This window comes from Lineus longissimus, chromosome 3 (assembly GCF_910592395.1).
Source record: "Lineus longissimus chromosome 3, tnLinLong1.2, whole genome shotgun sequence".
NCBI classification, from domain to species: Eukaryota; Metazoa; Nemertea; class Pilidiophora; order Heteronemertea; family Lineidae; genus Lineus; species Lineus longissimus.
In genome coordinates, this window is record NC_088310.1 from 23,549,504 (window position 1) to 23,655,034 (window position 105,531).

The 105,531-nt window shown below is 39.6% G+C and overlaps 4 protein-coding genes and 1 long non-coding RNA gene across 9 annotated transcripts; 1 reads left to right on the forward strand and 4 right to left on the reverse strand.

Annotated features, from left to right (window-relative positions):
• Positions 1-32,162: 32,162 nt before the first annotated feature.
• On the reverse strand, positions 32,163-48,836 carry LOC135484276 (uncharacterized). 3 transcript variants are annotated; one of them, XM_064765593.1, is made up of 5 exons: positions 48,692-48,836; positions 48,182-48,370; positions 43,491-43,566; positions 40,363-40,901; positions 32,163-33,784 (listed from the first exon to the last, which is right to left on the reverse strand). In XM_064765593.1, the coding sequence occupies exons 2-5, from the start codon at positions 48,356-48,358 to the stop codon at positions 33,731-33,733; spliced, it is 846 nt and encodes a 281-aa protein (XP_064621663.1). In that variant the 5' UTR covers positions 48,359-48,370; positions 48,692-48,836; the 3' UTR covers positions 32,163-33,730. The 3 variants fall into 3 exon arrangements, with proteins under 3 accessions (XP_064621663.1, XP_064621662.1, XP_064621664.1); XM_064765592.1 differs by lacking the exon at positions 48,692-48,836 and adding an exon at positions 48,486-48,564; XM_064765594.1 differs by lacking the exons at positions 48,182-48,370; positions 48,692-48,836 and adding an exon at positions 48,404-48,525.
• Positions 48,837-50,853: 2,017 nt separating this feature from the next.
• LOC135484278 (serine/threonine-protein kinase Nek9-like) lies at positions 50,854-63,525 on the reverse strand. 2 transcript variants are annotated; one of them, XM_064765595.1, is made up of 20 exons: positions 63,348-63,525; positions 62,832-63,009; positions 62,538-62,593; positions 62,179-62,355; positions 61,856-61,905; positions 61,500-61,581; positions 61,053-61,222; positions 60,657-60,843; positions 60,434-60,502; positions 60,039-60,171; positions 59,504-59,704; positions 59,077-59,285; positions 58,677-58,785; positions 58,255-58,416; positions 57,786-58,010; positions 57,400-57,545; positions 57,090-57,188; positions 56,719-56,799; positions 55,830-55,883; positions 50,854-52,028 (listed from the first exon to the last, which is right to left on the reverse strand). In XM_064765595.1, the coding sequence occupies exons 1-20, from the start codon at positions 63,495-63,497 to the stop codon at positions 51,843-51,845; spliced, it is 2,724 nt and encodes a 907-aa protein (XP_064621665.1). In that variant the 5' UTR covers positions 63,498-63,525; the 3' UTR covers positions 50,854-51,842. The 2 variants fall into 2 exon arrangements, with proteins under 2 accessions (XP_064621665.1, XP_064621666.1); XM_064765596.1 differs by lacking the exon at positions 50,854-52,028 and having other exon boundaries at positions 56,670-56,799.
• Positions 63,526-63,650: 125 nt separating this feature from the next.
• Positions 63,651-69,653, forward strand: LOC135485108 (serine/threonine-protein kinase Nek2-like). Its single transcript, XM_064766850.1, has 8 exons — positions 63,651-63,733; positions 64,667-64,796; positions 65,087-65,304; positions 65,553-65,790; positions 66,095-66,304; positions 66,549-66,784; positions 67,056-67,126; positions 68,603-69,653. The coding sequence occupies exons 2-8, from the start codon at positions 64,701-64,703 to the stop codon at positions 68,863-68,865; spliced, it is 1,332 nt and encodes a 443-aa protein (XP_064622920.1). The 5' UTR covers positions 63,651-63,733; positions 64,667-64,700; the 3' UTR covers positions 68,866-69,653.
• A 737-nt stretch (positions 69,654-70,390) lies between these two features.
• LOC135485109 (uncharacterized) lies at positions 70,391-73,447 on the reverse strand. Its single transcript, XR_010446525.1, has 3 exons — positions 73,278-73,447; positions 71,358-71,574; positions 70,391-71,094 (listed from the first exon to the last, which is right to left on the reverse strand). It is a non-coding gene; the product is annotated as an uncharacterized LOC135485109 (long non-coding RNA).
• Positions 73,448-73,767: 320 nt separating this feature from the next.
• On the reverse strand, positions 73,768-103,241 carry LOC135484279 (ubiquitin carboxyl-terminal hydrolase 34-like). Of its 2 annotated transcripts, none has more exons than XM_064765599.1 (66): positions 103,099-103,241; positions 102,542-102,632; positions 101,878-102,104; positions 101,427-101,686; positions 101,237-101,287; positions 100,718-100,867; positions 100,362-100,429; positions 99,899-100,091; positions 99,381-99,518; positions 99,014-99,106; positions 98,435-98,560; positions 97,877-98,015; positions 97,588-97,688; positions 96,891-97,439; positions 96,036-96,214; positions 95,542-95,792; positions 95,100-95,230; positions 94,575-94,792; positions 94,010-94,191; positions 93,559-93,713; positions 93,219-93,335; positions 92,728-92,886; positions 92,216-92,419; positions 91,726-91,998; positions 91,413-91,601; positions 91,169-91,306; positions 90,876-91,013; positions 90,642-90,737; positions 90,366-90,452; positions 89,873-90,046; positions 89,564-89,640; positions 89,144-89,312; positions 88,653-88,814; positions 88,391-88,510; positions 87,949-88,125; positions 87,498-87,681; positions 87,134-87,297; positions 86,784-86,849; positions 86,479-86,625; positions 86,152-86,208; positions 85,787-85,959; positions 85,326-85,492; positions 84,810-85,063; positions 84,342-84,524; positions 83,859-84,119; positions 83,088-83,168; positions 82,730-82,891; positions 82,313-82,477; positions 81,869-82,159; positions 81,580-81,624; positions 81,250-81,354; positions 80,715-80,862; positions 80,389-80,486; positions 80,011-80,178; positions 79,601-79,791; positions 79,090-79,267; positions 78,702-78,859; positions 78,172-78,377; positions 77,856-77,969; positions 77,419-77,645; positions 77,077-77,200; positions 76,769-76,848; positions 76,325-76,462; positions 75,935-76,072; positions 75,559-75,727; positions 73,768-75,304 (listed from the first exon to the last, which is right to left on the reverse strand). In XM_064765599.1, exons 1-66 carry the CDS (start codon positions 103,139-103,141, stop codon positions 74,940-74,942), a joined length of 10,632 nt encoding a protein of 3,543 aa, XP_064621669.1. In that variant the 5' UTR covers positions 103,142-103,241; the 3' UTR covers positions 73,768-74,939. The 2 variants fall into 2 exon arrangements, with proteins under 2 accessions (XP_064621669.1, XP_064621667.1); XM_064765597.1 differs by having other exon boundaries at positions 96,792-97,439.
• Between the last annotated feature and the right edge of the window lie 2,290 nt (positions 103,242-105,531).

The following is a 105,531-nucleotide window of genomic DNA, read 5'->3' on the forward strand; positions in this document are numbered from 1 at the left end:
CGGCAGACCAACAACAAGTCTAGTGGTATATGTAATTCTGTGGGCTTAAGGAATTGACACCAAACTGGAGATATTGGTTGTCCCACCTTATACACCGAAGAGAATGGAGCTAAAATGTAGGCCAAAACCAAGGTGCATGCCTTGCAGAGTCTTCGGATGAAATGACAGCTCCATTTGAGCAGTTTGGTGAGACAACCAATATACTGACATAGAGGCATCAATACTACAACACAAACTGAACACTGAAATGCGATTTTGAACTGCTTTTTGACGGTTCCTTTATTTTGCAAGCACAAGGCAGTCATGACATCATACTGACCCTCAGGGGTTCAAAACAAATCAATTATTAGGTATTTTTTAAATGTTCACGATCAGTAATTAGTTACATTTATAGAGTTCAGCACTCTCAAATATTCATGAAGCAGATATGAAAGATAATGGAGCCTACTAAACAAACATTTCCACCCCTGGAGTGATGAGGGTCTTTACCCGGCGGTTCAGGGTTTCAGTTTATATCTAATTGATTTTTATTCCCATTCTATCTATAATTCTGTTCGTAAAATGTCATGCTAGTAAATGTCTACCAATAATTTCAAAGCAAACATGCCAATATCTAATGGAAATATCAAACAAAAGTATAAGACAATGCAAATGATGGTTTTTTAAGTTATTGTGAAATGAACCGTCACATTTTTATTGAGTAGTTTTTCTCCAGAGGCAAAATATTGGTGAATTGATGCATAATAGCGATACCCAACCCTTAGCCCTAAGGTATGTCTGCAATTCATTTCAATAGACAGACTTTTTTTTGTTCTCAGTGTACCTAAACTGAAGTCTTCTGTGAAATATGTTACCAAGGTTTTGACCTGATTTTTTTCTTTTATTCTTTTGGGCGTGGACATAATTGATATACATAAATATCGGATAGATGTTGAACATGAAAAAGCTTTTGTTTGGGTATATCTGGATATCAAGCTTTTGATTTTGCAGTGGCCTCTGGTGGCTGGCTTTGAAGAAAAAAACTGTTAAAATATCCCTTCTAGGTTTTATAAATAGACTAGAAAAAAGAATCGATACCAGTCTAAAACCTTGAGAAAATCTCTATAAATTACCCTCCCTTACAGGTGGGTACCCTCATCACCAACAGAGCCCTTATCTGGGGCAAAAAAACCCACGACAAACAACTATTGTCAAGATTATTTGAGGAAAAGGTTAATTAATTCTCACATTGTTGATATACTGTTGTCTCTGTTTCGCTGAAGGCAGCTGCCCTAAAGTACATCTGGTTTTGTCATTGGATCACATTCATAAATCATGATTAACTTCATGAATTTTATAAATTTTACTCAGATGTTATCATAAACCAGAAAAGATAAATTGGCTTGGGATGTTTATGTATGTGGATGGGCTGCAATCTCCAGATCTGTCCCCAAACTTACTCATCTCCTATGTACAAATTAGATCTGTTCCTGAAACTGACTTGGACTTATTATATCTTCACCCAGAAGACATTTGTATGAAGTTGAGAATGTTGGCAGAATACCAAATTCGCTAAATCAGATTTGTAATTATTAGAGGACACACGGATGACTTTTTTTGCAGAAAAAGACACAATTTTTCACGTCAAACATTGTCGTTGTCCCAGGGTTTGCACTCTGTCGTCAGAGCAGTTGTGAAGTGTGACTTAGGAAGGTCATTCAGAACACGGACTGTTGTCTAAAATGAATGCCCAAATGACGTCACAGCACAGCAAAACACTCCCTTTGAAGCAGCGTGTTAGTTCTATTCACACATGTATAAATGAAACCACCATGATGATTAAAAATTCATCTTCTAATTCTACACATTAAAATACTTCATTGCCAAAAGCTATCATCCCGATGGGATACTTAGTACACCTTATAATGACATTCATTAATTCCAAAATGAACAAAAAAATGCTTGATTAGTCCCATGACATTGTTAAATGTCAGCAAATTTTGATACAGAAAAAAACAATGTGCTAAAGAGGAATTATGTTTTCTCATTTTCTCATTTCCATTAGCCTATTTGATACTTAGAATATACTAGTTTTATAACAGAAACCTTTGTCAAGGCACCATGTTTTAGAATCTCCAATTCACAGGAAACTGTCATGTATCGCTCCCTTTATCTATTGAGGCAAGCAAAATCACAAATGAAATATCAAAGTAATAATTGAAAACCTAAATTTCCTCACAATTAGAATACCAGTAGGCTACAATGAGCTTAAATCCGTAGGTTTGATGGCATATATCCAGAGGTCAGGAGACAAGGCACACCATCTCATTATGATGGTTAGGGTAATTAATTTGATCCCTGGTATATACAAAATGATTGGTTTAATTGTTCAATTTATCACCGTCATGACATATTTGCTAGCAAGGGACGTAGTTAAAGGCACATTTGGATAATATCACATTGATATACACATGATGGGCATATTCTATTCTGCTTGCCAATTGTATAAATTGTATAAATTAAGGCAATTTTTCATGATTTATCATAGTCAGCATTATAACTTTAGACAGAAAGTTTAGGAAGCCTTAACCAAGACACATGCTTTTATTTTTGTTAAAAGAAGACAGCAAGTAAGGCTGCAAGCTTCCGGATCATGACACTAGGTGTATGGCGAGAATTCAAGTCAAATCAACACAACTTTTCTCTTAAATCTTGATATCGGATATATCAACTTTCATTTTAGCAACTTGTAAAACACAGTAACTAAACATTTTAACGGATCACTGACCCAACATGGGGAATTGTGACCGGCTACTTTATAACATTCTCATAAAGGCTAATTATTAAGTGCTATTACCAGGCAATGTAATGGTATTTCTGGTGCCTTGCTTACGATTATGGCCTTCCCGGATCCCGGTTCTGGCGTCTTGCTTTAATCCTAATAATGCCAGGTGCCATTGGTAATTGCTAAGCACTATCACCTCGCATTACTTTTACGATACTATAGATGTAACATGGCCTGTTTAATTGCGGTTCATCACGCAAATATTACAACAAAAGACACTGTAAAGTCTTGGATACGATAAATGTACTGACATTTGTTTTCTGAAAAAAAGAACAAACTGGGATCCATAGGTTCCGATGAAATTTGTGACATTTACATTTGAAAAAAGACATCAGGCAAGCCTTGCTCAGTGATATTGAACGCATAATATTTTTTAAAATTCCGCTATGTGTAGTGCTGAAGATCGTAGGAATGGACCTGAACAACATGCATGTCTGTGATCTTTAAGTACATGGAGCCTTTTAGGTATAATATTTATTTGGAAATCTGCCGATGCATCAACGCCATCAATATAGCACGTAGGTGTTTTAGGACCTGGAAGTGAAAGAGTTAATAGATGTACATGTACATGTACAAGCACATCTTTTAATGATTGAGAACATCCAATCATGTCACAACTTGACATCTTTGCAAAAGAATTGGATAGGAAACTACATTGATATATCTGTGTTGTCCATCTGATGACTCTCAACCATGAGTAGAGTCATGTGCAAAATTATTCAATGACGTAACTGGTAATGGAGGAGTGATGAATGTTCTGCTAGCTGATTCATGGATGTCCACTTGACCAGCATGGGTCAATACCACAGTGCCTCACCCTCATAGGGGGACCAATTACTTGAAGATGGCAAAATGTAAGACAATTAGCAGAGACAGCAACATTTGAAAATCCATTTTATGAGCACAGACAAACATTGGTCTACTATTTATTATGTGTTGTCTGGTTCTAGTCTCAAGTAGTAGCAGTTGTGAGATCATCTGTAAAATAGCAGCATGATGTCATCACAGTCAGTCATGGCAATATGCCACAAATGCATCTAGGTGCACAACTCGGGAGTCGAAAGCTATTACCTTGGCTATTACCAAAGAAACTGTAACCTTTTTTGCTAGCCACAACCATGCAATGAACGAGTACTACATGTACCTCCCAAAGGAGCATTCGACTATTTTTTTATTAAGCAGGTAATCATGTCACAACTTGACATCGCCAGACTGGTAATGAGTTTGTTGCCTCTGATCATGATCCTGCAATAAGGATGCACTATGGACAGGGGGGGGGGGGGGCAGAAAATTGTCCAACTTGACTGAGCCAATGCACAGCTAAATACCAAATTGATGAGGTTTCTGAAACGTTTATGATCGTCAGCATAATGAGGTCTATTGTATCCCAACTAATGCAGGATTGATTAATCGTCCATTATCTAAACAATTCATTCATTTAGCATTAATGCCAAAGTCAAATGACGTCAATAGAAATCAATTGAACGTTATTAATACAGCTGTAACCTTCATTTCAAAATCGCAATGATATTTCTCATGCTTCTGCACTAACAAAACATCAATGAAGTTTTCATATACTGAACAAATACAACGTGATACCAACAAAATCTGCCGGAAAAGACATGATTTTTTGATAAGTGACCCAACTACCATTCCAGGTCACCGAAATATTTCACTTCCTGAATAAACATTCCTAAATCAATCAATAAGTCTTTGTGACATTATTTCAGTTTGTTAGTTTTTTTTGTCTTTGTTTTTTTAAGTTGTTGCTTGCACAAGTTTGAATGTTCTAGGGCGCTCAATAAAGGCAAGGGAGAGCTCTGAAGATTTATCTCCAAGGAGAGTCATAGTTTACAAAGCCAAGGACTCCGTCCCTGACCGTTCGTGCAGGTTTACACTTATGGTATGGCCACTGAGTTAGGCATTTAGAATTAGAAACATAAAGAGACACTACAAGTTGTGGTGAACCAACTCTGAGTACATTCTATTGAACTGATGGGTTTTGTTCCAAGATGCTGAAAAACCATTGAATACTAAAGTTGCCATTACTAAGTACACTGAAAAATACCTCATGACTATAGTAACGTTTAATGATATAACTAAATAGGACCTGACTTAAACACCATGGCAATTTCATTCATGTCACGTAACAGGATTTAAATAGGGCCTCATCTCATTCACTGAATTCATGAAACTAGTCGTACTTTCGAAAAATTTGAATGTCATTGATAATGCCCATTCACGTCACATTCGATGAAAACACTTCATTAAATCATTAATTTTTATCTAGACGCAAATTTCCTGGGAACCTTAATGATAAGCTTTGATATGTAGGGCTATGTCACCCACTACTCAGTCAAATTGGGTCATTATAATCTATCATTATACTATTATCAAGAATTGAGCCACAACTGTAATGGTAAAAGTTCCTGTGTGGTGAGTGCCATCAGAATGTTTTGTGCACATTTTTTTGTAACACCCAGTACCACTCACTAATTTTGAACAATTTTTAAGTAGACATTAGTGCTGGCTGACAGAAAGCCTCCTCTTTTAACCCACGATCACTTGCCCTGCTCTTCCTTTTTACCCAACCTGGAAACAAGTAATTATCCATGAAACAGATTATCCAAAAAGCATCTATCAAAATTAAGTAAGCCTGATAGATTTCACTGAAATCTATTTGATAAAGTATTTCAAATTACAACATATAATACTGCCATTACCAAAAGATTATGATTCAGCTAAGAGGTCTACCATAATCTCTTTTTTTTCATAATTGAGATATAAATTTTCGCGATGTAAATTAGAATCTTAACAGAACTGCAGAGGCACGGTGTTGCCTTGCTCAGAAAGTGCTTGTCTGAAGGGGTCCCTTAAACTAGACTTGGTCAAACTATAGACACAACTACACCAGCAAAAGCAGAAGTATCTAGACTCGAACTTGCAAAATATTCTTCTGCATGGATGTGTATGAAACCACTACACACTAGTTTCAAGAATAGGCCTGTAGTTTAGAAATTTTACTATATTCTTAACTTTTTAAAAAGAATATAGAGCAGCCGGCTCATAAACCACACCAGGTACAAATCTATCACAATTAAATTCAATCTAATCTAATATTGAAAGGCATAATGTTTGAATTTCTAAAGAACTTTGGTTACTCGGTCATGAGCAAAAAAACCCTTTTGCCAGTATAAACAGCTTATCGCAGACCGAATAAGTAAAAATCCAGGTCTCATGACATTTCTCATTGATCTCACAGTAAAGCTGTTGCCATCACCAGCCAGCTATGACAGGTATGCATTAAATTGTCCACAAAGCCTCATATTTCATCATGAGGCAAGCGCATGCAACTTCCGCATCATCAACCAGCAATTTGATAGATCTAAAATGGCAGTGTTTGGTAAAGCAGCGTTCTAAGTCACCGAAACTCTGCCAGAGTTTAGAAAGAGCAGCCAAACTATTTTAGAACAGATAGTCATCAAAGCTGTTCTGAGCTTTCTCAGTCATTTAGCTGACCTATTTACTTCCCCAAGGAATATCTGTGGGGAGGGAACAATCACAGCCACTGCATGAACACGCCATCCCTAGATCTTTTGTGGAAAATGAAAGCCAAGAATTTATAAGACAGGTGATGGCAGGCATCATCCTCTAGCAGTAGACCTTTGGGTTGTTTCCAAAATACCCTCACATATTGATTGAGTATATTTCAGATTTGATAAAAAGGCATGATGAAGGAGAATGGCAGCCATGGTTGTTAGGAACGGACACTTCAAAACAAAAGCAACCACAGGCAGACGAACCACAACATTCTGTTTTGAAGGGTTCTATTCCTTCAATATCAACCGTTTTTTGGAAACTGATCACTTTGGCTACAACGAGCCATACAGGCTCATGAGAGAGTTAATCTATTGGTATTTTCCTTTCTTGTAATGGTGTCATTCAAAGGTATTCTCAGGTGTGAAAGATTGATCTCATTTATGTTGTACACCGCTAGAAAAATACTCTTTACTCCTGGTTCGTTTCACTCTAAGCAACCAAATATATCCATATATTGTTCAGAGAAGGTCTACCCATCAAGCGAAAATATTCCTCCAAGGCAAAGCATGGCTGCTTCGGGGAGGCACCTTACAACCTTGATGATTTCGTCAGAAATCCCAAGTCCTCCCTAAAAGAGGACCACACACTGGAGATTGGTGTACAATTGGTGTCTCAAAATGGGACTTTTAACAATATGCACAGTTTAGGGATCTACATGTACAGTTAGGTCCGGTACTATTCAAAATATTTAAAATATTCGCTTACACATGAAAAGCTCTCTCGTAAAGGTCAAAGCAGAGTCATCTAACGGGAACTGCGTCAAACTTAATCTGGCCCAACTCTTTCTCTGATCGCAGATCACAATGTTTCTTGCCACATGCACCTGCGATGATTCGAAACAGGTGAGCTTGAACATTAAGTCAGAACTAGCCACAGTAGATGCTAACCAGTTCAACGGTGTCCCTGGCATCAGGCCACCTTGTTAACTTGATAATATTCCAATACCACAGCCACTAAATGTGTTCTTCTGACCTTCCCTACATGAGTATTGCACCTATTGCATTACAATAAGTACACCAGGCGTTTCAGCAAACAAAAATCTATCAATGATGATTACACTCCAGTATAAAAAACAAATAACTGCACCAAGTATTCAGCTGCTGACTGTCAGAACAGTTATCTTGCTCAAATATTTTTCATTTTCCAATTTTTAACTGACAAGTGCTGAAGTACATGTACCCTATTAATTATGATATCTATTCTGTTGCACCATTTAGAGCACAATATACCACTCATGAGTTGTCTGCAAGCGGTTATTTGCAATACTCCCTAAAAAGAAGAGCAAATTATTAAGTCGAGCTCACAACCACTGATGATGGGAGTCAATTGAACTTTTAGCAGCCATTGATTTTTGGCCTGTGACAACCAAACAATAAAAACAGTCTTTTAAGGTTTCCAGCCTGAGGCAGTCAGAGGCACTGGTATAAAAGTTAATAGTCAACATCATAACTGGCTTCACAAACCTTCTGGCGACTGCCAATATTCAAAATTTAACATTAGCTTAAAGCGAAAGACAACAGTCCCGGGGTTTTCTTTCAGAAGCCAAAGCACTTTGTTTCCGCAACCCAAGAACAGAAATTGGACCAGAGGCAATTACGTTCTTCTCAAGATCAGGGTGATGCCTTTAATCAATTCTCAAAAGGGCTAGTATTTGGCAGGTGTCTGAACCATCCTCTCGCAGCAGGGCATTGTATTGTTCCTGAAATACTTGCAATCATCCTCTCACAGCAGGCCTTTTTAAAGGTATCGTTACAAATACTAAAGAAACAAACTCCAAAACTTAATTGGCAATTAGAAAATTAAAGTAATCAAGAAGATCACTCATTGTTGATTCTACCTGATCCATTCTAATTTCAAGAATTCTGACCAGATCATCCATGAATCCAGAAGCAGAAGATGGCAATCTCGAAGTTGGCTCATTTCCCAAGTTGTTTGTCTTCAAATCAGATAGATTCTGCTATTACTGAAGTCTTTGCTCAACCAGGTAAACTTGGGATCATTTTGACTTTTGAGTTGGCAAATATCCATGTTGTATACTTCATCTTCTGACTTCCACCTTCAAATACATTTCTGTTCTGCCTGAGAAATCTCACAACACTAGTATGCTGGGATATAGAATATTGGTTTACAAACAAGAGTCTCAAAACTGAAGGAGTTTGTCGAAATGATGATCGGGATGGCACCAATGTCATGTAGTTCTCAAGGTTCCTGTGAAAGGGTGCCACAGAAAATCATCTTGATGTGTGCACGAACAGTTTTTATTTTTTTAAATATCAAATGAAAAGGAACACTCCCTATACAGTAATGTTAAAGGGATAAGCTATTTTAGTGCTGGCCAGACACTATTCTAGAACTCCTTTCAAGCGCTGAGCAGCTTTAGATCTTGAGAAGGACCCTACATCACTCATCAAATCTCCATGATCCACGCAAGCCTGAACCTGGCATATTTCCCCTTGTTTTTCTTCAATCTCGAAGTTAATTGGTGATTGGGAAATTGCCAGTTTATCGAGATAAGTCTGCTGTATCATACAGGCTGAGAAGATATCCACGCTCTTCTGACAACACCTATCACAATGTTTCATGATTTTATAGATTATTCTATGGAGAAGCAAGGTTGTTCAAGAGTTTATTAACCATGTTTAATCAAGTCTGCAGTATAATTTGTCCAGAATAACAATGATAAAACGCATTCCAGGTGTATTATTTGGAAATGAACAACATTCTTGGAATTTTATTTGAAAACATGTGCTAGTGTTCCCGTAGATATCAGTAAAGTGAAACAGAAATAACACATTTGTTACAATTTATATATTTTCTATTCAGTTAATCACATGATCTGACAATATCTTAATGGCACTGCTTCAACTTCATTAAAAAATCTGGGACCATTTTACGACCGGTTGGTGTCACAGGCACTGCATCATAAACAAGCCCTATCAGCAATTGCACCAGAAATGCAGCAGGTGTTTCAGTAGTCATCATAAAGATCAAAATATGATTGTTGGTAATATTTTATTTATGGGAATGAAATATATAGCCAAAACTTGCTGTTAATGCCAGCAGTAGCACCGAGGGTGCAAGATTTGCTCTTCACAGTTAATAAAATGAGTGCACCATGTGTTTCTATCATGAAAGAGAATCTGGGAAAGGGCGTTCATTGAGAATTCAAGAAACAGTTAAACCATACAGGTAAATATACATCAATAAATCAACATTGAAGACAATGAAGAGCATCAAACAGAATTCAAGAAACTAAAAATATACCTACCTGGTAACAAATGGCAAGCAATAATCTGCACCAACCAACCTTAAATTGTAGTAATTTTGACATAATTTCGACAAAATAATTTACTTTTCCACCAAAACAGTGAAAACATTCAAAATGAGTGCAAATAATGCATTATTTAGTAATATCATTCTCCCTGAAGTAGGTCTTCATGTATATACGGTGACAGCTAATTACTAAAGTATTCCAAAAGGCTAAAGCATAATAATCATTTCATGGAGACAATCAGACAGTTTTTCAATCCATCAGCTCATACATGTAGATATTCCATGCATGATATTCAAGCAAAGTTTATCAAGTGCAAGTTCCTCAGGTGGTGCTATTGTCAATATTCTATGACAAACTAAACAATGGCATGAAAAAAACTTGTCACAGAACATTCAATGATATGAATGACCGAACTGCACTGATACCAGGAGGAGCGAGCCTAGGTGCAGCACAAAACAGGTTACTGCTAAAACGCAGAATAAAATCATCAAAATGAAACAAAATTGCTGCAACAGAACGAAATATTTATGAAATGAACCTTGGAAATGAAAGAGACCTCTCAACTCTTTCACTGCCAACTGCGACTCTGGTGGAACTTGGCCCAGCCACACCGTGTTGAACTGCGACCCCAGTTGTTCTGGACTTCATCGTTGGCCTTGCGCTCACTGCTTATTCTAACTGATGGTGTGGTGGATCTTGAAGGAATATCTGTGGAGTGCGGTTTTCAGTCCACGGCCTTGATGAGTAGATCAACTTGGGTGGGTCTAAAAAGAGGAGTTGTTGAGTGTTTTATCACAGAGACATTCCCTAAACTGACTTCAATTAAGGATCGGCAAGGTATGGCAAATCGATGGAAAATAGGCATATATAAATATTCAGCTACACGTAAAACCAAAATAACAGTGACATGGTATGAAATGTACACTGCCTACAGAGAGTTCAGAGTACTTGAACTGTGCAGAAAAAGTGTAAGGTTACAATAAAACATGCGGCCGATATTTTTATCAATACCACTTTAAAATTTAGCCTTATTAAATGTGAAACGCACGTACAAGATCCCGGAACAAAATAGGATCGATGAAGACAACAGATTGCCAAATCCTCTCCTCCTCATCACATGCGGTGGATGCATAAGGTTGAGCACCACTTAGGAATGGAGTGGCGACACTGTGGCGCCAATATGGGTGCATTTAGTAAATGAGGGTGCTATTGGCACCCGTTAAAGGAATAAGACTTCTCTGAATGTCTTTTTGATCCGTTCATTCTGGTAATTACCTCAGAATCAAATGGCATGTACACATCTTGTTTTGTCAGTGTAATTACTTAATGAACGAGCCCTTCTATCGAACAGGAGGCGGTGTAAACAGTGGACCAAATTTCTTCCCTATACTGCGAATATCACAACTGTCCAACTTATTGTCCGCTTCACAAAGTGTTGTGCTGTGTTCAACAACTGGCACCATTTTGCAATGTTTTCCAGTGCTGGTCTAGCAGTTTTTCAAAGTACATGTACGTATTTTTTTTGTTTGTACATGTATCCATCATCATTTGTTCCATCCGTTTACCCAAAAAGCTACTTCTTTCCGGAAACTTTTTGTGATGAAATCAAACCGAGCACCACCATTACCTTTATGGCCATTTGAGCATGGACATTGAGGAACATCACTCGAGGGCTAATGCCTTCAGGGTACGGCTACAGCTCCAAATAGCAGCTCCATTTGGAAATGTACTCTAATTGCCAGAAGAGAATACTTTAGAGTCAGATGGTTTGCCAGAGGCAAGATGGGGATGGCATTGGCCTCTGGGAAAGCTCCAATAAGTGTCATTGAACAAAATCGGCCATGTGTGACATCACCGATAAACTCTGTTGACATTGAGGTTTGCTGGGGAATATTTCTTCGAGGCCACAAAGGACAGAAGTCGGAACAAAATTCCAACAATAATTAAAATCCCAACATTGATGTTGTGATGTCTCAATAAGTATCAACGATAACTTCAAGTTTTGTCTTTGGCCTCATTTTGGTTGAGTTAAAGTGGCATGTCAACATTTTTAGGAAACATCCCCTAGTTGACAGGTGTAAGCAATTATCTTCAAGCTTTTTGCAAAAATTCCGGTAGAAAGCAGATTTAAAGTCGTCACCCAATCCTTGCATCCATTCGAGAGAGAAAAACTTCATCCGCTCGGAAGGTATGGGTTCAATATTCTAATCATTTGAGGTAATTGAAGATTTTTTGTTAACATAATTTCCAGGTTTCTGAACTGACTCCAGTTACACAGTTTGACATTTCAAGTTTAACACCAGTACCCCTTTAACATATCAGTAAGTCATTTTGTTGCAAAATAGAGCAAGTGACATCCTGATTGGATCCGAATCATCGTTGTTTAGTCATCATGCAACAGATAACAGGAAAATAACACAATGCTCAGGAAGGGTTGTAATTTTATAACAGGAAGCTTCGGGATAATATCATCATCTACCAAATCATGGCAAGATCTCAGGCAACAAGTCTGTACTGGGTAAACATATTCTTCAGTGACATCACCATGGCGGCATATGGGGGGGGGGGGGAGGGGGGTCTGTCACTCCCTCACTTTCATCCCTATCACAAGGCATCACTCACACAGTTCGCACTGCCTCTTTTTCTAAACCCTATAGAAACAGGTTCAGGCCAGCCAATCTTTCAACACAACTGTGAAAAACAAACAGTACAAAAATGGGACAAGTTGATAGCAAACATCTCAAACAGGTAAGTTCAGTTATGATCAACACAGTCATGTTGGTATAAACTGTAATAAATACCACTTTTGCACAATTTCATCTATAATGTTTTGTTTGATTTATACCCAGGCACACTCTTTGTTTTCACCAGAGGGTTCATTCACCTGTGTGCACTTTTACTGAAAACTTAACGAAATTGATATCAAACTTTAGCTAATAAGGGGAACTCCTCATCCTAACAAAACAGCATGAATGTGTGTCGTCATATACTGTTAAGTATTAAATATCAGCATTATTTTAGCCATTATTATTTTTGGGAATCTACATGTAAGATATTCATGAATAATTCCCCCATCCAGCCGACCTCAAGTTTTTGAAATTAAATTGTACTTTGAGGGTGTTTTGATCAGTCTTGTATATCAAGGTGTTCCATTTTCGGATGTGTCTTTTCAAATTGTAGACCTGACCTGGCCCTGATAGTGGGATGAAATTACATTAAAGGAGGAGTAGAGGGATGCCAAGCTGGCACTTATGTTATGCTCCATGTTTAAGAGAAATGCACGTCAATAAAGATGTTTGAGCTGGCCCTGTCTCCTCCCTCTCTTCCTTGAACAAAAAAAGAGCAACTCCGGCAGATCAAATCTCTATTTTACAAACAGCTGACAATAATGTTGGTGGTAGTCTGTGACGATGCATATCAGAATGGTTATGTGGCAACATGAATGTCGATCAAACCCCAGATGTGATGTTGATGCATTTCTATAGATTCTTGGCATTTTAGCAAAATTTGAACATTCCAGCAGTCAATATGAGTCCACAGTAAGTATGCATTGTGTAAAAGAACAATACACCAAACTCAACATCATACATCTAGGCCTGATTACTGAATATTTGTCAAGCTTTCAAACATGGCCACATGTGTCGCCACATGCGCTTAAGAACCATATGGCCATTCGATCCAATTCATAAATTGTGAGGTACATGTAAGACCCACATGTATTTTAAAAGCTCAGTATTGTAAAAGTGACTAAAATGATGTGGCATAAACTGTACCAATTGTTTTATTTTTAGGGTAAAAACTCTGATCATGACAAAATATTCGAGATCCTTTTTCCCCCAAAAAATGATAAAAGGACAATGCATTCATGAATTGTGAGATGGTCCCTTGGCCGCCATGAATGATTTTATTGACCACTTTCTGTCCATAATTGAATCTATCAACAAAAGCTGAAAATACCAATGAATAAGTGACCAGCTGAGGGGTCATTACAGGCTAAGTTAGAAAAACAAAATGGGCTGGATAATATTTATCTAACTTGTCTATAATAAGGCCAAACAAGTTCTACTCAGTCCGAAGTCTATAATGTTGTGCATGCGATTACATGCTACAGTACACATCATGACATCATCGCATCATCAGAAGTTGTAGCGACATGCATGACAAACTGTACAAAAAAACCTACCCATTGAAGTCTAAAAAAAAGATTCAGTTTCTAGTCCGATCTCAACTTGGAGGTGTCATCCGGCTTCACACTTTAACCCGGGTCTATATAGAACTCAGATGACCAACTCATTCAGCTACAACCTTAGCATTTATGTACCACTAGTACCTAATTATACACCTGGGTGAAGTATGTAAGTTCCACAAAAAAGACCTGCGACTGTGGGGTTCGAACCAGTGACCTGTTTACACAGAGAACCAATTCAGACCATCTGAGGATTGCTGGCGATGTTGGTGCCCCCATCCCTGCCTTTCCAAATGTTAGGACTTGTTTCCATAGTCATAGTCTCTTATTTTAATCGTTAAGTCCTAAAGGAATTGATGTTGTCACACTGAGGGTATTGGTCATGTAGCCTGAAAACTGTCAATAAATTGTTATGGCTTTCCCAATTAACCATGTGAAACTATCTATACAGAAGTTCCATTTTATGCATTAAACAGTACATATTGAGCAGCTGGAATTCCCTTTTATTAAAATGTATGATTCATACATCAAGAATTTGCTTCCCATCCACACGAAAATAATGCAAAACTTTCTAGGTCTATTTTTGAAACAATAAGCCCATGTTTTTCTGAAAAATCGAAACTGCTTGTATATGATAGTAAATTTTGTAAAGTCCCAAACAGATTTGAACATGTCCATATCACTCTCATACAATTTTCAAATAAATGACATCTCCTCAAAAATGGGAACCACTTGAATTTTTCAACTTGATGTCAATCGAATGTCATATGTGCAGTCAGACAAAATTTTCTAAGCACTTCACTTATTTGCATTTACTTTTATCAAAGCACGATATTAGGGAATGTAAACACAAAAGACTATTGGTGTAAATGTTGGCGGAGCACCTGCAGGTTTATCAAATATTTATCACACATTGCCAATGCACCCATTGTTCTTTTTTATCATTGTATTCTTTTACAGTGAAATTAATTTTAATCTCCTGTAATGCACCTGGTATGCTCTGATGGAAGTAGTGAAATTGATTTGATAAATTTTCTTTGGAAAATTAGTGTAAAAAATAACCATTTTATCATAGACAGCACTTGGAATGTCTTAATTACAAGAATTTTGTAGAGCATCAACCTTCCAATATGTCCTGAGGGACAAATGGTGACATTAACTGCTGAAATATTAAACGATTAACTTTGTTTAACCTATTTGAACCAGGCATTGAAGTGAACAGGAAATCTTTCAGTCACTTATATCATGATTGTTGCTAGCATATCAAAGCACATACTTCTGGGCCCAGCAAAATATTTCACTGGATTAATTGTCATGACATGTGAATATGCTACCCAAACGTGATTGGTCTCCCGCATTCAGAATGAGGTGTCACCACGTCTCATTGACCCAGGGACAACTCTGCATGAAAGTTTAAAATCTTCTGTTTACTTGAATATAGCTTATCGCCTGCACGAAGATCCATTCAGTCCACTGGTGATACGATTACCCAAAGTCACATGGGGTTCATAGCAAACACACCTCCCGGCCATAATTCGTTCGGCTAATCAATCGCCTGCATATCACCTCAAAAAAAATGACGCTACATGACGCCTCCAAAGTTTTCTTCATCGTTTCAATTAGGTTTGGCTTTATCCACGGCAAGGGTTGCCTAGCGGCTAACTATGCAGCAAGCCAAAGCTTTATTTATGATCAGGAAAACATAATGGTCAAATTAGCCTGTTTTCTTTCAATCATAAGGACGGACTGGTTTTCCCCTCAGGGTATTCGTATCTGCAAGAAATGTATAACAACCCTCTTACATGATATGAATAAGTAAATGTGTTGTTGTTAATGCTAGCCTAAGCATTGATGTAGAAGGGCTAGTCCCGATACCCTCAGGGTCCAGGTCATGTTCCTAAACCCTTGTAATCTTTTTAAGTATGAAAGAGGTGCTATTCAAAGGTTTCACCAGCCTGTTCAAAGCAATTGATTTTGATTATTGGTTTCAAGTTTGTGTTATTGACACAGCTCGTATTCCTGGCACGCCTGAGGCAACTTTATTGAGCTCTGCCAACCTTAAGACATGCTTTGGAGCCCAAAATTCATAAACAGGCGACGAAGGTCACAGTTTTGGCAGTCAGATGTCATTATGCCCTGGTCTGACATCAGCTTGAGAAGACATGAATGACAAAACCATTATGATTAGCTACATGTAAGCTTTGTAGGTAAGGACACTCTAAAAGGATGTCTGATATTTGCCAACAATGTTCAATAATCCATTACATAATGGCACTGAGCATACCCAGGCATGAAATATTGGAAGCCACGTGGGAAAACTTCAAATGCAAAACTTAAAGGCCTAATAAAGGCCAATAATGAAATTATCAAAAGGCCTAGAAAGGGCAATAATGCAATTATCATAAGAACCTCTCAGTGAGAGCTGAACATGTCTTCTTTAGCCTCTGGGGGTTTGAACGGCATTCTCAATGCCACATAAGCCTCTTTCCTCCCAGAAATACAATCATAGGCATATAATGGGCTAAGCAGGGAGGGGAGCACAAGAAATGGCCATCAAATATGTTGATCTAAGTGAAAGGCCTAATAAAGGCACTTCACAAACTTGCAGGAACAGGCCACTACCCTTCTAACACCTTAAGACAATTTTGGTGACAAAGGGATCAACGGCTGAGAAATTAGCAAACGGATTTATAACCACAATATCTAAACCTTTGATGAAGGAGGGTAATTTGGGAAAGGGCCTGTTAATATTGTTTACAACAATACTATAAGACTTGTATTTCCATTATAAATCAATACATGATTTACTTGACCTCCTTGTCCCAGTTGCCTCAATCAAGTAACATTACAATACATTGCATGCCCTTATGCCAAATATTTATGTTTATTTATTATTATAAACAAAATGAAGAAAACTGCTTCAAGCAAAGGACATCCACTGACATCAAGGTTAAAACTATTCTCTCATTCCCAGTGCCTTGGCCACTTCCGTGAACTTCTGCTCCAGCACACATAGAGAAGCCAGACTAGACCTTGAAATATTCCTCGCCCTGGACCAAATACCCAGAAATAACAAGAGCCTGTTTAAATATTAATGCACTGCAGGGTGTGATCAACTTGTTACATCTTCCGTATGGACGCATCAGATGAAGCCACAAAACTCCAATACTTTCCAAACTCAATCATTGGACATATTACAAGCATTTATGGAAGAATAATATTGACCAAGTCATCTCTGACTGAAATCTTCTCAGTACCCTGGAATACCAATGAGATTTTTCTGTGTGCCTGGAATTTTACCCTCTGACAAACAATTCTATCAAAAATTTCCATCACAGGGTATTCATGCCTAAACAAATACAAAGATGCTGAAAAGATTAATGTTATGAAAAGATGTATGACAGCTTTGATCATGTTTGGGCACAACTCTTTACATCAGAGCACGACATTTCGGATTTTTCCGCAAACAATAATGGCATAGTGGCATCCCTGGATGAGTCAAGATATCGATGGTGGCTGAGCAGAGAGATAATCGCACACAACTTGTTTGTTGCAGAAAAATAAAAGTATATGCTTGTATACATTCTTCCCGAAATTGGTGGCTTGCATTGGAACTAACATTTTCCCCCTTGTCTGTCATCAAAGGCATTCAAGTGTGTTGGTCAACCATGACTATCTCCTTTGTCCCTCAACCATAAGGCCTAGTTTCCCCTTATGACATCACTATTTCGGACACTCAGCGCCCCATTTCTGGAAAGGTGTATAGGATGGCGACCTGAGTAGATATAATCAGTGACGATGTTGATGCACTATGTGCAGCATCACAGTCATGAGATTAGAGTTAATATGCTGGCCATGACCATGCCCTAGACTATAGCACAAATCAAAATGGTGGCATAATGGAATCCACTGACAGGCCCCTTGCCTTAAATAAATTTTAATTTGTCCTCGGCTCAGACCTGTCTATATGATAGCGATTTATGGATAACATCATTCCATGACCATATGACAGCACAGTACGTGACAGCACCACTCTAGATATTGTGCTTGCAGGTTTTGGCACAGAGCCCTTGATAACATTTTTAACACTTAAGTTCCACAAAACCATTTGTCAGCAGGAATAATGCATATATCAATAATGTAGATCTCTTTTACAAACAGATTGAAATTCAATTCAATGAAACCACAGAACACTTTTTATTACAATAATCACTTATAATACAGTGGAAAGTTTCAGTCTTTTCACTTTCAGATGTGTAAAATACATCACAGCTTTCCAATGCAAACAGGAACTGGGTGGAACGTGAAATTTCAAATTGTAATCGTAATTTTTCGTATTTTGGAAAAAATTAGTGTACAGGTAGTTCACAAGGAAGAAGTTTTAAAGAAGATGAATGGGGAAATGATTTTTAACTCCTCAGATCTCACACTCCAGAATTTAGTGGAGATACATTCACTTCCCCCACCCAGGGCCATGACTTATCCATTGTAAAATTATTCTTGAAATAAACAAAATTTTAATGTATACAATACATTGCCTCCACCAACACTATAGACAGGGCTGCTGATACAGTACCACCATGTTTTATTGATGTTTTTTTCAAGAATCGATTTCAGTACTTACATGAATGAGAAAGCATTCACACCATCTCAGGGGCATGATGCATAATATTACATGCATATATGATATTCTCTATAATGGAAAGAACTACTTTACCAGGAAAGTATCTCTTTCCTGTGTTTTCCATTATTTCGACAATTTCTCAGGAAACACTGGATGGAGACTGGCCTGGGAGATGCCAGTTCACCACCCTCTCTACACATACTTCTATTCCACTGTTGGAAAAAATAGGGTTAAGTGCTTTGATCAATTTGTGCCACATCATTTATTGGTGGTTCAAAACAGCTGAAATTGTGTGGTTGTGGCGGAGGAGTGAAATAGGCCATCATGCATTCAATGATTATTGCTTTAGAAAAATGGCCAGGCATGTCAAGAGCTGTTGTTCAGTGCCGAGCTAAGGAATATTGATACTATTAGGTCAACTTGACATAAGTTTTAGAGCGATTTAATTATGTGGACAGACATGTTTTGTGTGAGTATCCGTATATGCAGTCACTCTGGCCAGGTAAAGATAAACTCTTGTTTCTTGTCCCCACCCATGGTGATTTTTCTGGTTGCTGCTCCCAAATTTTTTTATTTCACATTTTCCCACAACCTCATATTACACCAGACAGCACTTGTGCAGCCCACACTGCCAGCACTTCTGATATTATGTACAGGTATAATACCTGATAATGCAATTAAAGTCACGATTCAGGATATTTCTTTCAATCTAGTGTGTGTTGCAGTAGAACATCTCCGATAGTGCGAACACATTTTCTCTTGAATCATTTCCTTGGCAGCACTAATAAATAAAATGAAAAAATTGTCTTGGCCTTGTGGTTAGTTGTTACAGATGTTATATATACTTGGCCTCATGGTTGCCAACATGTCCAACATTGGACTATCCACTTCACATGCTTATTGTATCAGTCCATGATTTAACCTTTCACTGGCATACATGTATGTAACCCCTAGCATTAACCCTGTCCTTGAAGTTTCAGTTTTGTTAAATAGCATGATGACTGGGTGATAAAAGTCGTCACAAGAGGTTGCCAACCATTAACCTTTTTACAGCATAGGCATAATGTTGCATGATTTCATCATTTGCAATGATGAATACAACTGAAATTGCCCTACTTGTAGTTTTTAATTAAGAAATGATCATTCATAATTCAAGATAATGCTCTCTAAAAATTATCAATATTTCGTTGAGCAATAAATCATGAAAACCTGTGCTATGAAGGCTGCAAACACCCAATTATATTTAGGGGCAATATTCCACTAGAACTGACAATGGGCCGATTTGATGAAATAGGACCATGTGCACTCACTTAGAAAAATCATCATAGTTTTTCGATTATGCCACTGCCATGGGACCAATTCAGAGTTTTCTCACTAATGGCGCTATAAATATTCATACCAAAGCCACGCACTAACTGCATACAACAAAGCAGTCGAGCCGCTTCAAAACGTACAGAATCCATTTACATGTTCATATTTTTCAAATTGCTGTTGATGGGTTGAAAAAGTTGTTAATTTTTATGATGACGTCTTGTTCAGTTTCTGGTGACATTTTATGGAGTCTGATTACTAATTGCTCAGCAAGATAAGATTGCATTCTGTACCACTTTGTGAAAATTTTAAACTAGAAGTGCTGGTATTACAAGGCCACGTCTAACACAGGAAAGAGAGGAAAGAATGCTACCTGTCTTCTGTCTGCAGTCTCGCCTTAGGGGCAAAACTCCATCAGCTTCAGAACACATTCAAACAGTTTTATTCAGTTTACCTCAAAAACATCAAAATCCATTTCTACCCATGTAGGTCATCCTGTCCACATGCTGATATACAGTTGCTCCCTCAATCTGTACACAAACTACACACCAGGATGAGGTGAAATGGAATTTAAACGATGACAGAGCAGCATTATCCCTGCAATGCATAATCCATAAACGTGACATGAATTTGATAGTTCGCCACTCATTATAAAAGAACAGTCCAACAGCAGCAGGATGGGGATGGGCGGGGGGGGGGGGGGCGCTCTATTGGATGCTCCATCAAGGGACACTGCTTTTAGTAACATACCATAGACCCAAATAGTCATTCCAATGGTTTTTACACTGAAACAGGCCATGTCTCTCCTGATGTATTTCAAGTGTGCCAAAAATGTAACAACTCCATGCAATATCAAAAGTTGTTTTTCAATATTTGGTAACCCAACCTATTAACAATACACAAAGCTAATCAGAACACTGTGATAAATTAGGCCTAAATATTCATAGGTTTGGTTCACGTATTTCAAATCATTCTCAATTACGTGCCCAGACAGAGCAAAATTTGCAAATGATTCATATGACATCGACTGCATACTTCAGAGGATGGTCCTTAGTCAACAAGCAACTCTCCATAGTGAATCATTCAAAAAGTCTTTATTGATACTAGATGTTAAACAGCAACCAATGAGTTAAAGCCATAACGGCTAATTTTGTTGCAGGCACGATACCACACATGCTTTACTATGACATACCAGCCGGAACGTGACACCATATATTGCCTAATGAACAATAGACAGGCAGCAATCAAGCCTAATAAAAATGGAAATGTATACAATGATGTTAAAACTTGATAGCAGCCAACTCGTTCAAGGATTTTTATTAAGTTTCAGCTGGTAATTTTAATCAAGTAAAATTTAAGCTCACAACATGCAACCTAACGATAGTATCTATGTACGAGGCAAAATGGCCTGGTTAGGATGACAGCAATAGGAATTGCGCCCACTTGCTAATAATGTTGGGTAGTGAGACCCAGCACAGAAATTGCCTATTATTTTCTACTATTACCAACTTGCCATTACTGATAGTAATGTGCATACTGTAGTAGATTGTCACCTAAAAACTCAACAACACGAAATCAAAGTAAGCTGGCCGTCTGCCAACATCCATCTGATGCTTTCTGTGACTGAGCTGCAGAAGGACAAAGGACTCTTAAAGGGACAACTTGGGCATGGAATTTACATGGCTTGGGATAATACGACCACACTGTAATTTATGATTTTTGTCAGGTAATAAGTATTCGAAAGGCAGTTTTAAAAATGGCCTGCCAATTTCAGGTAGGCGTATTGGTAGGCCCACTAGTGCAACATGTGTAATTATTTTTTGATGATCCCGTTGGACATCCTGGAAGTGACCACAAAACTTCATTCAACAGGGTGGATCCTCCTGATTCACTTATTTCGTCAGGTGCGATCTAATCCCAGATTGAACAAAATCTTTTCTGGAAGTAGAATTCAAGGAAAATTGAGTTGCCTTGGCCTTCCTCTCCCCATGTCTCTCAGAACGAAGATGCAGAATGCACTTATATACATTTGAACATACACTGTCACTGTCATACTGGGTTAAAGCTACATGTAGAGCTATACACTCTGCACAGTAACAAACTTTAGATGGCATGATAACAGGCCGACTGGCATTTTGCCAACCAGCCAGAGTAAAAAGCACAAATTGTTTACTCAACTGTGGTGTAGTAATTGTAAAAAGCTCCTGCCAAGTTTTAATATTATCCATTGGCAACTTTCCATGGCTGAGCTCATAATCTCAAACCATACCCTTTCCCTCACATCTGAGTATTCTGATATCAACTCAGATGCTTAAACTGATTCAGATTCAGACCAGGTATATCATCTTAATACTACATTTTCTCTAACAATGGCCAAGATAATGACCACATTCGATATGTCCTGCTTGGAACTGAGCCAACAGTTTAAGCCGTCCTTTTTTCCTATTTGTACAATATTTTCTTGTCTTTTTGTCATGCTGAACCATAAAGGGCCGACTCACTGCTCCTGGCCTTTGAGATTTTAAGAACTCCGGACAAATAAATAATCCAGGACAATTGATCGGCCCAGCAGTTTAAAAGTTTGGCTACAATACACCAGGCGCATATGACTGACACTAATTTGCGGGGAAACATTCAGCAATTTTAATATTATTTTCCTCTGATAACAACTGATAGACCAAACTTTGCAGGACTGGATGCCGGGGTTGTTTCTAAATCATCAGCAGAAACCAGTCCGGGTTTTACGTCTGGACCCGGAATTTAGGCCAATATTCGGAGAGGATGGATCCAAGATGTAGCTCCCCGACATATTAGCATTTTTGCACAACTTGCACTAGGCCCTTAAGGCACATGCACACAGAATTAAAAACATTGCATGGGGATTTTTTGGCGAAATCTATCACCTTCAGTCACCGTCTTCGCACCACCACACATGAATGGAGGGACAATCCACAGTCATGACTTCATGCGACAAAAATCACTTATTTAGAGTGGTTGTTGCTGGTGCCTGCAACAAGAATCACTGATCACCGTATACTGCAATCAATATCAGACCCAGGGATTACCAGTTTCATCCACGGACAAGAGATCTTTTTGAGGAACATATCAGCATTCGTAATCACAGATGGCAGCGATTTAAATCACTTGTATGAACAGCACTTAACAGTGCAAAGAATGATGACTTTTGGACCGAATTCTTGTACAGTCACAATCACAATCAACATCTGTCCTGCTTCTGCCTGGGTAGGGCATCAATGACACACCACTGACGGTGTCAAGGATACGAATTCTACCTGGGTAGGGCGTCAATGACACGCCACTGACATGTCAATGATGCGAATTGCGATTTTGACTGTACCTTTCATACCAAGATGAATAAATCATGATATTCCAATATTTCCAAGCGCAGACATACATAAAAATGTCACGCGAAATTTTAAGCATTTCATCATTCAAATTCATGTCCGCGAACACACCAATCCATAAAGTATTGGAATTGAAAAGAGCAGGTTTTATTATAATGTATGGCATGCCAATATAATATATAAATTGGTTACTTGGATTCAATCCAATACAATGTCGGTGACACATTTTCACTATGTACAATATGATATTGCCTCAGCTTAGACTGCTGAGTGGTCCAGTGATATAGAGCGCCGGAATGAAAATAGAATGATAACGCCTTGAATCAAAATGAAGCTGATTCTTCGCGTAGAGACAAACCCATTAGAACTATATATCAAGTGTCTTGCTCAGTCAAGATGATACATGCTTTGGGTAACAAGCACAAGCAGACCTGAAAGGGTAGAGGATATTTTCTCAGAGTTAGAGCTCATGTTTGTTTGGACTAAAGGGAAATAACTTATGTTCCAAAATGTATGTAACAATTCCAAGACGCAGCTCGAATGATACTCTGCATTCAAAATTCCAGTCTTCAAAAGAGTTTCTCATTTGCTCAAGGCAACAAGGTTTTCTTAGAAGTAGGATCTGGTCCCTGGTTATACACTCAAATGGATGCTTAAATAAATAGACACTGTAGTTTTAAAAGGCTGGATTACCAACACGTGGCACCGGCTGGCACTGACAGGAGGGGCACCAATTGAGCACAATGATAGCCAACAAGAAAAACAGATGGACCCATATTGAAGGATACATGAATCAACATCCAACCAACAGTACCACATTGATATATAGATTGTGGAGACGACAAAATGATTGTTTCATTTTATACATTATAGTACAAAACAGATCAAAAAGACCAGCCGGTTTGCCCTCCACAAAGGAGATGTCTAGCAATTCATACCGTTGACAGATAATCAATTAAAAACTTCAAAAAATATTTCATTTCTCGAGACCAATGCTGAAACGAGGCCAAGGCTGGGCGAACATGACAGCATGGACATGCAGAGATAAATATAGTCCTTCGGCCACCTAATTTCACATCTAGGAAGAATGCTGACAAATTAGATGCTCAAAGTAGCAAACGCTCTTTGTTGGCAATGTTTTCATGAAATCCCAGGGCTTGCAACTCATTGAATTCAAGATATAGTCGATTTTGTCAAGATGATGAAATGCAAGCATGCTGTGCTGGCAGTCACACGACTACAGGGTGTATCCATGACACTGCAGCAACAAATTGTTCATAGTGAGTCAAATTCATTTTCTTACTAACTCAGATTGCTTACAGGGTGTCCCAAACATTTTCCAGCTCCTCTTTCACAATTTGTATCCTGTGGTCACAATATACTGCAAGTAGGACAACAAGCTGTCACAATATGAGGGTATTATCGGTTTGTGATCATGGGAGTGAGTCTGTCAATCCAGCTTTGTTCATAGAGGTCTGTGGATACTAAGTTTGTATACAGTTATTACACCATCTACCAGAGACCTTGTTGAGACCTCGCCTGACTCATGAAAGTCAACCAAAGTCAAGTGTCTTGCCCTGGTTCATATACCCACCAACCAAAAGACAAACCCAAGATTATATCAATAAAGTCCAAGGAGTTCTGATAAAAATTTCTGATTTAGTATTTTTCAAGTGTTTTTTTAATAGTTGATGGCAGAATATAAAGATTTCATGCGAATAAGGGTGTAATGGTGTCATGGACATATACTCTGAACAATAAATTTTTCTTATGCTAGAAGTTGGCAAATTGGCTCATTTTCAACTGGCCATTTCTCGGTTTACAACAGATAAATATACAGTACATTTTGTCATAGTCAAAGTGAAAGTCAGCTGAGCTATAGCCCAAGCCGCAAACGGCACATCCGGCCGGAGCTTATCCCGGTTTCCGAAGCATTAAGTCACCAGGAGTATTACTCCCCCTGGATAGGATGCTGGTCTATCACAGGTTAACTTCCCAGGCAATCCGGGTACCCATTTACTCCCGGGTCGAAAGAAGCAAGTAGGGTAAAGTGCCTACATTTTGTCATAGGGTGGAGATTTTGTTTTGCAAATTCATGTTATTTTTTTAATAGCAGACTTTGCAAGAATTAAACTCACGCAAACCTTTGATCATCATAGAGTTTGCTTACACTGGTGTCCACCTTGCCAATTGACTATAGATGGACCATAATTACATTCTCTCCTGAATATTTCTGCAGCAAACACTTACTTCTTCTCTCTTCCGTCTGGAACTGACAACCAGAAAACAGCTGCAAAACCAATAGTGTTTTTGTCTTGCGAAATTAACATTCCAAACAGGAAGCATCATGCAGTTTTCAACTTGGCAAGACTGAAAACAACAGAATGTAAAGCCTGATGCAGTAAAAATGGTCTCATCTGAACTAAGTATACTTACCGGGCAACTCTAGTAAGCAACCCGCAAGCGAGCAATTTTAAACGCTGTGACACAACAAAAATCACTCGTGCGGGGCTATACATACCTGATCTTCCGCAAAATTTTAACCTGCCACCAGGCTGTAACCACTATACAGGCCGACCGAATTTGGGATGACCAAATAGATGATGCCGTGGAGTGAAAGCGTTAAAGTAACACTTTTCCTTTGCTCTGTAATGTCCCCTGTAAGGCAGAAAATTGTCGCACATAGCACAAAAAACAAGCAAGACACAACTGACGAAAACTAATGCAACACAGATAACGATTTTAAGATACCAACACGGAGTCTTACTGGATTATTTTTGTGCTCTGAAAAACCATTCCAGCCGCAGTGGCTAGTTCTGATGCAGCAGGCCAAAATAAATATCGTACATACATGTATATTGGCTATCCAATTTGTTTACCGTTGGACAACTGAGGGTTTAGGCGTACCTTCATCAATCTAACCCCTAGAGCTCATTGGCAGGCGCTGATGGGCTAAACCCTAAAAAAATCATGAAGGATATTCCCCAGCTAAATCTCCAACTAATGGCTTTTTTATTACCCGATATTGGCCTCTCGTACATCACTATGCTCGGGGACTGGCAGGTCTTGGAAGTAGAAGAACGTGGCCCACTGAGATATTCAACACCCTATTTGCTGATGGCATGCATGTCATCTAGAAGGAACTTTCTTTCACAGTATCGGAATATCCAATTTTGCAATCCTCACAGCTTGGTGTCAGTAATAGCCCTCTGAGCAATTACTCTAGACTTTGACTCTATCGACTCGTTGTCTGCCCTGAGAATTTGCACCAGGCTTCAGATACTGGTATCTGAAAACTATTTCACCAATTACAGGCTATTGGCAATTTCACAAGTCATCATTGGAAACATTTCATTAAACCGATTGGAAACGTTTTATCAACCTGAAAGAAAAAGCAGTTGCTTGATTGCATTTTACTTCCAGTGATTGCTTCAAGAATTTGACTCAAGCTTATTAGCCTGAAGTAAAAGTATCAATGATTACTTGAGCTTTAAGCTATTTTGCTTGATTTCTTTTGTTCTTGTGTGGCTTACTTTCAGTCTGTGTGGAATATTCTTGATATAGGGACTGCACTTACCTTCAACTGCTTCCCAGCCTATGTCCAGGATTCTGGGGCAAGGTGCCCCTCCCCCATCTCAGATCTGCTCCTGCTTTCATCACAAGTGCAGGTTATTTCAAGTGATACTGAGCTACCATCAATACTGATGAAAGAGCTAAGCCTGGCTTGCTGTGGCTCGTCTAGGGTATACCACTGAATCCAGCAAAACAGCTGTTTAATAGCAGTTCTGACCAAAGTAACAACCCTCCAACATCATATATTACCATTGTACTTAAATCTCCAATATGAAATTTACTTGTCATGAGCCTTTAAACCAAGATGAATCATGTCTGGAAATAAGTTGTGCAAAGAAATGTTCCGGGAAGAGAAAGAATGCAGTTTTCAAAAACATTGCTCACAACAAGGAATATTATTTCTGACAGTAGCAGTAAGGGATGTAAACATCATTCTGCATCAACCTATGTTAAGCATCCGGAGGAAATCAGTAGTTAATGTTAGCTTCTCTCGCCCTGCACATCCAGGAAGCTAACATTAACCCCTGATTTCCTCAGGATGATGTTAAGAGACTTCCTCATCATACTCTCAATCAAGAACTGTAACCTAGACGAGTCACGCATTGACAATGCTTCAATAGATTACACAATATTATCCATCTGACAGCAGTCACATGTTCAATCCATCTGATCAAACCAACATGGTTGCATCACTCTTTCATTGCTCTCTATCAAAGCAAACATATTGATAAGCTATTCAATCAATGTTTCTGAGAAATATCATCTGGGCATCCTTTTATTTGTGAAAAGTCTATTAAAACATAAATTTGAAGAAACACATGATATTTGCTGATATTGTTAGCAAACCTATGGTGGTTGGGGAAAAAATGAAACGGCCAGGGGCCATTGTGCTCACTGTCTAGATATTTGGTGGTTAGGAATTCATCCTGGTAAAGAAACATTCTACATGTATAGTATATAGGCCAAACCCAAAGTCAGTATGACATGTGATGTATCATTGCTTGGAGTACCTACCATAAAAATATAATCGAAAAGAAGTCATTAATAAGCGAGATATTGCACTTTTTAGGGTTTTTTGTTTTGGCATCGAGGTGGCCAAGTCGAGAATCAGATCAAATCGAAATTCGGTCTCCGAGGTTATATGATGTAGGGAACCATGTGTACTAAATTTCAAGTTCATAGCTTTATTGGTGTTATATAGACTCCCCTATGGTGAGCCAAAAACACTGTCAATTTCTGTCAACTATGAAGTCGGGTGTTCCAACCCACACATTTATTATTGTGAGCATGGAACCAATTGAAATAGTGTGGGATGATACACATTATCAGTGATATTAACCAAATCACTATTTTCCTCCACCCTCAAGGATCTTCTGAAGTAACCAAGAAAAAAATTGATATAGCGCAGTGCTTGCCTGTTGAACATCGCCGCAACTGTCTCTGGCACACTTTGATATTTCTCAGCCTCCCGATGCCGCGGGCGATCATCGGGTGATCGTCATCCTCCTACATCAATTATGGAAACATTATTTCTTCTCAGGAAGTCGGTGCATATATAGCCAGTGGATACCCATTACTCTCAGTTTCAAATAGATGGAAAGGTTTAAATTTATTTTTCAGGGTGGAATCAGAATCGGTGGAAAGTAACTTATGAGTCTCACCCATACATTAAATACTCCCACTCGAACTTTTTGAGGTACCCCATCTTCGTAAATAATCCAAATCATTATTGAAAATATCAAGGGTTAATATTCATAGAACTCATAGTGAATAAGCACTTCAAGGGGGGGGGGGTCTAGCCAGGTGATGAAATCGAGCTTGATGTGGTTTAACAAAGTGAAACCGAATTCCTTGTACAATGAACAGACGAGATGTAATGCGAGATAGGAGACACCTCTCCCTGACTTCATGTACCTTTCTCTACCCACCTCGCTCCTGTCTATAGTCTCCCTTTAAGCCCACCATTATGAAACATCGACTAAAATGTCATCTTCTTCCTGTCTCTTCTGCAGCTGCTACTTTTGATCATCATACGTACATTTTATTACCATATTGTTCTATCATGTTGATGGAATGGTAGAGGTAGGCAAACATCCACAGAATCAATCACAAATGCCCTTCAGTGAACATTGCTGATTGCTGATGAACTGTTTATCTTCTGATAATAAAAGCTATATGACTTAATTGCAGAGTAAGGCAATAAAAGGTGGGCCAAGAGATAAAAGTCGCTTTTTTTCTGAAAGTCACTGTGTATCTTCAGATGCTTCATGCAGGAGCACAGGGAAACATGAAGGGCTTTTTTCTATTTGCTGTTCTGAAGATGGTATGATTGTAAGGTAAATGCACGAGACCGGTATTTCAGACTGTTGTAGAATGAGCAATGACACCCCTGACCATAATATCAGTTAATCGTATTGAAGTGGTTTAACAAAGTGTGCACTGCTGACGGGTTTCCTAACTTCTGTAAACTCCAAAATAACTCCAAAAGAAGCTGTTAACGTTGAAATATGAACCAAAGATACCAGGTATACAAGAATAACATCTTCTGATCTTTCAGGCATAAGAAATATTTTTCATCTTACTTATACCTCGGAGGTAACTGGCAGGCAGTTAGCTTTCTCTCCTCAAAATAGACTCCAGTGACGATTTTGGCAGGGTAAGGAGGGTTTCAAGTTGCAAGGTATAGTAAATATGTTTTCTTTAGATCAGCCTACGGCCAACTTGAAGGCATATTTTCTGTCAAGTCCGATTCCACATGTACCTTACAATTGATTTGTGAGTCTCTGTTTTAGACTATAGAGGCTATTAGATATTCACAAATAACTACACAAAAGTTCAGATTCCTCGAGCTCTGTGCAAATGAGCAATTTTAGTCACTACGCAGTGACTAAAATACCTTGTAACAGGTGCTTAAGACCAGGATGTCAGTTGAAACTAAGCACTACAATATGGATCATCAACTGAAAATCAATATATCAAAGAGAGCAAACCACATGTTAGAGGAAAACTTTCAGAAAACAAAAGTGGATAGGGGATGGTGTTAGAGAGCCGCAAGTTGTAGCACTTTATATAGCAGGGTGCTAATTTCTTTTTCTTCATGCATGGAAGAAGTTACAAGAGGTTTTCTTCTGGACTTCATAGAACCAGCTGAGCTTCTGAGAATCAGGGAAAAGAATACGAACTTGGCTACACTGAGTAAGCAGAAGACGATACTACATACTACATACTACATACTACATACTACAAGGTACAATAATATTGGGGATGTTTGTGCATACCAAACATTTACAAGCTGAGGTTTTTGTTTAGAGGAACTTAGCTCTGAGAATAGATTGCAGAAAGGAATTGACAAGAGCGGAAAGTGGGCTTAGAGGCATGGAGAGACCCAGGTGTTGAGATTAGTTGAGGAGCACTTCATTAGGCGATGTCTGAGGTATGGCCATCACACCTGGTGCTCTACTAATGATACAATCAACCCACCTTCACCACCTTACTTCAGTTTGACCCCACGTTTTATATGAGAGCACTTTCAGAAATTAACACGACATGATATTGAGTGTCCAAAATGCACCTTACACATTTTTTCACCCTTTGTGTAGTACTGGAGCTGTAACAGCTCTCATGATGGTCTGGATTTATGTATAGTGTCAAAAGACACAGCATTGCATGCTGATTGGTCAAGAGAGTTAGGATGCCATTGCTGTGACCTTCGACCATCTGTAAAGTAGCAAATCATATGACAAAATCTTCTTTTACATAGGCGAAGTGGATATCGATTTTCTCGTTAGCTGCCAGTGGACACTGATTTTCCTTGCCATGCCACCAGTGGTTAGCAACGCAGGAGAGCAAGGCATGTTATTGTTGGAAACCATTAGTGAATAATGACCAGCAGAGACAAGCAGACCTTGGTCATACAAATTTGTAAATATAAGTGATGAACTACTTTTGTATAGTTGGTTTTTAACCTTTTGCGGCTCTTTTGCCAATAAAGTTTGCACGGTGGATAGGTTTGCTGAATGCGGGTCTCCGATTTACATCATTTGGGACACACCTTGCTTTCCTTGAGCTTACAAACCATGATTTCAACACAGTCATGCCATCAACATCAGTCTTTCGTGGCAAAAGTCATTGGGACTTGAAGAAAGAAAGGGATGGAAAGCAGCCAACTACAGATAGACAGATGGACAGAAGACAACACCAAAGCCACATAGAAAACCCTTTACCACAGACAAAAATGCACTTACTTTTTCAGAATGGAGTCCCTACCATCCTGACTTCTGAATGAGAGTCATCAATCACCATCATGGTCATTCATCCCTGGCAAGAGATGGGGCAGCAGCACATCGACAAATGGGACAATCCATTGGGGCAATGCAACTGACCGATCAAGGGGAATCCAGTCACCCAAGGAACAGCCAATTCCAGTCAAATTAGGTTTACATCCATGATCTGGGGTGTTCCAATGGGGTAGTTTGAAATCCAATTGCTTCCTTATCATGTCGAAAGTCTGGGGGCAGGGGCAGGGGTCAAGGGATATCGCTAGTGAGATGACAAACACTGATTGCACACAAGCAAGCCAAAGGGACTTGAGCTACAGTCACCAAATCTTCTTTTTCAGAATTCAGTTGCTCAGCATACTTGTGATCAATCAGTAGCTACAGTCCTCTAGATTTGAAGTCGCCTTCAAGAAGACCTGGATGGAGTCTTGTCACATTCTGAGTGTGCCATCTCTGACTCCTTCCCTCAGAGATTCCCAATCAGAAGGGAACTCAATTCTTACGTTCCGGGCAGGGGGCACGTGCACAAGAGGGTCAGGGGACCTTCTAGTATGCTGCCCATTTGTCGAAGGGGGGGGGGGCTATGTGCTGTTGTGAACTCCCAAACTATGGGTTATCTTTATCTGTCTCCTGTGTTTCATCATCCTACAGTGGTATACACTGTAATAGTGGTTTGGATTAATCAGGAATAGAAGAGGCAATATAAGCCTTAGCCATCCTTGGCTGAAGTTTTTGAACATAAGTCCCCTTTTCTATGACACACTTTGATTGTTCATCCTTTGAATCAGACGTATTCATTTCAAGTCAAGCAGACCAGCTACACATACTAGGCAACTGTACATCCGTACACAATGGCCATGAAAATTTGCCTGAAATGAATCTGACTTCGCAAAAGGTCCAAAGGACTGAACAGATGGCTTTTGTAGAAAACACTTAGGGACTCAAACGGATGTTTTGTATGTACAACATACAAATATATTTTCGCCTCTTCAACAATATTATTTTGACATTAAGAAAATACATATAACCATGAAGAAAACTGTATATACTAACTCTGAGGTATTTTTTATCGTCACAGTATTTCCTAATTATTCATGTGCACTGTTTGTGACAAAGTCAAAGCATAGATTGGAATATAAGACATAGTAATTTATTTTATACAAATGTCCTCATAAAAAGAGACAGTGTCTAGTACGGAAACACCAGACATATAACTACTGGATGTGAAGCTCCTCTTCGAAGAAAAGAATGTCAATTTCACAAAACTTGCTGGGATCACACGTATTATTGAAATACATGTGATTCCAGAAAACTTACTTCTAACATAGTATCCAAGTTCAATCAAAATCAAGTTTGCCGGATCACCTGTATACCAATGTACAAATGTCAATGACCCATATGAAATATACACATGATTCCAGAAAACCTGAGTAAAATCACCTTCTCAAACTTATCCAAGTTCAAATCACCTAAGTTTACCAGATCACCTGTATATGAATGTACATAAACCATACATGATATATACACGTGATTCCAGTAAATATATTTAAGTGTAATTAACTTTCTAATACATCAAAGATCAATTCATCTAAGTTTGCCAGAACCACCTGCATATCTGTGTGCTGACAGAATATGTACATGAAGCTTTTGCAAGATCATGGCGAAATGAACTCTTCTATCAATATATAGTTCATTTCACACAACAAAACTTGCAACAATTGCCCAAAAATCAAGCTCAGCTTCAAATACACAGATGATTCCGACAAAATGATGAAAAGAAACTTAACTAAAAGGCATGAGAATTATCCATGTTTCAGACAGTTACTTCATGATTTAAGACAATATGTGCCTGTGTGGGCAAGTGATTCTTGAACAAAACCTGATGATCAAAATAGAGGTGTGTGTGGGGGGAGGGGGTCATTCTTAAGGTCCCTACAACTAAGGTCCATATAATTGTATTTACATGTATAAACCCACCTAATGAACTATTTATTCCCGATTTGTGCTTTGGAAACAAAATAACACAGTTCCGCTCAAATCAACTTGGCTAAGTCCCACTGGTTAGTTTTTAGGAAGAGACCGTCGCCAAATAAGAATTATAAGTTCCATTGTTTATTTTTTGATAGAAATAGTTCGCCCTAAAAGGCATGTTCACTGTACAATATGTGTGTGCGTCTTATTGACCTTGTCGTTTAACTTTAACTTTCAACCATGGGCACAATGCAAATAGGTCCCGAAGTCAATGAAAATGCTATATACAGGCATCAGATCACTTGAAGTCATATATCCACAGAACCCTGAACGATACGTCGCATTTTCTTCCGCAGATCTAGTCCCAAGTTTGTCCTGTTAGTGACTTGCATAAAGTCTAATATGTACAGTTCTCAAGTCCATCATCAATACAATTTGATACTCCGACAATCCATTGAACGCGGCAACTGACATCTTTAGAGTGGTTAATATTGCACATTTAATTTCCACTTACAGCGATGAATGTACGATTCCCTTATTTTTATTATTTAAAGTCTAGTAAACTGATGCGTACACGTATTTTATATCCTGCATATTATCCGGATAGCCTGAGACATCATGTAAATGGCCTGCAGACAACGTACGCGTCACCAGGGGACGTGGGGGTTGGCTGGCAGTACGATACAAGTTGCGTGGCAGGGATGTGAGTTGTTGGAATGCATCAGTCAGTCACGGCGTGCAATTCTTTTCCATGTTTTCCCTGAGCTCTTAAAATATTTCTTCAAAGATAAAAAATATATACACACATTAATAATTTTGCTTTTCATTGGACACAAGCTTAGTTATAAGTAATCTAAAAGCTAAAGCTTCGGCTGTAATATGAAGTAATGTTACGTTTACAACAACCAAGTTTTACTACACACTGCACAGTTAAAAGTTATAAAAAAGATTTTTATTAGTAACCACCACCAAATGCACACAAACTGTAAACAAATTTTAGAGGTTAGTGTTGTGTTTAGCAAAGAAAGGAGACATGAACAGATCATGCAACAAGTTAAATCTTCTAGGGACGGATCCAGAAATTTGTTAAAGAGCGTGTGACAACCAAAGGCTTTTTAGGGGGTATGGCCTAGATTGTATTTTTAGAAACTGTTCACTGGGTCCATGAAGGGGGTCAAACCTCCGCGCCCCAACCCTTCCCCTGAATCCGCCCTATCTTCTTCTCTAATTCACTCTTACTTGCCGAGGAGGGGTCATTCTCCAAGGTCTATCATAGTTTCAGACCTGGTAAGTGTTTTTTCCTTGCCCACCAGGGTTGGGTTAGTGACTCTGTCTTTGGCCAGGAAAGGAGTCCATCTCGAGCTGGACAGGAACTTTTGTACATGGAACCTCGGTTTTACATATGTCACTCAGAGGACAAGGCTAATGCGCCATGCTCAAGGTCACTCATTCATACAGCAGTGATCCTTCTGAGAGTTTTCATGACAAAAGTCTGCCAAATCTGAAACTAACAACACAACTGAACTTGAAGTAGCAAAATGATATCAATTTTTAATTGCCCCCGATTTTTTGATGTACCATATCTCGATACAGCAGGTAATATGCACTTTCCTGACCACACTTCAAACAAACAACACGTATAGAGTCAACACATTTTGTTCCTGTTTGCTGCCAACCAATATTACCCGAACCAACATTATTGTCATATTGTGAAAATTATGGTATGCTTTTAACAAAAGTCAACACACAGTTGCTCAGGCAATCTAACATTGATTGCATATCTTTTTGTTAGCCATCACGCCTCCGAGTCAGAACAAATAGTTCATCAAATTTTAAAACAAATTTGAAAAGCGCTTGGCTCTCAATTATGAAAAAGCCATAAAATAAGGATAATGTGTTGCTGCTATGATCATAGGTATATATCTAACCCAAAAACATAACCAAATTAAATATCTAGCATGAGATTATTGATTCACGAACTTGGTAATTTCAATATGTGCCTTCAAAATGTTGAATTCAGTGAATGTATGGCATGTATTTATCAAACTTGGTACCCATCCAAGTCATAAAATTTAGCACTGGTTGTGATGCATTTCTGTTGACTTATCCACCCAAAAGACCCCCATTCACAAGTCCACATACTTGTATGAATCCCTCGAGTCGGCTATCGGGAACCTGATTGTATAGTAATAACATTAGCCTACTCAACTCTAGCTGATGCTGTCATTTGGCACCTTTCCAAGCTCCCAAGGGATAGTACGAAGATGGACTATATTATTCATACTATGAACTAGAATGCAATTCACTAGTGATAAAGAAATTATACACTCTAGTTTCACTGATCTAAGACTGGTTGATTTATTACTACAAAATTGAAACTAATGCCAAAGGCCATAAGTCTATGACCATCTGACAACTTGGTCTCGCCAACTCATTGCTTATCCAGATCAAACATGTTGAGAGTGGCGAACGACCCTGTGCATGATATCTATGAGTTGCAATGGTATGATTAGCTGTGCCATGTATAAAACATCATGAGTTCACCACCAAAGCATACACACATATCAGCAATCTGCAAGCATACAGAAGGATAGCCTACACTAAAACTGGCAAAGTAGCAGGAATAAAAAACATTTTTAGATGTGCTTTTTATGGTACAAGGCAAATGCAAGGAGCATCACTTTCTACCGCTAATTCAACCCGTTAGATCTTCAAAAGCAGAGATTGTGGCCTATTAAGCATCGAGGTGAGGATGACTTGTGCTGGATAAGTGAAAGGTACTGAAACTAGACAGAAACAGGAATCAAGCAAGGCCTAGGCCATCAACATGCAAACAAAGATTTTTCGTAGTATTTGTAGTATTGTCGCATTTGAGCTCACAGAGGACCCACTGTCAAACAATACTAACAAGCTTAATCTTGTGTGCTCTGTTTTGGATCATGTTTTGTACCTATTTAAAAGAAATATTCATATGTGAATATTCATTGGAACACTTTTTTATGATGGTCTGTATCCATCAACTTATTCCCTGAGCCCAAACGAATAAAAAATCCTTTTGAAGTTATTTTAGAATATTTCATTCAGGTCTCGAAATAACTTCAAAGGAGGACAATGTAGTCAGCTTTTCTTCGCCTAAAATATCAAACTACCACCATCAGTTTAACGAACAAAAAAAAGAATTTAGCAGCATCAGAGGATCAGCAATGGGGATTCGAGACATGAAGTGCTGTAATTTTGAAAAGGAAGAATTCTAAAAAGAGATAAACTTGGCTTGAATCACAAAGGAGGGCATTGGGACAGTGGATCGAGCCATACAGACAAAAACATCAATGTCATTAGTTGTCCCTATCCAGGTTGCTCAAAATGAGAAATTTCCAAAAGGAGACATGCAACATTCTGCCATGCACAATGAGTTTTTTAATCTGTATCAAAATGATAATACATCATGCACACTTACATGTAGAATGCAATTTGACAAAGGATTAGTTTTCATTAACATTGGCCAGCTTCCATTTGATTACAATGCCCTGGGCCTCCAACTACATGCAAAGCCAGAATGTGCCAAGCCCACGTTTATAGCCAAGTATACAGATATGTAACCACTGAAACATTGATTTTACTGTTGTTATATGATACTGTATCACACCATAATGATGTTTCTGAATAACAATAACTAAAAGGCAAGCAGCTGTTGGAAGACAAAGACACTTGGATATTCATCCCGATTCCAGCATTTTTGACTATTGTAATGGCCGGCAAGGATTGCCAGGAAGCCAGATGATCAATGCGCCTGCCTTGCTGAGCTCCAAACATCCTTCAGGCATTTGGTTATTACAATCAATGCCTGCCTTCATCGAATCAAGATAATGTTTTGTTGAAATAGGTTCAAACAAAGGACAGTTTTAGGCTTCAACTGTCTCAAACAACTTTTAGGGTCTGCAGTTCCCAATTTTAAAATCAAGCTAACAGATATCACACCTTCATGAAGCAGTTTTTGGTCAAACTATAGGAAACATCAGCCCAGGGTGCAATGTACAGCACCGTCTTCCAAGAATATTGGATATTGCGTAGGTGCTCTTCCAATGCATTTTTGTCTCTCAGACAATGTTTTCCCAATAAAAGAGAAAAGATGGCTATGAAAGAAAGATGAAACTTCACTCTCGCAAGTATATTGGCAAAGCCCCAAGCAATTGTGGATAAGAAGCAGCAACATCCAAAAAGCAATTTTTGCATCTTATTTCCAAATACCCAATTATATTTTTTATCTAGTGTTTTTAAAATCCAGTCATGAATGGAAATGCTGTTGAGATGTGGGAGTCTGAACAAAATATCATTGAAATGAGAGACCATTGCTTCTCGTGTGACCTTTTGGTTGGCCCATCTTCGAGAGTCTGTGGCTCAAAACCAACTGAAACATCGATGGAAGGATATAGGTTGAAACAATCCAATTCAGAAAACATTTGACTTGACTGATCAGGTCCTTTTTACCTTCTGGTTTTTCATGATTACAGATAATTGCGAAAATGAATGGCAACGAAAAGGAATATCTTAATGAAATTACAGTTGAGGCTAGATTAAAAATATGCGAAAGGTTAACTTGGCAACTGCACTTCACACAGCACTATATATCAGCAATCCCCATCGCCGTTATTGATTTTCCAGAAATCCACCAATTCGCAAGAGCTGTTCATAACCATTGCCAATTGAGTTTGAAAACATGTAAGGTATAATTACTCGAACACAATGAACGTGGGTGCATGGTTGTCGCTTGAACCGTGGTCAATATTCAGGAATAGCGTCACGCAATTACTCTGACATGTTTTACAGAATTGCACCCATACGTGCGTACTCAAAAGGTTACAAAGGGGACAGGGTGGCAAGAGAGGCAAAGGAAGGACATTGAGGGTTGACCATAGGTACTGCCATTTTGGCTAGACCTCAAAATCCTAAAGCAATTAAAACTATTTCCAAATGAATTGAATGCTCATTTAAAACCCGGGAGGCTGTTCTCTGGAAAACAAAGAACAGACTCCTACCCTTGAAATGAGCATTCACTACGTTTTGGAAAAAGTTCTAATTGATTTAGGATTTCAATTCCTAGCCAAATTGGCTGTACCTATGGTCAACCCTTAAGCCTTTGGATATACCTGGCCAATAATTCTTGCTGGCAGAGTGCCAAATCAGGGTCTGTAGGCTATCCAAGAACTAGGTGGTAATTTCTACTTAGCTGCAGGACCAACTTCATCCCGCTATAAATAACACAGCCTATCTTCCTGAGCTAGACTGATGTTGACATCATATGACAAGCGGCCATGTGTTGTTCATTATTTGACTATTCCATTCCAAGTTCCACACAGGTAACACTGAAAACCATTGTTGAGTCAACACCAGTCTTCGGTGTCAGTTAGTGCCCAACACTGACAACCAATGTTGACAACACTGTGTATCAGTGTTGAACTAAAGTTAAACACCAAAAGGTCGTATTGACCTTTTTCCCCTATACCATAGAATAGTCAATGACCTGGCCATGGCGGAGTGCCAGCACACTGACAGTGATCTATGGAACACAGCCTTCGGAATTCCAATAACATCAACCTAATAAATTTGAGAACGGCTACATGAATTTGCTCTTAGAAAATTCTACCATCCCCCCACAAGGCTATTGATTATTATAAATGGTTCATTGAATATTTCTTGGTGCGTTCTTGAAAGCCTGCTTAGGAAACCATAGGAATTAGTAGACGATTGTGCGTTATTCTTAAGCAAAGTCACTGCATGCTTCTTCCATGCGATGGTTGAGCTACTGTCACTGGTGATAAATTAGAATGCGGGTTGGATTCCGCTACAGGATTTGTTTGCTGAGCTATCGCTTTCTACAAGCTAAGCATACAGAATGACTTGACATTGGTCGATGCGGCCAAGCATGAAGGTTTAGTGTGACCATGGGAACAATGATATGTGGTTGATATATATCATGTAGATCTACTCATTGAGGTGTGACAGACGACCTTGCATAAAGGCATCACTGAACATTGCAGTTTGATTGCTCACGCCAATAGTTGACTCATGTTATCTATCATTCATGATTTCAATACTGTCAAAAGAAATGGGTCTAATATTTTCCAACGTTTGAGGCGTGAAATAAGAAAAGTTTTCCACTCCAGCTGTCAGCATTGATATCTTGTAAATTATTTTCCCTTACTTTTCTTTGGCCTATCATTTTTAACCCAGGTGTCAATGGGAATATTTTTCAAAAATCCGCTGGAAATATTCCCAACAGACACCTATATGGCATGATTTTCCGGCCCATATACATTCTGTATTGTAATCACATTTTATGGGTGGTTTTAGGTTTCGGAAAATAGAGGAGCAGGCCATTTTCGTCTATGGAATCCATTCATAATTCACTCTGCTACAAATATTAGCTCAGTATAAGATAATGAGAAACTTGTTAGTATGAATTATTTGACTGTTAATGACTATGGTTTTAGTAACAGTAAGAATATTTAGCAAACGTGCAAACCCAAACCCAACAGGTGAGACTTTTCTAACATTGTGGTGAATGTCCAAAACTACGTTCACGCTGAAGGCGATCTGAAATCGATTTCCGGAGAGCGCCCTCCGGAAAACAGTTTGGTAAAATCGCTTTCAAGCCGGTCGCGTCACACTTGGCTGAATGCGCATTCAATTCGGATTAAAATGGGCCAAACTGAATGCACAGTAAAGATACGCCACTTATAATTGCAATGTTAAACTCACTCCTGCGCTCGATCCAAGATGGATGCCACTCTAGTGTCGTGTGATCCACAACAAACAGGAAACGAGGGGTAGAAACCAAACTCGCACGCTCAGTGACGAAATTCAAACTAAATTGTAAGGAACGCAAATCAGCGCCTCTTGTGTCAAGATTGGCGTAGAAATGTTACGTCATTTACTGGTTTTATCAACTGATTGGATGGATGCACCCATGAGAGCAAACCGTGGCTATGGAATTGATGGAAATGGTCGTTTTCATTTAATGACAATTATGTTCATGTATTTTTGGTTAAATGGACAAAGGCAATGTCAGAGTAAGCCAAGTTTGCATCATTTGGGTGAATGTGAAAAGGCTTGAACATGAGCAGAAAAGCGAGAAGTTACGCTGTACGCATGCTCATTGTGAATGCATTGCTTAATGCGTATAAGGCGCGTCACACTATGAATTCCAAGTGTTACCAAGGCACAAGGAGAAAAATATCCGTGAACAGGTGAATTAATAACTATAGGCCCAACCACCAAGAATAAATAAAGACAGTCTTAATACTCCAGCCACCAAAAATATAACGATAAACAACAAAGAGTTATAAAAGATTCTTACCTGCTGCATTTTTTCAAAATCTAGACATGGTCTTTGAATCACAGTTTCATTGCTATCACTCAACGAAGACTGCCGGTGGCGCTTCCTAGGCGACACAGCACATACTTCTAACGGGGTCACATTAGCTATACGAAACTTCTCCGGCGGCGCTCGTCCTATCCGTTCGATCCGCTGAATACCTTTAGGTGGTGATGAGCTGAACGACACTGGCTGCGGTTTTGATAAAAGATCCCAAACTTCATCATCTGAGGACCCGTAATAATCATCAAAACTGTGTCGATTCACCTGTGACCATTTTCGTTTATTAAGTTCTTTGACCCCACTGGTATTATTAATATTTGCTAACTCTTCCTCAGAGCTGTGCCGCTCGAAATCCGAGTTTTGGCGTTCAAAGTCAGATGTATCATGATCACTGTCTGATAGTTCCGTGATTTTAGTATTTAGGGGTCTGAGGGGCGTGAATCCCTTTCTGACTAGCACAGAGGAAGAGCCTTTTTCCGTCATCGCTGATTTTGATGTGTTGATTCTGTTTTGTTGTTCTGAAGAAAGAAGATATAATCACAATATGAGAAAATCACAAAAATTACAAGAAAATATTTGGGAATGTTTGTGACTTTTTGAAATTTATCTCCAGTCGTCTTGACAAGAGCTGCAGCAGATCACATTTTTACCACACACTGATTGTCTGTATTGAATTCCCTTTGCATTCAGCGTCACTGCCACAGTTATCATGCTGTCGCCACAGAATGAAAATGATGAAATTTCAGACCCAAATATAGTCTCGTTTGCCTGAACAATTAACAAAAAAAGAATTTTAAAATAGGTAGTTCCCCAGCTGTCTTTCCATACTTTGCTTCCTTTCTGAAAGGACATGATCAGGCCTGTAATTTGCATTCAAGTGATAGGCCTGATCATTGACCTCTAAAAAAGGCTTTCACAGCATAAGAGCTCTCTCCACTTTCACTTTGTTTCCGCTGTACTTCAGCCATTTTCAAAGGTGTGGCCCGCTGCCAACTTTGCCATGCAAAGGAAAAATTGATTGTTGGAGCAGAGACATTGTCAAGTAGACAATTTGCCCTAGCACATGACATACGGAATAATACTCAAGAATACAAATTATGTAAGATTGTCATCTTGCAAGGCAACACATGTTTACACCATAAACATAATCTATTATCCGGGATATTGAATTACAGGGGCCAGAAATGTATGGTGTTGGCACATCTCCAGCATGATGATCATTGTTCAGGGACCCCAGCAACACGAACAACTACAATTACGAAGATAATCCAAACTGATGTTGTACGTTTTAAAGCAATTTTCTAACCCCCATGAGCCTGGTGTACTGCACTCTGTAAGTTTCTGTCATCATATGGACAGTTCTGAAAGGTGAAGACAGTCATGTCTTTTTTCTGCATCTCTGATAAGGAGATGACATTCAGAATGACCATATTCATTGTAAAAGATATTAAGTGTTGACGTTATCATCAGTTTAGGAGAGGGTGTGGCAGTGTACCGGCCGGCCGGTGTTGCACAAAAGGCCTATCCTGAGTACCGATATGATAAAACTCCCACATTTCCAATCAAATTTCCCACTGGGAAGTACCTAAAGTTATCTGGCCTCATTGAATTGACAGAATGAATGGAATATGATGGAACATGATAAAATCACGCTAATAATCATCAACACAAAAATCTTTCAAATTTGAAGTAGTTTAGTAGCTGAAGACAATGCTGGACCGGCATAAATGATAAAGTTACCTAGGGCAGCATTTATCATATGAACCATATCAGCTGCAGGTCCTCCCTCGAACTTGAAATCATGATTTTATCTATTTGATCATAATCTGTTCTTTCTGTTCCGTTTCGCCATTACGATTAGGCCACCTTATCGAGAGCTTTCGGGCCAACATGATTGATGGTACTTATACAGCTTTGTGTTCAAAATCCATAGTTATTTCAATATTCGATCAGGGTGTGTAGCCCACGCATAAAGAATGTCTGGTGACATAGAAAGTTAATGATGACGGCAGTCTTATTGACTAGCACAGGAAAGTCCAAACACATTTGATCTCAAGTCATGCATTACCTGAAAAGTTTTTTTTATGACAGAAAGAAAAAAAAGCACACGTAGGCCTGCGCTCAGTAATTGTCAACAAGTATGATGAGTTGAGGCTTCCCTCCACCCACACACAAGTACTTTTCTCTCCCCGCCCGGTCATGATGACGACAAAGGACAGAAAGAATGAAATGATACCAAATCCACTGTATTTATGACACCAGCCATAATCAGTTGGCTCAAAACTGCTTAGATTTCCCACATCTGTATAAAACAAGAGCCACAAGACCCATGCAGGGTCCACAATGCCTAGGATGAATCACATTTCATGATACCTTGTATAAAAAGAATCATGAATAGCGGCTGCAATTCTCCAGGACAGGACAAGAGGTAAAGGATCCTGGCAAAATCAATACATTGATAGAAGTTAAGAAAATGTTTAGACCATGCATGAAAACATCTGAACAAAGGCAGAATATCATCAGAGGATGCTTTGAATTTATGACAAGAAAATGGCTACTAATCATAAACCCTTCTCCTGCCAATTGAATCCAAGACAAAGACATGTCACCTAAGTGACATGGAATTCGAGATGGGATGTTTTCGTGTTTGAGAAAAGCCGGTGCTACATGAACCCCCTGTGAAGGAACAACCTGATGATCACCTGACCTTGGGCGTTGTTGTCTTTGCCCTCATCTGGCAACAATAGGTCACCGGTTGACAACAGGCCCATCACCGGCAGACAATAGGCATGGACAGAGATGAATTTATCAGTGGAGATCAGGCAGTTAGTCTAAACAAGATTTATCCACCATCTTTTGAATACCAGAATGTCTAAAAAAAAAATTGCTCCTGTCTTTTCACGCATGAATTTTGATTGATATCTTCAGGGTAAATTGTGTTGGTTGCTTTGTTTGGATCCGAGATATAAAAGTTGGATTTTCCAGTGGTGGAACTGTTTATCTAGGCTGGGATCACTCAAATAGCTTTGAGAATCATGTCTGTGCAGGATTTTAACCCTCAGAGGCACTATCACCTAGACTATCTCACAACGTTAATCAATACTCACGAATCTGTCTTTCAATTTCTTCGAGTTCAATGTTTTCTTCATCCGACTCAGTTCCCGAGTCCCTGTCATCGTCGACCTGCAAGAAAATAACAAAGACTATAAAATAAAAACTACTTTTATACAGGAAAGGGGATAACAGCGTCATTAGGGCACAATCTGCCTCCACGTAATGTGAAAAAGGAAGTTACATGCATTCATGTAGTTTGAAGCAGGCCATTCCAGAGAATCTCTAAAAAAGTCAGGTCACAGACACTGTACTACTTTAAAAAGATGTCATTTTGAGAACCCCATTCCAGACCAAGGACATACCCGCTTGAAAATAGAAGCGTTTTACTCTACCCCATTTTCATGCCAGTAAAAACTTGTGATGGTGCAATATCAATCAGCAATCGAGCAGTGTTGAATAGGCCCTCAGACATGTGAACAATGATTTCTTTGACAATGAGTGATATAGACACTTCCAAACCAGACACAAAGAAAATGTTGACCTTCACCTTCCAAAGACGGGCCTCCCACCAAAAAATAACTGAACCGGAAAACAAATCACAAAAAATTCAGAGCTTTTTTTCTCCAATTTGCAACTTTCGAGGTAAGTGTGTCACTCATGATTATTCAATGTCCTGGTCTATAGTATTTTATTGGAAAAATAAACAATGAAAGCTGAGCAGCTGTTTGGGATTTTTGTACTTGGCATGCGCCCAGACGAACATTTTGACATGACAGCCTGATTACAGTGTTGTAATGCCTGGGTTGTGATGTAGTATTGGTATCCTTTGAGGACTGGACATGCTGGAAGCTGGAATTATTGACAGTGGTGCACCATATTGAACCAATATCCAACAACAAAGAAACGAAAAGAAGGTCAATTCCCATTATGATTTTTCGTGGAGGACTTCCCATGACCAAACAATTCTATCCTAAAGTAGCCAAATGAAATAAATAATGTTGTTTGGTATAAAATTTGGACAAAAGTCCCAAACTAAAATTTTTCGCTTCTAAGGGTTAATTTTGGAATTTTATTTGAAAAAATGAGTAAAATCAATGAACTAAGTTATTCTAGCATCTGTTAGAGCTCTTTGACAAATCAGGATCAGTATGGAGACGAGGAAGCCAAAGTAAGGGGTTTGGAAGAAAAAGTCAATTTTTGAGAAATATTTCAAAAATCCATAAAAAGTAGAACAATCAAAATAATTTTGGCATAATGGTATTCAAAATGACCAGAAGGGTCTCATCTAATGCATTATGGGCATATTAAAAGGATTTAGTCAAACCAAGATGTAACACTTATTTGGTGCAGCATGTCATCACAAAGTTTAAGTTCCCTTTCAACATTTTGCCTACACAGATGAAAAATATACTTAAAATAGGCATCACAATGATTCAAAATTTTTCCTAGATGTTGTCAAAAAGAGGTTTAAATGAATCACTTGAACTTCTGGGCCTGACAACTGTTCAATATCGCTCAATATAGCAAGACGAGTTTGGCTATTGACAATCGAAGGGTGAATATACCATCTGGCTCAACCACATGTATGATGGAGCAAGGAGCCATAAATGGAACCTGGGGAAAATTCAGATGAGGAATATTGGAATGCAAATTGAGTATAAAATGAGCCAAACAAAATATGCAGGTATTTTAGGCCTACTCTTTGATATATACATGTATAATGACTGTACCTAGGTAATGCAATAACAATGGTAATTCAGTTCAAAGGGAAAAAAACATTTTAAAATGTACATTAATGGAAGGCACATTTTTTTAGGGGATGATGAAAGATCAGCATCAATTTGATAGTTTGACATAACTATACCTTGCTCTTTCGTCCAAGGCTCTTTTATCCTTGGACACCTAGACGTGCATTTTGTATACTAACAACCATGTTGGGCAGTTGAATTCAGCCAGAAAATGGGACCTACATAGGTCTGGACAGGTTCATACTGCAGCAATGGACTGTATTCAATAGAACCACAGCACTTGGAACAACTTGTAATTAGACCAAAGAAAGACCAGGCAGAATGATATCACAAATCAGATTTAAAATGTTGTGCTTGAATGGTATCATATCATTAGGGGTGTCTTTATAGGAGGCCTGTTTTAAAGAGGTCTGGCACAGTTTCTAACTTTATCTTATTGAATACAACTAAATTGATTAACCCTCAGAACAGGAGGCGTGGTGTGCTCATTGATCATGACCATGCAAAACTTCAGCATGTCCACGTCAATATTTTTCATTTTCGTTTTCAAAATTGGCTACTTCCGAATTGACGATTTATGTCCAATTGCTGAGCAATTGCAATTTAGTAAATCAGTCGATAAGTGAACAGTCCAATGCCGACATGATGGCGTATGTATCAGACACTACTCAAGTACATTCAAGGTACTTGATATTAGAGAGAAATTTTTTTAAAAATCAACAACTTTTACAAAAATCTAAAAATGGACAGCATAATGGTACTCATTTTGCTGTAAATCCCCTCAACTAACCAAATATGATGATTAAAATCAGTTTTTAAGCACAATGTATCCGTCATATAGCAATCAAAGCAGAATCCTGGATTGTCAAAACAGACCTAAATATGCAATTCCTAAGTGCTTTTTCATAAAATCCATTCAGAAATGATATTTAATACTTGAAAGGCTTCTAATAGTAATATTGAAACAGATTTTAAAAACAATTTGAAAGTTTGATGTATCTATACAGCCTGGGGGCAAAATGAACTCAGCTATGACAAGTTCGGTTGGCTTCATAGAAGCAGAAATTTGCCTGGGGGAACTCCACTATCCAGAAGAATTGAATTCTATAAAATGCATTTACATCTGGAGATCGTAATTATTACAATTTTAAAGAACTTAACAATCTGCTTTTTAAAACTAATTGTAACTTTTTCAATGTTTTTCGATTTTAGTGGTGATGTATCAAGCCGTTCCACACCTAGCTAAACCTAAACCTAACAGAATTGGAATTGTCATCGGCAAAGCATGTTTGACAGGTTTGGGTATTTTCTACAGGTATAAAGGACAGCTAGTGTACATCCACAGGCTACAAGGGGTCAGAAAAACTATGCTTGTGAAATAGACAACAATATTTGACGCCCATGAAAAGCAATGGACATGATATCAGACAAGAATCAGAATCAGAATAGACAGATGGTCCACCTGATAGCTTATCAGGGGGGGTTAACATGCTAGCCCGAGGACAGGCAGATGCAGAAGTCCGCATTCTAACAATGGGTCCAATCCCAACTAAAAATACCAACCAGCTTAGCTCATCTGCACAGCAGAGTGAAAACAGAGAGGCAAGTCAGGGGCAACAAGAAAAAGCAGGGAGATCGCTTTTCATGTCTATCCTGCCCCTGAAAGGAAATCTTCAACTGTCAAATACCCATTTACATGCAATAAGTTTATTGATTGTTATAAAACATATAGAACCGAACTGCATGGTCCAATTATAATAATGTGTCAGCAGGATCGCAGATGTGAGCAAATAAAACTGATAAACTGGCCTTCAGAAACGATAAATATATTTATTTTTAGCCTTTTTCAAATTGAGCAAGAGACATTTGAAAGTCTGCGGCAACATATTTGGCCAGAAAATGAGAGATCGACTTCGTAAGCTACACGTACCAGGGCCATGCCCTGAGGGCCATGATAATCAGAATTTTTGTGATTGCTTTTTACTCTTCAACATTGGACTTTTATATGCATTTATAGGTATGAAAAGAATGAGTAAGAAGGTCGAAAGAGTCCACAACATGCCCAAGCTAAAACATCAGGAACTGGAAACAAATTCACCAATCCACACTCCCTTATTGCCAAACCCTCCACAACAAAGCACACACCTGCTTAGGCCTAGGAAACAGACGACAGCCAGTTGGCAATGTGCCAGATCATTGTGAATCGCTTACACATCATGATTTTTACACAAAGTGGAATGACCATGTTATTCTGAGGTTTTATAGACCCAGACAATGCCAACCAGGACATCAAAACTTAATCTCTCTAATTATTTAAGATATGCCTTCATACACCAGATGTTAATCTAATTAGACAGTTTAAATACTTTCCAATGCAACTGAGAAAATATACATAGCCAATTTGAATGTGGGCCTTTTCAGGTGCAATTGGGGCAGGGTTAATAAATCAAGCAGTACAACAAATTGAATTAATGATTTTGGAAAATTAATTTCCAAATTTCGGCACTTTTTCACCATTTCGAAGAAAAATGTCTGATAAAAGCTACACACAGTCACTCCCTCAGATGCAGCAACTGCTAAAACAAAGGGGAATTGAACAGTTCAACGAAATTCCTATGAAGGAATCAAGCCAAGTCTGTTGAAAATGAAGATTTAATAGGGAAATTGACGGAGAACCCAGGGCCATAAATCCAGAAAGTCAATCATATCCAAGGGCTGAACAAAGTTGACAGCAGAAAGACACAATCCATATCAACAGCTTACAATGAAAATCAGCGCAAATATCCCAACAAATACAGAAATAATCCACGATTTTAAGTCGAAATTGGCTAAGACCAAACTCCTCCACGTAACGACATACTATAAGTATAGCGCTAATGTGTACGCTGGCAACGAGCCAACCAGCGCAGGCTGCCGACTTTCCCAATGATTGAAGTCGATTTCTCGCCAAAATACGGAATTTGAGCGAAAATTATAAACGGTATTATAAACGGTACCTTGGGTTGGAATGGCTGCACTTCGTCAAGTGTCTGTGATCTGAGCTTGTGAGTAAGAAACCTGAGCATATCCATGTAAAATTGGGGGAAGGGGGTCCGCGATCTGCAGAACTCCACCGAATGAGTCTTCCATGAACTTGGATCACAGCACCACTGCGCCGGCTTGACAGCCTTCATGCGCCTTTAAACCTGTAAAATAAGACAAATCACAGTAAAATTCACCATATATTCTGACGATATCCTAATGCGACTGGCCATGGTCGTTCCAAAGTCTTATATCCACGGAAAACGGAGTAAAACTCACTAAAATGAACCCATCACAATGTTACTCGCCACTACACTGACAACGCCGGCTGCCGGTACCGCGTTCTTATTTTACTCGAGCGACCTAGATAAACCGACTAAAATGGGCTCGTCCGACCATGACCCAATTTGTTATTTACGTCCAAATACACCACGAAATACCCCATAAAAACGTGATTTTTTTATTGAAAACCAAAGATCACTCACTTGAGATGAAATTAGCAAGTTTTCCTGTTAATCTATCAATGTTTTATGGGTGAATTTTGCCTCCGAACAGACCAAGAACCTGGCTCCCCTGATGTCAGTTCCTAGCACAGCACTCGCGTGGCGCTGATTGGCCGTTCGCCTGTGAATCAAAATACGGCATGTAGAAAGCGTGACCGAAAACCATGCTGGCAACGAGCCAAGTTAATGATAAGAGTGGTGCAAGCACGACGGCTTTATGCCAACGTAATAACCTCTAGCGGCTAAATATGCCACCGTCATCGGCAATGCGTGTCGTGAGTGAAATATTACCCTTTCTCTGCTATATTGAGAATTTGGCTCCTTGCCAAGATAATTTTGACCCACCCCTATTAATGCAACACTAAACAGGCGTTAGGCTATATCACATATGATTATCTTTACAAAATTTCTGTAGCTCATGCTTGTGACAACGGATCAGCTTAGGGAGGGAGAGGATCAGATGGAAGGGTTTTTTCACATGGAAGAGTTTCAAGACATTATCAATATATACATGGGAAAAAGATCACCCGTCTGGGCAAATAAGATTTTATTCATGAAAGATGACTTTCTTTTCTTTTCTTCTCTGATCAATTTCATCATCAGCATCACGAACTGAAAGAACGCTCATTTTTTTGTGGGCTTTACCATACCAACCAGCTCCCGTGTAATCATTTTCTCGGGACGAGTATTCTTGTGATGTTAGGCAGTCGATGGGTCACGATGCACAGCACCATGACTGCACCCAAGAGCATATCATGTACATATTTTCGGATAGGCCTACGAAGACCACGAAAGACGCACACTACGATCATACATAGGCGACAGCATCAGTGAAAAAATGCTTCCAAAAAGTAGACAGCAGTGTCACCCTTCAAAAGATTTTTATAGGCCAACTAATATAGGCTATACTGTCACGATGCTATTTTATACTGAGCCGGTTGTTCACAAGGTGTACAATACGTGTAATAGGCCTATGAGAAACAGGCGCACCAAAACCGGCTAATGGCGTTTACACAGTACACGTGTACATTGTCGGAGCTATTTTATTCCTCCAATGACCACTCCGGCCAGAACACAGAAAAATGTGATACATGCTACAAATCCGCATCGTTCATGTATGACCCAAGTGGACCTCCACACCTTTACAACCACACGAGGGGAGATAAAATTCCGAATTGGTGTACAAAACTACGGTCAATCCAAACCGACCTGAACCCTTCGAGCGCTTCAGCCCTACAGGCGGGAAATCGCGGTGCACACGTATATATAGTATAGACGGTGCTGCCAGCTTTTGACAAACGAAAGAACTGAAATAGTTGTAAATTTGTTGTCGGTCCACCAGGGGTTATGTTACGAATCAGTTTAAGCCCTGCTTAGGATTCACCAGACTATTCTCCGTCAGTTTGAAACTTAACCAAACATCTTTAGTGGCCCAAATCGAAATTTTAACGTGCCGTCTCGTCTGTGAGGATGCAATACCGAGTGATCATGATGAAACTACTGCAGCGCGATCTACCCTTAAAATCGGAACTAAACGTCTCCCGACGAAGACAAGGTTGGCCAGTAATGTGAATCTTCACACTGGTACACTTTTGAACCAAGCCTGATGCCCTATTGTCGATTTTTTTCTAATAGAAGGATAGTTAAAGATAGGCCTATCAGTCATTATCTATCATGATTGAGAGTCATTGAAAACTTGGGGTGGGCTACAGCCCCCCTCCAGACATCACAAATATGGGATTAAAAATGACCCATTCTGGCCTCCAAGCAGAGTCCATAATCAAAGGAGTCAATGAGGCCATGGAGAGTCCATAAAGTTAAAGAGAGACCAAAGTGTCAAATATGTCTCCGGTTATTTCTGCTGCATGTGTAGATTTCTTCCCTATCTTCCAGGATTGATTACCTGGGATTAATTACCAAGGGGACTGATTCAGATCTGCTCTTTCTGGATATCTTATGTTTCATCAGTTACAGTTCATTTCATGAGAGCATGATTGCAGAGGGTCTTCCCCAGGATGAATGATCAGCCTCTTCTACTACTTCCTCAACAGTTTCCATTGGCCTAGCAACAACACCGAGTGAAACCCTTAGGAGAGACACAAAAACTCAGACTTTTGTTCACAGCTGCACTTATATATTCAGCTTCTAAAAGTTACATTAGAAAGTGGAAAAACTGTTTATTATAAATTTGGGTCGATGACTGCTCACAAGTGCTGCAAAATAGTGTTTTCAGGCCTACTACACTTCCGAACATATGACAAATTAAGTGCTGCACAACATCACATCACGGATGCTCTACATCCTTGGTCACATTGTAACTTGATCATGATGGGTCTGACACAACCTATGCCTTCATACATCACTCAATTTTTCATGTGATTGGACGTTCATCAGACGTGAAAACATAATTTTTTGGCACTACAAGCACTTTCGCTTGGCTTGAACAAAAGCAGTAAGTCCTGAAGAGACACTCAAAATGTGGATCAGACAGAAAATCAAATGGAAAGCCAATAGTAATATCGACGGAATCTTACATAATATCTTATTCACTTCTTCATCATCATTATACCAGCAATCACTGCTAATGGGTACCACTTTTGCCGCTCCTGAACAATTTCTTCAGCAGAATCATAAAAATATACCAAAATCACTAAAATGTTAATTTTTTCAATGCAGGACGGATCGATATCATAACTGTTGTTATATATTCATAAATTAGAGACATCATTAACAATGATAACAATCTGTACGATCTATTGACACATATAATTCACAGATAGCTTCTTTGTTTAACAGAAAAGGATTCCAAAAAACAACTTTCCTTACCTGGATATAACATAAGCATCCCATCTGTCCTAAACAACGCAAAAGTTTTCTTTTTCTTGATGGTCATGGTTTATTTTTGCTATCCTGCCTGTTTATTGGAGGTATAGGCAAGTCAATATTTTAAAGTACAATAACCAAAGCCCCAAAACAAACACATTGGCAGTGGTGAATCTAGAAGTTAGGGAAAGAAGGGCAGTTATCCCTAAGGATAATTATCCTGAATTGTACTAAAAATAAAATAGCAGTTTTAGACCTATTTGGTTAGCACAAATCCACTGAACATTTCTTACATCATAACCCCTTTAAATCAGACAAATTTGGCTCCAGCAGAATCTAGAAGTTCAAGGATGTCGTGACCTATGGATGGGAGTGTCCTTGATCTTGACCTCTGTAAAGGTTGTCTATCATCAGGTGCCTCTGTCACTTCACACTCACTTTTCCACCGATCTATAAGGTTCCAAATCTGATCAGTCAGGTCAGTTTGATGATCACTCTGGAAAGACATACACAAACAAAGAAAATGTCAAGAAAATTCATCTATTTCATTTCAAAGAGAAAATGATTTATTTCTTTTTTGACAAATCAATAGGTAACTTTTAATACCAATCCGAAAGTTTTACCTTTCACACTCTGTGACACTGCTTTTAAAGTCAATCGAATGCACATACTAATAAACTTTTAGTTCAAAATCTATGAAACAGGAGGCACATGGGACTGGCGCTCAGCTGTTTGCTACAGTATACTCTTACTTGCAACTTGCTCTTGGTATGCATGTATACATTATGTACATTTCAGCAATACGCTTGGCAAGAATTCAATGTGTGTAAAATATGCATTAGATACATGTACTTGAACAGACGCACAGCGAGTACTTCAATTTCTGAAGATGATATGTGAAAATTCCCCTTCACACTTCATGCTCACGCACCATTGACATGTGAATACCTCACCCAGATGTTCCTTGATTTCCTAATGGAAATTAGGCACAAGAACACTTTCACTTCTCTGGAATGCGCCGTTAAGCCCCCCAAACCTCATCAATATTAATGATTGTTGTTATTGTTCAATTAGTATCCTTAACCCTCTTGCAGATGAATAGGCTGATTTGTGATCACATTTTCACTCAAACTTAGAATAACATGAGATCTTGATATCCAATCTAAATCTCAGTAGATAGAGAGCAATTCTGCTCATGGCTGGGTTCGAACCCACACACTCGCAAATGAAGGCTACACTGCCAGCACCAACATTCAGTTTAGGTATCTTTCAATAAGAACATGATCATGCGGTGTGACATAATCAGACTTGAATAATGGAAGTTTATGCACAGTCCTTGACTGATGAGTGCGGCAAACAGCAGCCAAGTGTTTGCACTCATATTATGGCCTCACTATATATGTTGATGTTTCAATATTTCATGGAAACTTCAGTTCACCATGTCAATAGTGCTTCAATTATCATCCACAGCTCAAGGCTGCTTTTAAAGCATCTATTCTAGAGGAAGAAAGTGGTATTTTCAGGGATGACCCAGGATGGGTTAAATATTGCTGTCGGAATTTTGGATACCCACCCTTATCATCACCCTCATAAAATAATTGCCAAAGTCATATTTTCTACTTGGCTAGATATTGCCTGGCCCAGGTGGTGTTTCTCTACAATAAGTAATTATCATTGCACTTGTTTGACTCTGATGCTCCATGGGGTTGATTTGTATGAAACCTGTCTCCCTCAGTGCATCCTCAATTGTTCTGTTCACTAACTCGGACTGTTTTTTTTTATATTGGCGTCAGTTAAACAGAAGTCAACTCATCACATCAACTGATTCAACTGGTGAAAAGAAATACACATGCCCTGCACTCAAGTAGAGACCTCAATGACCCAGTGTCACTGATCGTATTAGTGACGAACCAAATTCTAGGTCTACCCCTCCCTCCCCCACCTGCATCGCAACTCATTGAGATATCAGGTCGCTGATCAGCACCACAGACCAGACAAATTGCATTCCCTCTCCATCACATTTTGCCCTCAAACATTTGATAAACACAGAATTCTCTATTCTTACACTGCTACAGTTTATCTATGGGGAGGACATTCCTCATTGAATAATTTTACAAATGAATAGTTATTGGGAATTCATGAAATAAGCTATGAGCTATTCTTGGCGACACCTGCAGCAAAAGATTCGAAAATTTATGCAGAAATGTGAATTAATGTAAGTTAATGAGAGAATAAGGTGCATTCAGTTCGTCATGGGGGCGGGTGAGTTTGCTCCGACTGACTTTGGCCCATTTTACTCTCGACTTCTTTAAGTCACTCATGTGGAGAATTAATGATTATAAGAAGAGTAGAAAAACCTTTTTGAGTGGTTATTAATCAAAAAGCAACATTAAAATTGAATCATATGTATTCTGTGCATCAAGAAGTGCTTTAAACTGTTACCTAAAATCAATTAAAACACCAAAAGCACTTTGTTTGAAAAACATTCCTGTTAACACTCAAAGCTAGGGAAAATACCAAATCTCGTCAATTGGCAGAAAAAGCGTAATGAAGATTTATTCCTATTGTATTAACATTTGAACTAAAACAGATCTAAGCTGGGTATATACATGTACATGTACTTCACGCCTGACCTGGCATTTACCCATCATGACAACTATCATATCAGGTTTTTTAATGATTTATGAAAAAAATGTACTCTACAGCCTAATGTAGGCAACAGATGTGTTATTGATCATTATTCCCAGGCAAAACACAACAATAAATTATGTAAAATTCATAAAAGACAGCAATTAACAGTGACATGATGTCAATGGGATTAGTATAGGCATGATAGGCAACAGATTTTGTTTTGTTCATGATATTTGACAACAATCATAAATTTGGAATGAGGGCGCACATCAGATTGTATTTCTAACACTCTAAAAGTACACATAGCCTCTAATTAAAATTGATTCTAAGCCACCAACAATCGGTTATCCACCTCAATATGATAAAAAAACCACTGGTAATAAGTTCATTCATGAATTATGTACCCTGTTGCATGTAAACTACTTGGCGACTAGAAGGGCGAGTTGTTTTTGAACGCATCAAATGCGAAAATCATATTTGTTTACAGACCACAATTCAGTTTCCAAGGCCTCCCTGTACACTATGCATATCTAACTTTAAAAGTACACATACTCTTCAAATTTCATACTAAACTGGGTAAGTCACCTGACAACTTGATATTTAATGCTCCCTCCTGGCTTTTTCTGGTTCCTTCGTACTTTAAGGCACATCCAGTAGGAACAGTACAAGCTACACTCTCTAAACTGTAAACTTAACATGGAAGCGAATTGATCTGGCAGCTGTGATTTTTGCTGGAAGGAATACCTAGAATTTCAAATCATAGGAATATTGAAATACTGTCTCTGATTATCCAATGGATATACAATACAACAATTTGTCAAGCACTGGTGGTGTTTTTTGCAAAAAGGAGAGCATCTGATGGTGGAGTGGCAGACTAACCATACCAACTTCACCGTTCCTTCAACCAGGTATGAATTGTTTGCAGCAACTAGCTGGTATGAAAATAGTAAGAAAATTAGCAATTTTTCTTCATAATCGATGTGTTTATTGATAATGAAGTGGTGTATAGCAGTAAATAGGCAGTACTACAAAGCGTTGAAATAATTTCTTAGGCCTGACTAGGTCAAGGGCAACATTCTTATGTCTAGCAGGCAGATACCGGTCATTTGGACCCGTGACCATTTCAGCCGATGGGCCAAAACAACTTCTGGTCATGGGGTGAAACAACAACGCACTAAAATGGTAGTAAGCCTAACAACAGGGACAAATTGGCCATGGGCAAAAATGAGCATACACTTTGGAGGCACACTACAAGAAGGCCTAAAATCATAATAATAGAAATGGAAAATCTAAACAATTTCTCTGGACGAATTAATATTATTTTGTAAAATTTACTGTATACATGTATATGTATTTTGAACAGTTGCATACACACAGAAGTTGGTTTGATGTAAAAATATATCTATGGACTATTCAAAAGGACATAAAAAGGCTATCACAGAGCTGTACAAACAAGCAAAAACTAACACAAAGCAATTTCTTTGACGCAGAATAGGCAGCACTGTCCAACTAGGTAAAGAAAACACCACACTTTTCCATGGCAACAGAAGGGCAGCATTCTCCAAGGCAAACACATGCAGAAGGTAGCATTCTCCAATGGCAAGATAGAGGGCAGCATTCTCCAAAGGCAAAGGAAGGAAAAGAATCTTCAGGGAATTTGACCAACCTTTGTTTGTAATGCATCGATCTGATCAGCTTGAGATTTGACAACATTTTTAAGCTGGAATAGATAAGAAAGATATGATAAAAGAATTGCTCACTAACCAAAGCATCGGCTCATATTGATCTACATGTACTATTACAGACAAGGCCATGGTCATGCTGTTGTGGGCTGTTTGCATGTTCCACTCCAACCACATGCTTGCACTATTGACCCAACTTCCAAAAGCTTCGTACCTCTTGTCCTCTCTTTGAGAATCAATATGTCAACAATTGATGTGGAGGATGCAACCTTGGACTGTTGGCGTTGGTAACCAGTGGCTAACTTGAAGTCTCTTCCTATCTAAAGCACAGATCTCAACAAGATGGTTGAGTGCCCAATTTATGGCTGAAGCCTCAATATATGTGAATGTTAATTGATTTACGATCAGTATAACTAAAAGAATCTCAAATATGAGTAATATAGACGTAGAATTCTCCTTGTAAACACATGTCCTGAAGAAATATCTTCAAGTCAACATTCTTTTAATTTGATACATATACCATGAGATCGTTACTTGGAGCAATTATCTAAAGCAATAAGCACTTGAATGAATAGAGTTCCCCAAGCTGTGTAAACATGTCAATGCCCTAATCTGACCTGACCAGCTACAATGAGAACCTATTTCAAGGTCTCCTTAATAACTCGATGTCTATGAAAGTATCCCTTAGGGAGTATGAGTATGAGTATTGAGTATGAAGATTTGCACTGAATTTCAATTGGATGAAAGACTTTATTCGTAAACCACACTTCGATCAAGATGTGAACAGATGATTTCAACCTGCACCAATTATGAATTTGTTATACCGAAAAAGTTCAGCGAAACTTTCTGAGAACTGTGGATTTTCGTTATCACCTTCTCATTTTCCTCCTCCAGTTCTGAGATTCTGGCCATTAATTTGGAGATGCTCAATGCTTTATTATCATCACGACTAGTCTGAAATGGAATCAAAAATGGAATCAAAAAAGCGAGTTGACAGTCTTGAGAGTAATTTTATTGCAACATAGGAGCAGGGTGGTGAAGTCTTTGACTTTTAATCTGAAGAATAAGGGCTGAATTACACCAAAATCTGATGCAATGTTTTTTCTAACTACGAAATAACTGTACTTTGCTTGCTCACTCCTTTGAAACTGACACAAGGTCCATATTATGTGTACCTCTATGCCAATGCCAAGGCACTATTTAAGACCTCATTCAACTGAGAAAAATAAGCAACCAACACTCACCATGGTTCTGCTGTCCCCTGAATCAGGCCTTGACGAGTCTGAAGATAGCTTTGGAGATTCTCTGGGGTTGATTGGAATAAACTCAGCATCTTCCAATTCCTGCAAGTACATGTAGTTTTTACTACATCAATTATATATACATGGACGGGGGATTGAATTCAGTCTAAAACAGTGCAAATATCTCCCTGACCTGCTTGTTCACTGCTGTGTCAATGCTTAAAATCAACAGCAGTGGACGGTTCAACTGTCAGTTAAACCTATTCCTTGAAAGAAACAGAGCCTACAGTGACATCTGGCATGGTATATTTACCATTTTAAGCCAAGGAGGAACTGAACTTTCTGTCATGCTTGGAATTGGTGAATCTTTCTTTGGCAACAGACTCCGGGGCAGGTTGGCTCCGTCATCAGGATCAGGAAGAAATGCGCTATCAAGTTGATCCAGAGCTGTACTTGTAACTAAAAAAACACACAATCAGTTTACAGCAAGACTTTCGGGTCAGTAAAGTCCCCTAATATGGAGAAAGTCCATTGAGCAATTTACCTAAGGTCACGTGTCTTTGAATATGCCAGGAGTGAGACACTTTCAAATTGCAGGCCTTTTTAAACAGCCGTGTAGAGCTGCATCATAAGATGTTTGTGACGTTTTCCTTGAAACTTTCAAAAGGTGTTCAAGTTCACATAACTATCACGACTCACCTTTAAATGCAGAAGACATTGTCCTGATTGTTTTCTGGTGAAGTATTTTCTCTGCTATTATGATAGTATTCCAGTGGCAACTCGAGATGCCTGAAACATCATGAAGGGCACCAAAGATGGGTCTAGGTATCATGATACATTGACCATTCGGCCCTTTGCCCCTTTCAGAGTGCTTGCCACCAAGACGTCCATTTTCTCCGTTACCCCAAGAGTAGATCTGATTATCTGGAAAATAATAGGGATAAAGATTGTGAGTCGGATATAAATAATACACACAGGATCAGACTAATTTTGGTCAGATTGGTCTATTAGGACCAAGTGTGAGCCGAAGTTGATTGCTGACTCAATAAACCAGATTGTTTTGAGTATCTAAGCTATTATTGAATCATAAAGAAAGAAAAAAAACAAAAATCTGAAGGACGTATGTCCAAACAGTAGTGGCAACAAAATAGACAGCATTATCTCCTACCTGAGGTTGATATGACAGTGAATCCATCTCCACAGGCCACCTGTTCCACAACTAGGCCTGTCAACATACCACCAACGACATTCACACCGGACTTCTTCTTGCAGTCACCAACTCCAAGCTGACCATACTTATTGGAACCAAATGTGATCAGATGACCATACACTGTATAAGAAGGAAAACAGGTAGTTGGTATACAATCGAATTAGAGTCCAAATCTACTGACACTATGTACAATGAGGGAACAACTGGTCGCATGGTTAAAGGTATCTCATAATCCAAACATTGTATGTTTGATACCCAACACACCACATCACCTGTGGTCTTGAGGAAGTCACTCTACCTCGATTGACAGCCCTATGAATGAAACATAAAACTGAGCCTCCTTGCAGACATAACTCAACCTCTTGAACAGTTGTACTTACAGTCTATAACAGCAGAATGTGTGCAGCCGGCAGCCACTGTGACAATGTTATATCGGCTTAACGGTTTAACTGTTGAAAATGTCTTCTTCACTGGAATGTCATAGGAGATCTGAAAGGTCAATAACACAACACATCTCATAAGCATATCCTGGGAAGATGTCCAAAATTAGCGACTGTCAAATAGGAAAGACATTGGCCTGAGGGAGCTTGCCAAGACGACCAGATTTACGGACAACTCTGAAGAACTTCTGACTTTAGCATCAGATTGAGAGTAACTGTTTCGTCTACAGGCTGCATGTTGACATAGAATCACTGGGCCATAACTAAACCTTCAACTAAGTGTTCCAAAGCATCGGTATAAACACATCAGTGACAATAAAAGCATTCAGGCCAACCTTACCTTGACTTTCCTCTTTCCAAGTCCAGCTGCAGCATTGTTGAATCCCAGCTTGTTATACTCATTGCTGCCACATGCTAATACCCTCCCAGACACAGTCAACAGGAATGTCCCATCTGCACCGGCACACACACTACTGATAACATGTTTTCCCCTCATGCTGACTTTCTGCGGCTCAAAATGATCATCTTCACTACCAAGACCAAGACGACCTGGAGAAAACAATAGACAACTTATAAATATAAATGGTTCTCTGAGCATATTATTTCAGTTCACCATTGAAGCTGATATTGAAAAAGAAATTGTACAAACTTCACAGACAAAATGACAGCACTTTCTGCAACGGTTTTGAACTAAATGTTTGGAATAACCTTCTTTCTCTGAGGTCATGCATAGCATCCTCATTTGCACACAGAGTCTTAGCACTTACCAAATTCTCCACAACCCCAAGTGAAGACGTCCCCTTCCTTGGTCAGGGCAGCCACATGGGCAACACCACAAGATATCTGAGACACAGGGCGACTAGTAAAAAAGTTGATTGGACTAAACTCAAGGACATCATCTTGTTCATCTTCACCGAGGCCCAAGCAGCCATAGTAGTTGGACCCGCATGAATATAGTTCACCATCATCTACAAAGCCAAGATGACAATACTAATTTCTAGGTTATAAAGCTCAAACAGTCATAACTATTTGCTCTAATAGTCTTGGCACGAGCATGTTTTGGCTATTGAGATACAAATGTCTTTTCAAGAAAAGACTAGGACATGTGTCAACAAAAAAGTGACATGTAGGTAACTGGACCAAGGTTGCACGCTGAATGGTTTAAGTCAGGATGGTACACTGACTATCAAAAACGAAACACTCAGACGAGATGGACAGCTCAATTCCTATTCATACCTTCCTAAATTTTGAATCACACCACAACATTTTATCACTCCAATTTGATGTTGACTTTGTACATACCTGTCCTGCAGACAGTAAACTCCTCACCACAACCGACCTGCTCCACACCATCGAGGCTCTGAACTTTCTTTGGTACCCTATATAAGGCAGTGTCGCCATGACCTAGTTGGCCTACAAGTTGGGTACCACCTTGCTGAAAAAAGCAAATTGTTTGAAAATGTCAAGTACAGGTAGCGAGGAATGATACTTTTGAACACCTTGTTGGAAGGAAAATTTGGGGAGGTCTAAAGCTATAGTCATGTTTCTCATTATATGAAGTCTCTTGTTTGCCCCTGCTCAGACACTACATGTACACACACGGAATCTTCATTTTAAGCCTCATTCAACATTCTTCAAAGGTAATTCCTTATTACTTCCAGAATATAGTGTCACATGTAGGATGTAGTGGTACTTACTGTGCCAGCCCATGTATAGAGCTCTTTCTCAACTGTAACAACAGCAAAGTGAGAGTGACCAGCTGCAACCTGAATAGGAGAGGTAAGTTAAAAGATAAGACATGGACAACCGAACAGGGCCAGTTTTCACAGAGCATCTGAAGACTGCCCTGTAATTGAAGGGTCATGATTCTGAGCAAGAAGAAACTACTGCAACAGTAGACTGGGATACAAAGAGTCATACCTGTAATGCTCCTTTCCCCTCTTTAAACATCTCCAACTTTTGCGGTGTGGTCTTACCACCTCCCCAGAGGTGAACTTCACTTTGCTTGGCCTTCACAACTGGAATTGTCTCCAATATAGAAGCCTCTGAAACCATACGTTTTCTCTTCGCACCAGTGTTCAATTCTGTAACTTTCATATTGATGGCTCTGAAACAAATAAAAGACCTATGAAAATACTTCATTAGGGAACTCCAGGTTAGTGTCTGATGTGTCATGAAGAGATAAAGTTCAGGAGGAAAGGGTGTCTCATGAGTCAAGTCTGGCTTGCATGGCCCTTTTACTATTTAGCAGGGTGACACAATGATTAAAAAAATTTACTTCACAGTTTCTCACCACGTTATTCAAAGTAAACTTACGTAGCACACTTTTCAAATATGAGACTTTTCAATATTTCTTCCGCAGTTGGTCTTTTAGTTGGATCCTTGTCAAGAACACAATGAACAAGATCTCTCATTTCATTGGAATATCTGGGATCGATTTCTTCAAAATGGCCACCAACAATTTCATTTGCTAGCTTCAAAGGATTCTGAAACAGTGATGTTCATGAGGGTCACTTCTGGACTCTAAAGATGGAAATCAATAATCTTTTTGACATTAGGTTTTTGCAAGAACGGGTACAATGGGGGTGAAATCCTAATAAATAAAGAAAACTATCATCTACAACCATTAACTTCTGACAGGTCAAGATGTGTCTTCTTATCCATTCCTCATTGGGGTTGGCTTTTATTCAGATTCTCGGGAGTGAAGATGTTTAAAAGAGTAAATTGATGATTTTATTCCCAATCTCATCAAGGCATACTGACTGTGGCATCAAATGTTTTAGTGAGGGTTAACAGCTCATACAGGACACAACCGGATGCCCAGATATCACTCTTCTGGTTGTATCTGAAAAATCAAGTAGTTTTTGCTCATAAGGTGGTTTATCCCTTACAATCTTACAACACTAGAGAAAACCAGATACTTCCATTTCCAAAACTGAGCAGGAGGCTACACTGTTAGTGCTGTGCAAGACTTGAGACCATTTCGATCTCTGTTCTACAAGAGACCAATTTTTGAAGCCCAAAGGCATTGTCAGTACTGATGTCATGACTGTGTTCAAACCTTCTTTGATCCTCATGAAAGTCAAGCGTATGGTGATTAATGGTGGGGAAAAACTTACTGATCCCCTCTAATAAGCTCTGGTGACATGTAATATGGTGTCCCAACATACTGAAAAAGAGAAAACAATAAGTGTCAAATTAAGTGTCACACAAAGAAAATTAGCTATCAGTTTCACCAAATCACAACCAGCAAAAAGACTGCAATAAAGCTAAGGTGGGTGCAACAGGCAGTCTCATATGATCTTTTATCCACAAACCTCAGCATTACCGATATTTGACAGCAACATAAATACATGTATATATCCATGATTGTATTTGTAAATAATTATGGCTGTGGTATATTTTTGCTCAGGATAAACACCAGAAAAGTAATTTTATTTACCGATTCTGCCATTTCGTTCTGTGTTTCCAGCATCTTTGAGATCCCAAAGTCCCCGAGTTTGATCAGCTGTGACTTAGTCAGGAAGATATTCAATGTTTTGATATCCCTGTGTAGAATGCCATACTGGTGTATGTGGACAATAGCAGAAGCTAGCTGGAAGTAGTACCATATCACTGTCTGAAAACCAAATTGAGATGATTTAGTTTTTGTCACATGTGGACACAAATTTGCTACAATGTTGGAGAGAGTCATTGCCTTCACCACCTGATGTATGCACTATCCACCAGCAAGTGTCCACATCTTATGAGGTTATGAGCCACAAATCTTTAGAAGCAGGCCTAGGCCTATTAAATTCTCACCTCTTCATCAAAAAGCTTTGTCTGTTGGGCATTGATCTTTTGGTACAGATTACCACCTGAAATATAGAGCTGTAGGCTAAGTCCTAATAAATTAAATGAAAGGGATTTGCGTTAAAAAAACTTCTTAGCCTTTCATGAAGACTTTAATCTGAAAAATTGATGTACATGCCTTTTTATTCTTTTTTTCAAAACCAGGGACTTTCTGACAGATCTTTCTTAGTCTTGCACTTTTTCTTGTCACCACATGACAATGCTATATTTCCTTGTCAATGGACAAGACCAAAGGAAATTTACCGTTTGCATATTCCATTTCAATAAGAAGCATTTCTCCATCAAGAAAATGGTTGTAGTATGTGATAACATTGGAATGATTTAGTAAAGACAGGATGTCAATTTCAGTTTGCGCATCTCGTCGTTCCTTCTCAGACAACTTTGCTAGGTCAACTTCCTTCCATACAACAAGAGAATTATCCTGAAAACAAGATAAAATCAAGTCAAACCTTCGGAGGAAGGTGGAATAGGCCTACTCGATTGCCAGTTCAAGAGTTCACTGGCATGAGTGACGCTCATTGGCTTTCATGGCCCACTGTGGGAGCCATGAACTGCCCAGCATTTTAAAGAAGACAATGTTAGGTCCTGCAAGGTACCCCCACCCCCCACCCAAACCCCCACCACCACCATCACCACCAATATATGAAATTGAGACAAAGTCACAACCATGACACTGGTAGTTATGACACAACCCACCAGAGGGCGATACCATCAAATAGCTGTCATTCTGAACTTCAGACCGTTTTTAACATGCTTTACCTCAGTTTTCCTATAGAGCACTGCTTCTCCAAATGCACCCTTTCCAAGTACTCTCACTGGAATGTAAGATGCTTCTTGCGGGCTTTCGGGGAGTGGAGAGGAGGCACTTTCATGGGATAAAAAATCCCAAGTCGCCTCTTCGTCCGCCATGTTGTAAATAGAATTCTGCGCCGTCTATCGATAAAAATAGTAAGGAGTTTTTCATTTCGTCCAATCGCTGGCGACCTTTCAAAATCGAGGAACCAATGTAAAACGCTGAGACATTTCGCTGCGGCAAATTTAAAGGGAAAATCAAAACAGAAAACAGATGAAAAATATCATTTTACAATAAAAACCGATTTATTGACTGATTTTCATGTGAAACATCGCAATAAGGTGTTCCTTGTGTAAGCCTAAGATATTTGTGTTTGTTGGAAGTATTTATTTATAGACTAATAGTGTTTTTTCGGTCATAAATTTGGACATTGAGTCAGGTTCCTGGAGTGGATAGGCTGGGTAATAAAGTCTGCAATTAACAAAAGCATGGTAGATAGTAGGCCTACAGTCACAGTGAAGAGTGCTTTATAAAAACTATTAGGAACGAGTTCACAATCCCCGATCACACCCCAAAAAAAGGTCATCGGTTGACTAACCCAAGCACCACTGTTCAATGGATTTATAGTTGATACTTGAAACTTGAATGCGATCAAACTACGTCATTTCCGATCGGGGATTCTAAAGTTTAGCCAACTATATATTATTATTATTTGTTATGTTGAAGTATCGATCTGAAAATTGTCATCGAGTTAACTCAGAATAATACAGGGTAGGGTGGTTGACCCAAGCCACAACCAACAGAGTAGGACAACCATGCCCATAAATGAAGTAATTTTAAAAGCTTGTGTAATTAGTCTGGTTAACCAACCAAAATTACCCTTAGCTGAGTGATTTTTGAATGAGGTCTTCAATCAGACCTGACATTTGTCACCAAACATGTACACAAAAACTAATTCACTGGACTAATTAGGGCTTCATGCTCAAACTGTCAATAAAAAATGGATGTTGTATAATTGGTGGTACCCAGTACCAAGTGCCCTCATTTGTGTTGTCATAACTGTCAGTTGATCAATGCAACAACATCCATGATGTTCAAGAACAATTATGGTATCGATGTGTGTAAAAAAATTACAACAGAACTAAAGATTAAGTTAGTTTAATTTTGAAATCATTCTTTATTATAAAAACACGTACTTGGTTTAATTTTTAGAAATAGGTCATTTCTTAATATCCATTCTATACTTCCTATTTCTTTATTTCTTCACCTTTACTTTCTATTTCAGTAGTCCTAGAAATATTATAAGCAACCCAAGAATTATGCCAAGTTCACTAGAAGACTATGAGATCCTTTATTCTATTGGATCAGGGTCTTATGGAACATGCAAGAAGATCAGACGCAAAAAGGATGGCAGGGTAAGAACATAGTCTTGGCATTTTAGCAGAATCTATACACAGGATGACATTGTTATAAAAAAAGTTTGTAACTAGCAATTTTGATACAGTATAAATCTTTTTGCAAGTAACTTCTAAAACACTGTTCATACATTCAAAATTTTAGAGATTGGCAATTGATATTCTTTGAAAAGGGTAAAAGGGTTTGTGGGTTTGGTAAGTAACGTTATTCCAGAGGATGTTTTTATATGTTATGAAACTGTGAAGAATAAAAAGACCACACATTTTAAACAGTTCCTTTCTGTATTTAGCTGTTGGTGTGGAAGGAGATGGATTATGGCACCATGACAGAAGCAGAGAAACAGATGTTGGTGTCCGAAGTCAATCTACTGCGCGAGCTTAAACACAAACATATTGTGCGGTATTACGACCGTATCATCGACCGGAGCAAATCTATGTTGTACATCATAATGGAATACTGTGAAGGGGGCGATTTGTCAACACTCATCAACAAATGCAGAAAAGAAGGGTAAGTAGAGTGTAAATTGTGAAAATGCTGTCTTGTGTCGCCCACTGTTTAAAGTCTGCTGTAAAGAAAAAGACTTAGTTTGGGATCTGGCTGGCGGAGGCTGTCATAATTGGTTATATTTTTGGTGCCTCGTTTTTGCATAATATACATTTCCCGGCAATTAATTCCACAGATATTACTGACAAGTCCTATAAAAGTCAACGATTTGAAACCTGAACACCAACATTTCTTTCTAAAATTTTTTCCAGACAATATCTTGATGAAGACTTCATCTGGAAAATGATGACCCAGATTACATCAGCCTTGAAGGAATGTCACCGACGGAAAGGTGGTCAGGCAGTGCTCCACAGAGATCTCAAACCTGCAAACGTCTTTTTAGATGCTACCAGAAATGTCAAATTAGGCGACTTTGGCTTGGCTCGAGTTTTACAACACGAGACGAGCTTTGCAAAGACATTTGTAGGAACACCATATTACATGTCACCAGTAAGTGCTTTGATTCAGTTTGGTGGAAAATGTATGTTTCAAAATACGATGTAGATTTCACCTCCTTGCCGTGTGACTCATGGTCTCGCCAAAGGATTCAGCCCAATCTTGAATCTGGCTGTTTGTTCCATCCTGTTCTGGTGATGATTGGCTTTGAATCATGGTAGCAAATAACTTGTATATACGTGTGTGTAATTGTAACTAAACCTGAGCTGAGGCAGATTTTGTCTTCAGTTACCCCATGCATCACTACTTTCAAGACCAGCCACTCTGGACATGTTGATAATCTCTCATTCTTTTTCAGGAACAAATGAACTATATGCAGTACAATGAGAAGTCTGACATCTGGTCACTCGGTTGTCTGATATATGAACTCTGTGCCCTCCATCCACCATTCACTGCCACTAACCAGAAAGACCTTGCTGTCAGAATCAGATTAGGAAAATTCTCAAGAATTCCTGTACAGTTTTCAGAAGATCTCAACAGAATGATTGGCAGTATGCTCAAAATCGAGGTAAGATATTGTGATATCGTATCGAAATGTGAATTTCGATTTTGATTCAAAATACAGCATGAAGCATTCAATAGTAATTATACATACCGGGTAAAAAATTATAAATTTGTGTAGTTTTTCTTGTCTATCACATACATCATACCCCTACAATAACACTGACATGTTTGCACCGAGACTTCACTAATTGCATGTATGTCATCTCCTTCACATGAATTTAAACGAAATCTGAAATGTACCTTTTCAGGAGGACCAACGACCCACGATAGAAGATCTCTTGGAGCACCCCCAGATCTTGAAACGTACATCACTGTCTACTAGTGACAAAAAAGAGGACCAAAAGAAAGAGGGAGAGGTGCTGAAACAGCGCGAGGAAGCTTTGAAGACAAGGGAGAAACTTTTAGAGAAGAGAGAGAGGGAGTTGGAAGCTAAACAAAAAAGTTTGGAACTCCGTGAAAGAGTGGTGGATGAAAAAATGCAAAGGTTAGGAAAAATTTCAGATGTTTGATATTTCAAGTTACTTTTCATTAAGTCAGGCCACCCATATGAGCATTTTTTTGCTGTAAAACAGAGGAGAGGTAACTTTCCTCAAAATAAGTGATGGCTTTGAAGCATACTACATGTATTAACTTTATCAGCTTGAAATGGCCTTATGATAAATATTATTGGCCTTAAAATATTGCTTTGTCTTTATAGATGAAATTATTCAGCCTCTTCATCGATATCTTCATGTTCTTCTTATCAACATTTTCAGGGCTGAACGAATGCTTCAAGAAGTCAGGCAATCACGGTTGAAAACGCGAGACATTATGGAAAGTTCTCCAGGTAATGGAAGTCAAAGCATTAGTAGTGCCTTGTCCAGACTAGCTTCCCGACATTCGCTTGGCTCGCCTAAGTTCCATAGGTTGTCTCTGAATTATACCCCTAGTCCTGTGGCCTATAGCAGTTCACCACCCCCACTGCCTCAAATTAGAAAGAGCAAATGTGTTGTGAAGAAACCTGTTGTGAACTCGATGTTCTCTGGTCATGCAATTTTGACAAAGGCTCCAAGCCCACAACATTCTCCTTCCATCAGGCAGCAGTAAATACAGATACCGGTAGTTTTGCCCCAAACAGCATACATGTATTTTGTATTCATCATAACTCTTCTAATGCAAACAGATCATTCGCTGTTAGGGATACTTCATTCGTCTAACACAAAGATTGGTAATTTAAAAATGTATCTTGGCATTTGCTTGTTAGTTAATTTGCATGTTTGTTTTCTAACTTGGTTTCCGTGACTTGAAAAGAAAAAAGCATCCAAATTTCTTCTTTTCCTGCTGTTAACGTTTTGTGTTCATATCAGCAGTTGTTAAGCTTTTATACTGTTACTTCATTTCTTGCAACTCTGTTAAGATTAATTAGGTTGTTTAGTTTATTTACGTTACTTTCCTCCGAACTGTTGAGCATGAAATAAAGTTACATTGTATGATGGAATTATTTCAAGAGTTGTGATGTGAATTTTTATCCATCTCCCATTTACAACATCTAACATTCATTGCTCATCTCTTCACCCATAACAGAAGAGTCCCTATCGGGCTCATACTTGGGGACACTACAACAATCCAATCTTCATATTGGTAAACCGGATAAGATATTTATTGTTAGGCATGGGACCCTCAACTATCTTTTCTGTATCTATGAGGACCAGTATTTTGTGCTGGGGATGGCATTCCCTACAACTATTGCTTTTGTCACGATAAAGATTGTTGGCTGTGGGACTCTTTTCTTGAAAAGTGCATGGGTAATTTGGTCTTGATGCAAATATACAGAATGATTTGCATGCTTTTACTATTACTTGTTTGATTTGCCTACTCTTGCACCGTATCCTTACTTTGAGGATTACAGAGGAGAATTTGGCTTTGAATGCAATGGCAGATGGTTGTGACCAGAGACAAAGCTATACTGATATTGAAATCTTCTAGTTAGCTCCATCTTTTCACAACTTTAATTATCACTTCTCTTCCCTTGTTAAATTTCATCACCAGGACAATTTGTTCCTATTTTTTTCACAGCAAAGTACAATATTGAGATCATCATCAAGTCCTAATTCTTGTAATCACATAACCACTTGCAATAAGCACACCTTTTGTTGCTCTTGTTTGTTGACTACATGTGTAACACCCATTTTGCTGCTCTGACAATGTAACCATTGCCATGGGAGTGTAATACCATACCTAAACAAAATCCCCGTACATGTTATGTTTATTGGTTTATACCCTGCCACACATCTAACCTTTGCACATTTCCTTCTCTCTCCAGATTTCAAATATCAAATCCTCCCATCATGCCTGCAAAAGGAATCCATACCAAGGCGAGATGTGACACCTAAGAAAAAAGTTCACTTCAACGATTTCTCAGAAAAGGAAAATTATAACATGGTGAATGACAAATATCGTGGAGAGGTTGAAAAACGTGATGGTTTGAAAGAGAGGCTTCACAAGGCAAAGATTCGTGCTTTGGAACTCCGGAACATGGAAATTGAGTCCAAGATTAAGACGCGACAGCTTCTTGGATTACGATGATCAAATGTCATTGCGCAGTGTATTTGCATTGAACTTAGTGGCCCATAAAAATTGCCACACAATTTACAAACAGTGAACTCAGTATTTACATATCCAGACACAAGCATTTTGGGAAGGGGTTTATTAGCTGCTGGACAGTGACATCTATTCCAAAGAGGCGCTGTTGAATATGCAAGAGGATGGAAAGTCTACTCAGTAACTCTCTGTACATGTACAGTGGACCAGATAAGTGACTCTGCATGTAAAAGCTGCACTACCTGCTTTTGTGTAGCATTAATGTACATGCAGATTTTATAATCCAGTTTAAACTGGCTTCAATCCATATGGCCTCTTACATGTACGTACATGTACTTACACTGGAGGACACTTCAAGTTCTTGGGCATTTTTTACTTCAGATTTTGATTGCTCATTCTACATTTTACAATCTATGTACACATATAATCTTGACCAACAGGACAATGATACTCTGATCATTAAAACGTGCCATTTTGCCAAGTCAGTCATTCACTCGATGTTTGCAAGGGCCAGTGGTTGCCACGATGCAAGTTTGTTACCATTTTCTTATTTGACCTGTTCTCATTCATGATACTTTGATTTCATGGGAGGGGGTCAAATATGATAATGGTATTATAACTAATTGACAATCCTTAAGCTTTTTGTATAGAGTGCAACACTTGAATTCTTTTAAAAAAGCAAATCTTGATTCCAATGTTCTGATATAAGGATATACATGTATTGAGACTAATTTATGAGAAGATGCGTTAATTTTAGAACTAGTAAATGTACATGTATTAGATTGAGATATTTTATAGTAAATAAAATTTGTGTGACAATACATCTAAGTTTTTCCAGTCCTCTGTTCTAGCTCAAGCTATTGAAAATGTAAAAAACTGGTGAATGCAATCCCCCATGTGATCCATAATGCAGATATCTTATGTGATTAGTTTCACAGTATCCAGGACATTCGGTGTAAACATTTGAGTGTCTCAGTTCAATTCCGGCCAAGAGCATAGGACTAGGCCTCCTGGTCACATACAAAAGTCAATAGAATGTGGACAACTTGATGCTGTAAGGGCAGTCACTTTGGACTATATGAAGACATTTGGCTGTAATGCTTCTTGTAAAATACCAAAAGGATCATGGGGCGACTGTATGGTGAGAGGACAGGACCGAAACAGAAAACAAATAAGTTGGCTAAATGCAAGTCAAGAACACAAGGGCTGGAATGGACAAAGACAAGTCTACTGTGACAATGCAAGAACTAATGAGAGAATGCAACAGAAGCCACTAAGCAGACTATGCTGGATGCACATACTGTCACATGAGGAAAAGGGCAGTCCGTCAGTCATCCTCCCTGATGGTTGAAACGGTTGTTTCAGCTATTCCAAGCTGATTATGATTGATGCCTGTATTAAATAAATGTCACATTGGGAAATGGGCAGTCGAAGTTCTATGATGACAGTTGTCTACCCAAAGGGCAGCATTGGAGAGGGGCTTGGGCAATGAAACAGTACGCTGAAGGCATTATACCAGACAATTGCAATTTATTCAAAATTCAGTACATGTACATGCAGTGCTACTCCTAACAACATGCCCTACATGACCTTCTACAAGGCTACTGTTACTACAAGGCCGATTATGGTGGGCATGGTTGTCACACATTTTCAATTTCAGGAACAAGTGATCGCATTTTTTGAGCGAGATGAACATCAGTGAAGAGGAAAATGTTATGGGAATTTAAATTACATTGCTGGAGCATTTCTTTCGATGGCATAGGATCTTAAACAATGAGACCTTGTTTGTCTCGCAGGTCAACTTTATCCAGCAACAGATAAGCTACAGTGGTATCTGTGTTTACATGTGGCTGTGATTGAACTTAACTTTTGGAAAACCTGTAATACCGGGTACTTAAATTTTCATTTGTGGTATTGACCAAACGAAAATCACTTAACATGTTTAATTTATGTACAGAATCTAAATAAAGAGTACCAACACACTTATTTACAAATTCATCCTAACTGTCCTCACACATCACCACGAATCTGGTGGTAGGGTCCGTCCTCCAAAAAGTTTACTTTTGTTGCGGAAGTCCGTCATTTTGTTGTCCGAATAGACCTTGAAGTAATACCCAACAGCTAATCCAAAGAATGGGATAAGACATCCAAGATACTTCTGCCTCATATTGGTAAACATTGGGTTGCCCCTCATCATCTTGTAACCAGCCATGGCTGAAATCAGAACAGAAATCATCTCTGAGAATAATGAACAATTTGACTTCAGCTTGCATGTAAATGATTAATTCAATAAGCTGCATCTAACGCCCAACAGGCAGACACGTATCTATGGCTCACGGAGTGGTTTGAAATGCCCAAGGGCATAACAGTTGTGAATCCAAGGACTGCATGGACTGCCACCTATCCAAGATGAATATTATGACAAAGCTGAACCCCCAAGCCTCAAAACCCCCATCCAACTGGCAAACTGCCTTTACCTGTTTGTGTTCAAAATGAATCCTCGATAAGTCCTTTCTGTGTACTTTCTATCGCTAACAGTTCTGCAGCTTTCTTAGCTTTGAATCGCTGAGTACGCGCGTAGTCCGTGTAGATGGCCCAGGCTGCCACAGTTGGAAAGATCACGGAGATGAAGTTGCGTTTGGCAAATCTCAAAACTTTTATTGGCACTGACACAACTTCTTTTTCCATGAATATCTAAAAGGATAAATAGGAAAGACTTCCAGTTCATTGAAAGGCACCTGGATGTAGCATTACAGGGATTACTGATTACACCTTCTACTTTGTGGTAAACAATTGACCATGGCCGGGGTGGCCTAGGCCTAACCTAATATTTTAATAACAAATTTCGTCTTGTTTCTCTGAATCTCTCTCCATCCTGTCACGACTGTGTTGACTGTTGTGACATTGTTGAACTTTAAGGCAATGATCTCTCTTGCCGTATGATAAATCACTGAACAATCATTGAAAAATATGCGGTCTACCTAATGCGCGTCCGGAACAATTTGTGCGTCCGGAGCGCGTCCGGAAGAGAAAGTGCGCGTCCGGAACAATTTCCTATGTAAATATGAACTTAATGTTGCATTAGATGGCTTAAATAGCATTTTAATTCCATGTAGAGAAAATAAAATTGGAAAAAATCTCCTTGGTGACTTTGTATTTTACAATTTTCAGCGGGGTGATTTGGGTGTTACACAGCCATCAAATCCCAGTTTACTGACGTTTCTCCTCAACCAATTGTTGTTGCAGTTGCAGAATTTCGATAGTAGCCGTGTTGTAATGGATTAGACTGGTATCTGGTGTCTCAGCACATGGAATGCCGTCAGAGTGTCTTATCATTGTTAATTTCACAAAAAATCAGAATCAAATATGTTATTGAAAATCGCTATACAGTCAAAGTGTCAATTAGTGAGATGTGTTCACATTAATATGTAAAGAGCAATCTCTAGTGAACTCACACAACTGTTTGACATGGGGGACCCGGGGAGCCCCCCAAACCCCGTCCTTCTGACATATTTAGCCAGTACATTGGGGGATGAGTCCCCCAAACCCCCAAAAATATATTTTGTGAGAAAAATAAGTGAAAATTGTACTACTTCTTTGATGTGAGTGTATCCTTAAATCCACTGTCATCACTAGATCCTTTGATAATAAGCCATACCTAAATTTAAGTGTAGCCAATTAGAAATTAATCTAAAAAATAAGTCCCCCCCCTCCCGGGCCCACTCTGTCGAATGGTAGAAAAACTGGCATTTTTATTTTAATGAATAAGATATATACCCAGGAAAATAATCATTAAGCTCATCTTTAGTTGAAGCTCTTAAAACCGCACTGAATTTTGTTGACCCCCTTCCCCCTTCCCCTCGATCCCCTCCCCTCCCCCCTAAAAGCGCAAATTGGCTTCACAATAATTGCTATTGCCCCTTATCCCACGGCACGCAAAGACAAACTCATACCGACTTAGACGACCACAACAGGAGAAGGCGCGTAAGGAAGTTGGGATATGATTATGGCATTAGTAATTAACCACCTCGCTGAAAATTGTAAAATACAAAGTCACCAAAAAGATTTTTTTCAATTTTATTTTCTCTACATGGAATTAAAATGCTATTTAAGCCATCTATTGCAACAATAGGTTCATATTTACATAGGAAATTGTTCCGGACGCGCACTTTCTCTTCCGGACGCGCTCCGGACGCGCAAACAGAGTTCCGGACGCACATTAGGTGGACCCAAAAATATGACCTGGCATGCTGGCGCCTGGGACTATCTCATCTATACTTCCACACCAAGTGTCTGATTTTCATAATTTGTTGGCTTATTTGAATGTATTTATTCAAATTTATGGTTTGATATGATGGAGAAGATGATAAGGAAAACGAATTTAGGGAAAAGTGTACCTGATAGACAGCAAAAAGCTGTAAAAAATGTTATTTCATTCGTGCCCTTCGATCACCCGAAACCTTTTTATGCAAGGGTATCAGGTCGATCGGCGACTGAGGATCAACTGATTACTAAGAAACAAAATAACTTCTTTATTCGTACAGGCTATGGCCGACAAAATATCGAATAAGAAGTTTGAAACGTGATATTGATTAACAATTTTGTAAGTATGCGAAATAATTATAAAATAATATTATTTGAATAAAGGTCTGTATCGCACGCTACTAATTTTTAGCTATATCCGCTGTAGTCAGCAACAGAAATAAACTCAATCTTTTTGTCCAATATGCCCGGGGTAAGCCCCAGAGACAATATTCGGGGGCTAATTTCGATGACAGCAAGACTATGAATCCAAAACTTTTTATGTGGAAAGAAAGCAGATGTAGGGGAGAAACTTCAGTAAAAGGGATGTCCCAAAGGAAAGAATAAAAAGAATCATGTTTACCAACACAAATTTGTCTTTATTACAAAGAGACGATTCTCTCATTGAGACATCTATACATTCTGAAAAGATTGTACAGCAATGGTTCAGACAATGTCTGCACTGATGATGTCACATTAACAAGCCATCAGGACTGAATAGTGCACATTTAAAGCATATGCCATACATCTCCACATGCAGAGAGCAAACTTGCATATGCAGTTGAATTCTTTACAAGTTTCTAAAATTCGCATTGCAAAAACACTTTTTATTGAACACCTTGAAAACCATATAACTTTCTTGACTATTTAACTGTTTTGGAAGATTTATCTGCCGTGATTTGATGCAGGGTGCCTCAAGAAATATTTGTTTAGGTTAAAAGACATTATCAAATTCTGATACAAATTTCCTCATTGGAGAGATACTCCACCTCATCGGCTTTTCTGAAGACAATGTGACTTCATAGGCTGTCAAGATAATGAGAATGGCTTCTTTCCTTAAAAGGACCAAGGGTTGTGGCAGAAAAAGTAAAAGGTTTAGAGTTTCTGTAAAACTCAAAGGAGTCACACATAGAAGCAATTACGGTTCACTTAGACAAGGGTAATATCCTGTTGAATCTGTACAAAAGGACTTTTAAAATTCAGACTGTATTCATTTTAAAATATTATACTTATTCTCAACACCCAAAGCAAATTAATCAGGCAAAATTCAGGCAAAACCTCAGAAGCTTTTTCTTTGCATGGATGACAAATACGGAGCTTGCAAGTCTAACAATACTAGACAATGCCACAAACAATGTGTACAAATACCCTATCAGAATTTCAATCACAACAGGGTTTTTCTGTGCACTCCATTGGTTCCAAACAATGCCACATGCAGAAGTCAATATCCTACATGTACATGTACATAAAAACTGAGTGTCTGAATTCAACTGACATCATGCATTACCATGTTCATCTGTCATACTCACTTTATATTTATCTAAATGCCTACATGCAGATTCTAGATCTAAATCAGCTGCAGTAGATCCCACTACATGATTGGTTTTCAGATAACATTTCAAACTCCACATTATCTTGGTTCCTAACAATACTGACACCACTATCTACAATGCATGGCTTCTCTTTTCCGATTTGTGCCTAGAATTATTTCATATTTCATTCCATACACATCAACACAATAAAAATTTCCATCAGCTTCAACTCGCCTTATTCTTTTCAATTATATTGAACAAAGTCTCAATGCTTTTTACAACATTATCTACAATGCCCGGTTTCTCTTTTCCAATCCGTCCCTCCGATCTCTTCTTCTCGGAGTCTGTCCATCCTGATCTTCCCATCAGTCTGTTTCTCGTCTCTCTATCTTCCTCCTCCTCATCGTTCTCATCATCATCTGCCTCCGCAGCAACAGCAGACGCACTGGGTTCCCTGGTTTCTTCCTCGTCATCTTTTGAAGATCCTGGATTTACGTCATCAGCCGTCAAATCGATCTCCTCCACTTCTGGCTTTGCTTCCTCTTTCTCTTGCTCTTCGCTAAGTTTTCGACGCTTTGTTGGTACCTCTTCTGAAAATGAAAAATATGCAAGTGGCATCAGCCTTAATGTACTTTTATAAAGACCAAATTCAATCAAATCAGCATGCGCTCATTACAAGCTTTGGTCAAAAGTGTCAGAGTAGAAACCTATTGTTGTGACCATTTACTGGAAAGATCCTCATAAACACTTGGTACATGTACCATGGTATGATTGACTAACAAATATGTAGAGATGAATGTCTGGTAAATTTAATCACCTTTTCTAAAAATGCCCGCAGTCTTACCTGTTTCAGCTTCCTGAGCTTTCAATTTCTCTGCGTCTTGTTTCTCCTTAAGTTTGTGTTCCTGATATTTTTTACAAGTTTTCAGTATGAACTCAAGGCTGTCCTTGAGAACCAGGTCCAAAGACTTTGGTGGTTGCACCGAGAAGATAAGTAGTAATGCTCTCATGTCCTGAAATGTGAGACAATACATGAAATAATTTAGCATTGCGAAGAGAAGATCTGGACTGAAATTGCTCTTGACAAAATATTTCTGATCAACTTGATGAATTGTTGTTCTGATGCTCCTGTTATCAAACATATCTTAATACCACTCATTATGTCGTCTACTCTAGTCTGGGGCTGAATGAGTTAAAGGGCAAGAAACCTGTAGACCTACCCCATTGATCCTCTCGGAGATCTTCATTAAATCAGCCTCACACCTGATGGCTTCAATGGATGCCCTCTCAGCAGCCACAGCAGTTATGATATTAACCAGGAGATTCCTTCCCTGGTCATTTAACACCTGCTGGTGAACCTGAAACAAACAGCATAGGCTTCAAATCAAAGAATTATATTCTCTTCTTAGCAATTTAGTCAGACATTGACCCTTTGCAGTGATTGGGAAGATACCAAGTTTGAATTCCTCTTTTTTCAAATATCACGCTCAAATAGCATAAGGGCCTTGAAACGTGGCAGCAATACGAAATACATTAACCAAGTTATTTGCAGAGATTGCGTCGTCAAATTACATGTAAGTATTAGGTATTTTCAAAGAGATATTACATACCTTTGGGAAATATGTACAGAAGAATTGATAAATGATATGATTGTTGAGACTGGCTCGTTCATCCATCAGGACAGCATCGACATAATCAATGAAGGAGGTGTTCTTGCACAGCGATGAGATGCAGTTCTTGTCTATGTGCTGGAAAGAGAGCCGAAACATGATGATTACACCAGCAATGGACATAGTCACTGAGGATACACCTGGGCAGGAGCGAAGTTCATAAACGTATCCCTAATCATAACATTATGAAATTGATCACATGAGTAATGGGCTATCACTGGAACCACTTGCTCATGCTTCCTTTCTACCCAAAAGAAACTGCTTTCAATCAGGCATATCGTTCACCTTTTTTCAGGAATTTCTTCCCACTTTGCACCAACAAATGACAGAGCTAATGCAGTTCTAAGCCTGCTTTTTTCAGTCCGATAATTTGCATTCACCCACCTCTGTGTGGTAGATTTCATACCATAACTTAGCAAAGTATGGCGAGTTGAGTGGAACACCTTCATAGGCAATCATGGCACCTGGAATGGTGAATATAAACAATCACATCAATAATGCGGTAAGATTCTATTTTCCCCATCGATTTCTCTTTCCTCCTGTTCTCCCCGCCAGCCTGGGTGTCAGGTTCATAAATTCTTGCCACACCCGGTTTCTCTGGGCAGTATAGAAATGGCTGCAGCATCAAAGACTTGTGTTGTATTAACATTTGAGGAAGACGAGTTCAAAGTGGAAGAAAACTCAATACTTACTGAGATTAATGATGTTCTCTGTGATTGTCTGTGTATTGACAGCCACTCGACAGACGAGATCAATAAAATGATAATATGGGAAGTAGAAATTTGCCAATGCTTCATCGTACACTTTGTCAACACCCTGAAAATATACAAACAAATTTTAACACTGTCAAAGGTTTTTGCAGGTATTTTATATACTTTGATGCAGAGTTGCAATCTGAAAAAAAACCACATCCGAATAAAAATCTGAATTCTGATGTTGAACTATACGGAATTACTCATGAAGGAGTCGATGAATTCGCTGAATACCATGGAAAGTACTCAGATAATTAACAATTTTTATGGAACACTGCTCACCCTCGTTGATTCCAACATGCTTGTCTGCAGAACCATCTGGTAGAGTGGCCTCGGTGGTCTAATATTGGACTTGGATGGCATGGACTTCTGTCCCCTCCGTGGGAAGAAAGGCCCCAACGTCACTGGCACGCTACTGTCCTGGAACTGACTGTGACTGTGGAGGATGATTGGGACTATCGCCTGCAGCGCCTCGTTCTGGTAGATCAGCAGTATCTCTTTAATCACGTCTGAATTAGGAATTTATGATATCTTTACATTCAAAGGGCCAAGGAAAGTGTCCAAGTGTAGTATCAAACCCAGGGATTCTGTTCAAAGAGTGCAATATCCACCAAGTTATCCAACCAAGTGACAGTGAAATTGTCTTTCTACTTCACCTGCATACATTAAGAGACTTAGTGCGAGTAGGTCCAGACAATTACTGATTAGACTTCACTTACAAATAGCACACTGTCTGGCTTCATTTGGGACGTAGGAGTTCAGCAGTTGAAGGAGCTTCCTCATGAACTCCACACGCTCTTTCCAGTTATGCAAACAAGCTTTCACTTCCGTCACTGAAAAATATTACAAACACTGTCTAAATCACGACAATACATTAAACCAAGTCTATGGAAGACTGCAAGAAGCATCACGATCCAATCAAAACTGAGATGGGAGCAATTGTCAAGGTCGTGTCTTCTATTGTTTAAGATTGTCAGGAAGCTAGATGCACTTATTCATACTTTTCTATGGGGAAAAGGATCTGGAAGCACTTACCTTTTTTCTCAGAGTAGACCCTCGCCGCCTTCAAAACAGGTGTGACAATCTGCAGTAACTCGACAATGTCGCCTGTGACATGACAAGCCGTCGCCTCGTGGAACATCATATGCAAGGTGCTGAATGCCTCTGTCATCATTTGCAGACCATTGTTGTAGAGTAACATCAGCCTGTCGTCGTTTGTCTCCACCAGGATTTTGAAAGCACTAGAAAGGAGTTTGAAAGTAGGTTGTGAAAAACCAGATTGGAAATGTTAGACAGCATGCATGTTTGAACAAGCACATGTTTCATTCATGTCGGAAAGAAACTTTTTATAAAACTAAATATTCAATATTTCGGCCCTAGAGGTGTACATGTAAAACTATGGCCACTTCCTCTTCTTCTCTGGCATTTGCTTTAGTGAGCAATTACCATTGAGAACTAACTTTTATGCTGGAAAGGCACCAGGTATGAGAAACATCAGTTTTCATCTCATTCCAAGGTTGTGGTCATCCGAGTCAAGTGTCTTGTCCAAGACTTTTTCCACTTACTTGATCATGGTTTGCCAGTTTGATCTTGCCTCAAGATTCTGTAGATACAGCTGCAGTGTCGTCCTCTTGAATTGGTTCACCGACTTGATATCCTCTTCTGTGCTATCAGTGTACTTGGTAGCCATGAAGCGCATCATCTTAAACAACTCTTCAACAGCCTGGAGGCGGAGGGAGAGGAAATATCAACTGTGAGCAAGTGGTCTTTTGGGAGAAATTGTATCAGCGGGAGCAAAGAAACTGGCGGTAAGAAATACAACTGATTTACAAGACAACCTGAGCAGGTCACGGATCATCAGGGGTCATTTCTGTGCCCTTTTCTGCCCTGCGTTCTGAGATAACTGATGAAACCCTTGTCCCCCTAGAATAATAAAAGAACTTTCCAACTTACCACAGTGTACTGAGCAGGATAAGGTGTGATGTTCTTGAATGCCCACTGGATGTTCTGATGATGAGCCAACTGGCGTGTGAATGGCCGCGAATGTTGACAGCACATGCGCAGGATGCCATAATAGGCAGGCAGCATGCACCGGTTGAACAAAACGACTTCTTGGTCATCATGGTCAGCTCTGGCGAGAAAGAGCATAAAAATACATGTACAATAATATGCATCATTTTCAGTACAAAGTGTCCTCTGCGGTTGGTGCAAATGTGGCCCTCTCTCCATAGGCTTGCCTCATTCAGAAGCAGGGTCAAGCTCAATCCTGACACCACACCCTACTGAATTCTCAATTGTTTCTTCTTCCAAATTGCAGGCAGTAATGCATGTAAAAGATGAATGCTAAGTTCCCTGCTATTCAAGCCAGTAAAATGTCTGTAAAATGTGGGTAAGCTATCCGACATAGATCTGGTTCAACAATATTTTCAATTTAATACAGTGGACATTGATTAATTGTACTTACAGGATGTAATTGAATGCTATATTCTTAGTAACATGAGCATTGGAGACTATCAACTTGATGTTGTCAGGACAGTCAATACAAGCTTGGTGCCAGTAGATCAACAATGCTTGTTTGTTATGGTGAATGGCAATAGGTGGCTCTGTCAGCTTTGGTTGGAACAGTTGCCACAGATCCAGGAAGTACTGGGAGAACTGAAGAAGAGAAACCTGGTTATGTCACGGAATCAAAACCAAGGGTCTATTCTTGAAAACAAAGTTACATGTATGCCACTAACTCTGTGTGAACACTGCTCAGTTAATCGATTCAGTTCAGTTGATCCATTAGACTTGAAATGCCAAGTTCAAGAATCAATTGGTGGATAAGTTACTTGGATGATGCGAAGGCCATGCAAATGATTGATAGTTCCTTACCATGAGTTTTTCTGTTCTTGAGACCAGGCAGAATGTCATCAAGGTGAAGTAAGAAACCAGCTTGGTTGTGCCATGGGCACTTGCATCCACAAAATGTCTTGCCCTCGATAAGAGCCTCAGTAATTCCCTGTACACCTCATGCAATATGGCAATGGATTCTTGATTCATCTGCAACAGAACATTCAAAAGAACTCAGAGCATAGCCTGAATGATCTTCATTGGAGGTCAAGGTCATTAACTTGAGTCAGCAGATGACAGAGTATGTAGTTGTAAGCTTGATAAGAAATAATCTTCAAGAAATCATCAGTCAACAGCAAAGGTGATGAAATGTAAAAGCCGTGGTGGTCAGGATGAACTTGAGTAGGGCTAAATACTTACTGTTATTTCTTTGTGAGGACTTAGCAGACTTCTCCCACTCCTGAATGCTTGTCTGAAACTGTTACTAGGCACCAGGGAAACCAAGAGATGGGCGGCAGCTGAAGACAGAACATTGTGACACTATATATTGATAAGTATAGGAAAAGAGCATAAGTGTACATCCAGGCACAGGGTTTGCTAACCTGGATTCATGTGTATCAAGTGTGCCAGAAGTGGATACTGGAATTTTATACCAAGACATGTAGCAAAAGCCTTCACATCTTGAGATGACCCTGTAGTGACAATCTAGAGTAGAAATTGTGAAAAAGGAAATCTCTAAAGCTCACCATTTCTGACTCTGTGGTTATTGTTAGCAAGCAGGTAGGGTTCCACCCAGCTGTCTATACTGCTCAACACCCACTGGTGAGCAATCTTGTTCCTTGTCACCTGTGTCGCTAACCACTCAAGGCACTGCTGTGGACAATATTCTGCTAGCTGAATTGGCAAGATGAAAAAATATTAATGAATTTGTTGAGTAATGCTTGCAGGAGCAGAAAGCTTTTTTCCAATCCCGATGGCCTAGTTAAGGTGTCTGCCTCATGAACGGCAGGTCGAAGTGTCAAGCCCCATTGATAGCACATTCTGATGCATCAGCCAGCTAGTAAAGTATAGGATACAAACTGCCTTCTTGGCAGGCACCTGACATTAGTGATTGGAATTCGGAAGAAAAGAGTGTCTCATGAGTCAAGTCTGGCTTGCCCTTTCTTTAGGGGTGACACTACAAGTATACCATGATGATAAGCTACCAAAGCCGGGCAACAAATACTCTTGAACCAGGACCAGATGTAGGACAGTACAGAAAGACAAAAGCTGGTCTCTTACCTCCCAGAACTTCTGTAGTATGTATCGGGTGAATGGTGGTAATCCTGGTGGCCCTCCAATAATCTCCACCAACATAGATAGCACCTTGAAGAATGGCTGACATTGCTGTGAGAAACAAGATGCTAGTTAATACTAATTTGATAGGGGAAGGAAAACTGAAAACATGTACATGTACAATGCATCTTGATCCCATCTCTTATTACGAGCGCTTAATGGGGCTGATCGGATATTTGACATGGGCTCGGAAAGGCAAACATCTCTACAAAAGGGCTCTGGGCTCAGTCTGACAGTGTATGTAAAACCAGTGCTGAATAGTCAAGTTATTCTCACCTCTTGATTCAACTTGGTTATTGAAGTGAAGATCATCTGCACAATCTACAATAGAGAAGGAACACATCAACAAAATTAAGGCAACAAAATCAACTGAGAGTACATGCAGGCCAATCAGCCAATTCGTGAGGAGGGTAGGCTCAGCGCATCCTGATCCCTCCCTGACTATCTAAATGTATTCCTTACAGCTCCAGAATTATTCAAGGCCACAAAATCTATTCATGTGTACAGCAAAGCTGCTGTGAGTCAAGTTGTCATTTGAAACAACAGTCGTCCTCGCTCAACTTACAGCCACAGCAAGTCTCTCGTTCCACCGGCACATGCTGAAGATGAGATTGCATGTCTGCCTCAAGTTGATACTGTCTCTGATTTGACTGAAGAAGAACGGGAAACCCTTTCCCCCAACGATTGCATTAAAGTCTTTTTCACTGAGCTGTAGATCTCTGTCTTCGCCACGAGATTGTTCCACTAAAAGCGAGATCAGAGCGATCATTTTTTCTAGCGATATTGGTTTGAATTTCTCATCTGTCAATGCAATGACGTCTTCCTCTTCATCTTCTTCGTCCGAGATTATTTCCACCTAGAAAAGCGAAATCAGAAGATTGAACAAACACTCTGACTTGTTCACGATGTTGTGAAGTACTGTATAGAGAATAGTAATGAAGAAGTATGAGTAAATCTGTCCGAGTGACTATTTAAAAAGGGATCTAATGCAAACAAGACAAACACTTACATAATTGTCCTGGCACTTATAGCCCATATAGAAGTTGATGAATGTACTGATGGTGCTGAGCTGTATAAGAAATATACACTCATCGTCTCCCATCTTGGCAAAGTCGAGGAAGAAGGCGAAATACTCGGCCAGATGTTTACTGCTGGGCTTAGCACCTTGCTGTACCTGAAAATATCAACAGAAAAATGTTACCTTCCTGGATTTGGAAGTGTACAGATAGGAAGTGCCAACAATGAGTGTATACCTCAGGCTGGATTTAACTCATATGCCCAGTCGCCCCAGGTGTGCTTTGACAGGAAGCATGATGGCAATTGTCCTATTTTTGGTCCGGAAATGGGACAGGGAAAGTCTGATTATAACTTTTTTCTCAAAACAGGTTTGGGATATCGCATTGCAATACATGACACCAGTACTTACAATTGCTAGCATTTTCTTGATGAATCTCGTGACACAGGATTTGTTGCCGATCTCACTCGGGTCAATGTCTTCATCATCTCGCTCTGTCAATGGATGCAAGTACAACTCCACATGCGTAGGTTTGAGCTGTGTGATTACATGAATCAGCAATCGCTGGAACATCTAAAACAAAACAGAAAGATAGGAAAGTATTAGTCCTCCCAAGGACCAAGCTATAAGCCGACTTCTCCTTTCTTTCCTCTTTACTGATTTCTAAGGGATACTCAAGAATTACAGTCATAGTTTGGCATTTATCCACATGCAATCTCACTGAAACCTGGTATTTGCAGAGAAATGACTGATTTTTTGCCACACTGACCTGTCTGACAACCTGGTTTGGACACTTGATGAGGATCTGCTGGCACCACCAATCATCCTCTGCCATGTGATCGAGAAACCACTGGAAGACAAAAACATTTATGTTTACAATTTTCCGTCTTTAGCAATTTCATTCTGTATTTGTTCAACTTGTATCAATGGAAAGTACCTTTTTATTGCACCATTTAGAGTAGAACACTACATGTATCTCATCTATATTGTCCAACATACAGAGTGGGTTCAACCAAAACTACCGTATTTTCCGGCGTATGACCCGCGGCTTTTTGCCCTCAAACAGGCCCAAAAAGTGGGGGTGCGGGTAATACAAAGGTGCGGGTCTTGCGTGGATTCTGAGAGGGATAAGCCCCAACCCCAAAGAAAAAAAAGGGGACCAAACTGGTTACTTGATAAGGATTTATGTCCATCGTTTTCGCATTGTTTTCAACCAATATTTCCGCCATGATCGCATAGTTTGTGATGTCTCCGCTAGGGAAAATAGTTACGGCCATGCTGGAATTGATCCACTTTGGTTAACAATTAAAAAAAACATGGCGGTTCTAGGATGTCAACATCAATGAATGGCTTACTATTTTTGGAGAATGCGGGTCTTGGAGCAGTGCGGGTCATAATCAGGTGCGGGTCTTGCGTGGCTTTAGGTAATGGTCAAAGGGGGTGCGGGTCATAGGGCAGTGCGGGGGATAATCCGGAAAATACGGTACTTGATGAGGCACTGACCCAAGATACCAATGCATAATCTTAAAACTTTGTTTACCTCGCATGCAGCATGGCAAGAGTTGAACTGTTTTGTCAGGAGCTCAATCCACTGGAGCATAGTTGGCTTTTCCTTGGCATGAATCAGTGTCTCTAAGACGAATGATGCACTGAGTTTGGCTGCGAGTAACGGTACTTGGTGTTCATCATCGCGAGGTAGCGTGGTCGGGATGTAACCACACATCTGCCACATGAAGCCAAAGTAGGTGTGCTCGAGGATGTTCTTGTCTTGAAGGAAACGTGTGTTATCTTCCCAGATCCACTGGAAGAGAATTTTGAGAATAAGCCAACGATGAAGGGAGTAGTTTGAAGCACAAATCATGGCCAATTACAGACAGTTCGTATAAAATGCTCATGTGTAAATCCAGTATTCCTCAACCCATGCAGTTCAGATATTTAGTCAACTCCTTGTTGCAATGACTGAAGGATCCTGACTGTACTTAGAGTGTGCCATAATCATAAACACATTTGTCTGAGTAATTACCTCTGCCAGTTCTCCAGACAGGTCGAAGTTGAACTTCTTGGGCTCTTCCAGTGCACTGATCATCTCCATGGGAGCCTCTCCTGGTCTCTTTGGTATTCGCTCATAGAAAAGCATGTATGCACTATTCGTTTTCTCGAACGAGAAGTCCATGAATTTGTCTGTCACTGAGTCGTACGTTTTACTCTGAAAACAAAACAAATGCAAAATTTATGTAGCAGTAATGAGGAAAGTGACTGAATGAAGGAGTCACTGAAGCACTTCGAAGGTTAATTTTTAGTCATTCACAGTAACACATACATGTAGTGGGGAAATTAATGAACAAAGTATTAGTAAGCAAGGCCTGACGGTCACATCGGGGGTTATATTTCTTTCTCAATGGAGGATGTATCTGATTAATTTGAATTTTTGATATCAACAGAGGCTGCACTTGGTGAGGAAGACGTGGTTTATGTCACCACAGGTACTTACAGTCATTTCACCTCCAAAACATTCCGAAGCAATCTGGCATGGATCAAACGGCTTCACCTCTGCATCGTTGAACAAGAACCAGCGGTCATGTCCCGACTCAGCCTTATTTAGCCTATCCCTGATGAAGCTGTAATAATGTCCACCATCAGCTGTACCCGTATGGACTGTGACACCTATCAGCTCGTACTCAAAGCTGTTACCATCTTCGTCGTCATTGTTATCATCGTCAATCTTATTCACATCTTCTTCATCAGCTGAAAAAGCATGTGGAGATTATTGCTAATTATATTTTGCATTGCCGGTCTAATAGGGAACTGCTGTTTATTTGTCGACTCCATTGCGCTTCAAGCAGATACTTCTATTCAAGCACAACACCATAACAACCTAGCTTGATTGCTTCGCTTGGTGATTTTAAGTCAGGTACCATTCAAAAAATATTTGAATTAACAAAAATCTTCAGTGTTTTAATTCAGACCGACATAAGGAAATGGAATAGCTTCAAGTGCATTTGCTTACCTAATTTATCTGGACCTAGCAGATTCTGCTCCATGTAGTCAGCCACCGAGAGTCGCAGGGGGAAACTGAAGTGTGTGTTGACCTTCTCCTTCATCATTGTCACCATGTTGAATGTATAGCGCATCGTGTTGAAGCAGAGGATCTTGGGTAATTTCCTAAAGCACGCTCTGGAACCAAAAGTAGTCGAGATGAAAAAATAAGCACTTTAAATTCTTATTTGAAAAATTATTGAACTGCAAAAGACAGCTTGTTACTTAGGATGTGGATCTTTATTCCTCTGAATTTGATATGGGAAGCACTGGTATGGTAGCCGGCAATTACTACGGTTGGGCATAACTGTAGTACATGTATATGGCCTATCCCATGACCCCTCAACAACTCGACAATGTCACCACAAGACCATGTCACTCCTCATCAACTCGGCCAATTATCACCCCTCAAATGTTTGCTATGCTACATACCTCTTTTCTGCTCTGACTTTCTTTCCACATTTTGAACATGTGTACATGTTGTCACCTTCCAACGTGTCTTTCACTGTCACTTCATCTAGAGATTCGTAGAGATTTTTCATGTCAGCCACCTGACACCTTACTGTGTAGAATTCCTCCAGCGTTCGGCTCACATGAGGGCAATCCTGGGAAGACAACGAAAAAATATTCATGATTGCTGTGGTAATTGACAGATTCCTAAGAACACAAAATCTTCTCAGGCCTCTGTTTACCTTCATCTACATGTCAATGCATATTTAGAAAATTTTAATCAGCAGATAATTTGAAGTGCACGTACACATGTATAACATTTAATAGAAAATTTCCCTTGAACTTACCAGCGAAACAACATTGTTGGAAATCACACCACCAAAGAGACTTTTGACTAGCCTTTTCTGAAAAATCAAAGAGATCAATCATACAATGTAGGATTGATTTAAATAAATAAACCTTTCAGTGAAAATAATGTCAATGCCTGCAGATAGCAGTCATGGGTTACCAGCGACCACTCCTTTTCAAGGACAATCAGATACATAAAACAGCCAACACCAAAGACATCGTGCTAGGATTCGAAGAAAAACAACTGAGGAGGTGAGCTATTTTGCCACGTTGAAATTTGGATGAGCAAGCAGGCACAGAGAAGACAAAACCTTTTGAGCACTCACGAGTTCTGGTGACATTTCCTCCAACTTGCTGATGAGATCGGTGAAGAATTCCGTCATATCCTTCTGTTCTCCTGTATTGAGGGGCTGTTTATCCATCGTGTAGACCTTGCAGAAGCTACGAGGGTTGTATGCCTTCCTCTCACTTTCCTAAAGAAGAAATCAAATCAAATTTACTCCCCACTAATCAATAAACTTCACCAATGGGTGCAATATGATCATGAGCAAAAAAAAGTTAAAATTTTCCCTATGAGTTAACATCATTATAAGAGTTATCAATTCACAGATCAGGACTGGCTTTTACTTACCAACAGATAAGCAAACATCTTCCTCAATTCAACTAAGGTTCCTTCATGGGGGCCATCTGAACTACACTGAAAACGACAAGATAAAATTAACAGTTGACTAAATATTTCAACTCATTTGTGTGAAAGTCACAAATTTAGCAGGAAATGCAAGAGATACACAGCCAGAGTTTTGAGTTTGAACCAGCTGAAACATCCTCTGTTCAATACTTAATTGTATCTTCATAAAATATATTTGTTACCTCCATCGAACCCAATGTTGAGAATATCTAAAATCTTTTGAGAACTAGCACCAATGCACATTACAACTTGAACTCCTGACAGAGGTTTATCAAGGATAATCCAACAATTACCTTCGCTTGAAGCACCGACTCCCTCGCCTGTGGTATCATGAAGAGATGTTGCATACATGTCGCCATGTAACAAGTAGCACCAAGATTCGTGAGGCCGACGTAGCCACAGTTTGAGCGACCATCTTCATGAGGCCAGTGATCCCATGGGTACACTGCATGAGCATCTGAGCAAAAAATGATACAACTTACATGTACAATGTATTTAGCAATAATAATACTTTTTCTGAAGTTTTGCAGGTTTTGGGCTCTGGGTCAAAAAGATTTAAGAGAACCATTAGGATACGTTGTAAAAGACAAAGTCAACATTCTAAGTTATGTAGTTCTGATAAAACACAATTTAGAACATTCAAATAATTTGGCTCACCTTTTGTGTGTTGCTTCATAATCCTCTCATGAAGAAATTGATAGTTGGGCAAACATGCCTTCACTGATTCGACTATGAGATCATACGCTGCTGAACGTGATGTCTGAGACTTACACTTGGGGAAGAGACGGTTTTGGGGAGATGGGAGAGCAAACAGACTCCAGAACAATTCGTCAAGAAAATCCTGAAGAAGATCAAGGGTTCACTGTCATGAGCAAGTCTAGCCAATTTTGCCGCTTTACCCAAGCTGAGGATATGATGCCAGCAAGCAAGGCTGATCACCATTTCAAAGTGACAGTATCACCATGTATTTCACCAATTGTTATACATGTAGATTACATCTAAGATGTCACATGTATCTGTTAAGGTGCCGCAACCAGGCCACCTACTACAGGTATGTTCACTACACTGACCTGATCCTAAAATGAATGGTGAGAAATAGTGAACTTACCCTTCCTTTCTGTGAGTCTTGGAATGGTGGGACATGTTTCATGATGACCGTGGTTAGATTGATTAAACCTATGAGGGCATCGTCTTCGTATGTCATTTGCCTTGGCTCAATTATGTCATGTTCCACAACACATTTGGCAGCATGATGAGCTAGGACATCCAAATTCACTGGTCCAGGCTACAAATAAGACAGAGTCAGAATCAGCTTAGTATCAAGAAAACAAGTCTTGAGCATTACTGCACCAGTGAAGAAATACTTAGCAAGACAATATTTTGTGGGGGGACGACATAAACTGAACATTAATATTGACATGTAAATAGTTCACTATTTAGAAATAGAACATAGAGCAAAGGACATAAGTTGGAACTGAGAACCAAGCGGCCATGACATGGACATAAAATGTTCCCCTCTGATTCTTAGAGTGCGTGAAACAAGGATTTACCTCTTCCCAGCTCTTTGTTGCATCTTCTCTTGATATGCTCTCAACCAGACGACAGACGAGCCAAAAGTAATCCCGACAACATGGCCCATATGGTTCCTTCATCACTTCCTTATCATCAAACTGAAAATGAAACATGAATATACATGTACAGTGAAATCTCCCCAAGCAAACACCTTGACACCAAAGCTGCAATTTCACAAACCACAGAATGAAATAGAGGTGAATTTTTCTGGTTTTAGAGTAGGGTTTAATCTTGGCTTACCTCTGCAGTCCTGAGTGGCTTCATGTTCTTGGCAACATCAAGGAATGTAAGAAGACACGAGAGAAGAGGCAGGAGGAACGAGTAGCCATTTTTACTACCGTCTGCTGTTGTTCCATGGCACAAGCGATACAGTCCCATACATGCTTCCCGTCGCACACTTGGCTGCAAGGGTAATTGAATAAAACTGTCAATTTCAGCATCATTGGTCAATGCTGTGTACAGCCAGCTTCTAATCTCTTATACAAACCATTAAGCAAAGCCTCCAAAACTCTTGGATTAGAAAGCAGCAGCACAGACCATTACCGGTATTTACGACAATCTGTTATAGTGGTCTTGACCAATGAAGAGCATACTTGTGCAAGGCTTGTCGACGCCTAGATTTTACCTTACAAATGTGAATCTAGAGTATCAACAACCACAATGTGGGTAGCCAAACTAGTGTAGATTACTGTATCAAACACAAAATAATGTCAATTAGTTCAAAGCCCTACCTCTGGTGCATCCAATACAAGTCGTTTGACCCATCGGCTGAAACTCTCACTTGTGCACATCGCTGGTTGGACCTCTTCATCTGAATAGGCCCAAGAGACCAGGAACTGTAAGGCATAGTGGACCACCTCTGCTCTGCCCCATGCAGCCACTTGCATCGAATTCTTATCACTGAAAAATTAACAAACAAAATGTAAGTCATGTGTAGTTGTAGGCATCCTGAAGCAACTGTTTGGTAGACATGTTTATGAAGACATCATGATTTTGCCAACTGAAAGATGGTATTTTCCTTTAAAATCTCTCAGTCAAATCAACCTCACATCTCAAAATGTTAAAGGGAGGCACCTTTAGTATTTGCTTTTAAACCACAAAGTATGCGGCTCCAAGTCAACTAACTTTGCAGACGGATACAACTGTCTTACCTTGGAACTGCCACATCGTAGAGAATAGTCGTTAAAATCTTGAGGACATCATCCACCACCATCATCGACAGCATCGTCTAAAATAAACAGAAACAAAATATGGGTACCACTCAGTTCAACACACACTGGTTATTAAAAGTTCCGTACCTAAGCCATAAAGATTGAGTTCTTGACCTACGAGGTATTCTTCCTAAATTCTTCCAAGTTTTACAAAGAAAAGACTTACAATGTAGGCAGGCAGACAAGGGAGAATATAGTTTTGAGGTACAGTAATTTCATAAGAGCAAATGAAAGAAATTTGTTTTTTACCTCATTCAACCTTGGAATAGTAATCTTCTCTTGGCCACTTCTGTGTTTCTTCATCTTCTTTCTCGGTGTCTCATACTGATCAAAAGGATCATCGCTGGCATTGGCCAAGTCAGACGGACAGACAGCAAACTGGGTTATCAGTCGCATCAGATATCCTAGACACTCCTGGTTCCACTGAAATATTTAAGAGAGGATGATCAGGATGAGAACTGAGAGAAATTGCTACTCAATCGTTTAATTATCATTTTCCAAGGCACAGGATACCAGAGAGCAGTACCGGTATAAAAGCTGTAAAATGCACCAGACAATATCATTTTACATTATTTTGCCAAAGTTCTTTGCATGCCAGCATATTTCTGACACAAAAAGCACTTCTGATTACTTGGGCCACAAAATAAACGCATACGTATATGTAAGAGGGGCAGAGTCCAAAGGAAACTTTGAGCAATCACTGTAACTGCGTCATGCTGCCAAAGTAGGAACTGATGCTTACCTCATTCCATGGATCACCCTCTTTAGCTTGTAAACAGCCAGACATGAAGATATTGAACATGTGACTAAGGCCTCCTTGGGAGACAAACTGAAAAGAATGAAAACAATATTGGTGAGTAGAAAGTGATGAAAGTTTTTAACAATGGACACTGAATTCTCAACCTTGAAAGTTGCGTTTAGTAAGATGTCTGAAACATCTTTGAGTGTTTGCAGTGGCACCTCAAGGGGGTACTACACAAAATGAGCCAAGCACAAAATTGATACCATGCACACTTACCCGTCTGCTCCAGGATTCTTCTGGAGCCTCAGTTTGATCAGCACCACTTTCAGAGTCCGAACTCCCAGCCGTGTCACCAGCACCTGATCCTTTACCCTGTAAAAATGACAAGACAGCCAAATCAAGAACTTTATATTTCCTTCGATAAAGAAAAAACTCATCAAATACCCAAGTCAAATAGAGGATAATCGCAAATGAATATTCAAACAATATCAGAACCAAGAGTGAACTTACAAAGTGCCTCCTTCTCTTGGAGGGAGTCCGAGACAATGATTCCACTATCTGCAGGGAATACATTAGTTTGTGGGGGTTATCACAGTCTAATAAACGATTCCACCGCAGACAGCTCTCCTTCTTTTTCTCGTCGCTCTCCTGAAAAACAAAAGATGGAAATTACATATTGAATGCATAACAAGTTCGATGTACCCTCCATCAAAAGATACGTGGAAGAGCTAGATGCTCATCTGTACGGACAACAACAAAGGGGAGGGTTATAACATTTTAGCTAACAACCAGTAGTCACTCACCTGTACACTGACAATACTCTTGAAGCCTTCGAGCATACTGGGGCTGGTTGGTAACACCATCAATAACTCCCAAACACGGTGGGATAGCACTCGCGCTTTGATTTCGGTATTGCCTTGTTCTGGACCATCCATCTGAGACTGGAATGATGAAGGTGACATACATTACAACATAGGTGTCACAATGTCTGCGTTCCATCAAGTATCAAACTCATTATTTAGGATTATGAGTCACAAGATTACTTACATCACTAGCATCAGTACACTGGAGATTACTCAGCTCCTGCAGCAAGTTGAACAAATGATCGAAGTGTCGTTCTTGAAGGAGTAGCACCATGGGGATCTGGTCTCGCTGGGGTGGCGGCAGGTATGAAGCAGGGGTGGTTCCATCCTGCTTTCTTGGAGGACGTATAGCACCAATGGATACAAATACAAGCTGCAATCAAACAGGAAAGATAAGGATACTGGCAAATTGAATTTCAGATATCACAAATTATAGAAACATTTGGAAATTTAATATAGACAAAATCACACAGAACAGTTTTATATACAAGTCTTACCTGTCTGTCTTTGAACTGCATTTCACCAAGCGATTTCTCATCAAGATCAACTGTTAATTCCTGGCCAAGTGTTATCATACGAACAGGACCATCACCTAGTAACGAGCCCAGTATAGGTGTCAGCACTGATCCAGTTGATTGGCTTGTTGGTGTAGGTATCACAGGTTGTTGGCGTTCCTGTTGTTGTTGTTTCTGTAGCATACCCCACCATCTCGTTACCTCAGAGCGAAGTTCTGCGATCAGGTCCGTTGTGAACAGTTCAAGGGTGGTCTGCTAAAAACAAGAAATTGAACTTCTGACTGCAAGAACTTATCATGAGGTATTTTCCTTGACCTTATTGGCAGCAGGTACAAGGAATCTTGTGTTTACCACTTGACATAACATCTGATAAGACTTCAAAGCCATATTGACAACTTGCACAGAATAATTTACATTAACAACAACAACAACATCTGATGACTTATTTTGAACAACTTTCTAGAATTCTAACCTTTTCAGCCATGCCAGCAGGCTGCAGCACGATGTGTATCGTACAACTCTGTTTATCCTGTAGTAGCTTCTGATGGCTGATGATGCCTTCACCCTTCAGTTGCCACGTGCGCAAGTGGAACGCGTATCTCTTCCGGAAGCTCTCCAAGTGATTCTTCAATAGAACCAGATCTCGCTGTATGACTAGTAAACTCGAGTCAGGACTCTGTAAACAAGCAAATTTATAAGTCAAGACAAAGCAAGGCAGGGCACAGATCGCTCTCATTTGCTCCTTGAGCACTGCAGGAAGAGGTTCTTATAGAAGATCAGCAATGCATTATTGTACAATGCTCTTGAAAGCTACCTGAATGAGTCATCTCTCTGTAAGGTCTACCTCAGGCCCCGGTTGATCCTGTCGTCTCAGTTGATAGAAGCATCAGCAGAGTTAAAAAGCGTCTTGCTCAAGGATATAGAATTAGAGCCATGTTTGATCCTATGACTTCCTCACAAGATTTTGTCCTTAAAATCGCTTACCAGACTATCCATGCATCGTTGAATGAACTCTTCTTCTTTTCCTAAACTTCCATTACCATAATTGATGTAGTATGCGTTGAGATACTGAATAGCTGACATACTGACTTCACTGTTGTGGGCGCGCAAGGCTATCTGCCACAGCTGATCCATACCACTTATCTAGAAGAGAAATCAAGTGGTCAGAAGTTGGAACAAGTAAATAACACTGCCAACAGGAGATAAACATAATGTCTTCAAAGATCCTAGGAGAGCTGGATTGTCAAATCAGGTCACACTTGAGAGACGAGTTTGAAACAGGCACTTGACCACAATCAATTGACCCGCAGTCTTCAACATGCCTAAAATCAAAACCACTATTTCGACTCTTGTATTAGATGTGGTTTTCAATCCTGAGGATGATATTCTCAATTGTTACATTTGTAGTGGAATCACTGTGGTTCCTTACACCGACCAATATTGACCCAGTGGCTCCTTTGCCTGAACTAACTCACCACATCCTCTGACATTGGTTCATCAAACGAGGCATTGGCCACCCTGGCCAGGTGACAGAGCTGCTGGAACAAATTCAAACCTATCACGCTCATGTTCTCTGGCTCAAGACGAGGCATCTGAAAAGTACAAACAATTTTTAATTCCCTAATTAGTCTACATTTGACCAAAAAAACAAAAAATTGAGAATTGTGTTTACACCAACCCTGCTTCTCATCATAATTGCTGTCCAACACATCCAGTGCTTCATTTAATGGTGCAATAAATAACCCATTACTCAATGTCTCTTATTGCAACCAATTTAAAGCAATTCTTTAATGATATTCACAGTACAGTATTTACCTTTTCCATGAAGAGATGTTTAAATGTTTCCAGCCCCATTGCATGATGCTCCTTGCTCTTGGCTTGTTGCAGGAACCAACTCAGACACTCATCTGTGCTCTCAGGATTCTCAATCAGACATGACCACAGCACATCAACTTGCTCAAGGCGTAAACCTTCAAAGGAAATTCAGACAGAAAAGACTTGAAATAAAACTTCAGCATGCTTCACAGGCTTTCCCATTCAGGCCTTGCTAGAGTTACCTGGCAAAGAGACTTTGTTATTTAGATACCACTAATTTAGGATTTACCGTTTCCTGATGATTTTGGTAGGGAATATTGCCCTGAAGTAGGTTTGAGCTACAATGTATATCATGCTCAGACAGCACAAAGTGTTTTTGTCAAGTATATTCAGACCCAAATGAGGATCACATTTTGACATTGGAAAGTGATATAACAGATTTTTGACTTACGAAACGTATCCGGCGAACCCATGGTCGAGAAAACGCATGAGAGGAATTGCAGCCGCACATGCACATCCTCACGAAAAGTGTACAAGGCATGATGAGGTCTTGCTATCTTCTTAACAGAATTGCTGAAGAATATCAATTCGTTGAAGAAATGCTTCATCATGTTCAACTCTTTCTCAGCCCACCTGAAACAAATTGAATAATGATCAAGATCTGTGGAGGCTTCTAGGAATCACCAATATTCACACAAGTGCAAAGAGGCCAACATGTCATTGAGAACTGCAATACTCCTAATACTTTATTGTAGAGATTAGGAATAAAGGACAGCCATCAATGTTTTATTTTCCTGGTGTTTACTACATACAGAGATACAAACAATCCAAGTATGTGAAAAAGCCAGGGTATTTCGAGTAGCATACTAAAAATACAAATGCAATGAACTAAACAAGGCTTGGTTTCACATGTACATTAAAACTCTGCTTGGATCCTTTTGTCCAAGCATAAGTTGCAGCTACCCAAAAAGCAAAAATACAAAAAAGGCAAGTCGATAGGTATAAGTAATGCTTACATTAAAACAGAGTAAGTATCTGCCCCAGCTCTGTATTGTTGAAACGACCCAAACAGTTTTGGAAGCAAACGTAGCGACACCACAACTGAGCGATGATTTGCAACATTTTCTATACAAGCCTCAATAAATGCCATTCGTATCCGCCTGTCAGTCGAGAAACACACTAAGGAGCAGAGAGCCTTCTCCGCTTCGACATCTAGTCCTTCTGGGAGCATGGCCTGAAGAGTAATAAAAAGTTCAAGTCAACACAGCTGGGCTCACAACCCTTATGCCCTTCCATGAGCTGGAAATTTAGTTTTTACTTCAGATAGTTTTTATCATTTCAACCGGTTTTACAGCAAGTCCTGTTCAAGCTGCTTTATGTAAAAGGAAGCAGATACGTGCTGCCACTGACCTGCCAACTGAGTTTTTAGGTCTGTTATTAATACAAAGTAAAGGCTTTGGGTGATTAGAACAAAAACCCTTGCCTCACTATGCCAAAATATTTACATGTAATAACAAACTTAACAAAAGATAAGAGCTTACGGCCACATCTTCCTGCACCAGGTCCCAGAGTAGCGTGTTGCCCTTCTTGCAAACATCATCATATTTAAATGCATTTGACATGTTTTCATAGCTGTCATCGTCATGTGACTGGGAGTGATGGTGAATAACAGCTGCGGAAAAAGGAGAAGACCATCATCACAAGTTGGTAAATAACTCAGGGTCCCATAGGGATGACCCAGGCACAGTGGACGAGCATCTGGTTTGATTTAGTTAGTCAGGTCATGGGTTGGAGACTCGGCCAGTGTCACTAGGTACTTTCAACTGGCCGGAAATGGCCAAGTGTAGCAGAATATTTGCTCTCCTTGGTTTCTACAGAAAGCCCTATTGTACGGCTGGGGCCACCTGAATGCCACAAAGACTCCCCCCTAATCAAGCTGTGGGAGCACAGTGCTTCCAACAACTATTTCATACTATCACTTACCTCTTGGTATCGGCAGGTGTGAATAATGCATTGACGCCATACTAGCCAAGTGGTGTGGTTGGACATGGGGATTGAAGTGAGCATGTGCATGGGCGTGGGCACGGACTTGTGCATTGATGCGTGCTAGCTCATCATCATCGCTCAGTACATCTTCCCCTTCAAAGTCGGCCATGTTCTTCACGGATTTTGTGCTGATCCGGGAACTGTTACAACTTCCATCATCGGGACTGAGAATATCATCAATGAACTCACTGAAAGAGGCAGGAAGAAGGGAAAGGTTTTTAAGTGTAATTATTTGTCAAGCAATAGCATGCACTTCCTTTTATGACATTTCGAAACAACCACATGAACCTCAAGAAAAACATGTTCTGTCTTCTGCGCAAATCTGGAGGTGATCATGCAGATGACTCCCGCTTCTCGTTGGAGCCAAAAATGGCCAAGTATTGAGGGCCTGAACTCAGATGAGTTGACTCTCTGCTGGCTATTGCACTTACTTTTGTATGCGCCTATGATGTCTGTGAGCCTGGATCCTCTGTAGGTAGTTGGTACAGTCATACACTTCAGTCTCCACGCTGCTGTCAACAAACTCTTGCGAGGAGCTTGGAGACGTTACATGAGCTCTGGTGGGAAGCGCTTTCATCGTGGGGACAATACCATCGTCATCCAAAGATTCCTATAATTAATGAAGATTTTAAAAAATAAAAGTATTTTTTCCTAATCCACCAAGATTAAAGCAAAGAGTACATAGCATTATACTCATCCTTCGAATGCATGGGTTGGATAACCTCACAGAAGATTCTATGTTATGATGTCTACATGTAATAGAAGATCAGGTTCCCTTTGGTCGTACACATAGATGAAAGACATAAGAAACATAAAATGCAATACACACATATATAAAGCTTGACATAAGTCCGCTAAAGAAGCTAACACCACACGCAAATGCTCCCCAACACACTCATCTGTCTGCCCCTGACACACCCATGCTTAAGCTTCCCATAGTAACATGCCAAAAATACAACAGGAAGGAAGGCACATTTCAGATATCTGAAGCGACAGTAGAGTCATTGGAACTGGTATCCTAAAACACACAGGGCGATGCAATCTGCGGTTGAAAACAGAGAAAGACTGCAAAAAAGCTGAACTGAGTCTGAGAATTTCACCACTTCAGACTAGTCACTGACAAACCATAACACAGCACAAAGCACTACACAAGGACATGCCCTTTCAAGCAGGCATGAACGACCTACCACTAGAGGTTCAGACCCCCGGAGCTGGTCGCCCTCTTCTACCACAACACGACTGCCTTCTTTGCTTGTTTTCTTAGGCCGTCTGCTTTTGTCACTTGCCTGAGAAGTATCCATTTCACTGTGACCATGATGGCGGCGACGACATGAGTGGTCGGGAGGAATCTCCTCGTCATCCTCTTCCTCATCATCCTCTCCATCACTTTCCTCTGTACTAATCTCCACATCTCCCTCGTCACCTGAATGAGATGCATGGACAATCTTGACATTCGCCGCTTTAAATCTTTGGGCGATACGCCCCGGCGAGCCCATATGGCAACGATGCACCCTGACCTGACCAGGGGACGATTCACACATTTGCTCAGATTCCGACATCCCTTCGTTATCACTGTCACTCTCGCTACCCGACTCGTCACTATTGTCAACATGAGAGCGTATCCGGTGGCCATGGTGGCGATGTCGGCAGTGGTGGCGACTCGGACCACTATGCATCTCGTCACTTGGTAGGCTGTCCTCACTGATGTTACTCAGATCGCTATTTGCACAGAGGCTGCTGTTTTCTGAATCTTCAGTCTGGGACAGACGGACTTCTTGACTTCCCATTCTCACATCTTCATCACTGCAAGGGCTGTTCGGGTGCTCAGGATTCCTCTAAAGAAGAAAAAAGTCATTTATAGAATATTTCAAAAGTCTTCCTCGAAATAGTGCTTTTTACCAAAAGTTTTGCACACCTTACTCTGTATTCCAAAGTCTTCCAGGGAATGTTGGGGAGCAGATTTCTAATATAACTTGCCCTTACCTTTCCACCCTTGCGTGCTTCCTTGCTTCTCCCCTTACTGATCTCTTCTGATTTCTCACTGGGGCTGATGTCATGTTTCCCTGGCTCACCAATACCAGCACCTGTAGAAGAGAAATCTCATCATAACAGAAGGGTTATTAACCAATGTGTTCAGCTTAATGTGACGTCAACTCTGTATCACTGGACAATCACCATCCAGACTAAAAACTGCAGTGACATGCCCTACTTTTGCAGAGGAAATACTGACAAACACGAAGAGAAAAAGAAAACACACATGGGCATTTCTTACCTTTTTCAATTTCTTCATTTTCTTTGACGATAGCTGTATACTGACCGTGGCCATGTTGCGCCACTGCTGATACACTGGCACGATGACCTCCCGCAGATGTCCACACACGCTTGATCAAGTTTGAGGCAAGGTATAAAGTCTGAAAAACAAATTAGAAATAGTGTACAAGTACACATATACTCTGATAGTCCGTCATACCCAATACAACCGCCAAATATTCAGCTTTGTGATTTGAGTGAAAAGAACAATGCAGACGATTCAAGTTCCTGGCAGGGAGGACAATTGGCAGTAGCCAGCTAGGAGCCAAATTGGTATTTTTAGGGGACAGGTATGCATAGTTCGGAGCCTGGGTGGTATTTGATTCAGTGATAATAATATTCCACGAACAAGCCTGAATAGTTTGGTTGTAACCTGGAGAGACCACGAAACTGCACCTTAACGGTTCTCTTACAATGTTAGACGCAAAAGTGATGTCATCATTTGTGATAGGATTTTGTTTGGTGCATGGGAGTTCCGCAACCAATTCAAAAGCTTGAGTTCAAAAGCGAGTGACCCTACCTGTTCACTGTGCATTGAAGGCTCGAGTCCAGATATCAACTTGAGTAAATGCTGAGCACGTTCAATATCCAGGTTCTTAATCAGTGGCATCAACACATCATGAACTTGCTTCCCACAATGTTTTAACTGCAAAATGAAAGATTGTACAGATATCCACTGGTTTAACATTGTACAGATATCCACTGGTTTAACATTGTACAGATATCAACTGACCTTAGTGTTAGAAAGTTACAGATCTTGTGATCTTGTTATGCCGTGGCCATTCAATTGTTGCCTGTTCAATTCTCAGTTCCAACAATGACCTGATCCTCTGGAACCACAGGCTAGAACCTACTGGAAAGACCACCCATTGCTTAGGTTCTAGCTTGGCCAATGACAGACTTCCATTCTAACACTGATAACAGACAAATAAATCGGGGAACAACAATGTGCCATTTACCAGAGGATCTCTCCAAAATGCTAGCCAAATTTGCGCCAGCAGTGGAAACAACAATAATCTGCTCCGAGAGAAGCAAACAAACAACTAAATAGAAGTTAAAATGAACACATTTTCATCATGCTTGAAATCTCGATCATTACCTGAGTAGCAGCCCAGATGCAGTCTATGTGCTCATTGGTAATACGACTCTCAACAGCAAGGAAGTTAAGGATCATTTGACTTTGTTTGATTATCTGAAAAAAGGGGAATTGATTGTAAAGTTTCAGTTCTCAATGGATATCATAAAGGTCTCAGAGATAGAACATACCCTCTAGAAAGAATTACATGCGTACAAAAGCTAATAATACATGTATTTTGTCTTTGCCACAGTAAACATGTGTCACTAATTTTTTGTTAGGTCCAGTATTGTCGCAACACTCATAACCGAGTCCTCTTGTGCTCTTCAGTTCATGTAGGTTAACTTATGGGTAAGTTGGATTGGACCTGATTGAATGCTGTGTCACATACCTCAATATGCAAATTTGGCCCAAAGATGTGTTCAAGAAGTTTCTTCTCTATGAGCCAGGTGGCAAGCTTGTTGCCGGTACTCTCTGCATCCACTATGGTCTCACTGTTACAATTTTCATTGTACATGTTGATTTGGTTCTGAAATACCAGGTAAAAAATAGAATTATTGGGGTACATCAATCCATTGATAGGTCATGATAAAACTGAGAATCTGATAGATACAATGTCAAATCAAAAGAAACAAGAAGAAACAAGAAGAACTTATGCATTTATAGATACCAACCCTGCGACTGGTTGTCCCTGACTTTGAACTATGCATAACTAAGTTTCTTAGCTGTGATACATTTTTACACCAAGATAGAGAATTTGGGGAATATTTCAGTATGTGGTTAGAAACTTTGATTTTGTGGAATTCTGTTCAAAGTTAAGGCTCAAAGACCCACTTCATACAATTTGTTTTGAAAACCTGAAGGCTGACAACCCAGAGGGAAGCCCAATCAAATGACCAGTTCACCTACATTTATCTGACTTATTCCAGCCATCCTTATTGTTAGTGTTGAACAAGTGAAGTATTTAAATGCCAAGTTGAGGACTTCAGAGTCATAGGTGGCAGCAGTGTCCAAAGGTTCCTTGACAGCCGCCCACATCAGATCTGTCATGTTGCGGGATCCGGCCATTCTGAGATCTTTATCAGAAAGTTTACACATGTATCTGAAAATGAAAATAGAAAACATATAAATGAAGGTCAAAAGCAAAGGTAAGGAACAACGTTTAGTTTGGCAAGTAGGGTTGAGTGTCTTGCTCAAGGACACAAAGACAAAACAGCAGGTGTCCTTATAACCAAAGACTTCCTGGTCAGGACTTGACAGGAGCCTGGTGCTCTTACCACTATGCCATTGATCACCTGACTTGTGCAACTACTATTACTCAATGGCCACAACAGACAGCACATGATTATCTAAATCAAGACAATTTCCTAACCTTATGATTTGAGATCGGAGTGGAACAATGTACTGCATGACTGTGGGGATATTCATCCATAAACGAAGCTGAAAGAAGAAACAACTGATTATCAAGGGGGTAGAAAAAACATTTCAGAGTGAACCATCAAAAGCTGTAAATCCTTGTCGTGTAATTTTACATGCTTAGCCATCTTCTCACATACAATGTCAATTTCTATATATTTCCAGAAAACACGATCTAAGTTCACTGTTTTCTGATCTTGTCTCCACAACCTCAAACAAACTCAGGGAAAGATTCATCTCCCCTTCTTACAATATATTACTTCCAAACTGTCTAAAACTGATGTCAAAAAGAGATTTGACTTCTTTACTTACATTTGCAATGATTGTGATTAAGGTATGAGCAACATAGAATGGCAAGTTGTCTGGGTTTCCTGTGTCGAAACAATTGGCAATGGCTAGCAGACCAGTACTATCACAGAAAAAACAAACATTCCTCAACAAGTACAGGGGAATCTCGGAGTCCTAGAAAAAAGGAAAATATATGAGATACGTACAGAAATGTTTTCTTTTCTTCACAAAACGCTCAACAAGAAACAACCTGAGGGCCGATGAAGACACAATATCTAGTACAGGCTTTAAGTTTCACCGATAAAATTTAAGAATTATCTAGAACTTGAATCCAGGAAGGTAACTGTAGATATAAAGAACAGAAGCAAAATCTACGACAAGGAAGATGGTCAAGGAATTCCAAATTCAGTATTATACCACATTCCCATACCACTACAGAACCAAGTAAAAGATCAGTTTAAAGCATCCTTGCTATCAATCATATTGTCAATATTGCGGAGAGTGAATCTTGAGGAAATTTCACCAATTTTGAGGCATACTCACAGATATTTCACAGTAGTTGTTCAAAGCATTGGCTTCCTGCTGCGACAGCTCCTGCAAGAGAATTGAAATACAAGTGTAAGCAAAGAGGTTTGACAGTGAAGGTGCAAACCGCAACCCCCTCCCTCAAAGGGGCTGCAAATATACAGCTACTGCTAAGGTCAAAGCTATTCACAACTCTTATAACACTTACCTCCAATGATGAATGAACCATGTGTTTATAAGCCATATAAGGTGGGAAGTTCATGAGGAATATCTTGGCTATAAACTGTAGGAGCTTATCCTTTTCCTCGCTGTTCCACATTTCAGAATCTTCAGTCTCCATTTCCTCCTCCTGTCTTGGTTTTTCTTCTGACTGTTCATCTGGCTTTGCAGCATCTTTTTTTTTCCCATCTTCTGTTGTCTCTTCTGTTTCTTTTGTGTCAGACTCATCAGAAATCTTTTCAGCTCCATCTAAATGAGAAAAGAAGACTGTGCCAAGTAAATGAGGATGGTGTTGGTAGACAACATTTTCATCAGAGCGAAGAGCCGATAGCATCTCAATGATCCATCAAGTATAAGAAGAGGCACACTTGGAGTTACAAGAGGCTTAATCCAAGATTTCAATCTCTAACTTTTTTATCCTGTAGTGACTAGTCCCCTACCTTGGCTTTTCTTATCCTCATCTGCAACTACTTTCTCTTCTTTAATTTCTTCATCACCTTTCGTCTCTTTCTCCTCCCGAGTGCCACCTTTCTTTTCTCGAGCCAACTCCTTCTCATAATCAGCAGGCCAGGTCTTGATGAACTTGATACCGAGATTCAATATCACTTGAACAATGTTGTTCAACCGCTCAAAGTTTTTTACATCTCTGTAGCAGCATGTGCATTGTCTGGAATTGAATATTTTAGACCAAGTATGAGTGATATACCAAAGTATGTAGTAATTTTCCACACCTTGATATATTCTCTTTCCAATCTGCCAAGCCTCCAATAGAATTCTTCCCTCAACATCTAATTTCCAGCTGAAGCCTCAGACACTAACCTTAGACATTTTGCTATGCTCATCCAGACTGATAGCTTAGTTCTTAGTTACTGGCACCCAACCTGACCCCCTAGGTCAGCACTTCCCCACAACAGGCAACTCAGAGTTGTTAATGTTCCCCACTATCTTTAACTGGACTGATTACATTTCAACTCTTGATACAAAAATAGAATCCAAGTTCGTTTTGCATCAAGAGTTTAAATATGATTGGACAGAATGAATTGAAAGTGAACAAAGACAATGCATATCAATGCATGACTCAAAGACGTTGAAAAAATCACTAACCTTTGTGGCCATGCCTGGGTGTAAAGAAGCACTGTAAAAATTTCCCCCTTACTCAAGTGTAATCCATCTCCTTGCTCAAATCTTGCATCGTCTAAAATCAAATGCACATGACATACATTACACGATTTAGATCTAGTCACCATATATCATCCAACTTCAACTGTTATATTTTTAAACTCGCTTTTACTAAGCTGAAAACCCCTACATAAAACTGCTATACATTGAGTCTGTGGCATATGACTGTCTTGTCTATCATGTCTATGTCTACGACGTTGACAATGACAATGACATTCTATTCACAAAATTTGCAAATAAAAATATCCTTATTAATCAGAGCTAGGCCTATATAAGTTGACCCTGATTCTAAGAGTGAGCAGCCACCTATTGAGATCAATAACGAGAGGGAAGGGGCTTCGCAATCAGGATAAAGTCAATGTTTACAAATTTACAATGAAAAATGACAAACTGCAATGCATTGAAATGCACTGACGTGCATGTGCGATATATTTTTCTGCTAGTTTTGCAGCAAAAAGTAAGATATTACGACCAAAACGTACGCAATTCCAACAAGTTGATTAAATCTGCACAAACGTCACACATTTTAGTTTACTCTCATCAATTTATTCAAGAATGAAATGCAACATTTAGTCATGTAATAATGATTTTCTTTTCTTATTTTCTGATTTTGGACAAGTCACTGTCCCCGCCATTTTGCTATTACGTCACGGTTATGACTTTTGAACACCCACTTGCCCAGTTTGCCCGATAGTGGCGCCACTGTCTAATTGTGTCCTGAGCCCGCTCCTGGCTCCCCTGCCGTCGGCCAACCACACTACATTCACTACATGGTACGCACATAAAACGTCCCCATGGGAGTAATACCGTGAGAATTTGCACTGTATATAAGTGTCCTGGTGGTAGGCCTATGTACATTGTAAGAAAGTTCGGATACAGATATTAAAAGCTGTGATCTAACGGTCGTCATTACCATGTTTGGCCGGGGTTCATGGAATATTAGGCCTAACTCGTCCCCCATCCCCCCCCCTAAAAAGCGGAGAATTTCCACCCAAATTGGGGAATTTTTAATTCTAAGTAACCGCGTAGTTCCACTTTTTGGCTCAGATGGCGCAAGCTGTCTAAATCATTGAGGAAACTCACGAAACTCTACAGGGTGGCCCAAGAAGGTTTTCCCCCGGCCCCCTCACTCAAAATTTTTTGTGACCGCATGCGCGTACGGGAAATGTATGGAAAAGGGTCACTTTTTCAGGTTTGAGGTACGGAGAAAACCCCGTTCAAACCATGAAGAAAGGGTCAATTTTGCCGATCAGTTCCGTTCAATTTCTGTAAAAAGGGTATGCTGAGACTGAGTCCCATTAATGTGCGCCCCGTACTTTAGGGTCCACACCCCGTATTTAAGGGTATCCTTTTTGTTCGGTAAACGACCACGCCGCAGACACGTGCTTTCTCCCGGTTTTTCTCCATCAACGTGGACCCCGAGGACCGTTGGAGATAGGTTCACCTTAATAAAGGGGTTGATTTCTTAGAAAAATCCCTCAAAAAGGGTGGTAAAAATCAGTCCTGTCCCCTACTTAAGGGGTCTATCATTTTCTGTGTTCCCTACCAAAGGGGGTCACTCTGAAATTCTGGTACAAGTATAGGTACCCCCTAAATAAATGGAGTGAGGGGGGCGGGGGTTTTCCCTTCCACAATAGAATGTAGTGTGTATCCATTGTGTGAGGGAATAATTCTGGGCCACCCTGTAGTACATGAACTTGTCACCCTGTACAAAAACATCAGAGCAAAAGTGAAAAACGCTGACATTTCTGTTTTCCAATGCAACGTACAGGCCTGTGTATTTTAGTTTTACCGTCGCTCTATATTGTTACCTGCAGAAATGACTTTCGGCCAAAGTGAGAGTAGTGCACCATATCTCTTCTGGATGTGCCCCCCCCCCTTCACTGAGTTCGCCATAATGCCAGAGAGTGTTCTATTAAAGTCTTTGCTTGATGTGCCATGCCCCTTCACTCAATGCATACTCTGTCTGATCTAGATGTGTACTCTCCCAATTTAGTGCACCATGTTTCGGTATACAGAGCGGGCCTTGTCTCCATCCTTAGGAAAAATGTGTGTCATTTTCACATGGAAAATACTCCATCATTTTCATAAAGGGATTGCATGGACTTGAAGAGACAGCAGATACGGTAACCGGAAAAACGCCGACCGACCGACCGACCGACCGACCGACCGACTGACCTGCCAACCTGCCGTCATATGCAGTATCCCTTTCGCTTCTCTATAGCACATGTATCTGTGTAGTGCCCAGCGCAATGGACATGATGGAGTCCGACGTGTCGGACAGCAGCAGGTCATGTGAAATGAAATTGTAAACAAGCGCACGTGCGCTGTTCAAATGACAACAAATGCATATTGCGCGTTGCAGTTCATGCATTGCATCGGTCGAGACACTCGAGTAGAAAAACTACAGTGCATAGATTAGGCCCAAATCATGTTTTTATATCCACCGACCATGTAGACAAAGCATATCTTTAGAGTATCGTTATCAGTTCCTTACCGCGTGGGCTCGTTTTCCCGGTATAATTGACTGGAGATGCTGCTGTCAGACACGTCGGACTCCATCACGTCCATTGCGCTGGGCACTACACAGATACATGTGCTATAGAAAGCGAAAGGGATACTGCATATGACGGTTGGTTCGCAGATCAGTCGGTCAGTCGGTCGGTCGGTCGGTCGGCGTTTTTCCGGTTACCAGCAGATACTGCAACAACCATACCATAACATGCTGCCAAAACCCCAGACCTGATAATACAGCATATGCTGTGACAACCAGACCTGATAGACATGAGATGATGGCACAATGACCAGACCTGATGAGATTACAGATACTGTCGCACAACCAGACCTGGCGGATATGGATTCATACTAGTGATAAACCATTCAATGGGAACTCAAATTGATATGGTCATCTTGAC

Coding starts and splice junctions, on each gene's coding strand:
- LOC135484276 (XM_064765593.1), bottom strand. CDS start 48,358: ATGAAGGCTGTCAAGCCGGCGCAGTGGTGCTGTGATCCAAGTTCATGG. Junction 43,567..48,181: donor TGCAGCCATTCCAACCCAAG/GTACCGTTTATA, acceptor ATTTTCTTGCAG/GTCGACGATGACAGGGACTC. Junction 40,902..43,490: donor AGAAATTGAAAGACAGATTC/GTGAGTATTGAT, acceptor TTCTTTCTTCAG/AACAACAAAACAGAATCAAC.
- LOC135484279 (XM_064765597.1), bottom strand. CDS start 103,141: ATGTGTGACGTTTGTGCAGATTTAATCAACTTGTTGGAATTGC. Junction 102,633..103,098: donor AATCAACTTGTTGGAATTGC/GTACGTTTTGGT, acceptor ATTTGATTTTAG/ACGATGCAAGATTTGAGCAA. Junction 98,016..98,434: donor CTTCAATGCACAGTGAACAG/GTAGGGTCACTC, acceptor TTTGTTTTTCAG/ACTTTATACCTTGCCTCAAA.
- LOC135485108 (XM_064766850.1), top strand. CDS start 64,701: ATGCCAAGTTCACTAGAAGACTATGAGATCCTTTATTCTATTGGATCA. Junction 65,791..66,094: donor CACCATATTACATGTCACCA/GTAAGTGCTTTG, acceptor ATTCTTTTTCAG/GAACAAATGAACTATATGCA. Junction 66,785..67,055: donor GTGGATGAAAAAATGCAAAG/GTTAGGAAAAAT, acceptor CAACATTTTCAG/GGCTGAACGAATGCTTCAAG.
- LOC135484278 (XM_064765595.1), bottom strand. CDS start 63,497: ATGGCGGACGAAGAGGCGACTTGGGATTTTTTATCCCATGAAAGTGCC. Junction 61,906..62,178: donor AGAACGAAATGGCAGAATCG/GTAAATAAAATT, acceptor TCTCTTTTTCAG/TATGTTGGGACACCATATTA. Junction 59,286..59,503: donor TTGGGGTTGTGGAGAATTTG/GTAAGTGCTAAG, acceptor TGTTTTCTCCAG/GTCGTCTTGGTCTTGGTAGT.